General features: G+C 42.2%; 1 protein-coding gene across 1 annotated transcript; it reads right to left on the reverse strand.

Moving 5' to 3' along the window:
• Window positions 1-11,378: 11,378 nt before the first annotated feature.
• On the reverse strand, window positions 11,379-96,746 carry LOC124717127. Its single transcript, XM_047243863.1, has 7 exons — window positions 96,544-96,746; window positions 79,504-79,738; window positions 71,993-72,162; window positions 49,823-49,950; window positions 45,495-45,670; window positions 26,458-26,705; window positions 11,379-11,970 (listed from the first exon to the last, which is right to left on the reverse strand). The coding sequence occupies exons 1-7, from the start codon at window positions 96,695-96,697 to the stop codon at window positions 11,399-11,401; spliced, it is 1,683 nt and encodes a 560-aa protein (XP_047099819.1). The 5' UTR covers window positions 96,698-96,746; the 3' UTR covers window positions 11,379-11,398.
• Between the last annotated feature and the right edge of the window lie 45,929 nt (window positions 96,747-142,675).

Raw genomic sequence — 142,675 nt, forward strand, 5'->3', positions numbered from 1 at the left:
GCAGGCACATAATTAAAAATATGACATCAGTGAAAAAGCAGTGCAGCCAAGCGATGCATAATATACACAAGTTACAACTCAATTCATGGATAATCATTGTCAAAATCAGTTAACGTACACAAGCACGTCGCTTCACAAGTAAATTCATAGAACATGTAATTAGCACAAAGTATGAATCACGTAATCGCGCAGCAAATTACGTCTAAGGTACGTACCTAAGTGGAAATATGTTACCTGAAAAATAAACTCAATTAATAATTACCTTTTTAGCTTATTACTCTCTTCTTCGAAATGACATTTTTCCTGAAATTTTCTCGATAGCAAGTCGTCTTAACGTCGGACACGCACAGAATTTACCTGAAGTTCTTAAATATTTTATAGAACCGTATCCTGAAAAATACTGAATGTTAATAACAGAATTCATCAAGTCACTATAGCTTTATACTGAATTTAGTCGGAGAAATTAGACTGTGTATTTATTTACGGCTGTCAGTGCATTCGCACTGAGCGCTCGATCAGCTGTAGGCGCGTGACGTAGGAAGTGGTTGTTTGCGGTCAACGACTGCCCTGGGCGGCGCGCAGACTTGACTGTTGCTTTGAGTATACGCCGCCGCCAAAACACAGCGCGGTGTCCTTGTACTCTCCGTGTGTTTACATATAACTGTTAGTTTCTCACAAGTATGTCATTCTACAAAAAATTTTTCAAAAGTATATCATTCCACAAAAATTTTAACGTTAGATATATGATGTATTCCTTTAGAGCGTCGTGATTTAAGAGTTTCTACTTCTACAGTGTTATCATGAATAATTTTGCGAATTCTATATGGGCCGTTATAAAGCAGAAAAAATTTCCGACACAAGCCTTTTCCTTTGTGAGACAATCGATGAAACTTAATTAACACCTTCTGACCAACTGACAAGATTTTTAAACGACCAGGACGCTTCGCTGATCTCTCTCTTCTAGCAGCCGCAGATGCAATATTTTGTAGAGCCAGGTTGACAATTTCAGAATGCCGCAGTTTCCGTGTAGGCGGAAAAGGAACGATTTCAGAAATGCGATTTGTCGGTGCTTTGTTTTTTAATATCAGTATAGGCGGTAAAGAAGTTGAATCATTAGGGAGTTCATTCAGAATGTTTTGAAAAATATGAAGATACTGATCCCAAGTTCTGTGATTCTGATGACAATAAAGACGACACAATTTATTGATTTCCTTCATCCATCTCTCTGAAGCGTTAGATTGGGGGTGAAAAAGTGAAATGAAAATTGGTTTAATTTTACGACGCCGTAGAGTACGAAGCCAAATTTTAGAACGAAACTGTGATCCATTGTCTGATATAACCTTATCAACATGACCCACTTCTTTAAGAAAATGTTTGATGAAAGCGTTAGATACTGAACGAGCTGTTGCTTTGCGTAACGGTGTAAAACACACATATTTTGATGTCAACTCCACTGCTACGAAAATGTACGCAAAACCATTAGTAGATCGAACCACTGGACCGAACAAATCAACTGCAGCCATGTCCTTTAATTTTGCTGGAATGATAGGAAACAACGGTGCTCTGTGAGAAACTGTCGGCGGTTTAGCCTTTTGACATAATTTGCATTTGGCAAGAACAAATCGAATACGTTTTTCCATATTATTGAAGTAGCAATTTTCTCGTAATTTATGAAAGCATTTTCTGGGACCAAAGTGCGCATAACTGAAATGCGTATACCAAATCAGCTTATTAACCCACTCATCAGGAATACAAACTAACCAAACAGAGTTGTCGACCGATTTTCGTTTGAAAAGACTTTCCAGATAGATCGCAAAAACGAGGTGTGACCAAATCGTCCAATTTAACAAAGCTTCGAAGAAAATTACAGACACCAAGGAAACTACGAACGTCACGTTTTGTAGTAGGAACAGCATAATTACGAATAACGTCTAATTTTTCTGGATCAGGAAGAATACCTTCTGTAGAAATAATGTGACCGAGAAATTTCACCTGAGAACGACCAAATTCAGATTTTTTCTAAGTTCACTGTAATGCCAACTCTTGCAAAAATACGTAATAATGAATCCAAAATTTTGTTGTGCTCACTCCAAGAACGTTTAGCAATAAGAATGTCGTCAACATATGAAGTAATATTGTCACGAAGATAAACAGGTAAAATTTCATTTAGGCTACGAATGAATGCTGCAGAAAATATAGTAAGTCCAAACAGTAAATTCCAAAGTCACTTTTCGGTAAAATAGTCGTATCCGGTTATTGTTTACTTACTCACTAGATAGATTGATAGTCGAAGAGTTGTTTTGACAGATGCAAAGAATAGTGAAAGAGTAGGCAGCGGTACAGAAAACTAAAAGAGAAATAGCACCACTACAGCTCGAGGCCCTGTGCACGCTACGGCACATATTCACTTAGAGTAGTGAATCCCCTGAGGACCTTAATAGCTGCACATAATTTTTAGTTTGTGACTTTGTGGCACATCTGGCGCAAGTGCGTACAGAAATTGAGCTAACCATGAACATGGATGTACGTCATTCTTAGATTTGCGAAAGATCTTAAATTTCCGAACAGTCAAAAAGTGTTTATAGTCAAAGTTTCCGCCTCGTGGCGACAAAGACCTACCGCGTCTGTCCCAGTACGAATGTCGATTATTGTCAAGTTCGCGCGCCTGGCGCTCTCTTGTCGCATTCCGTAAATGAAACAAATTATTTTCTTCAAACCCCTCTGCTATCTGTGATTCCAAATTTCTTTTGCTGTCTTTTCCTACAATTTCGCCTTCGATCTGTTTGACTTGCTTTTTTAAAGCCTCAAATTCCCTTTTCACGCGTTCATTACATTTTCCTTGATTTTCAACATGTTTGTTTATGTTCTGGTATTCTTTGGTTTCTAAAAATGGCAATGGTGCCGTATCATCTGAATCTCTATCCCCATCCAAACTAAGACCTGTCAGTCTATCTGAGATCTCCTCAACTCTTTCCGATGAGTCACCTATTTTTTCTTTCTGCTTATCTACGTCTTCCGTAAGTGTCGCGACTCGGGTTTCGGTATTGTCACATTTAGTAGTTAACTGTTCACACTGTTGCGTTAAGTTATTTATTCTGTCATTTGGTACGGATTCCTCGATTCTTTCAAGTATTTCTTCCTTATCGATTGCACGTTGTAAATTTAACTCTGGAAAATTTTGCACTATCACGCGATCTTTTTCTTCCTGTTCTCTGTCCTGTTCCTCTTGTCTGATTTCTGTTGAAATTAAACTATTATTGTGAGCATTCAAAATCGGTTGTACTTCTTCTCTGATTTCTTTATTTGATTCATCTTTCATGTTTTTGAAACATGTCCCTGTTCGTGAGCCTAACTGTGTTTCCATTGTTTCCATCTCGGTTTTACTTGTTCCTATTTGTGAGCCTAACCGTATTGTCATAGTTTCTATCTTCGAGTTAATTCTTCCTATTTGTGATCCCAAATCTAATATTGCACTCATCAACCGCTGCATATCTTCTGTCGTTAATCTCGTATTCTGAGAATTTTTCGATTGTGAAAAATTTTGAACTGTTTCCGGACTATTTTCCCTACTTATTAAATTGTTTTCCACTACATTATTTATGACACTGTTTTCCTCTGTTGGCGAGTTCGCCATGTTAACAATTTCGTTATTATGACTATTCGTCATTTTTGCCTGTTTCATTGACCGCGTAATCATTTACAAAACATAAAAAATTCGTCACTGTACGAAAATTACACACAATGATACTTTATCATCAACAATATCATTCACACGAAATGCTTCCCTCAAACACGATTAACAAACAATAGAAGAATGACAATCACCAAATCTACACATGCAATATAGACTACAATTACTAAACTACAAATTACTACAACAATGCTACTGTCTACTATTTTTACAATCAGAAGAATTCCAAGGGACGATCCGAAGCAGCGGTCGCCACGTGCATGGGGGCTTAATAAAATATAATGCAATTATTTTTTTAGTAGCTGTAAGTCCGATTACGCAAGTCTTGTAAACGGCTGGCCCTGACTAGTATTGTTACGCTATCTGACTGCATAGAACCACAACAAAGAATGAAATGAAAATTTCAGTTAATACAATTAACTAATTAAGTCCCCAGCAACTATAAAATCTACGAAACCAAAGCACAAGTATAACTGTTCTGTATGTGGTAGTATGACTCAACGCACATCTGGCACAGTTCTTCTTCAACAAGACAAGAATTTTTTAAATAGCAATTATACTGACGTGATAAAAGAAAATTAGAAATACTACAATTGCGTAAGGAAAGCAGAATTACACTCTAATACAAGAACACAAGCCAGATGCTTTGTTGACTGAACCTGTAATGGCACATTATTCAGGACACACAATAATAAGAAAATAAAGAACAGTAGTTAGTTACCTTAATTTATATTGACGAAAAGCACTCAGATCATTACAATATCTCCATTGGAATAACATCTGCTATCTCTCCCATTACATAACTCCATAAACATGGAACAACACTCTCCACTACAGCATCTCACACTGACTTCACGACATGCAGTGTCCACCACAACTTCTCGGCCAGCACTGTCTGCCGCTCTCAACACGCACTGCCAGTGGAGGCGGCGGAACAATACTCTCTCTGGCGCGATTTTGGCGCTGTGGCTGTGTAGCCACCTTTCACCCTTCCTGGGACAATGAATTCACGGTGTTCTTATTTCAATTTCCAGGAGTGTATTTCTAGTCAGGATGTGCAACTAAATAATTAGGTGCAATAAATAATCTACGTAAAAGATAAATTCTGTGGTGTTGATCTTACCCACTTAATCCGATTTCCAATCCTGAATTAATCAAGCTACTTCATGCACGACATGGAGTGCTATTTATCTGGTAACTTAAAGAAATTTGCGTACTTCAAATGGTTCAAATGGCTCTGAGCACTATGGGACTTAACAGCTGTGGTCATCAGTCCCCTAGAACTTAGAACTGCTTAATCCTAAGTAACCTAAGGACATCACACACATCCATGACCGAGGCAGGATTCGAACCTGCGACCGTAGCAGTCGCGCAGTTCCGGACTGCGCGCCTAGAACCGCGAGACCACCGCGGCCGACATTTGCGTACTTGTAATTAAATTATTAAAGTAATTAAACTAATAATTTTCCAGCTCCTTTTTTTCTAAATGGTTAGGAAGGGCTTGGGCTGGTTGCGACCCTGAATCTCTGAATTTTTGTGAGAGAAGCAGCTAGAAATGCGAGATAACGTATATGGCTCGATGAGAAACGTCGTAAAGATAGTAATACATAACACGTGTTTAATGCATACCAAGTAGTGCGTAAGTTGTTCAGAAGCGGGCCGAAATATTTTCCCTAATCCCTTTTCTATTTTATTATTTTATTTGTTGGTTAATGAGGCTGTGTAATCAAATCTTGAGACCCACTGTCACGTATGTTAAGTCTGCTTAAGGTTCATTTGTGCCGCGTAGAAGTAAAGGTTTATTGATAACTGGCTGGGTTAATATCCCTGTGTATCTGTTGCGTCAGAATGTTGTCTGCCGCTGATGTGTTTATGTTTCAGATAATTGGCGGTGGTCGACGCGAGCAAGCTCCGATCGTGGTATCACGATGGAAGAGTGAAAATTGAGAACCTGGATCGGTGTCTATGGTTACGTTGTTAACGTGCGGTAATTCCATGTTGCCGGTGGAGCGTCGTGGTTTTCCGCAAGCTTACTTGTAGATCAAAGTTCAGTATATTTTTAATTCACATTCTGGTCCGTGCATATCCTGTATCTATTAGAGCCTTTCGGTTTGTTGGCGCCCACCACCAATTTATCGTAAAGTTGAGGCGGTCCCATGTTAAGACGATTTCATATGTTATTATTAAATTGAATGTATTACAATACTGTTAATTTGTCAGAAATCTTAAGACCAATTGCGGAAATATCTGAACTTATTGGACTTAACTGGGTTAATGTTCTTAACAGGGTCCTAAGTTAGATGAAAACCAGTTTCTATGTTAGTTGAAGCATGTTTGAGATTTGATTAATTGTGGTTTTACGAATACTGATTTATTAATGAAAGTTGGCTAAGAAAATTTTGAAAGATTTGTATTTCGTGGACTTAATGCACCCCCTTAGTTCTGGAAATAGTTTTAGAGTTTTGATATGAATTATATGGAAAACAGTTTCAATGTAAGTTATGAAGCTTGTGAGTTTTAGTTATTGCAGGTATATTTTATTAATAATGGTTTTATGAATATGGTTTTATTTAATGAAACTTGGTTAAGCAAATTATGAAATATCTGAGTTTGTTGGACTTAATGCATTCTTTAGCTGTTGGAAGTAGTCAGAGTTTTGATGTAAGCCATGTGAATTAAATCGGGTGATGCTGAGGGGATTAGATTAGGAAATGAGAAGCTTAAAGTAGTAAAGGAGTTTTGCTAGTTGGGGAGCAAAATAACTGATGATGGTCGAAGTAGAGAGGATATAAAATGTAGACTGGCAATCTACATCTACATCTATACTCCGCAAGCCACCCAACGGTGTGTGGCGGAGGGCACTTTACGTGCCACTGTCATTACCGCCCTTTCCTGTTCCAGTCACGTATGGTTCACGGGAAGAACGACTGTCTGAAAGCCTCCGTGCGCGCTCTAATCTCTCTAATTTTACATTCGTGATCTTCTCGGGAGGTATAAGTAGGGGGAAGCAATATATTCGATACCCTCTCGAAACCTGGCGAGCAAGCTACACCGCGATGCAGAGCGCCTCTCTTGCAGAGTCGGCCACTTGAGTTTGTTAAACATCTCCGTAACGCTATCACGGTTACCAAATAACCCTGTAACGAAACGCGCCGCTCTTCTTTGGATCTTCTCTATCTCCTCAGTCAACCCGATCTGGTACGGATCCCACACTGATGAGCAATACTCAAGTATCGGTCAAACGAGTGTTTTGTAAGCCACCTCCTTTGTTGATGGACTACATTTTCTAAGGACTCTCCCAATGAATCTCAACCTGGTACCCGCCTTACCAACAATTAATTTTATATGATCATTCCACTTCAAATCATTCCGCACGCATACTCCCAGATATTTTACAGAAGTAACTGCTACCAGTGTTTGTTCCGCTATCATATACTCATACAATAAAGAATCCTTATTTCTATGTATTCGCAATACATTACATTTGTCTATGTTAAGGGTCAGTTGCCACTCCCTGCACCATGTGCCTATCCGCTGCAGATCTTCCTGCATTTCGCTACAATTTTCTAATGCTGCAACTTCTCTGTATACTACAGCATCATCCGCGAAAAGCCGCATGGAACTTCCGACACTATCTACTAGGTCATTTATATATATTGTGAAAAGCAATGGTCCCATAACATTCCCCTGTGGCACGCCAGAGGTTACTTTAACGTCTGTAGACGTCTCTCCATTGATAACAACATGCTGCGTTCTGTTTGCTAAAAACTCTTCAATCCAGCCACACAGCTGGTCTGATATTCCGTAGGCTCTTACTTTGTTCATCAGGCGACAGTTCGGAACTGTATCGAACGCCTTCCGCAAGTCAAGAAAAATAGCATCCATCTGGGAACCTGTATCTAATATTTTGTGGGTCTCATGAACAAATAAAGCGAGTTGGGTCTCACACGATCGCTGTTTCCGGAATCCATGTTGATTCCTACATAGTAGATTCTGGGTTTCCAAATACGACATGATACTCGAACAAAAAACATGTTCTAAAATTCTACAACAGATCGACGTCAGAGATATAGGTCTATAGTTTTACGCATCTGCTCGACGACCCTTCTTGAAGACTGGGACTACCTGTGCTCTTTTCCAATCATTTGGAACCTTCCTCTAGAGACTTGCGGTACACGGCTGTTAGAAGGGGGGCAAGTTCTTTCGCGTACTCTGTGTAGATTCGAATTGGTATCCCGTTAGGTCCAGTGGACTTTCCTCTGTTGAGTGATTCCAGTTGCTTTTCTATTCCTTGGACACTTATTTCGATGTCAGCCATTTTTTCGTTTGTGCGAGGATTTAGAGAATGAACTGCAGTGCGGTCTTCCTCTGTGAAACAGCTTTGGAAAAAGGTGTTTAGTATTTCAGCTTTACACGTATCATCCTCTGTTTCAATGCCTTCATCATCCCGGAGTGTCTGGATATGCTGTTTCGAGCCACTTACGATGTAACGTAAGATCAGAACTTCCTAGGATTTTCTGTCAAGTCGGTACATAGAATTTTACTTTCGAATTCACTGAACGCTTCACGCATAGCCCTCCTTACGCTAACTTTGACATCGTTTAGCTTCTGTTTGAGAGGTTTTGGCTGCGTTTAAACTTGGAGTGAAGCTCTCTTTGCTTTCGCAGTAGTTTCCTAACTTTGTTGTTGAACCACGGTGGGTTTTTCCCATCCCTCACAGTTTTACTCGGCACGTACTTGTCTAAAACGCATTTTACGATTGCCTTGAACTTTTTCCATAAACACTCAACATTGTCAGGGTCGGAACAGAAATTTTCGTTTTGATCTGTTAGGTAGTCTGAAATCTGCCTTCTATTACTCTTGCTAAACAGATAAACCTTCCTCCCTTTTTTTATATTCCCATTAACTTCATATTCAGGGATGCTGCAACGGCCTTATGATCACTGATTCCCTGTTCTGCACATACATAGTCGAAAAGTTCGGGTCTGTTTGTTATCAGTAGGTCCAAGATGTTATCTCCACGAGTCGGTTCTCTGTTTAATTGCTCGAGGTAATTTTCGGATAGTGCACTCAGTATAATGTCACTCGATGCTCTGTCCCTACCACCCGTCCTAAACATCTGAGTGTCCCAGTCTATATCTGGTAAATCGAAATCTCCACCTAAGACTATAACATGCTGAGAAAATGTATGTGAAATGTATTCCAAATTTTCTCTCAGTTGTTCTGCCACTAATGCTGCTGAGTCGGGAGGTCGGTAAAAGGAGCCAATTATTAACCTCGTTCGGTTGTTGAGTGTAACCTCCACCCATAATAATTCACAGGAACTATCCACTTCTACTTCACTACAGGATAAACTACTACTAACAGCTACGAACACTCCACCACCGGGTGCAAGGAATCTATCCTTTCTAAACACCGTCTGTACCTTTTTAAAAATTTCGGTAGAAATTATCTCTGGCTTCAGCCAGCTTTCTGTACCTATAACGATTTCAGCTTCGGTACTTTCTATCAGCGCTTGAAGTTCCGGTACTTTACCAACGCAGCTTCGACAGTTTACAATTACAATACCGATTGCTGCTTGGTCCCCGCATGTCCTGACTTTGCCCCACACCTGTTGAGGCTGTTGCCCTTTCTGTTCTTGCCCAAGGCCATCTAACCTAAAAAACCGCCCAGCCCACGCCACACAACCCCCGCTACCCGTGTAGCCGCTTGTTGAGTGTAGTGGACTCCTGACCTATCCAGCGGAACCCGAAACCCCACCCCCCTATGGCGCAAGTCGAGGAATCTGCAGCCCACACGGTCGCAGAACCATCTCAGCCTCTGATTCAGACCCTCCACTCGGCTCTGTACCAAAGGTCCGCAGTCAGTCCTGTCGACGATGCTGCAGATGGTGAGCTCTGCTTTCATCCCGCTAGCGAGACTGGCAGTCTTCACCAAATCAGATAGCCGCCGGAAGCCAGAGAGGATTTCCTCCGATCCATAGCGACACACATCATTGGTGCCGACATGAGCGACCACCTGCAGATGGGTGCACCCTGTACTCTTCATGGCATTCGGAAGGACCCTTTCCACCTCTGGAATGACTCCCCCCGGTATGCACACGGAGTGCACATTGGTTTTCTTCCCCTCTCTTGCTGCCATATCCCTAAGGGGCCCCATCAACCACCTGAGGTTGGAGCTCCCAACTACCAGTAAGCCCACCGTCTGCGACCGCCCGGATCTTGCAGACTGAGGGGCAACCTCTGGAACAGGACAAGCAGCCATGTCAGGCCAAAGATCACCTGAGACAGAGCCTGAAACCGGTTCGTCAGACAAACTGGAGAGGCCTTCCGTTCAGCCCTCCGGAATGTCTTTCACCCCCTGCCACACCTTGAGACGACCTCCCACTCTACCACAGGTGAGGGATCAGCCTCAATGCGGGCAGTATCCCGGGCAACCACAGTCGTTGTCCGATCGGGGGATGCGTGGGACGAGCTGGCCGTCCCCGACAAACCCCCATCTAGACCCCCACAGTGATGCCCATTGGCAACAGCCTCAAGCTGTGTGACCGAAGCCAACACTGCCTGAAGCTGGGAGCGAAGGGATGCCAACTCAGCCTGCATCCGAACACAGAAGTTGCAGTCCCTATCCATGCTAAAACGTCTGAACTAATCTACAGAGAGCGCAAACAAATCGACACAAAATTTAAATGGTTATTAAAATACAAGACTGCCTAGTAAAGGCAGTAATGCTGCTACTTGCGGACTGCTGACACACTGCTCGTCGGCGGAAGGAGACTACGCGATTTTACACTATTCAGGTACTAAAACGCGATGCTACAACTCTCAAATACTATAATACGCCAGAAATTTATGAATTAAACAATGCAAGTACCAATGCAATGGGAAGGAAAGCGTTTCTGAAGAAGAGAAATTTGTTAACATCGAGTATTGATTTAAGTGTCAGGAAGTCGTTTCTGAAAGTATTTGTATGGAGAGTAGCCATGTATGGAAGTGAAACATGGACGATAAATAGTTTAGACAAGAAGAGAATAGAAGCTTTCGAAATGTGGGTGCTACAGAAGAATGCTGGGTAGATCACATAACTAATGAGGCGGTATTGAACAGAATTAGGGAGAAGAGGAGTTTGTGGCACAACTTGACTAGAAGAAGGGATCGGTTGGTAGGACATGTTCTGAGGCATCAAGGGATCACCAATTTAGTACTGGAGGGCAGCGTGGAGGGTAAAAATCGTAGAGGGAGACCAAGAGATGAATACAGTAAGCAGATTCAGAAGGATGTAGGCTGCAGTAGGTACTGGGAGCTGAAGAAGTTTGCACAGGATAGAGTAGCATGGAGAGCTGCATCAAACCAGTCACAGGACTGAAGACCACAATAACAACAATGTGAAAAACTGTTCCATCTAAGTCATGAAGTTTGTGAGATTTAGTTCACTCAGCCATATCTGATAAATGATGCTTTTATGAATATTGTTTTAATTAAAGAAATTTGGGTGAAACAATTTTGAAAAATATGTGGTTATATAGGGCAAGCATCTTTCTATAATCGTTGTTACTGTTAATTTGGTAAGAGCAATGATAAGAGCAAGTGTGTGGCAACTACAAACTGGTTATGTGTTTATTTCGATGTGTCGAGAGAGTTCCACACATCAAATATTTATTGCTACAATGAGATTTATGAAAATTTCAGACTTTATTTCAAAATCATTTTATTTCAAGGTTACATTGTTTACATCGTTTTTGTAAGTCAGTAAAATTTCTGGTGGCTGTATGTTCCTTTCCCAGCCTTCTCTCTGCGTTGGTGAGTACCACCCACGGTGGTCCATGGTCGCGCCACATTCCGCGAAATACGTGTGTGAAGAGAAATCACGACACTTGAGCAGCAGAAGAGCTCTGGAAACAGAGCATATGGCATCTGTAGTGTTCGATTTCGGACAAGACTGGTCGTCAGGACTTTCGAAAACGCAGCGAGCGTCATCCACGGACTGAATCATGCTAAATGGGACGTGCTGACAAATGCCGGACGAGTTGGCTGTCATCCAGGCCAAGAGGCAGAGGCTGACGTTGGCCCTCCGGTGGCTGGTCTCGGGTACGTGGGTCGACCCCCGAACCAGGTCGTTCCACAGCTGCACGCGGCACTGCTCGCGTTGCTCAATGGTTTCCGGTGGCAGGTCTTCCAATGGACATGTGGGGTGGTCCAGGGCGCTCACGAACAGCTCCAGGCAGCCAGCGTCCACAGAGATGGTAGCGTTGCTTTTGTCTTCCAGCTGCCACTCTTCACCTGCAAAACAATCATAGCAAGTAGGTGATGGTGGCGCTCATACACTAAAAGTAGCTGAAGTCACAAACACCTCTGGCCTACAATACTAGGTGTGGTTTAAGTAAGTCACCCATCATCAGTGGTTAAAATAGTTCACAATAAAGATATACCCAGTGGTACTGGTCCAGAATTATGTATCAGTGTTCTGTTTATGGTTGTAAGCAGTGAGTTATTAGCAGCAACTGTTCCGCAGGTTCCCCTACGTAGTGTTACAGGCCCTTCGCTGTTCATTATCTATATAAACGATTTGGGAGACAATCTGAGCAGCCGTCTTCGGTTTTTTGCAGATGACGCTGTCGTTTATCGACTAATAAAGCCACCAGAAGATCAAAACAAGCTACAAAACGATTTAGAAAAGATATCTCAATGGTGCGATAATTGGCAGTTGACCCTAAATAACGAAAAGTGTGAGGTCATCAACATGAGTGCTAAAAGGAACTCGTTAAATTTCGGTTACACGATAAATCAGTGTAATCTAAAAGCCGTAAATTCAACTAAATACTTAGGTATTACAATTACGAACAACTTAAATTGGAAGGAGCATATAGAAAAAGTTGTGGGAAAGGCTAACGAAAGACTAAGTTTTATTGGCAGGAGACTTAGAAAATGTAACAGATCTACTAAGGAGACTGGCTACACTACACTTGTTCTTTTTCTTTTTTAAAAAAAAAAAAATACTGCTGCGCCGTGAGGGATCATTACCAGATAGGATTGACGGAGTACATCGAAAAAGTTCAAAGAAGGACAGCACGTTTTGCATTATCTCCAAATGTTGGAGAGAGTGTTAATGAAATGGTACAGGATTTGGGCTGGAAATCATTAAAACAAAGGCTTTTTTCGTTCCGACGGAATCTTCTCACGAAATTCCAATTACCAACTTTCTCCTCCGGATGAGAAAATATTTTGTTGACACCGCCCTACATAGGGATAAACGATCACCACGATAAAATGAGGCAAATGGGAGCTTGTACGGAAATATATAAGTGTTCATTCTTTCCGCCTGCTATAAGAGATTGGAATAATAGAGAATTATGCAGGTGGTTCGATGAACCCTCTGCCAGGCACTTACACGTGATCTGCAGAGTATCCGTGTAGACGTTTTGACGTTTTGAAAAGGTCCTTGTTCTATTACACGACTACTCTGATGTTAACTCTGTTCTAAGTGTATGTTAACAACCGTTCACCTCCTCAGTTTATCAATTAATCAGTTTACAGCCGCCTCCAACTAGGGACGAACTTGACTGAATCAAGTGGTCAAAGCTGAGACCAGACGCAGCAATTAATTTTCCCACGTACTGGGCACAAGCTGAAGGCACTCGCCTGCCTTCATTTAAATGGACTGACACTCTACCAAGCGAGAAGTTATGAAACAGTTACGAAGCTCAATCCATGTCTGGTATACTGTAGGGAGATGGAACGATCAAGTAAGGGATGAAGGAGTCTTGTAATCAGAAAATAAGCAGAAAATAATAAAAAATGAAAAGGAATGAAGAAATATAATTGTTCAGCACAGACACTATGTGATCAAAAGTAACCGGACACCCCCAAAAACATACGTTTTTCTTATTAGGTGCATTTTGCTGCCACCTACTGCCATGCACTCCACATCAGCGACCTCGGTAGTCATTAGATATTCTGAGAGAGCAGAATGGGGCGTTCCACGGAACTCATGGACTTCGAACGTGGTCAGGTGATTTGGTGTCACTTGTGTCATACGTCCGTACACGAGATTTCTACACTCCTAAACATCCCTAGGTCCAATATTTCCGATGTGATAGAGAAGTGGAAACGTGAAGGGACAGGTACAGCACAAAAGCGTTCAGGCCGACCTCGTCTGTTGACTGACATAGACCGCCGACAGTTGAAGAGGGTCGTAGTGTGTAATAGGCAGACATCTATCCAGACCATCACACAGGAATTCCAAACCACATCAGGATCCACTGCAAGTACTATGACAGGCGGGAAGTGAGAAAACTTGGATTTCATAATCAAGTGGCTGCTCGTAGCCGCGCGGGATTAGCCGAGCGGTCTCAGGCGCTGCAATCATGGACTGTGCGGCTGGTCCCGGCGGAGGTTCGAGTCCTCCCTCGGGCATGGGTGTGTGTGTTTATCCTGAGGATGATGTAGGTTAAGTGCTATGCAAGCTTAGGGACTGATGACCTTAGCAGTTAAGTCTCATAATATTTCACACACTTTTTTTTTTTTTTTTTTGCTCATTAGCCACACATCATGCCGGCGGTAAATGCCGTACGACGCATCGCTTGGTGTAAGGAGCGTAAACATTGGACGACTGAACAGTGGAAACAGTGGAGAAACTTTGTGTGGAGTGACGAAACACGGTACACAATGTCGCGATCCGATGGCAGGGTGTGGGTATGGCGAATGCCCGGTGAACGTCACCTGCCAGCTTGTATAGTGACAACAGTAAAATCCGGATGTGGTCAGGTTTTTTCATGGAGGGGGCTTGCACCCCGTGATTTTTTTTTCTTTTTTTTTTTCGTGGGACTATCACAGCACAGACCGACATTGATGTTTTAAGCACTTTCCCGCTTCCCACACTTGAACAGAAATTCGAGGATGGTGATTGCATCTTTTAACACGATCGAGCACCTATTCGTAATGCACGGCCTGTGGCGGAGTGATTACACGACAATGACATCCCTGTAACGGACTGGCCTGCACGGAGTCCTGACGTGAGTACTATAGAACAGCTTTGGGATGTTCTGGAACGCCGACTTTGTGCCAGGCCTCACCGACCGACATCGATACCGCTCCCCAGTGTAGCATTCTGTGAAGAATGGGCTGTCATTCCCCAAGAAGCCTTCCAGCACTTGATTGAACGTATGCCTGCGAAATGGAAGCTGTCATCAAGGTTGGGCCAACACCATATTGAAATCCAGGAACTCGTAAGTCATTTACAGCCAGATATCCGGGTACTTTTGACCACATAGTGTATTTTGATAGGACTCTTTGCTGAAAATAGTAGCTGAGCTACTGATGGAAGATGGCTACTAACAGCGACCGTGAAGGCGTCACTTGTTTTCACCACGACCGTATCACACCTCGCAGTTTGGGGTCTCGCTCTCGCCCGTCTCACTTAAGGGGCTTCGGAAAGGCTCAAAATCATGAAAAGTTTTTTACTTTTTTGCGTTTTCTGAATCTGCAGACTATTACCTTTTAATAGATATATAATTTATTCAATTCCGAAGACTACAACTATTTTTAAATTTTTTTTTGAAATGCGTTCTACATGGGCGTGACCCACTGTGGCGCTGTTAAACTGGTCAAATGGTGGTATTATTAACGTCCGTGTTCATCAGGTACATTTTAGTGATGTGAGATAAAGTATGTGTTGTGGCTAACCTATTTTCAGAGACTTAGCAGCACCTGAACTGTTGAAAAAGTGTATTCACGGAAAAACTCAAAACCCCAATGAAAGTGTAAATGGTGTTATATGGTCGAGAATCCCCAAGACTGTATTTGTTGGAATAGAAACACTTCACTTTGGTGTGTATGATGCTGTTGCGACTTTCAATGATGGCAACATTGTAAGGTGCAAGGTATTTAGAAATATGGGAATGAAGATAGGTTCTAACATGGTACGAGCGATGCTTGCTTTAGACAAGGAACGCCTTCGGGCTGCAGACAGGGCTGTAAAGAGTCTAGAAATACAAGCAAGAGTAAACAGGAGGAGGAACAAGAGGAAGCTGGGGGAGGAGTTTGCAGAGGATGAAGATAATCCATCCTATGGACCCGGAATGCACTAAAAAGTTAATCCAATCTTTGTCTCTCGATTCCCAAAACTTTTGTTTTCTCATACTAATTACATGTTTTCTAAGGATCTTCCAAACATACTTGTTTCAAACTTTCAGTAAATGTTACACAGTACCTTCCGCATAATTTAACACAGCCTTTTTCCAAAAAACTGTATATTTTTGAATATATAAATAAAAAATTGCAAAACAATGTTGTGAATTTTCATTACAATTGAAAAAAAAACATCTTTAATAACTGAACTAAAATTTTGTAAAATCCCTGTGTTAAGTTGTAGCCCATATTCCAATAAATAATCTGTAAAAAGTTCAACTTCCTACCTCAAATACTTTGTGAGGAAGGATGTAATTTATAAGTGTTATTTTAACATTGCAAGTATAGGGCGTTCCGGAGCCCCTTAAACGACGACTTTCTAAAAGCGGTTCTTCATCACTGCTACTACTATTTGTTTATCTATTCACAATGCCGCAATTTGTAGTTCATCTGCAGCTGGTTGAAGTTGGTCGACTTCGAGCCGGGACTATTTTGCGTCCAATCGCTGTCGGTATTGGCGATCTAACAATACAGTATGTGTGTATGTACCGCAGGCGTTACGAAGTGATTGGCGTGCCGTGCCAATTCAAACCAGGAAGCACGCGTATAGCGACATCACTGCAAATTATGAAACTGTGTCTTCTACCCCCCCCCCCCCCCCCTGTACAACCTCCTGCCCCTTGCTGGCCATATGCTGGGGGTCGGCGGGTGGAACTTCCTTCCCAACTTGCCACAGGCCACTAAGAATAATAGTTCAGGATGTTTTGAACAAACTGTACTGGTAGTACCTAATCATACAGAGTCTATCAGGCTTATTACAGTTCAGAGTATCAACACTTGTAAGATCAATAAAGGCAGTTTTTCTTGCGTAATTATCTGTTTAATTACAGTTGAAATATTATTCACTAAAGAGAAATAGAAGGAGAAAAGACGCTGCATCCTGGAAGTAGAAGTAGAAAAAACTTTAAAAGAGTTGAAGAATGATAAGCACGTACAATTGATGGATTATCACCAAAGATGGTTATGAGTCTGGGGAGCAGTTGTGTGAAAGAGATGACTCATCTACGCAGATAAACATGAATGGCCAGATATCTTTCTCGCAGCAGTAGTAATACTCACTGAGAAGGAAAGCAATGCCAAGAAATAAGAGAATTTTTACTCACAAATCTCATTTCTCGTGTAGTAAAAGTTATAGTAAGAGTGATAAACAGAGCTGTTCACGGAAGACTGGGAAAGTATTGCAGAGGCACATTATTGATTTAGAAGAGGGAGGTTGGGTTGTTTGGGGGAAGAGTCCAAACAGCGAGGTCATCGGTCTCATCGGATTAGGGACGGATGGGGAAGGAAGTCGGCCGTGCCCTCTCAGAGGAACCATCCCGGAATTTGCCTGGAGCGATTTAGGAAAATCTCGGAAAACCCAAATCAGGATGGCCGGACGCGGCGTTGAACCGTCGTCCCCCCCACCCCCCCCCACCCCCCCCCCCACCCCCCCAATGTGAGTCCAGTGTGCTAACCACTACGCCACCTCACTCGGTGTGGTTAGAAGAGGAAAAGATACAAGAGATGCAGTCCGACTTTAGAGAGTTATGTGTGACAGATATACTGGACAAGAAGTTCATACTGTTTTCATTGACTTGGAGAAAGCTTTTGATAGAGTACAGTGGAATAAGTTAATGGATATTCCAAGGAAGAATAGGGTTGATTGAAGGGAATGTTAATTGAAGGGATACAAGGTTGATTACGAATTAGATGAGGAATGCACTATTGGGTGGAGAGTGATGCAAGGGAGTTGTCTCTTCCAAACACGCTTTGACGTACATTTGGTGCATATTATTCAGAAATGCTTGAAAGGAAAAATATGAGTGTGAGCTGGAGGTATGAGGATAGAACGTATTCGATTTGCGAATAGTATTGTGTTATTGGCAGACAGCGAAAGAACTGCAGTTGGGATGTTAAAACAGTTAAATAGCACATGCGAAGCATTCTGAATGAAAATTAATAAGAAAGAGTACAAATTTACGGTGGTAAGTGCAAGAACAGTAAGAACATGGTCAATGATAAAATTCGCTGCAGTTGTAAAAATTATTTATTTCTAATAAGGGAAGCACTACCCGGTTTCAGGACGTATGTCCCGTCTTCAAGTGCACCCGCAAAATTTTTAAAAGAAAAATACTTTTTTTGGGGGGGGGATGGGGTGCGTGGGGTCTTCAGTCTCCTGACCAGTTTGATGCGGCCCGCCACGAATTCCTCTCCTCTGCTAACCTCTTAATCTCAGAGTAGCACTTGCAACCTATGTCCACAGTTATTTGCTGGACGTATTCCAATCTCTGTCTTCCTCTACAGCTTTGCTCTCTACAGCTACCTCTAGCACTATGGAAGTCACTCTCTCGTGTCTTAACAGATATGCTATCATCCTGTCCCTTCTCCTTATGTTTTCCACATTTTCCTTTCCTCTCCGATTCTGCGCAGAAACATCTCATTCCTTAACGTATCAGTCCACCTAATTTTCAACATTCGTCTGTAGCATGTAACGGAACCTACTAAAGGCTTTACTTTACCGAAGTATGCGATACCCTCCAAATTCAACCAGTTTAACGAGTATTTATGATTATACAAAAGTTATTGTGTATGTTAACAATGATTGCATATCATGTCTCCATAAACAGTCAACCCACTAAATTATACTGAATAACTGACCCACACAAAAGTTAATATCACTTGATCACTGATACAGCAAATGTCATCATGTAAAAACACTAATTTCATCTTAAATAATTAATATGAAGTACGAAAAATAGTGGCCAACTTACGTATTTTGAATCTCCTTAAATAAAAATCACCCAGTGAAACCTATTTGTTCACTAGGACCGTTTTCACTCAGTATTCACGTAAACACTCCTATTATAGACGAAAACCAATGTAATTCTTAATAATTCATGTTATTTACTTATTTATGCAAATTAGAGAAGTCAATTGACAAACTCCTAAAAAACGGCCTTTTTGTAACAAAGAATTATTCTGTCAAGTAAACAAATCTGTCTGTCATTTTAATAACCTGTTAAATTATGTCACTCGATATAAATTAATAACTTTTCTGCACAAATTACGATAACAGATGTACATGTGACTTATAAACTACATCTCTTTTTAGTAGTTCTTTGACAAGGTTATAAATACAAGCAGCAGGAAGGATCGGAAGCAGAGTCTGAATGTCACTTTGGTAAAGTGTATGTGTGTTATTGTTCGAGGTGGATAAACATTGCAAAGAACATGTAAAAGAAGTGCTACTTTGTGTTGTGTCATTGTCTTTGGTGGACAGTGGAATTAAGATGGCCACCAGAGTAAGATATATTTGAAGTTGAAATATTTGTTGGTTTCGCTCATTATTTATCATCAAAAGCGCATCAAAAACACGGGACCTCATCTTTTTACCCCTAGACAACCAGATATAGAGCCAGCAATAGCATCGAGACACAGCAGCGATCCAGCAAGCAGCAGCAATTACCACAATGCCTTTTAATTGTGCCAACCTAACATCAAGTGCTAACAATCTCCGTAAATGGGAGTGAAATAGTGCGATTATAGCAATATCTACGACTAGGCGATCATTATAAGCACCACATCTCAAATGCTTCTACTCTCTTCTGTTCCTGTTTTCCCACAGTCCATGCTTCACTACCATACAATGCTGTACTCCAGACGTACATTCTCAGAAACTTCTTCCTCAAATTAAGGCCTATGTTTGATACCAATAGACTTCTCTTGGCCAGGAATGCCATTTTTGCCATTGCTAGTCTGCTTTTGATGTCCTCGTTCCACCGTCCATCATTGGTTATTTTACTGCCTAGGTAACAGAATTCCTTAACATCATCTACTTCGTGGATCAGTTCTGATGTTAAGTTTCTCGCTGTTCTCATTTCTCCTATTTCTCATCACTTTCATCTTTCTTCGATTTATTCTCAGTCCATATTCTGCACTCTTCAGATTGTTCATTCCATTCAGCAGATCATGTATTTCTTCTTTACTTTCACTCAAGATAGGAATGGCATCAGCTAATCGTATCATTGATAGCCTTGCACCTTGAATTTTAAATCCACTCCTGAACCCTTCATTTATTTCCATCATTGCTTCTACGATGAACATATTGAACAACAGGGTCGGATGACAACATCCGACACGCTTTTTAATCCAAGCACTTCGTTCTTGGTCGTCCACTCTTATTATTCCCTCTTGGGTCTTGTAAATATTATATATTTATTATATTATGTTGCACCTTTTTACATTGTCGAACGCTTTTTCCAGGTCGATAAATTGTATGAATGTGTCTTGATTTTTCTTCAGTCTTACTTCCAACCTCAACCGCAATGTCAGAACTGCCTCTCTCGTGCCTTTATCTTTTCTAAAGCCAAACTGATCGTCATCTAGCACACCTTCAATTTTCTTTTCCATTCTTCTGTATATTATTCTTGTCAGCAACTTGGATGACTGAGCTGTTAAGCTGATTGTGTAATGATTCTGGCATTTGTCAGCTCTTGCAGTTTTCGGAACTCTGTGGATGATATTTTTCCGAAAGTCAGATGGTATGTCACCAGACTCATACATTCTACACGCCAACGGGAATAGTCGTTTTGTTGCCACTTCCCCACAACGATTTTAGAAATTCTGATGGAATGTTATCTATCCCTTCTGCCTTATTTGATATTAAGTCAAAGGTCTTTTAAATTCTCATTCTAATACTGGATCCCCTATTTCTTCTAAATCGACTCCTGTTTCTTCTTCTATCACATCAGACAAATCTTTCCCCACATAGAAGCTCTCAATGTATTCTTCCCATCTATCCGCTGTCTCCTCTGCATATACCAATGGAATTCCCTTTGCACTCTTAATGTTACCAGCCTTGCTTTTAATGTTACCGAAGACTGATTTGACTTTCCTGCATGCTGAGCCTGTCCTTCCGACAATCATTTCTTTTTCGATTACTTCACATTTTTCATGCATCCATTTCATCTTAGCTTCCCTGCACTTCCTGTTTATTTCATTCCTCAGCGACTTGTATTTCTGTATTCCCCAGTTTCCCTGGACATTTTTGTGCTTCCTCCCTTCATCGATGATTTGAAGTATTTCTTCTGTTACCCATGTTTTCTTCGCATTTACCATCTCCGTACCTATGTTTTTCTTTCCAACATCTGTGATGGCCCTTTTTAGAGACATTCACTCCTCTTCGACTGTACTGTTTCCTGAGCTATTCATTATTGCTGTATCTATAGTCTTAGAGAACTTAAAGCATATCTCGTCATTCCTTAGTAATTCTGTATCCCACTTTTTTGCATATTGATTCTTCCTGACTAATGTCTTAAACTTCAGCCTACTTTCATCACTACTATGTTGTGATCTAAGCCTAGATTTGCTCCTGTGTACGCCTTACAATCCAGTATCTAATTTTGGAATCTCTGCCTGGCTATGACGTAACATAACTGAAATCTTCCAGTATCACCTGGCCTTTTCCAGGTATACCCCCTCCTCTTGTGATTCTTGAACAGACTATTCGCTATTACTAGCTGACATTTATTACGGGACAACATTAGTCTTTCTCCTCTCTCACTCCTTGTCTCAAGCCCGTATTGTCATTTACGCTTTTCCTCTATTCCTTCACCTACAACTGCATTCCAGTCCCCTCATGACTATTAGATTTTCATCTCCCTTTATGTACTGTATTACCCTTTCAATATACTCATATAGTTTCTCTATCTCTTCATCTTCAGCTTGCAACGTTGGCATGTATACCTGAACTATCGTTGTCGGTGTTGGTTTGCTGTCGGTTTTGATAAGAGCAATGACCTGTCCACAATAACACGCTCTCTGTTCTACCTTCCTAATAATAACGAATCCTACTTTCTGCTACTGTTGATACTTCTCTATACTCATCTGACCAGAAATCCTTGTCTTCTTTCCACTTCACCACTGATCCCTACTATATCTAGATTGAGGCTTTTCATTTCCCTTTTCAGATTTTCTAGTTTCCGTACCACGTTCAAGCTTCTGACATTGCACGCTCCGACTCGTAGAATGCTATCCTTTCGTTGGTTATTCAAGATTTTTCTCATGGTCCCCCTTGGCAGGCCCCTCCCTTAGATGTGAATGGGGAACTATTCCGGAATCAATCTTTTGTCAATGGAGGGATCATCATGACACTTCTTCAATTACAAAACACATGTCCTGTGGATACAAGTTACGTGTCTTTAATGCAGTGGTTTCCATTGCCTTCTGCATCCTCATGCCGTTGATCATTTTCTTCTGCCTGTCAACACCATTTATATTATCAAAGCTAAGCAAAAGTAAACCTTGTGGGTAGGTATTATTGTTTTCAAAACTTTGCAGAAGCACCTGAAGATGAAACATGTCCTGAAACTGGTTAGTGCTTCCCTTTTTAGAAATAAATAATTTTTACAACTGTAGCGGATTCTATTATTGACAATGAATAACAGTTTTGGATGTCCCGTGAAGAGAAAAGTAAGAGCAGCTATGAAGTTAGGAGAGGAAATATAGAACAAGTTAGTACTTTCACATATCTGGCAAGCCTAATTACAGAAGACATGAGGTGCATTATGTGGTGTCACCGCCAGACACCACACTTGCTAGGTGGTAGCTTTAAATCGGCCGCGGTCCATTAGTACACGTCGGACCCGCGTGTCGCCACTGTCAGTGATCGCAGACCGAGCGCCACCACACGGCAGGTCTTGAGAGGCTTACTAGCACTCGCCCCAGTTGTACGACGACTTTGCTAGCGACTACACTGACGAAGCCTTTCTCTCATTTGCAGAGAGATAGTTAGAATAGCCTTCAGCTAAGTCCATGGCTATGACCTAGCAAGGCGCCATTAACCATTTCTAGAGAGAGTCTCACTTGTATGATCAAGAATGCTGTATACAAATGATGGATTAAAGTTAAGTATTCCAGCAGCCAAGTACTTTTCTTTATAGCATTCATTACGTATCCTGTTTCAGACTTAAGCAAGCCTGCGTGAATTAAACGAGTGCCTTTCGGTTACCCGTCACTGTGGACTGGCTGTCTTGTCAGTCCACTACACATTAAGGAGGTGAAAATGCAATACGCAAGAAGTCATTTAATAATAGGCATGGACAAGGGCCTAAGAAACATACTAGAGACGTGCTTTACATGGAGTGTGGGATTGTACGGAACTGAGACATGTACACTGAGGAAATAGGAAGAAAGAAGAACAAAAGCATTTGAGCTGTGGATGTGGGGGAGGATGGAAGGGATAAACTGGATAAATAATGTGAGAAATGAAGTACTGAGAAGAGACAGAAATTTTAAAGGTAATCAGGATGAAGCAATACAACTGGCTTGTACAACGAATGAGAAAAGATTGTTTACTCAAGGATGCTATGAAAGGAACGGTGAATGGAAGAAAAAGATACCTGATGGTGGATAGTATAAATACAGTAAAGTAGCAAAAGACAGCAGTCCATGGATAGCTAGATGTGAAGACCTGTCCTAGGACAGAACATTGATGAATGAATGAATGAAAGAGAAACAGAAAATTCAAAAAGTAAGAGAAATTTAAAATACTGCAAAAACGAAAGAAAATTAACGACAGCAACTGTTGTGTTACAGATGTTAATTGTCGTTTTTCAAACGAGCCGTATAAACAGGGTAAAAATCTGCGTATACAATATTTTATAGTTTTTAGAAAAGATAGAAGCAACCAGTTTCTCTATGTGACGTATATGTCGGACGTGCTCTGTTCCCTGCTAGGGCCTAGGGGCCGATGGAGGTTTTGATGTTAGTCATGTTCGGGGATGAAGTTTAAATTGCCGTGTTATGAATATTGTTTTTGAGATGTTGCTGACCTATGGATTTCTGTCTTTTTTCCTCCTCGACATTTTCAGCAACATGTCTAAAACACTATTTATCACACGTCAGTTTGAACAGTGTCTCTAGACATTATTATTGTCAAAACCTTAATAGACCCCTAGCACCTCTGATATTTTTGTCACATAAAATAATGACATCTTGGGTTGTCGGGTGTTCTGCCGGATATCAGCGTCGCACTTGCACGATATTTCGGTCACGTAGCTCGTGACCTTCATCAGGTGCGACCTGAGACTGCTCCTCGAGTGGGCCTGGTCCAGTATTTATGCCTGTGGCCTTCCCCCTCGTGGTGAGCTGGCGCGGACCGCAGGGGGAACGCTTGGTACCCCAGACCGTAGATGAAACCCCCAGGGGCGGGTTTGGTGGGCGCGGACCGCAGAGGGAACACCTAGAACCGCAGCGGACGGAAAACAGAGCAGCAACGCTCCAGCAGGTCGCAGGGAATGGGCGCGGACCACAGAGGAAGCGCCTGCAGCCGTTGGTGGAGGGGGAAGGCCATAGGCATAAATACTGGACCAGGTCCACTCGAGGAGCAATCTCAGGTCGCACCTGATGAAGGTCTCGAGCTACGTGACCGAAATATCGTGCAAGTACGACGCTGATATCCGGCAGAACACCTGACAACCCAAGATGTCATTAGATCGCCGGGAAAGCCTGAAGAGTTACACATAAAATAATGTTTATTTTTGTCTCCTATAAGCACAGTAAAACTTCCTGTACTCTGTTTTTTTTTTTTTTTTTTTTTTTTTTTTTTTTTTTTTTTTTTTTTTTTTTTTTTTTTTTTTTTTTTGCACGCTGTTTCGTCCAGGAGTCAATAACGCACAGAAAATAATTGTTAGATTTTACTATGTGTAGATGGATACCTGCCAACCAACAGAAAACCTAGGGGGCGGTGCAGTGCTTAGCATACTGTACTCGCATTCGGGAGGACGACGGTTGATTTATGTTTTCCGTGATTTCCCTAAATGTTCCTTCTTTATTCATTTCATAGACTGCATTAATCAGATAATGTGGATCATGTTGTGGCGTAGCAAGACAGCCACGCCACTCGGAAGTAGCCGAAAGGCACGCGTACACACACGCCGGCTGGCGTGAGTTCTGGAACTGGATACTTGGTGAATGCTATAGAGAAAAGTATGCAGTTCCTCGGATACTTAACTTTATTCCATCATTGTGGTACATCGCTCTTGACGATACAAATGAGACTTTCATTACAAGCACTGTAAGGCTAATGGCGCCTTGCTAGGTCGTAGCCATGGACTTAGCTGAAGGCTATTCTAACTGTCTTTCGGCAAATGAGAGAAAGGCTTCGTCAGTGTAGTCCCAAGCAAAGTCGTCGTACAACTGGGCGAGTGCTAGTCCGTCTTTCTAGACCTGCCATGTGGTGGCGCTAGGTCTGCAAGTACTGACAGTGGCGACCCGCGGGTCCGACATGTACTAATGGACCGCGGCCGATTTAAAGCTACCACCTAGCAAGTGTGGTGTCTGGCGGTGACACCACAGATCATCCACTGTTACGGAATTTTCTCATTCTCTTCTTGCAACGGAGTACCGCAGGGTACGAGGGGCCCTCTGCCGGTCATGTTCCTCCAACCACTTCCCGCCTGTGCGGAATTGTGGCGTCAGCGCTAACAGAGGGCGCTGATTATGTGCAGAACTACATTTTCTGCCATTTGTGGCGCCTTTAGCGATTTGTTTTATGTTGTTTAATATTACCCGGTGCAGTATCAACGGTGTTTAACATTTACGTCATTGTCTAGAATATTGGCACTAGAGCATATGTCAACCATTGTTTTTTAACTCTTCATCTTTTTAACAATATTACTTTTGTCGTGTTCTTCCTTTTATTGCTTTTTATTACTGTATCACCTTTTATACTTTATAAGCTTATTATAGACTTTAACTATTGTATCCCCCTTTTATTTTCGCTGTTTCAATTAATTACTGAAAACTAGTATATGCCGACATTAGCGACATCTGGTCAACTTACTACACAAACATCTTGTGGCTACTGTACGGCAGCTTGTTTTAAACAGTAGTTTTACTGACAACATGACTCGTGCATGTGATGTGATTTATATGTATATGCATATGCTGGTGCTGATTCCGCATTTAACATTTGACGATGCCACTATGGCTGCAGTACATTAGCACTTTGTTTTTATGAAACAGGTATGCCTCTTCATATTTAAAGCGCACAAATGTAAATTTTGTCAGTACTACTTTTCAATATGCTCTATGTATTGCTCTTAAGCTGTATACAGTTTGCGAGTGTATTTATATTTTTCCCATTTTTGCTGCAGATCTGATGATGGTCATTAAAGACCGAAACCGGTAATCTGTTAAACAAATAAGATTGTGACCATACACATAAATTGAAGGAAACTTATTCCCTAAATGGCTTGATGCAAATGGCGAGATGGATCCTTTGAAAGGGCACGGCCGACTTCCTTCCCATCCTTCCCTAATCCGATGACTTCGCTGCCTCGTCCCCTCCATTCCCCCCCCCCCCCCCCCACCCAAATCAACAAACCAACCAATCGAATAATTAAAGATAAAAATAATATCAGCTACTGCCTTGCTTGACGCAGAAAATCAGAGCAGACCTGAACTGGATAATGAGGGCGGTGGGGGGGGGGGGGGCGGGGGGGGGGGAGGGTTTCGAACCTCTTTCCTCGTATCAGAATACAGATAGACATCAGATCAGTGCATAAACATGACGTGGGTAGGTCCCAGTACTAAACTTACCTATAATGTCGATATGACGTGCGTAATGTCGATGTGGGTTGTTCAGGCTGAAGGGATGTTCATAATATGGGAGAAATCTCTGTAGTTCCTCGAACCAGAGTCGACGATAGAAGCCGTACAGCGCGTCGGCGAGACCAAACATTACTGCTGCCTCTGGCTGCTGCTCCTGGCATTGTGCAGTAAATTCGTCACGGAAGGAGAGGTACTTTCCGTGATAGGACAGCAGGCGATCATTCAACAGCGGGAGCCTGTAACATACAAGCTGCACGGATAAAATTAAAAGAAAAAAAAATCATGTGCACTGTACGCAAGAACATGAAAATATACAGAATGAATTTTCACTCAGTAACGGAGTGTGCGCTGGTTTCACAATACCTATCGTTTTAAAACGATATGGTTGGCTGGGACTCAAATCTGGGACCTCTGCCTTTCGTAATTTAAGCTCTTTTATTGTGATGAATTACAATGAACTTCAGAGTTATCCGGCCCTCCTGCGGAGGTTCGAGTCCTCGCTCGGACCTAGGTGTGTATGTTCTTCTTAGCATAAGTTAGTTTAAGGGGGTAGGACGTCAAACGAGCCGACTTGGAGTAGGAGAGGCACCACAGGACATTTTAATTTACACTGTCTGTACTTTTACAAGAAAATTCATAAAACTTTGTCAGCATGAACAGGAAGGATTCAGGATTCACACTCATAGCAGTGGAAGTGCAAAAACATAACAAAATAAATCTTTTTTGGTATGAAATATCATCGTTTTTTTCACCTACTTTTGTCTGCATTTGTTGCCAAAGGACATTTTTCTTCACAAGTAAGAGAGATACTTCGATGAATTTTGCACCATCTGTAAGTATGGTTTGTATTCTGTGCAAAATTCATGAAAGAATCTCTCTTACTTGTGAAGAAAAATATCCTTTGGCAACAAATGCAGCCAACAGTAAGCGAAAAAATGATGAAATTTCATATCTAAAAAAAAATTATTTTGTTATGTTTTTGCACTTCCACTGCTATGAGTGTGAATCCTGAATTCTTCCTGGTCATGCTGACAAAATTTTATGAATTTATTGGTAAAAGTATAGACAGTAGAAAATAAAATGTCCTGTGGTGCCTCTCCTGCTCCAAGTCGGCCCGTTTGACGTCCTACCCCCCTTAAGTAGTGTGTAAGTCTAGGGACCGGTGACCTAAGCAGTTTGGTTCCTTAGGAATTCACACACATTTGAACATTTTTTACAAAGTTATCCACATCTTCGTGCAAAGCTGTACACATTCTTAAAACTATTTACATAAAGAACAGAAATTTACAAAAAGGCGATAACTAATACGAGTGCACATTTTGTTTCTGCAGGAATATATATACAGGGTTGTCAGAATCAATCTGTAAAGCTTGTAAGGGTGTTACGTGGTAGTTTGTGCTGAGAAATAATTGTTAAGAAAAAAATTCGATACACTATGTGATCAAAAGTATCCGGACACCCCCCCCCCCCCCCCCCAAAAACATACGTTTTTCACATTAGATGCATTGTACTGCCACCTACTCCAAGGTACTCCACATCAGCGACCTCTGTAGTTATTAGACATGCGTGAGAGAGCAGAATGGGACGCTCCATTGAACTCGCGGTCTTCGAACGTGGTCAGGTGACTGGGTGTCACTTGAGTCATACATCTGTACGCGAGATTTCCACACTCCTAAAAACTTCCCTAGATCCACTTTATCAGGATCCACTGCAAGTACTATGACAGTTAGGCAGGAGGTGAGAAACCTTGGATGTCATGGCCGAGCGGCTACTCATAAGCCACAAATCAAGCAGGTAAATGCCGAAGGGCGCTTCGCTTGGTATGAGGAGCGTAAACATTGGACGATTAAGCAGTGGTAAAACGTTGTGTAGATTGACGAATGACGGTACGCAATGTGGAGATCCGATGGCAGGGTGTGGGTATGGCGAAAGCGCGTTAAACGTTATCTGCTTACGTGTGTGTAGTGCCATCAGTAAAATTCGGAGGTGGTGGTCTTATGGTGTGGTCGTATTTTCATGGAGGGGGCTTGCACACCTAGTTGTTTTGCGTAGCACTGTCACAGCACCGGCCTACATTCTTGCTTCCCACTGTTGTAGAGCTACTCGAGGATGGCGATTGCATCTTTCATCACGATCGAGCAACTTTTCTTAATGTACGGCCTATGGAGGAGTAGTTACACGACAATAACACCCATGTAATGAACTGGCCTGCACAGAGTCCTGACGTGAATCCTAAAGAACACCTTTGGGATGTTTTGGAACGCTGACTTCGTGCCAGGCCCCACCGACCGACATTGATACCTGTCCTCAGTGCAGCACTCCGTGAAGAATGGGCTGCCATTCTCCAAAAAAAACCTTCCAGCACCTCATTGAACGTATGCCTGCGAGAGTGGAAGCTGTTCAAAATGGTTCAAATGGCTCTGAGCACTATGGGACTTAACTTCTGAGGTCATCAGTCCCCTAGAACTTAAAACTACTTAAACCTGACTAACCTAAGGACATTACACATACTCATGTCCGAGGCAGGATTCGAACCTGCGACCGTAACGGTCGCGCGGTTCCAGACTGTAGCGCCTAGAACCTCTCGGCCACTAAGGCCGGCGTGGAAGCTGTCATCAAGGCTAAGGGTGGGCCAACACCATATTGAATTCTAGTAGTACCGATGGAGCGCGGCACGAACTTTTATTTTCGTCCAGGTGTCCGGATACTTTGTATCACATAGTGTACGTTCCGCCATTTCTGACTGAAGTCAGCCAGTCAAGTCGATGCGTTCCCTAATCTAAGTGATTCGCCAGAGACGTAGCTGCCAAAACCTGTTCTTCGCTTCGTTTCCTAAATCCGAACAAGAAAGGGATACAAAAATTGGTCAGGGAACATTATAAGGATCGAATCCGAGCCACAGACTGGGTAGTCTTGAGCGCTGTCATCTTCATTGTGAGAACAACTGACACTTATTGTATCTGGCGAATCGCTTGAATTTCCTCGCCCAATGTTCTAATTCCCTCACTCCAGTGCTAATTAACTCGGAAATGGCGTGGCGTTTGGGATATTTTCTTAACAAATAATTCTCAGCACAACCTTTCATGCAACACCTTCAAAAGTTTTTCGGACTGTTCTTGACCACCCTGTAAATAAACAACATAAATGTCAGTGTCCTTTCTTCCAAAATCGTTAGTCCTCCAAGTTTCGCGGGTGAACTTCCGTGAAGTGTAAAAGGCAGGATTTGAGGTACTGGCGGAAAAAGCTGTTAGGATTCTCGGTCCGGTACACAATTTTAATCTGCCAGGAAATAACATAAATTTATTTTAACTGTTCCTAGGCCTTGTCAGAATGGTATGTCTGTTCTGTACTGACGAACTCCTTGTAGATGTAAACTGGAGAAATGAAAACTGCACAAATGTAACAATCGGCACAGAATACATGTTCCCTTAAATAAAAATTTCATGTGTGTTGCAAGAAAGTGAACGTTTGATATTTATATTAATCACATGAATAATATGTTGGGCTTTGCTATATCCGAAGGTAATGTATCAAAATTCGTGTTAACTAAACTCTGTACACAATAAAATAAAGATGGAACACGCGTACAGCACACACTGAGCTAACCAGGCATAACTCAAGGGCATAATTCAAGGTAGCTCGTAACATTTATGGCTAACTGGTCTGGTATAAACTATAATGTTGTGCAATAGTGGAGTAACGTACAAATGGAAGTACATGGTAGGTCTTAATTGTGACTGTATCAGCAATTGTGACGAGTGTTGTGGCAGGCATTGCAAGCGTGGAATACACTCTTGGCATCCTTTAAAAATAACGCACTCCTTACAGAAACGTACACCTGCACATTCCTGTAACAGATCCACAGAGTGAAATCATCAGCAGAACCACGACCGTGCGAGATTTTCTCTGAGATGGGCGCAACTTGACAAGTCGTAGGGTGAGCAATCACAGCTTTGGCGATGTCTGCCTGATGTACACTCATGCTCATAAATTAAGGATAATGCTGATACATGGTGAAACAACGCTCTGGTGGGCGGTTTAGGGGTTTAAGGTGGACAAGACGTCAAACGGGCTGAGTTGGAGCAGGAGAGGCACCAGAGGACATTTTAATTTTCACTGTCTATACTTTTACAAGTAAATTCATAAAACTTTGTCAGCACGACCAGGAAGGATTCAGGATTCACACTCGTAGCAGCGGAAGTTCAAAAACATAACAAAATAATTTTTTTTACATGTGAAATTTCATCATTTTTTTCACTTACTATTGGCTGCATTTGTTGCTATAGGTACACTTTTCTTCATAAATAAGAGAGACTCTTCAATGAATTTTGCACAGCATACATACCATACTTACAGGTGTCTGAAACTCTAGAATCTATTTAATTTATGAAAACATGAATGAGCTGTTACGTTTTAAACTGCACGTTTTAGAAAAAAAATTGTAGTTAATTATCTCCATTTTTACAATAGTTTTTAATAGATTTGGAAAATTCTACAGTTTCATACACCTGTAAGTATGGTTTGTATTCTGTGCAAAATTCATCAAAGAATCTCTCTTACTTGTGAACAAAAATGTACCTATAGCAACAAATGCAGCCAACAGTAAGTGAAAAAATGATGAAATTTCATATCTAAAAAAAAAATATTTTGTTACGTTTTTGCACTTCCACTGCTATGAATGTGAATCCTGAATCCTTCCTGGTCATGCTGACAAAGGTTTATGAATTTATTTGTAAAAGTATAGACAGTAGAAAATAAAATGTCCTGTGGTGCCTCTCCTGCTCCAAGTCGGCCCGTTTGACGTCCTACCCCCCTTAAATCACCTCGGGGTATGACCATGCGGTGCATTTCACCTGCGGTCGTCGCATGGTGGCACTGGCAGCAAGCAGTCCACATACGCAGAGGTGTGTTGGTGCACGTCAGAGTACGGTGCAGCGAGTAAGTGTGCAGACGTTTTCAGACGTGCTAATGGTGACTGTGAGTTGAAAATGGCTCAAAGAACACATATTGATGACGTTATGAGGGGTAGAATACTAGGGCGACTGGAGGCTGGTCGAACACAGCAGGTCGTAGCACGAGCCCTCCGTGTGCCACAAAGTGTGATCCCAAGATTATGGCAACGATTCCAGTAGGCAGGAAACGTGTCCAGGCGCTACAGTACTGGATGTCCACAGTGTACAACACCACAAGAAGACCGATATCTCACCATCAGTGCCCGCAGACGGCCTCGGAGGTAGCCTTGCTCGGGACCTTACTGCAGCCACTGGAACAGTTGTCTCCAAGCACACAGTCTACAGACGACTGAACAGACAGGGTTTATTCTCCCGGAGACCTGCAAGGTGCATTCCTCTTTCCCCTGTTCATAGGAGAACCCGTAAAGACAGGTGTCACGAACACAGTACGCGGTCATTGCAACAGTGGTCCATGGTTATGTTCACGAACGAGTCCAGGTATAGTCTGAACAGTGAACCAGGAATCAGATACCAACCCCTTAATGTCCTTGAAAGGGACCTGTATGGAGGTCGTGGTTTGATGGTGTGAGGTGGGATTATGATTGGTGCACGTACATCCTGTATGTCTTTGACAGAGTAAACGTAACAGGCCAGGTGTATCTGGACGTCATTTTGCACCAGTATATCTGCCTTTTCAGGGTACGCAGAGGGTCCCACCTTCCTCCTGATAGATAACAACGCACGGCCCCACCGAGCTGCCATCGTGGAGGAGTACCTTTATATCAGGTGAATGGAGTGGCCTGCCTGTTCTCTAGACCTAAACCCCATCGAGCTCGTCTGGGATGCTCTAGGTAGACGTATCGCTGCACGTCTTCAAACCCCTACGACACTTCAGGAGCTCCGACAGGCACTGGTGCAAGAATGGGAGGTTATAACTCAGCAGCTGCTCGACCACCTGATCCAGAGTATGCCAACCCATTGTGCGGCTTGTGTACGTGTGCATGATGATCATATTCCATATTGATGTCGGGGTACATGAGCAGGAAACAGTGGCGTTTTGTAGCACATGTGTTTCGGGACAGTTTTCTCAACTTACCACCAATACCGTGGACTTACTGATCTGTGTCGTGTGTGTTCCCTATGTGCCTATGCTATTAGCGCCAGTTTTGTGTAGTGCCACGTTGTTTGGCACCACATTCTGCAATTATCCTTTATCTGTCCGCCTGCTATTCGCATATAACATCAGGTTGTTACAACCAGCTGCAAGCCTAATGTTCTTGATACTGCATACGGCCAAGTGGAGACACCTCTCTCTGAACTCAGGATAGGTGTTGGGAACCTGTGAAGCGTCAACGACGCTATTAAAATATTATTAGAGTTCTCAATGTTTATACGTCGTTGTTCTTCCACACCAGCGTCGGCTCTCGCTCTTTCAGCTGTGTGTTGGATTTTGGTTGATGCGAGCCAAGTCAGCTCCATGGTTGCACGCCCAGGTGAGGTTTAGCGGCCCTGTTGCCGTGGCGGGTTGCCGGCTAGCAGGCGCCGCCGTTGACCACCATGAAGCGGTCTTGGGCTGGCTGTAGGTGTGTACCTAGTCCCACCCTGAACTGTACAGTGACCCTCAGTAGCCCATCCGCTATGCACTTGTGTCGGTAGTCGTGTGGTCGGTTGATCTCCTCCTTACTGGCTGGTAGATTCAGCACATGGAGGCGCCTGAGTGTTGAATGGGAATGTGGAACCCTAGAGGCCTTGTTTCTCGCTTCTAAAAGTTCAGTGCTGGCAGCAACCTGCGATGTGGAGTTGTCGGAAGACAGTCAGGCACTTAAGTGTGATATGCAGAGTATCCATGTAGATGTAGATGTAGTTTCTCCAACAGTAGATGGTAGATGGCGAGCAGCAAGAAGTTCATCATATGAAGCCGTTAATCTCAAGCACATCTTCGGCTAGTTCATAGACTGTGATGGAGCATCTAGTACGTAGATTCACTACATAATCGTAATAATGTAATCAAGTGCTATTACTGTGAATGCCATTGACCCCATGATCAATTCATGGCCACAGCTGGGGTATTTAAAGGGAGCTGACATTACGCTACGACATGAGGCTCACTTCGCAATCACTCCATGTGTCGCCCCTATTCTGCTATATTCGCTTAAAACTGGATGTTAACTGCTGTCACAGTTCCTTGCTTCGTGCCCTTGTGAAAGAGATAGACACACTTGCAACATACTGGCTCACTTCCTAGTTCCTCCTCCGTTCCCAGGCCTGAACTGAGTTTGGTCGTGGCAATGTGAATGAGGTTTAATACAGTTTTCTAATTTTTACCCCTTACTATTGAGTCCCGTAACAACATGTCGTGACCTCTTTGCCTACTTTCCAGATTTCACAGTTCTCCTACACACCTTGCAGGACTAGCACTCCTGCAAAAAAGAACCCTACACAGAAATGGGCTATAGAATTGTTTCCTGATTGTAGCAGAGTCTGCACTGATTTGAAACTTCCAGGATCTAGTTCTCGTCAAGTAAACAGATTTAAACTGCAGGGTTCAAACGGTGCAAATGGCTCTGAGCACTATGGGACTTAACATCGGAGGTCATCAGTCCCCTAGAACTACTTAAACCTAACTACCCTAAGGACATCACACACATCCATGCCCGAGGCAGGATTCAAACCTGCGACCGTAGCGGTCGCGCGGTTCCAGATTGTAGAGCCTAGAACCGCTCGGCCACACCGGCCGGCAAACTGCAGGGAAGTACCTTATTTGGATTAACTGATGGGACAGCTGCAGTAATTCTATTTCCCAAGGGTGCTGTAGAGAGAACTCTCAAAGAAGGATGACGTCTTTCCAATAAGTGCGAATGTACTGTCAAATAGTTCCACTTACCCAGTCCATTGCAGCTAATGCAGCTGACGACAGCAAAGTTTGATCACTTAATCCTTTCGGTGTTTTTGTCCAATGTAGTGGACGATTTTATTTTCAGTCTATGTACTCGTTCTAAAAGCTTCGTAATCCACTGGGCATAGCTTACTTTGTAGTGCACGTTTTCTTCTACTAGGCTCCATTAAAGTACCATCTGTTGACGATGTTTTAATTTCTAAGGCATGCAATGAATGTGGCTGTGCAACTACTTAGCTTTTATGATACTGCATAATTTTTTCTAAGTGTTCACTGAAATTCTGGTTTCTGTAACTTAAAAACGAGTTGTAATCATAAGCCATTGAAATTACAGTTGTGATGGCAAAGTTTCAAACAATCGTCAACCGTCAACGACAGTGGACAAAATATCCGTCGTCATCCACATCTCTTGTTGCCAACCACAGTACACATTTTGCTTGTGTGCTGGTTCCAAGTGTTTGACCTTATTTCTACAACATTTTTTTATTATTAATTACTTGGAATTATTTCAACAATGATCAAGAATTATAAAGGAGAGCTCAGTGTGGAAGAGATTTTACTAATTCGGGAAAATAGTGATATATCTGAAGATGATAACAATTTTTCTTCAGTGGCTGCCGGCAATATTGAACTTTCCCAGACAGTGGGTTATCTTAAGGAAGATTTAGATGAAGACAATCATGATGGTGAGCGTTATTTTGATATACTTTCTAAGGATCACGTTTTGGATGAACCTATTTTGTCTCAATTCATGCGCTGTTGAAGAAGTATATCGCAGAATCGTGAATTATGGCACGAAAACGGACTATAAAGAAGAGAGACAGATCCTCAAATAAAGCAACAGAAGTATCTGTGCCTGAAGAACGAACAAATGAACTGAAACCGCTCGAGGACGTCAGATATGACCCTGTGAATCATTTACCATGCTTTGATCAGCAGAAATCAGCATCTAGATGCAAAAATCCTGGTGCAAAGCACGTACAGTGCACCAAATGCGATCTCCATCTTTGTACAAATTGCAAGAGGTTACATGTACTATCTATAGTTCCATAGGAAATAAACTTTACGTGAAAATACAATGTCACCAGCATCATTCCACTTTTGTACAGTTTTTTCTAATAAATGTTCGTAAATATTTTACAAGTATATTATCTAAGAGCAGATGTCACAGTAATTCTAGATTTTAAAACTACAGAATAAGAAAATCTGAAAACTGTTAAACATTATACCTTTAAGTCGCAGTGTCCCCGTTAGTGGACAATCCATAACTTGGTTTTGAATAGTCCAATTTTGGTTTCTACCATATGAAAAGCTTGTCTTTGGAAACAAAATTACAAAATTTTTATTCCAGACGTGAAAAAGAATTACTGAAAGGGGAAAGGTACTTCAAGTCCGCCTTTACAACCACTGAAACGTGTATTTCTTTTAACATTCACGTTTGGTTTTACTCGTTGAAACCATTGTCAGTGGTTGCACTTTCGTTTGGTTTCTGCTCACGTCTGCACGTGTCGTCTGTATGCACATTTGTCAGAAATGCTTTGATCAGCAGAAATCAGCAACTGCCCGTTTTCGCCAATTTGTACCTTAATTTGCAGCACTATAGGCTTCCTGGCATAAAACATGACAAAATAACGCATCACTATTGCATACAAATATTCGTGTACATAGTTCTGCAATCAGTCCCTGGTCTGTTCGTGAGTTGTGATGCAGGTTTCACGTTTGACAGTGCAAGTTATCACAGAACAATTCATGTTCATAAGCTATGGTCCTAAGACTAGTGTACAGCACATCGATCCGACGTTTGGTATGGAGTACATCTGATCATGTGGCTAGAGGCCTCAAAATTGATGGCGGTGTAACAAGGTGAAGAGTGCATACTAATAACTGCAGTCTGAGTTTCGTTCTAATTAATCTGCGACTGCTTTCCCCATAGCCCTATGAATGGTGGAAAGTTTAAATACGGCCAATTAAAACGCAAAGGACTCGCAAGCTAAGAAGAGCGGTCTTTGGATATCAACGTTACTTGAGAACCACATTGTCAGTTAAAGGGCGAAGGTGGGTGATAACGAATAGATTTCTGAGTCTCCCATATCACCAGAAAGTAATCCTTTCCAGGACATGTGATGTTATGGTAATAAGGCTTACAGATCATTTCATTGCAATGATTCCGGTGCTGGCCGTTGTGCTAGGAAGTACAGTACTATTCCAACTCCACTTACGAGCTAGGCACATTTAGAACCCTTTGCCATGATGAATTCTGTTCGTTTTACATGACGCAGATGGTGGTAGATGGTTACTGACCATGGTCTACGTTACCATTACACGGCGGTCTGTGTGGGGATGGAGACCAGCAGATGGATGTGTAAGTAGGCTGTTTATGTTTTCTTATTGGCAACGTTACGTAGCGCTCTGTATGAAAATCACTGGCTGTGCTGTGTGCAGTCTGTGGCTAGTTTGCATTGTTGTCTGCCATTGTAGTGTTGGGCTGTTGGCTGTTAACAGCACGTAGCGTTGCGCAGGTGGAGATGAGCCGCCAGCAGTGGTAGATGTAGGGAGAGAAATGTCGGAGTTTTGAAATTTGTAAGACTGGATTTCATGAACTGCTATATATATATATTATGACTTTTGATGACTATTAAGGTAAATACATTGTTTGTTCTCTATTAAAATCTTTCATTTGCTAACTATGCCTATCAGTAGTTAGTGCCTTCTGTAGTTTGAATCTTTTATTTAGCTGGCAGTAGTGGCGCTGCTGTATTGCAGCAGTTCGAGTAACCAAGATTTTTGTGAGGTAAGTGATTTGTGAAACGTATAGGTTAATGTTAGTCAGGGCCATTCTTTTGGAGGGATTTGTGAAAGTCAGATTTCGTTGCGCTAAAAATATTGTGTGTCAGTTTAAGCACAGTCATGTACAATTTTTCTAAGGGGACGTTTCAGATGCTACTGATGTGATGCAACGGATTCTTTCCCTAAGGTAAGCAAAGAATACGTTTCAGCGCATGAAGGAGGTGAGCACGTAATTTCCAGCAAATAAAGGCATATGGAAAAGCCTCGAAACTAATGAACAATTTACCATCGTAGTACATACCAATAACGATAGAATATTGACTACCATACACAGTTTCCCTGCTCGTGCATTGGTGCACGAAGCAACCTGTCGACAGAGGACGCAATAAATAATGTGATTTTGACTGATTATTGTCGTTATAGATGCCTTAGACAGCCTCCGGTGGCCGTATTCCTTTCCTCGGCAGAGGGAATAGGAGGGCCCAGAGTCTCTGTACAAATGCCTGGAATATTACTACCATGGCAGGCAATCGTCATCAGTCTGTGCAACAAGGCTGTCCCAGGGGTCAGTGTGCGATCCACTGTTTCTGGCTTGTTGCCCTGGAGTCATTACTACCGATATTATGCAGCCGCAGTAATTGTGTGGACTGGTGGAGTTATCGGATGACCTACTGTAAATGGTGACATTACAGCTATACACGTTGCGCGTAATGCTGTCGTCCATGAACTAGAAGGACGTTACCAAAGCTCCACCGTTGCCACTAGAATTTTACTGCTCCTGATAGTCCTACAGTCTGCGACTTCGCACCGAGGTCCAACCGGCAGTAACCATGTAACTTACGCCACCACCTCAGCTCCTTTTCCTGCAGTCACATAATGGTTCTTCACCAATAATCTCTTACCCTTACACGTTCTATCGAGTGTTCTACCACTCACAAGCTCCAGTTTTGAAGCTTCTACACCAGCACCTCCTCCAAATGCTCCTGCATCAGCATGGTCGCCTGCACTGTCACTGTCATAGGCTCCACCACCACCGGCATCACCAAAACCATCTCCAGTCCCAGCACCACGACTCCCCCATCGTCAGCTCCATTGCCTGCGCCTGAAGTAGCAGCCGTATTCGGCACCACTGCACCGACCATCATGACCTCCTGTTAATGTCCCTGCTTACATCCAAGTAGTGCCACCTACAATCCCACAAACCTGATCGATGCAGTCACACGTCCACACAGACGAAATAGCGCAGATAACCCATGAGCCTACAGTAAAATAAAATAAAATAATTTACTGGACTCATAGACATGAAACCTCTCAACTATCATTTTCCAATACACCCACATATACTTTCCAGTTCACCTCCCTCACCTTTTAGTCTTCATGCTGTCCTTACAGTACCTAAATTTCAGAACCCTATTACAGTAAATCCAAAAATATTTCCAAAGTACATAAATATCCATCGACCCCATTTGTACACCCACCTACTCTGCAGGTCTTCAGCCTTTGGTTCCAGAGCTACCCTAAAGACAGTGTCCCATTATCTCCCCAGATGACAATATGATCTACACCACTCCTCAACACTTACCATCTAATGCATGAAATGTATTCTCAGTTGCGAATATGGACTACCATCAGCTGTATAATGGAATGACGACATGGAAAATTGGTGCCAGACTGGGACTCGACCCCCAATTTTCCGCTTGTGGTGAGTGGTCGCCATATCGTTTGGCTATCTGAGCGGGACTCACGGCCAGATCCAAACTTTCGTACGTCGTCAACCATGCGTCTCGTAGTTCGGAATAACACAGGTAGTGCAATATCACACTTACTATTGAGATCATCGGTGTCAATCTTCAGATCACAGTGGAGGACGCTTGCAGAAAATCAACGCCAGAATATATACAGGGTTATTACAAATGATTGAAGCGATTTCACAGCTCTACAATAACTTTATTATTTGAGATATCTTCACAATGCTTTGCACACACATACAAAAACTCAAAAAGTTTTTTTAGGCATTCACAAATGTTCGATATGTGCCCCTTTAGTGATTCAGCAGACATCAAGCCGATAATCAAGTTCATCTGACACTCAGCGCAGCATGTCCCCATCAATGAGTTCGAAAGCATTGTTGATGCGAGCTCGCAGTTCTGGCACGTTTCTTGGTAGAGGAGGTTTAAACACTGAATCTTTCACATCACTATGCGTGAAACTTGCCCGCACGCGTTCAACTGTTTCTTCGCTCACTGCAGGCCGACCCGTTGATTTCCCCTTACAGAGGCATCCAGAAGCTTTAAACTGCGCATACCATCGCCGAGTGGAGTTAGCAGTCGGTGGATCTTTGTTGAACTTCGTCCTGAAGTGTCGTTGCACTGTTATGACTGACTGATGTGAGTGCATTTCAAGCATGACATACGCTTTCTCCGCTCCTGTCGCCATTTTGTCTCACTGCGCTCTCGAGCGCTCTGGCGGCAGAAACCTGAAGTGCGGCTTCAGCCGAACAAAACTTTGAGTTTTGCTACGTATCTGTAGTGTGTCGTGACCATATGTCAATGAATGGAGCTACAGTGAATTTATGAAATCGCTTCAATCATATGTAATAGCCCTGTATATATATATATATATATATATATATATATATATATATATATATATATATATGACATCGTCCACAGCCATAACATTCACAGTACCATTCATTTAGTACATATTTTCTCAGAATCCACTTTGAGCAACAACCAGTCAAAAAACAGAGCCTTCGCTTGTTTCCAACGCCATAAAGTCAAACCATCGAAAGCTCATCTGCAAGATGGCCATACACCTCCACAAAGACTCTCCTACCATCCAAACATTTAGTCGGACTTGTTACCACAGTCCTCAGAAACATTCACCCTATTGAACTTCCCCAAATCCTACACTAGTTCACCCCAGCTGCCCAGTCAGTATTCCACCTCAATGTAAGCACCACCTACACTCACAATCAATTGCACATTGTACAGCTTATCAAGAAAAATTACCTCAACCGCCAAACCCTACACCAGTTCACCCCAGCTGCCCATTCAGGATGCCACCTCAATGTAACCACCACCTACACTCACAATCAATTGCACATTCTACAGCTTATCAATAAAAGTTACCTCAACCCAAATGGCAGCGTATCAGTTCATTATTCTTCACCAAACATCTGTTCCAGAAACGTCCAGCTCACCAACATGCTCACCCAACAGTCTATCCATGGTTTTACTGCATCACACTGTCTGCTTGTCTCCGATAACCTATAGCTAACCAGTAACCTACACACAGTAGCAATGCCATACGCTGAATAGTGGAGCAGTAACCCTACACAGTAGCCACACGTCAAAAACATCCCCACATAGCTAAAACTCTGTTCAGACAGCCTGCTGAACACTTTCAAAGGCAGTGAGTCGAGCTAATGAACCTTGTTCTTTTTGTGATCTACTCTGGCTGGACCAAACGAGACAACACACAGTAGCAATGCCATACGCTGAATAGTGGAGCAGTAACCCTACACAGTAGCCACACGTCAAAAACATCCTCACATAGCTAAAACTCTGTTCAGACACCCTGCTGAACACTTCCAAGGCAGTGAGTCGAGCTAATGAACCTTGTTCTTTTTGTGATCTACTCTAGCTGGACCAAACGAGACTCAGATTACTCCGCATTAACTCAGGTACGTAACTGAATTTGGCACACAATGGATTGCATATGAGGGAAGAATGGCCATTCTGAATGAGTTCTGGGTGTCTGTTGTTACAAAATTACTAACGATTAATAACTATGGTTGGTCTATCTACAGAATTGAGGTTATTGGTCCAGAATGACCACTGTTTTATTTACTCTTTAGGAGCATACACACACGAAGGACACACAATGAAATAGCTAATAAAATAAAAAAAGGAAGTAAAAGTAGTGAAAATTGGGGCATGTAACTCAGTCTTAAGCCACCCATTCATAGCTAGACTGGTCGGCTGACCCTCCTCCCCCTCCAAAAAGAAAATCCCCCCCTCCCCACTGAGCAGGTCACTAACAGTGTGAGGGTACATTGCTTGTGACTGTGTGGCAAGGCCTACCTCCATACTTTCCTCCACAGACGGAGTGTGGGATGGCAGACAGTGGTCAAGGTAAGCCGTTAGAGGTCCCCTGGTAACCCAGCCCACCCAGACCACACATCAGACAGCTATAAAATCGCCCACACAAACAGGTCAGGAATGATGTGCTCAGCAGGGGAGGTTGGCTGACTGGTTGGCCTATGTATGACGACTGTCACAATAGTTTGTCACCCAGAAATGCATATACTGCTTTTGAGTGCATAATGACAGGTTCAATCATACCAGGCAACAAAATTTTGGCTTCACATGTAAATATTTAAATCATCTTCATCATGGATGAGCCCACTTCTTCAAGACGAAATATCAAGCCAAGTAGTCTAATGAAGTTTTAAAAAACTAATTGAGAACATCTAACAATTCTCCTCCCACAAAAATCCACATTTCAAGCTATTCTCACCAAAATCGACGGTTAAAATCAGCAAAGCCTGCGTCCACTGTGACCTGCTGACAGCAACAACCTATCACTCATCAGGTGACGAGCTTATTTTCAAGTGCAAGTCTCTGCCGCTCATCTGGGTCTTTCGATGAAGTGTCTTCCTCCACGTTCCCAAACAGTTGTCTTCCTCCACATCCTCCAAACAAATCTCCCAAATTTTACGCTCGTCTCTGACACAGAGTCTCCCACAATGATCTACACAAACATTACTCCCCCAATGAGAAGTCTCAGCCAAAGACTATCCAATGAAATTTTTGGAAGTGGAGCTCCAGCATCCTACCTAGCAGATACCTCTTAAGCCACCCAATGAGGTTCTATGTCGTGTCATGAGAGAGAAAATTATTGAGTTACTGTTCATATGGTTCTGCGTCCAGAGTGCCATCCCTCACAAAAAAAAGGAGAAAATCTTTAACAGTAACTGCTACATAGCTTTCTTGACTTGGTCATTGACTTGCTGTTCATATGGTTTTGCGTCCAGATGGCGCCATCTCTCGCCATATGGTTCTGCGTCCAGAGAGTGCCATCTCTCGCCAAGAAAAGGAGAAAAACTTTAACAGTAACTGCTACATAGCTTTCTTGAGTGAACATTTCAAGATTGCCATCATTTGCACTGGATGGCTTCCTCTATCTTTACTAGAAGGTGTAAAAACCGCTCGATTGAGAGCTCCTTACTAACAGGGATAGGAGCACATAAAATAATTTACGTTGCATTTTCCAGACATAGGCCATTGTTCCCAAACTGAGCTTTTTAGGAATTCACCCCTGCTGTGCTGGACAAGTGTGTAATTCTTTGGACCTGGAGCCTCATTGGATGACACGGCAGATCCTAAGCCTGATATGCTGTCAGTGCCCTGCCCTTTCCACAATGTAGAAATTGTCCCGCCCTTAGGTAAATGCCTGCCACCTGCAAACGGATTTCCAGATCACGTGTTCCATGGCTCATCCATTTCTATTGTGGTGGTGTGCAACTCATTAAATAAGGAAACACGCAACTAAACAGACGGGGAGAACCAAGCGAGATGTGTGTCAGTGACTGGATCCTCACAAACGTTATTATTCTCCAGGATACTGGGGAACAGATTTCTAGAAATCGGCTCAGTTGTCAAACAGAATTCCATAAATCGGTACAACAGAAATGAAATATGGAATGTATCAGGCTGCTCTAGGTTGATTTGTTTCAACTTCATCCTGAGAATGTATTTTACCTCCCTAGTAGCCACCAGTGCCACCATTTATATCTGTCCAATAGAATTTCTTCATTCACATTCATCAGACCTTTTTCACATACTGTTGTTGCTTATACGTATCTGTACAGCAGTTCCCACACTAAATTCAACTGGGGATGACAGTTGTTCATCTACATTCTGCGATATCTAGTCGACTTCCTTGATGCACCCATCTTCAAAGTGAAATCTCCAAAAACCTACTGAAATATATAAATGCAGAAGTCCTTTATCCAGATGGAAGCGATCATTCCAATGGTCAACCGTAATCACCCCACCTTCAAACCTGCCCACAGTAACCCACATAAAACAATCCAAGAACTCCACCACAAAATCTGGACAGGGAATTTATCCATATTCACACCAGAAGCCACCCTGCCACCCTCCAGACCATGAAGATACCTCCAACACTACTTCCTTCCTGCAACAAAACTTTACTGCAGCTGCAAGCTCTCTCTCTCTCTCTCTCTCTCTCTCTCTCTCTCTCTCTCTCATTCCGTGTATCCCACAGAATCTCCGCACGCCACAAGGTCTTGCAACATACTAAGAATTCTGCAGCCACTACTGCCATTTTCTTCACACCCATCACTGGACACACAAACCCATCACTGGCCATTACACATCCACGATATCGTTGAATTGAAAATGAAATGTTCGTATGGCATTATTGGCCAACAGACCCCATCTGGACTAGTTTGACTACCTAGTGTAAGTCTTTCTGTGTGACGCCACTTCGCCGGCCGGTGTGGCCGAGCGGTTCCAGGCGCTTCAGTCTGGAACCGCGCGCCCGCAACGGTCGCAGGTTCGAATCCTGCCTCGGGCATGGATGTGTGTGATGTCCTTAGGTTAGTTAGGTTTAAGTAGTTCTAAGTTCTAGGGGACTGATGACCACAGATGTTAAGTCCCATATTGCTCAGAGCCATTTGAACCATTTTTGACGCCACTTCAGTGACTTGCACGACGATTATGATGAGATGAAATGGTGAGGACAACACAATCACCGAGTCCTCCGGAGGAGAAAATCCATGATCTAGATGGGAATCAGGCCCAAGTGTCCAGGATCTAGAAGCAAGAACGCTAACCCCTAAACCAGTAGTAGCAGACCGCGATATCGTCAATGCCGAAACATCCCAGCACTGGCGACAGACATGCTCCAAAATCGATACAACACGACCCACAAACTCAACTGAGGGCTGGAAGGCTTCGCATTGACTTATTAACAACAATTCTTCCCTTATCACCCACTCCTTCTTAACAACCTGCTCCTCCCTGAAAATGCAAGTAAAGCAAAACTTTTCGCTTGTTACCCACAAGATAGACTCACCGTCCTCGAGATTCCAAACTTCATTGCTCCATGGCCCCATAAGTCCTCCAGTGGCCAACCATATCTGTTGCCCTATGCTTGCAACGTATAGTATTTAGCTCTATGCTATGAACAGATTTAAAGATACAAAAAAATTATGGCCACAACCAATGTTGTTTAATCCTCATCGCTACGTAGCTGCCGATCGGGATTAGCCGAGCGGTCTGTAGCGCTGCAGTCATGGACTGTGAGGTTGGTCCCGGAGGAGGTTCGAGTCCTCCATCGGGCATGGGTGTGTGTGTTTGTCCTTAGGATAATTTAGGTTAAGTAGTGTGTAAGCTTAGGGACTGATGACCTTAGCGGTTAAGTCCCATAAGATTTCACACACATTTGAACATTTTTATTTATTTATTTATTTATTCATTTTTTTTTTGCTACATGGCATTTTTATTCGTTTACTGATACCCACATGACTTGTGGACGCTCTTCCTCACCGAAATGATGCCGTTATAAAGACTATATGCGATAGATGGTGAATTTCTCTTATTTCAGCAAATGACCAAAAAAATTTCGGTCCTTTGGCTACCGGTCTTGGTCAGCAATGACCATCTTCAGATCTGGTTTATAACATATTCTAATGTAATAAAACCAACGACACGTAATAAAACAGATCTGAAGATTGTCTTTCCTGACAGAACCCGGTAGCCTAAGGGGCAAAAGTTTTGTGATCAGTGGAGGAAATAAAAGAAATTCCTTCTACAATTCCTGGATCACTGTTTTAGTCCGCGACCAAGTCGCAGCTTGTGATAAGCGATATTACACGGTATCAGCTTGATTTCTCCTGTAGGTGACTATTTTATCTTTAGTTTATTTACTAATTTATTTATTTATTTTCGTTGCGTCTGCATAGTTCCGTGCAGTTGTATTACGGTGACAACATATTCAACTTTCTTGTCAGGTAACACAAGCTTTCACAGGTTATCAGTATTTCGATAAATAATAAAAACTTTAGTAGTGTTTTCGCTAGTCAGAGTAGTAACAGTCGCTGGTTATGGGTGGCTCTACTCAGCCGCTGCGTAATATGTAGCCCATTTTGAGACAAAAGACAAACACAGAAACTGAAAACTAATCGTAATCTCAAAGCGACTAATTGTTGTAGCCGTCTCCTCTGCTGCTGTCAATCCTTCACATTTGTTTACACCACCCTGCATGAAATAATTTTAGTAGTTCGCCTAATACTAAATAAACGTTCGCGAATCATAAATAATTGGACAAAGGTTTCAATACAAACTGGTTTATACCTTATTATATACATCCCAGGCTTGTCCACGTCCTCTTCCACCTTGTAGTTCGCTATCTGCTCGCTGATACGTTCCATATCCTGTACCCAACCCCATAATTTCGTGTCCAGCATGTCTCGCAGATGTTCCATGTTATTAATCCACCCTTGGAGCTGGGTGTCATTAGTCTGTTTATCCTGAGACACACAGAAAATAATTCCATTTACTTGCATAATATTCACAAGCAGCAGCAAATCTTAACTTATAATTACAGGTACCGCAATCACAAAGCATTTAAATTAATGCGGGCGCATGACTACACATACAGTTTTACGCAAGCATTGCGATACTAATGCAAAGTAAGTCTCCAGCGATGTCTTACGGAACACACACAATTCTCAGCCTATAAGAACAGACAAGAGAGCGGCAGTTATTTCTAGGTAGTTACAATACAAACGTTTGAATGTATGAATGCATTCTGTCGAGGTAAGAAGCCTGAATATAATGTTCTACGATTTACAGCGGAGTTGAAGTTGTACACGCAAAGGCAGCTGCCGTTGTTGGGGGACCGGAAATATTAATTTGAGCTTTCGAACGACCTTCTAAAAGAGAGTCGTTCTAAACATGTCTCGAATCTTAAACATTTGAAGGAATGTAGCACAGTTTATTGATCTTACGAGTTTCAGACTGGGCAACGTAAGTCTGTCGCTTTTATTCTGTATTGGTGTTTGTAGACAAGTAATCATACCCGGGATACGAACAAACACCTATAGCTGTGTGTTTCATTCTTTAGTTATAGTGACATTATGGCACTATGGTAAAGGAACTACAGTGGGAGGAGGTATATTTGTGTGAATCACGTCTTTGAATTTTATTCTCAGAGCAGACCTTTGTAAGTGAGAGTGGTACAGGTAACCAACACATTCAGAATTCTTTTTAAAACAATTTATATCCAGGAAAAAGTAAATAAAGATATTAAATTATTCTGAACAGTAGTTACCGTTTACTAAGCAATGGTCATTTCTCAAGTATTCTGCCATCAATTTTAAAACCATACAATAGTCTACTATTTTCTGAAAGTATTTGTATGGAGTGTAGCCATGTATGGAGGTGAAAACTGGAAGATAAATAGTTTAGACAAGAAGAAAATAGAAGTTTTCGAAAGGTGATGCTACCGAAGAATACTGAAGATTAGGTGGGTAAACCACGTAATTAATTGGGAGGTACTGAATATAATTGGAGAGAAGAGGAATTTGTGGCACAACTTGACTAGAAGAAGGAATCGGTTAGTAGGACACAGGGCAGAGTAGCATGGAGAGCTGCATTAAACCAGTCTGAGGACTGAAGACGACAACAACAGCAATAGTATACTTTCTTCAAAGGAGAATTTTTCATGGCAATAAAAAGCTGAATTATTTGATATCAATAGAACGTTTCCTACCAGTAAACCAGATGCATTTCGTGAATTTAGACTATTTCTTGGCAGTTTAACTGAAACAGGATGGGAGTGCTCCCACATTTTCCGTAGCAAATGAATTAGTATTACATTAGAAAAGTAATGATGGTTAATGGAAAATCTCATATAAAGATGTCAAACAAATACTAACAAAGAGATAGAGGGGATGGCCAGTACTTAGCTCAGTACAGCCGGTAGATACACAAAGCAGAACAGAAAATTTACGTATCCTAGCTTTTGGAACTTTGTTCCTTCGTCAGGGAGGAGAGAGAGGAAAAAAGGGGAAGAAGGGGAAGAAGGGGAAGAAGGGAAAGTGGATTCAGTTACTCACAACCCAGGTTATGAAGCAACAGGGGAAAGGTAAACAGGGAGGGTAGAAAAGATGGAGGCATGGGTGTCAGAGAGAAGCCAAAGATATTCTACTGTAAGTACTGTGCCAGCTTCAAACCAAAGAGGATGCATACAAAAGTATATAGTATAAAGATAAAGATAAACACAACTGATTAGGATGAAAAGATGCGTGTGTTTATCTTTATACTATATACCTCTTTACATCTGTATGCATCCTCTTTGGTTTGAAGCTGGCACAGTACTTATAGTATATCTTTGGCTTCCCTCTGACACCCATGCCTCCCTCTTTTCTACCCTCCCTGTTTACCTTTCCCTTTTGCTTCATAACCTGGGTTGTGAGTAACTGAATCCACTTTCCCTTCTTCCTTCTTTCTTCTCTCTCCTCCCTGACGAAGGAACAAAGTTCCGAAAGCTAGGATATGTAAATTTTCTGTTCTGTTTTGTGTACCTATCGGCTTTACTGAGCTGAGGTAAGTACTGGCCATCCCCTCTATCTCTTTGATATTATTTGTTTCACAAAAGTAATGATGGATAAGAACACTCTTTACAACAACTACACCATCACACAAAAATTTACGCGCCACGTACATAATCAAACACTATAATTATGCTGGGAATATAATCTCTGACCCCGCTCCTCCAGCCCCAGGTAGTAACAGATTCCAAATAAGCAAATACGTAACTGGTAAGATAAAATACGGCACAGTAGTACGTCGACCTATCTCCAATGATTAAGTAGCCAACAGGTTTATGCTTGTACAATAGGGACTAATGCTAAGTTTCGTAAATCTGTTAGGCAAATTCTGCGAAAGTACAAGAAATAAAGATACGAACAACTGTATCCTCTATCCTTATGCCTTGCAATCTTGTGCTCTCAGGCTAATAACCCCACAATCACCGAAGACGTACTGATAGGTTAGAAGTCTTGCAGTGAGGTAGCATTGCAGTCTCAAAAGTAAAGATAACAACAGTGTGAGCCAAGTATACACTATGTGATGAAAAGTATCTGGAAACCCCAAAAATATATGTTTTTCATAATAGGTACATTGTGCTGCCACCTACTGCCAGGTACATATCAGCGACCTCAGTAGTCATTAGACATCATGAGAGAGCAGAATGGGTCGCTCCGTTGAGCTCTCGGACTTCGAACGCGGTCCAGCGATTGAGTGTCACTTATGTCATACGCCTGCACGCAAGATTTCCACACTCCTAAACATCCCTGGGTCGACTGTTTCAGATGTGATAGTGAAGTGGAAACGTGAAGGGACACGGACAGCATAAAAGCGTACAGGCCGACCTCGTCCGTTGACTGACAGAGACGGCCTACAGTTGAAGAGAGTCGTAATGTGTGATAGGCAGACATCTATCCAGACCATCACACAGGAATTGCAAACTACATAAGGATCCACTGCAAGTACTATGACAGTTAGGAGGGAGGTGAGAAAACTTGCGCGTCATGGTCGAGCGGTTGCTAATAAGCCACACATCACGCCGGTAAATTCCAAATGACGCCTCGCTTGGTGTAAGGAGAGTAAACATTGGACGATTGAACAGTGGAAAAAAGGTTGCGTGGAGTGACATATCACGGTACTGTTGACTGACAGAGACCGCCTACAGTTGAAGAGAGTCGTAATGTGTGATAGGCAGACATCTATCCAGACCATCACATAGGAATTCCAAACTGCATCAGGAAGCACTGAAAGGACAGTTAGGTGAGAAAACTTGGATTTCATGGTCGAGCGGCTGCTCATAAGCCACATTTCACGCCGGTAAATGACAAACGACGTCTCGCTTGGTCTAAGGAGCGTAAACATTGGACGAGTGAACAGTGGAAACACGTTTTGTGGAGTGACGAGTCACGATACACAATGTGGCGATCCGATGGGAGGGTGCGGGCATGGCGTGTGTAGTGTCAGCAGTAGAATTCGGAGGCGGTGACGTTATGGTGTAGTCATGATTTTCATGGAGGGGGCTTGCACCCCTTGTTTTTTTGCGTGGCACTATCACAGCACAGGCCTACATTGATGTTTTAAGCATCTTCTTCCTTTCCACTGTTGAAGAGCAATTCGGGGATGGTGACTGTATCTTTCAACACGATCGAGCGCCTCACGGCCTATGGCGGAGCGGTTACACTACAATAACTTCCCTTAATGGCCTGCACAGAGTCCTCACCTGAATCCCACAGAACACCTTTGGGATGTTTTGGAACGCCGAATTCGTGCCACGCCTCACCGACGCGCTTCGTGAAGAATGGGCTGCCATTCCCCAAGAAACCTTCCAGTACCTGACTGAACGTTTGCCTGCGAGAGTGGAAGCTGTCATCAAGGCTAATGGTGGGCCAACACCATATGGAATTCCAGCAGTACCGATGGAGGGCGCCACGAACTTGAACGTCATTTTCAGCCAGGTGTCTGGGTACCTTTGATCACATAGTGTACATGAAACAGACTCTGAGACTGACCACGCGACGCTGTATGTGTGTCGTTTTCTTATCCCTTCCGCATACAACACAGATAAAAAGAGGAAATAAAATATCACTCACCATGAGATTGAATGCCAGTGGTATGAACAGCTGCGTGACACTCGTCACGCCCACTGATAGCAACTGCACGGCGTCTCGAGTGTAGCTGGACAGGTGTTCCAGGTAGACCGGCACCTCGGCCTGGAATTCTGGACATAAAGACAGAGTACGTGCTAGTGAGCAACACAATGCATCAGATTTCTGTACAAGTGCAATTTTCACTTTCTGCCAGCATCAGCTTAAAGAGTGTACGTAAGTAGAATATACTTTCTAGACCTGGGTCAATAAAAGCTATAGGAAACAGTAAGGGTCACTCTTCCACAATATATGGTGTAGGGTGGTACCTGACACAGGTATTCACGCACAAGATTAAGGTCTCACACTTTCATACCTGTAGAAAATGTGTTTGTTTTCTCCATGCGTCCAAGCTTGACTGTTATTCATAGCCTAGACGAAAGATGTTTTATCACATATAACCTGAAACCTTGTGAATTGCTATTCGTAGATGCTTTACTTTTTTGCTATGTGGAAAACTGTTCAGATGTATTATTCACTCAGCAAGAAATCAGTGAGATATGCTTTGTAGGTAGCGGTCTGCCTAAACCTGTTGATTATTTGTGGGAAGCCACTTAGGAAATGTAAACATATTTTCGCCATACAGTTGTAACCAGTCTGAACTTAACTGCTATAGTATTTACAGCTGACCTGCTTTTGGAAACATGAAAATCTATTAGTTAGATGTTAACATATATCCCCCCTAATAAGTGGGAAGAACTCAGCAGGGCTTTTTATAGCAGACCAACGAAAATTCATTTGTCAGGAATGTGTGGGACTTGTTCCACAGAATACGTTTTGTGTCAAATAATAAATCTGGAAGTCATACTTGTACATAATCCTACTAAAAGGTGAGTAATGATATGTGGTCATTGTGGTACAGTTGTAGTAATCATGGTAGGTACCACAAAGAGTTACGGTAGCAGGTTCATTCCACAGACGCAGATCTTAGATTTTCTGTACCACCAAAGATTCCAACAGTAATTCCCACACGGCTAAATGCGGTACAGCGACCACACACAACTTTTATGATGTTACCCACATTGCATTGCAAAAATAATGTATATACCACCAATAAGCAACGTGTGATCGAGTAGGTAACTTTGCCACCATCACCTGTCAACTAAATGGCCACCATTCTCTAAGTCACGCCAATGTACTTCTGTATTTGTGTGCGTATAGTGTGCTATGTGTGCATTATTTAACTCGATTTCTATTTCCAGTTGATGTTGTCGAGTACGCATTGTGGACGACGTCTCGGCAGCATCATATAACAATTTACAATACAGTTTTCACCTTGAGTCAAGCCGAAGTAATGTCAGGTTTGTAATGCCGTCTGATGGGGAATTCAGCCCTGTTGAGGTTCTTGAAAACCCATCTTATTGTGGCGTTGAGGTGATATTGTTTCCCACAGAGAGATGTAGACTGTTTGACAACTCAGTTGTGATTTGTGGCAAGTTTTCCTCGAAATGCTCAAACACTTACAGTAGTACAGGTGCTCACAAGATCAAACTTCTTAACGAAATACAATCGACTCACATGCAGGAACCGTCACTGAAGAATTTAATGTAATCCAGCTGTGCTATTCAACATGCATTCCATATGAGATTGATCTGGCTGCCCCTATGTTTATAGCCTCTATGAAACATTGCAGAAGGATTTACTATAACTGTCGCAGGAAACTCCAAATCCTGTGGAAGATGAGGCTCAATATTATGATGAAGGTTGCTCATAAATACACAGAATTATGTACTTCATGGTGGCATAGAATGGTGTTCTTATTTGTGCATGTGTATATATCTGCCTATATTCAGAAATAAATGAAGAGTGTGTGTGTGTGTGTGTGTGTGTGTGTGTGTGTGTGTGTGTGTGTGTGTGTGTGTGAGACATATGTGTTCATTTTCCCTATATAAACTCATGTATAATCGTGTAGTACTCGCCATGAACGGTAGGACGTAACATCCACGTCACCTATTAGTCTAAAGATCTGAGAGAACAACAGAATGGAAAAAAATAGGTCACTATTGCCACACAGCATCAGAACTATAATTGCCGATCAGTTGCGTTGTGGGCAGACAAATGTTCTTGTGTCCCTACTAGTGGATTCTGATGGTGTTTGCTTTGAAAATGTGTATTTCTTTTCAAAATCATTATGGAACCCAAACGCCAAATACTAGAGGAGATACTTTCAAACGTTGACAAAATTACGTATAAACCTATTACCGAAAGTGGCAATGTCCACAACCTGACAGGGTAAAACCGAATGCTGTGTTTGTATTCGACGATGTCACAGTGAAAAATCAAGATCAAACACGAAAATACTTCGGCTTTGGCAAGCAAAGAGAGGTTGACGTCTCCTATCTAAGTCAGACGTATTCTTGGATATCAAAGCAACTGATAAGAGATAATACAAAAACTGTGACTGCTTTCAAACGGGATAATATGAATTTAAAACACATTTATGAGGCACTTGTAGGACCCGAAATGACATTCGAAGAATTTACAACTTCATGCGGAGATTGCTGAAATCAGGTTTCTGTTTATCAACAAAACGAGGCAACTGAGTGATGGTCGATATACCGTAGGAACTTTCTCGCGGGCTTCCCGAGCACGAGGTCCCGGGTTCGATTCTTGGCGGGGTCAGGGATTTTCACCTGCCCCGAGATGACTGGGTGTTGCTGTGTCTTCATCATCGTCATTCACCCCTATTATGGTCGTAGGAAGGCAACGGCAAACCACCTCCTTTAGGACCTTGCCTAGTGCGGCGGTGCGGGTCTCCCGCATCGTTCCCCTACGTCCTGTCAAGCAGCATGGAACTTCCTTTCCATTTCCATATATATATAACAACAGATGAATTACACAAGGAAAGGCAGAACATTCGTCTCTACATTGAAATGAAAATTCAGACGTCGTTGAAGTGCGCAAGGCTCTCTAGGAGAAACTACGATTTGGAAAGAGGCCGGTCACTGAAAGAAACTTTTAAACCTGTTACAGAATCTGTTAAACGATATTAGTAGGTAATAATAGGTAAAAAGAACAGAAGAAGAAGAATTATAATGTACTGGTGGTGTTTTCATTCAACATTATATTGATAGTACGATAGATAGAATGTACTGAGTGAGCAGGGAAAAAAAAGGTACATCCTGGTTACTCAGCCTGAAAATTTAACTAAGAATTCTATACATAGTGGTAATAGAGAATTATTTGAGGAAATCAGCAGACCATTTGCCGGTATAAACGTTTGTTAACAACTCCTGACATGATTTCAACAATTGTAAAATGTTTGACTAACAGTCAGGAGGTGGTGTTTGAAGTCATCACTGTCTCAAAAATCTACAGATACCAGTCACTGAATGCTGGCCTCTATTTTCATTGGACCAGAGGCGGCCCCCCCCATGAACCATGGACCTTGCCGTTGGTGGGGAGGCTTGCGTGCCTCAGCAATACAGATAGCCGTACCGTAGGTGCAACCACAACGGAGGGGTATCTGTTGAGAGGCCAGACAAACGTGTGGTTCCTGAAGAGGGGCAGCAGCCTTTTCAGTAGTTGCAAGGGCAACAGTCTGGATGATGACTGATCTGGCCTTGTAACAATAACCAAAACGGCCTTGCTGTGCTGGTACTGCGAACGGCTGAAAGCAAGGGGAAACTACAGCCGTAATTTTTCCCGAGGGCATGCAGCTTTACTGTATGATTAAATGATGATGGCGTCCTCTTGGGTAAAATATTCCGGAGGTAAAATAGTCCCCCATTCGGATCTCCGGGCGGGGACTACTCAAGAGGATGTCCTTATCAGGAGAAAGAAAACTGGCGTTCTACGGATCGGAGCGTGGAATGTCAGATCCCCGGGCAGGTAGGTTAGAAAATTTAAAAAGGGAAATGGATAGGTTAAAGTTAGATATAGTGGGAATTAGTCAAGTTCGGTGGCAGGAGGAACAAGACTTCTGGTCAGGTGACTACAGGGTTATAAACACAAAATCAAATAGGGGTAATGCAGGAGTAGGTTTAATACTGAATAGGAAAATAGGAATGCGGGTAAGCTACTACAAACAGCATAGTGAACGCATTATTGTGGCCAAGATAGATACGAAGCCCACGCCTACTACAGTAGTACAAGTTTATATGCCAACTAGCTCTGCAGATGACGAAGAAATTGAAGAAATGTACGATGAAATAAAAGAAATTATTCAGATAGTGAAGCGAGACGAAAATTTAATAGTCATGGGTGACTGGAATTCGAGTGTAGGAAAAGGGAGAGAAGGAAACGTAGTAGGTGAATATGGATTGGGGCTAAGAAAAGAAAGAGGAAGCCACCAGGTAGAATTTTGCACAGAGCACAACTTAATCATAGCTGACACTTGGTTTAAGAATCATGATAGAAGGTTGTATTTATGGAAGAATCCTGGAGATACTGAAAGGTATCAGATAGATTATATAATGGTAAGACAGAGATTTAGGAACCAGGTTTTAAATTGTAAGACATTTCCAGGGGCAGATGTGGACTCTGACCACAATCTATTGGTTATGACCTGTAGATTAAAACTGAAGAAACTGCAAAAAGGTGGGAATTTAAGGAGATGGAACCTGGATAAACTGAAAGAACCAGAGGTTGTACAGAGTTTCAAGGAGAGCATAAGGGAACAATTGATAGGAATGGGGGAAAGAAATACAGTAGAAGATGAATGGGTAGCTTTGAGTGATGGAGTAGTGAAGGCAGCAGAGGATCAAGTAGGTAAAAAGACTAGAGCTGGTAAAAATCCTTGGGTAACAGAAGAGATATTGAATTTAATTGATGAAAGGAGAAAACATAAAAATGCAGTAAATGAAGCAGGGAAAAAGGAATACAAACGTCTCAAAAATGAGATCGACAGGAAGTGCAAAATGGCTAAGCAGGGATGGCTAGAAGACAAATGTAAGGATGTAGAGGCTTATCTCAATAGGGGTAAGATACATACAGCCTACAGGAAAATTAAAGAGTCTTTGGAGAAAAGAGAGCCACTTGCATGAATATCAAGAGCTCAGATGGAAACCCAGTTCTAAGCAAAGAGGGAAAAGCAGAAAGGTGGAAGGAGTATATAGAGGGTCTATACAAGGGCGATGTACTTGAGGACAATATTATGGAAATGGAAGAGGCTGTAGATGAAGATGAAATAGGAGATACGATACTGCGTGAAGAGTTTGACAGAGCACTGAAAGACCTGAGTCGAAACAAGGCCCCGGGAGTAGACAACATTCCATTGGAACTACTGACGGCCTTGGGAGAGCCAGTCTTGACAAAACTCTACCATCTGGTGAGCAAGATGTATGAAACAGGCGAAATACCCTCAGACTTCAAGAAGAATACAATAATTCCAATCCCAAAGAAAGCAGGTGTTGACAGATGTGAAAATTACCGAACTATCAGTTTAATAAGTCACAGCTGCAAAATACTAACACGAATTCTTTACAGACGAATGGAAGAACTAGTAGAAGCCGACCTCGGGGAAGATCAGTTCGGATTCCGTAGAAATACTGGAACACGTGAGGCAATACTGACCTTACGACTTATCTTAGAAGAAAGATTAAGGAAAGGCAAACCTACGTTTCTAGCATTTGTAGACTTAAAGAAAGCTTTTGACAATGTTGACTGGAATACTCTCTTTCAAATTCTAAAGCTGGCAGGGGTAAAATACAGGGAGCGAAAGGCTATTTACAATTTGTAAAGAAACCAGATGGCAGTTATAAGAGTTGAGGGACATGAAAGGGAAGCAGTGGTTGGGAAGGGAGTGAGACAGGGTTGTAGCCTCTCCCCGATGTTATTCAATCTGTATATTGAGCAAGCAGTAAAGGAAACAAAAGAAAAATTCGGAGTAGGTGCTAAAATCCATGGAGAAGAAATAAAAACTGTGAGGTTCGCCGATGACATTGTAATTCTGTCAGAGACAGCAAAGGACTTCGAAGAACAGTTGAACGGAATGGATGGTGTCTTAAAGGGAGGATATAAAATGAACATCAACAAAAGCAAAACGAGGATAATGGAATGTAGTCGAATTAAGTCGGGTGATGTTGAGGGTATTAGATTAGGAAATGAGACACTTAAACTAGTAAAGGAGTTTTGCTATTTGGTGAGCAAAATAACTGATGATGGTCCAAGTAGAGAGGATATAAAATGTAGACTGGCAATGGCAAGGAAAGCGATTCTGAAGAAGATAAATTTGTTAACATCGAGTATAGATTTAAGTGTCAGGAAGTCATTTCTGAAAGTATTTGTATGGAGTGTAGCCATGTATGGAAGTGAAACATGGACGGTAAATAGTTTGGACAAGAAGAGAACAGAAGCTTTCGAAATGTGATGCTACAGAAGAGTGCTGAAGATTAGATGGGTATATCACATAACTAATGAGGAAGTATTGAATAGGATTGGGGAGATGAGAAGTTTGTGGCACAACTTGACCAGAAGAAGGGATCGGTTGGTAGGACATGTTCTGAGGCATCAAGGGATCACCAATTTAGTATTGGAGGGCAGCGTGGAGGGTAAAAATCGTAGGGGGAGACCAAGAGATGAATACACTAAGCAGATTCAGAAGGATGTAGGTTGCAGTAGGTACTGGGAGATGAAGAAGCTTGCACAGGATAGAGTAGCATGGAGAGCTGCATCACACCAGTCTCAGGACTGAAGACCACAACAACAACACAGAGGCGGTAATCTTCCTACACATCGATCAGCGGCTTGAAGAAGGCGTAATATACCGCCGAAACTGGTAAGCCAATGAAACAACAAGTTGGAAATTTGGACGGCGGATAGGTGTTTGATTTGACGTCTTCTAATTCTAAAATTGTCTTCTTCACCAGTATACGCACGTATTGAGGAAATTTTTAAATCACATTTTAAAAAGAATGATCAAAGTGCAAAGAATTACAAAACCAGTGGGTAAAAATATAATAAACAAGTTGCTCAAAATCATATATTGGCGACGACAAATTTCAGAGCTCTGAAATTTTTCATCGTCAATATGTGACTACATATGTAAGTTACCTTTTTTATAATATTTTTACCTAGTGATTTTGTACATCCTTTACAACCTGGTAACTCTTTTTTAATTTGAAATAAATATTGTGTTATTACGTCCATGTACTACCGAAGGAGGTAATTTTATGATTGTTGATTTTGTAAAGACCTCTTCGGTACTGCTGTGGACGCCGAGTTGCTACTGTTGTTACGGTAGGCCGAGTTTGTGAGTTCGAGAAATGACTTCTGGTGCTGTAAACCGCTAAGACAATTTCTCCCTGCCACTGTTACACAGCTATGCACCAGGTGCCAGTAACAGGATAGGAGAACGACGGTTCCATAACACTGCAACAAATTAGTAACAAAGTCACACAAATTAGTTAAAAAGGTTTACTTATCCTTGTGACTTGTCGAAATATGAGTCTGCAACACAAAAAAGGCTCATAATGCGTAAGTGCAAATAATCCTAGGTAAACTTCACAGTACATGGAAAATGCAATTTACAACTGTCTCACAAAATTGTTAAGGCTTTCGTGGCCACTTGTTGACAAACTACCTATTGGCTTCTGTCTCGGGTTCTTCGGCCGACGTTCATCTAATGGTTTTTCTGACGTTTCGCCAGCACGAGTGGCTGGCATTGTCAAAGCTTCACCCTCCATTGCCGGTGGTGAACTGGAGGCGAGCTCGCGGCCGCAGACTATATGTACCTGGCGCGCCAACGTCCGAGGGCTTCTCCACGGTCATTTCCGGTGCGGTTCTCCTCTTGCTACCTGCGACGGTCGTTCGCTCCAGTACGGGAAGCCAGGATCCGTTTACCTTAAGGCTTTCCTCTTTCTTGGTGAAACTGTTCGCGTGTCTTTGGATTTCTACAGCTTCTCTGAACAAGCGCGTGTGATAGTGCTTCTCTACAGCCAGAACTTCCGTGTCGGCGAATTTTATTACGTGGTCGGTCTCATTCAGTGCGTGCTCTGCCACGGCCGATTTCTCCACCTGCCCCAACCTGCAATATCGCTTATGCTCTTTGATCCTGGTGTTAATGGATCGTCCAGTCATTCCGACATAAACTTTTCCGCATGTGCATGGTATGCGGTATATTCCCGACATTGCAAGTGGGTCTCTTTTCTCCTTCGCCGATCTAAGACACCCTTTGATCATCCTTGTCGGTTTGAAAAAGTTTATGTCGGAATGACTGGACGATCCATTAACACCAGGATCAAAGAGCATAAGCGACATTGCAGGTTGGGGCAGGTGGAGAAATCGGTCGTGGCAGAGCACCCACTGAATGAGACCGACCACGTAATAAAATTCGCCGACACGGAAGTTCTGGCTGTAGAGAAGCACTATCTCACGCGCTTGTTCAGAGAAACTGTAGAAATCCAAAGACACGCGAACAGTTTCACCAAGAAAGAGGAAAGCCTTAAGGTAAACGGATCCTGGCTTCCCGTACTGGAGCGAACGACCGTCGCAGGTAGCAAGAGGAGAACCGCACCGGAAATGACCGCGGAGAAGCCCTCGGACGTTGGCGCGCCAGGTACATATAGTCTGCGGCCGCGAGCTCGCCTCCAGTTCACCACCGGCAATGGAGGGTGAAGCTTTGACAATGCCAGCCACTCGTGCTGGCGAAACGTCAGAAAAACCATTAGATGAACGTCGGCCGAAGAACCCGAGACAGAAGCCAATAGGCAGTTTACAACTGTCTGTTTAATTCTAAGAGTTCACGAGACAACGTTCCCTGTCTAAGTCAGTCCTGGACGATGAACCAAGTGGGTCAGAGCTGCCCTTCCGTCTTCCGAGTAGGCCTCTGTCCGTTGTGGTCCGGTCATTAGCAGATTGCAGTCAGCCGGCGATTGGCCGAGGCGACGTCGATGTCTTCATCCTCAGCGCCGAGCGTGGCGCTGGTGGAACTCGCGCATGTTTCGAGTCTCTGCGGCACTGGCACCAGCTCGCGTCTTTGCGCCTGTGGTGCTTTGCCCCGGCTGTGTCTTGTTCGGACGAAACAGCAGTTGAAACAATGGTCAAGGGCTGTTAATAAAACATAACGCTTAAAACTAGCGGGCTGATTTTCTCGTATCATTGAATCTAATATGCACAAACAATACAAAACTCGACAGGTATCCACCAAGAGATGTTGAAATGTCTGATCAGATATTACACCTGAGAGAACTATGTAAGAAAGCCAATGTAGCAGAAGCTAAATACCCAAGATTTTCGCCGGCCGCTGTGGCCGAGCGGTTCTAGGCGCTTCTGTCTGGAACCGCGTGACCGCTACGGTCGCAGGTTCTAATCCCGCCTTGGGCATGGATGTGTGTGATGTGCTTAGGTTAGTTAGATTTAGCTAGTTTTAAGTTCTAGGGGACTGATGACCTCAGATGTTAAGTCCTATAGTGCTCAGAGCCATTTTAAACCCAAGAGTTCCGAATACAAATACATAATTAAACCAGCATTATCGGCCATACCTGATGGTGACACTATCAACAACGATCGTTAGAATAATAAAATTAATAACCAGACTCCCCTGTACATCTAATATGGCGACCGAAATGAAATAGTAGAATATTTACAAGTGCTCAGAGCATCGGCTATAGCTGATCCACCACAATCGAATGAAATCATTTCATTAATGTCAGAGCCTAGAGAAAGACGTTTCATATAATAATTATGGAGACAGTTGTTCAGGAACTCCATAAACCGGCATGCAAGACATCTCTATGCAGGCAAGTTATAATTCGAAGTTTCAGTGACTTGTGGAAGGTAAATATCGTAGATATCATTCAATATTAACAGGAGAATAAAAGTTTCAAATATATTTTAATGATAACTGATGTGTACCCGAAATTTGCTTTGGTCTTACCTGTGAAAACAAAGACGAGGAAGGCAATTGCACAAGTGTTTGGCAGTTGATGCCGGTGGAACCGATAACGTCCCAGACAATTTTTTAAACAGATCATGATGGAGAACTTTATAACATATATTTCGAGACGGCAATGTGGAACAAGCCACCAGTCAACGTTCCCTCAGATGAAGGCAAGTATCATGGAATGTTTGACCCAAACTATAAAAGCGTGAACTTGGATTCTTATAGACGTTATAATTAACTATTATCCTCAGACAAATCATTGCCCTGGGCAGCCGAGCTGTGTCCCGGAAAGGAAAGCAACTGACATTCATGATAATGAGCTCCTAAATGTCGTGTAAAGTTATACTGAAAAGATAGATACATGTAAGCAGAAATCAAAAAAAAGTTTTTCATCGCCCCAGAACTACTGAAGATAGACGTTGACTGTGGGTATTGTATCACAGAGACAGTCTCTTTGATTGTTCAGAGATGTCACTAAACCCGCCCAAAGATGTAAACAATCATCCATTAGCATCGCCTATTAGACGGAGGGGGCCCGGCAGTTGATCAGTTCCAGTCATTCCACCAGGAAGGAGATAAGCCGCTCGTGTTGTCTGTAGTTCAACAATGCCTGGAAGCTCAACAACGCGGTTCGATCGCATCCGCAATGTTACTTTGTGCCAGGAAGGTCTCACAACAAGCGAAATGTCCTCCAGGTGTCTCGGAGTGAACCAAAGCGATGTAGTTCGGACATGGAGGAGATAGAGAGAGGCAGGAACTATCGATGACATGCCTCTCTCAGGCCGCCGTTTGGCTACTACTGCAGTGGATGACCGCTACCTACGGATTTTGGCTCGGAGGAACCCTGACAGCAACGCCAACATGTTGAATAATGCTTTTCGTGCAGCCACGGGGCGTCGTGTTACGACGCAAACTGTGCGCTGTAGGCTGCATGATCCGTAACTTCACTGCCGACGTCCATGGCGAGGTCCATCTTTGCAACCACGACACCATACACAATGGGCCCAGCAACATGCAGCATGGGCCGCTCAGGATTGACATCACGTTCTCTTCAGAGATGAGAGTCCCATATGCCTTCAACCAGACAATCGTCGGAGACGTGTTTGGAGGCAACCCGGTCAGATTGTGCGCCTTAGACACACTGTCCAGTGAGTGCAGCAAGGTGGAGGTTCCCTGCTGTTTTGGGGTGGCATTATGTTGGGCCGATGGATGCCGCTGGTGGTCACGGAAGGCGTCGTAACAGCTGTACGATACGTCAATGCAATCCTCCGACCGATAGTGGAACCATATCGGCAGCATATTGGCGAGGCATTCGTCTACATCGTGCATGTCTTGTGAACCTTCATGATAACGACATCGCTCGACTAGAGTGGTCAGCATGTTCGCCAGACATGAATCCTAACGTACATGCGTGGGATAAATTGAAAAGGACTGTTTATGGACGACGTGACCCACCAACCACTCTGAGGGATCTACGCCGAATCACAGTTGAGGAGTGGAACAATCTGGACCGACAGTGCCTTGACAAACTTGTGGATAGTAGTCTACGACGAATGTAGTCACGCGTTAATGCAAGAGGACGTGGTACTGGGTATTAGAAGTGCCGATGTGTACAGTCATCTGGTCCATCACCTCTGCAGGTCTCGCTGTACGGTGGTACAACATGTAATGTGTGGGTTTCATGAGCAATAAACTGTTGATCTCAGTTCCAATTTTCTGTACAGGTTCCGGAACTCTCGGAACCGAGGTGATGCAAAACTTTTTTTGATGTGTGCGTATTTCAGAAAAGCAAGACAGAAATAGTGAAATTACAACTACTCAACTGGGCATCGGAGATATTTACAGCTTCCAAAGGTGAAATAACGAACCCTAGCACTTATAAAGGACAACAGCAGTAGTCAAATAGCTATACAGAAGAATTTCAGAGAATTAGTGTTCAAAAATGTTCAGATGTGTGTGAAATCTTATGGGACCTAACTGCTAAGGCCATCAGTCCCTAAGCTTACACACTACTTAACCTAAATTATCCTAAGGACAAAACACACAACCATGCCCGAGGGAGAACTCGAACCTCCGCCGGGACCAGCCGCACAGTCCATGACTGCAGCGCTACAGACCGCTCGGCTAATCCCGCGCTGCCAGAAAATTAGTGAACCAGTTATCTTTGTTGTAGACTGTCTCATGAGGCGATAGGGGCATAAGGCTCCTGTTATATTGTTCTGCTGACAGTTATCACACAACAGGTGAGTGGATGCCAATGATTTGCTACGTAGCCAAGCACGTAGATCAAAGATGTCTAACCGTGCTGTATCATAACATAAATGATAGTAAGACACCAGCAGAGGTTGTATTACTATCGACGAATTACTTACACAACGTCACATCCCCAATTATGACCTGCAGATCAAGAACAAAGCCAAAAAAGTGAATTGTGTGTGGCGGCAAGAGATCTGCAGACATCACGATACTGTGTATGCAGCAAATGAAGATCTCCCGGGATGTCACGCTGCCGATAGAAGTTTAGCTGACGGATTTATGGAAACGAATGCAAGTAGGGATATCGCTATTAGGCAGCATAGCATCACACTAGCAGTAGATAAAGGAGTCCACACAAAACTTAAACTGGGTGTCGGTGTAAACTTCAGTTCAGTTACGAGTGCTGCTCATCATTCACTGAAGACAAAGAATAAGCTGAAGAAGAAGAAGGTCACACCAGGCCATTTAAAATCACTTTCAGCAAATAGGACTCGGAAGGGTAACTGATTAAGACGCCTAGTGTCCTACCATTGCCTAGAACACTCGGTGGATTCCTTCCATCCATAATTCCAAAATCGGCGTGTCCATCAGTGACTGGCTCTGTAGCAGGTGGCGTAGCAGCCGTCGACAGAACACTGGAAAATGAGGAAAACTCGCAGCAGCAGTTTGACGAAATGAAAAGACATGAGAGGTTAGTGGCGTCTGTGGCTATTGGGAAAGAGCTATATTATTTATAACCGCGCAGGATACGAATCCGATATATACAGGGTGTTACAAAAAGGTACGGCCAAACTTTCAGGATACATTCCTCACACACAAATAAAGAAATGATATGTGTACATGTGTCCGGAAACGCTTAATTTCCATGTTAGAGCTCATTTTAGTTTCGTCAGTATGTACTGTATTTCCTCGATTCACCGCCATGATTTCATACGGGATACTCTACCCGTACCGCTAGAACATGTGCCTTTACAAGTACGACACAACATGTGGTTCATGCACGATGGAGCTCCTGCACATTTCAGTCGAAGTGTTCGTACGCTTCTCAACAACAGATTCGGTGACCGATGGATTGGTAGAGGCGCACCAATTCCATGGCCTCCACGCTCTCCTGACCTCAACCCTCTTGACTTTCATTTATGGGGGCATTTGAAAGCTCTTGTCTACGCAACCCCGGTACCAAATGTAGAGACTCTTCGTGCTCGTATTGTGGACGGCTGTGATACAATACGCCATTCTCCAAGGCTGCATCAGCGCAGGAGGGTGGATGCATGTATCCTCGCTAACGGAGGACATTTTGAACATTTCCCGTAACAAAGTGTTTGAAGTCACGCTGGTACGTTCTGTTGCTGTGTGTTTCCATTCCATGATTAATGTGATTTGAAGAGAAGTAATAAAATGAGCTCTAAAATGGAAAGTAAGGGTTTCCGCACACATGTCCACATAACATATTTTCTTTGTTTGTGTGTGAGGAATGTTTCCTGAAAGTTTGGCCGTGCCTTTTTGTAACACCCTGTATAATAGCTATGGTACCTGAAAAATCAGCTGCAAAATTCGATATAGTTAAACTCATCAAAAGGTTTATATTCCACTAATTTACGGAGTGTTTATGCTGCCTAGTGAGCTGGTGCGCTGCTGGCGCAAGTCTCCATCGATTGTCATCCCAGAATGAGATTTTCACTCTACAGCGGAGTGTACGCTGATATGAAACTACCTGTCAGATTAAAACTGTGTGCCGGACCGAGACTCGAACTCAGTACCTTTGCCTTTCGCGGGCAAGTGCTCTACCAACTGAGCTACCCAAGCACGACTCACGCCCCGTCCTCACAGCTTCACTTCTGCCAGTACCTCGTCTCCTACCTTCCAAACTTTACAGAAGCTCTCCTGCGAACCTTGCAGAACTAGCACCCCTGAAAGAAAGGATATTGCGGAGACATGGCTTAGCCACAGCTTGGGGGATGTTTCCAGAATGAGATTTTCACTCTGCAGCTGAATGTGCGCTGATATGAAACTTCCTGGCAGATTAAAACTGTGTACCGGACCGAGACTCGAACTCGGGACCTTTGCCTTTCGCGGGCACGTGCTTTGGTAGAGCACTTGCCCGCGAAAGGCAAAGGTCCCGAGTTCGAGTCTCGGTCCGGCACACAGTTTTAATCTGCCAGGAAGCTTCTGATTGTCATCCCGATCGTTATGAGTCGATTTTCGATGCCTGCTTGTCTTCTTCGCATCTTTGGCGGACGGCTATTTAACTGCGGTGCGCTCGCTCTGCACGGGCCTGAGTTCGAGTATCAGCTGTGTGAGCTGCAGTGACGTGAGGCGCTGGCGAGCGGCCTAGTCGGTACGACGGAGTAGCGTGGGCAGCTGCTGCGGAGTGGTTAGCCGTTCGAGTGCAGATCCGCTGCCGACGGTGACTGGGATTTCCTTGAGATTTGAAGGACCGATTTCCTTCGCGTCTGTTGCATGTTACTCGAAGTGAACGAACTGGAGTCGTCGAATCGTTCCTTGGTGGGTTCTATTCATGTTAACTGAATATCCGAGTGCACTGAAAACTATCTTGATTGTTTCAGTAACTTGTTACTGTATTTAGTCTGGCCGCCCGATATGTTGATGGTAACAGCATGGGTTTCGAAAAAGACGGTCGTGTGAAACCCAGCTCGCGCTATTCGTCCACGAGACTCAGAGGGCCATAGACACGGGTTCACAGGTAGATGCCCCGTGTTTCTTGACTTCCGCAAGGTGTTCGATACAGTTCCCCACAGTCGTTTAATGAACAAAGTAAGAGCATATGGACTATCAGACCAATTGTGTGACTGGATTGAAGAGTTCCTAGGTAACAGAACGCAACGTGTCGTTCTCAATGGAGAGAAGTCTTCCGAAGTAAGAGTGATTTCAGGTGTGCTACGGGGGAGTGTCGTAGGACCGCTGCTATTCACAATATACATAAATGAGCTTGTGGATGACATAGGAAGTTCACTGAGGCGTTTTGCGGATGATGCTGTGGTATATCGAGAGGTTGTAACAATGGAAAATTGTACTGAAATGCAGGAGGATCTGCAGCGAATTGACGCATGCTGCAGGGAATGGCAATTGAATCTCAATGTAGACAAGTGTAATGTGCTGCGAATACACAGAAAGATAGATCCCATATCATTTAGCTACAAAATAGCAGGTCAGCAACTGGAAGCAGTTAATACCATAAATCATCTGGGAGTACGCATTAGGAGTGATTTAAAATGGAATGATCATATAATGTTGATCGTCGGTAAAGCAGATGCCAGACTGAGATTCATTGGAAGAATCCTAAGGAAATGCAATCCGAAAACAAAGGAAGTAGGTTACAGTACGCTTGTTCGCCCGCTGCTTCAGTACTGCTCAGCAGTGTGGGATCCGTACCAGATAGGGTTGATGGAAGAGATAGAGAAGATCCAACGGAGAGCAGCGCGCTTCGTTTCAGGATCATTTAGTAATCGCGAAAGCGTTACGGAGATGATAGATAAACTCCAGTGGAAGACTCTGCAGGAGAGACGCTCAGTAGCTCGGTACGGGCTTTTGTTGAAGTTTCGAGAACATACCTTCACCGAAGAGGCAAGCAGTATATTGCTCCCTCCTACTTATATCTCGCGAAGAGACCATGAGGATAAAATCAGAGAGATTAGACCCCACACAGAGGCATACCGACAATCCTTCTTTCCACGAACAAATACGAGACTGGAATAGAAGGGAGAACCGACAGAAGTGCTCAAGGTACCCTCCGCCACACACCCTCAGGTGGCTTGCGGATTATGGATGTAGATATAGATGTAGATGTAGATATATGGGAGTGCTAGCCACGCACATCGTATAGACATGAAGCCGTGCTTAATGCGTAACTAGAGATCATCACAAGTAGTATGTAAGTCTGTGCCTGACATCCAAGAGCGTGCCCTGCACAAATGAACCCAAGCAGAACTAACCTACGTCAACACTTGCCCAGTAACGGCTCTTAAAATTTGATTATGCAATTCTCTAGACAAACAAATAAAATAATAACATAGACAAAGTAAATAGGAGTAATCATTTGGGCCCGCTCTTGAACACAGGCAAAGACTTACGTACTACTTGGGATGACCTCTAGCTACGCATTAAGCACGGCTTCATGTTTGATGCTTCATTAATATTCTACATTTTTTCCATCTGAGTGTAGAAATTTGAAGTAAATCAGCCAAGAAGTATGAAGTAAATCGGTCAAGTACGTTTCAAGATGTTTGTTAACAACGTCTCTCCTTTACATACTTTATGTACATATTTGTTTATGGTGTATGTTAAAAAAATATGTGTAGCCTATGTCTGCCCAAAAGTTCATTAGCGGATCGTATAGAAATGTGAACTAAATAGGCAATGGATTTTTAGAGTGTTTGGTAATAACCTTTCTCCTTTATATGTAACATATATATATGTTTCAAGTCAGGTTACGAAATCTTTTGTAGAAAGTTAGCTTCGTCTTGTCTTGAAGGTAAAGTATCACAATTTCATCAAGATGTGAATAAAACTGTAGATTTGTATGAATTATAAACAAACAAACAAACAAACGGACACACTTCTTCAGTTATACATGAATTTACGAGACAATCTGACAGCCCTCGCCGGCCGGAGTGGCCGAGCGGTTGTAGGTGCTACAGCCTGGAACCGCACGACCGCTACGGTCGCAGGTTCGAATCCTGCCTCGGGCATGGATGTGTGTGATGTCCTTAGGTTAGTTAGGTTTAAGTAGTTCTAAGTTATAGGGGTCTGATGACCTCAGAAGTTAAGTCCCATAGTGCTCAGAGCCATTTGAACCATTTTTTTGACAGCCCTCTTAGACAGTTTGCAGATGATGCTGTCAGTTACCGTATAGCAAAGTCATCAGAAGATCAAAACCAATTGTTAAATGACACAGACACGATATCTGTGTGGCGCTAAAAATGACATTTGTCTCTGAATAACAAATCGTGTGAAGTCGTCCAGATGAGTACTAAACGGTATGCGTTAAATGTCGCTTACACGATATAAAACATAAATATATTCAATTCAGCTAAGTACCACTGAATTTCAATAACGAAAAACTTAAGTTGGAACGATCACATAGAAAATATTGTGCAGACCGCAAATCAATTTATTGGCAGAACACACAGAAGACGCAACAGGTCTACTAAAGATCTGCCTACACTACACTTATCCATCCTCAGCAAGAATACTGCTGTGTGTTACGGCATTCTTATCAGATAGGACTGACAGAGGACATCGAGAAAGTCCAGAGAAGGTCAGCTCTTTTTGTAACATCGAGAAACGGAGTAGAGAGTATGACGGATATGATAAGCGAGTTGGGGTGGCAATCGTTAACACATAGGCGTTTTTCATTGAGGCGAGATCTTTCCACAAAATTTCAACCATCATCTTTCTCCTCTGGATACGAAAGTATTTTATTGACGCCAATCTACAGAAGATGAAAAAAGTATCGTAAAAAAATAAGAGAAATCAGTGGTCGCACATAAAAATTTAAGTGCGCATCTCCCCAAACACTGTTCGAGTGTGGGACGGTAGAGAAATAGTCTGAAGGTGGTCCGATGAATCGTGTGCCAGGCCTTTTAAGTGTGAACTGCGTGGCAACCATGTACATTCAGATGAAAGCATCTTGTAGACCCTTATTGTCTGACGAGCTTATTTGCCATCAACTGAAATTTGTCCTCAACGTCTGTGTTGATTATTAAGCATACTAGGTACCATAGGTGTAATCTGGTTATCAGTAGAATTTTTCAGTAATTTTTGAGAACTTTTCAAGCGGAGAACAGTGGTTTTTCCAAGTACGTTAAAATCAACATAAATAGTCTACACTACAAGAAACCGTTTCTAATGGTTATCCCTTTGAGCAGTTGACGTTCGTGGAGTTCGTAACACCTGCTCCGTTCACCGCCACCGTCTACCATCATGGCATGAGGTCTGAAGATGATCGGCAAGTGACCGAAACCGGCAACCATAAAAATAAAGGCTTCTTGCGGTCAAGACTGTTTACGTTCATGTTAAATCAATTTTTCGTCCGTTGCTCATGTTGCTTCATAACATACCTTATCATGCACTACCAGGATGTTTTTCTTTCACTGACTACTACTCAGGTCGTAAAGACCCCTAACAACTTACACAGGATATATTGGTAGTATTTTAATGAACTAAGACAAAAACATATAGTGAAACTGTTCACTATAACTCTATTTTTAAAAATGTTAGGTTCATGAAACGAAAAGAAATTTATATGATAATGGAACATCTACGGGCATCCTTCTGATGTTATGTATTATATGGCTACCAGTTGATAGTAGATGTTGGAGACAAAACCTCGTTGCTACAGGTAGTATGCGAAAACCAGTTCACAGATGTTGGCCATTGATGAATTGTGTATGTGGTTGGAGTTAACGCCTTGAGCCTCAGTTAAGGCCTGGTACTGGGGTACCGAAACTAGTAGCCATGTAGTAAATAACATCGTAAGGGCGCCTGTGAGTGTTCCATTTTATTACATAAGTGTATGGCCGAAATCTCTCAAACCTCCAATCAGAATGGTGGACATACAAAAAGAAATTTGGAGGGGTGTCATATTGACACAAGCGGTACTCACTGCTAGAAGTCGTGAATAAATTTAAATGTACTGAAAACATAAAACCCAGCAAAACATCTGTGGATACAATTTGACGCTGTGACTTTGCCATGTAGCGCACTAAACCACTAATCATCAAAATCTTTGTTACAATCGACTCAGAGGGAGCACGTCACATATTTGGAAACTAATTGCTTTCTAACCAGGGAGATACACAGTTCCATTGTGTTTATGGGATTATATTGACCCCATTGGTACCAGGAATGATATAACAGCTAAGGAAAGAGACCCTAAAATGGGTACAAAAATAAGTGGATATACTATTTTGAATACTTCAAGTGTTTAGTATAGCAGCTGTTCACTGTGACAGATGTCATTCAATTTCGTAAAAGTTACACAAAAAAACGAACAATTTAATTTTGGGTTAATATCGACTCCAGTGAAACTTAGTGCAAAACCCATGAACAAATTGTATTATGTTGTAAATATACTAATTAACATAATTGGATAAAGTTGACTCAGAAGGAAAAATTAATATATTTTGAAAATAATAGTTTAGAAATTTTGGCGGACACGAAGCCCACGCCTACTACAGTAGTACAAGTTTATATGCCAACTAGCTCTGCCGATGACGAAGAAATTCAAGAAATATATGATGAAATAAAAGAAATTATTCAGATAGTGAAGGGAGACGAAAATTTATAAGGTCATGGGTGACTGGAATTCGGTAGTAGGAAAAGGGAGAGGCGGAAACGTAGTAGGTGACTATGGATTGGGGGTAAGAAATGAAATAGGAAGCCGCCTAGTACAATTTTGCACAGAGCACAACTTAATCATAGATAACACTTGGTTCAAGAATCATAAAAGAAGGTTGTATACATGGAAGAAGCCTGGAGATACTGACAGGTTTCAGATAGATTATATAATGGTAAGATAGAGATTTAGGAACCAGGTTTTAAATTGTAAGACATTTCCAGGGGCAGATGTGGACTCCGACCACAATCTATTAGTTATGAACTGTAGATTAAAACTGAAAAAACTGCAAAAAGGAGGGAATTTAAGGAGATGGAACCTGGATAAACTGACTAAACCAGAGGTTGTACAGAGTTTCAGGGAGAGCATAAGGGAACAACTGACAAGAATGGGGGGAAGAAATACAGTAGAAGAAGAATGGGTAGCTTTGAGGGATGAAGTAGCGAAGGCAGCAGAGGATCAAGTAGGTAAAAAAACGAGGGCTACTAGAAATCCTTGGGTAACAGAAGAAATATTGAATTTAACTGATGAAAGGAGAAAATATAAAAATTCACTAAATGAAGCAGGCAAAAAGGAATACAAACGTCTCACAAATGAGATAGACAGGAAGTGCAAAATTGCTAAGCAGGGATGGCTAGAGGACAAATGTAACGATGTAGAGGCTGATCTCACTGGGGGTAAGATAGATACTGCCTACAGGAATATTAAAGAGACCTTTGGACAAAAGAGAACCACCTGCATGAATATCAAGAGCTCAGATGGAAGCCCACTTCTAAGCAAAGAAGGGAAAGCAGAAAGGTGCAAGGAGTATATAGAGGGTCTATACAAGGGCGATGTATTTGAGGACAATGTTATGGAAATGGAAGAGGATGTAGATGAAGTTGAAATAGAAGATACGATACTGCGTAAAGAGTTTCACAGAGCACTGAAAGACCTGAGTCGAAACAAGGCCCCGGGAGTAGACAACATTCTTTCGGAACTACTGACGGCCTTGGGAGAGCCAGTCCTGACAAAACTCTACCATCTGGCGAGGAAGATGTATGAGACAGGCGAAATACCCTCAGACTTCAAGAAGAGTGTAATAATTCCAATCCCAAAGAAAGCAGGTGTTGACACATGTGAAAATTACCGAACTATCAGTTTAATAAGTCACTGCTGGAAAATAATAACGAGAATTCTTTACAGACGAATGGAAAAACTGGTAGAAGCCGACCTCGGGGAAGATCAGTTTGGATTCCGTAAAAATATTGAAACACGTGGGGCAATACTGACCCTACGACTTACCTTAGAAGCTAGATTAAGGAAAGGCAAACCTAAGTTTCTAGCATTTGTAGACTTAGAGAAAGCTTTTGACGATGTTGACTGGAATACTCTCAAATTCTGAAGGTGGCAGGTGTAAAATACAGGGAGCGAAAGGCTATCTACAATTTGTACAGAAACCAGATGGCAGTTATACGAGTAGAGGGGCACGAAAGGGAAGAAGCGGTTGAGAAGTGAGTGAGACAGGGTTGTAGCCTCTCCCCGATGTTATTCAATCTGTATATTGAGCAAGCAGTAAAGGAAACAAAAGAAAAATTCGGAGTAGGAATTAAAATCCACGGAGAAGAAATAAAAACTTTGAGGTTCGCCGATGACATTGTAATTCTGTCAGAGACAGCAAAGGACTTGGAAGAACAGTTGAATGGAATGGACAGTGTCTTGAAAGGAGGATATAAGATGAACATCAACAAAAACGAGGATAATGGAATGTAGTCGAATTAAGTCGGGCGATGCTGAGGGAATTAGATTAGGAAATGAGACACTTGAACTAGTTAAGAAGTTTTGCTATTTGGGGAGCAAAATAACTGATGATGGTCGAAATAGCGACGATGTAAAATGTAGACTGGCAATGGCAAGGAAAGCCTTTCTGAAGAAGAGAAATTTGCTAACATCGAGTATAGCTTTAAGTGTCAGGAAGTCGTTTCTGAAAATATTTGTATGGAGTGTAGCCATGTATGGAAGTGAAACATGGACGATAAGTAGTTTGGACAAGAAGAGAATAGAAGCTTTCGAAATGTCGTGTTACAGAAGAATGCTGAAGATTAGATGGGTAGATCACATAACTAATCAGGAGGTATTGAATAGGATTGGGGAGAAGAGAAGTTTGTGGCACAACTTGACTAGAAGAAGGGATCGGTTGGTAGTACATGTCCTGAGGCATCAAGGGATCACAAATTTAGCATTGGAGGGCAGCGTGGAGGCTGAAAATCGTAGGGGAGACCAAGAGATGAATACACTAAGCAGATTTAGAAGGATGTAGGTTGCAGTAGGTACTGGGAGATGAAGAAACTTTCACAGGATAGAGTAGCATGGAGAGCTGCATCAAACCAGTCTCAGGACTGAAGCCCACAACAACAACAGTTTAGAAATCAAGATAGTTATATTTTTCCGTAGTGCTTGTGGGCTCATATTGACCATAGTGGTATTAGGAGGTGTTATGTATACACTACACTTTCTTCAACAATACTATACTTCGTGAATACTTCTTGCGTTATCAGGAGAGTCATGGCGGCACATTGTCGCAACGTTTAAATGAGTTTCTTATTTATCATCTTCGCTGATAAACCGACAAGATTACACGAATGAAATTCTCCGCCAAGGATGCAATTCCAAGGAACATACTCCCAAATAAGTCACTCACCAGTTTTGTTCAAGTACTTCTGAAGAAAATTCCACTGACGTCCCTCGGCACATCGTCTCCTGGTTTTTATGGCTTTTGTGATGCGCCGAACAGCGTGCAGCAACTGGGAGAGGATGGGCTCCCTCACATCAGTTTCCAGTGTTTCCACGTTCCACTCCGTGTCGTTCAACCTTTGAAATACAACGTAATCATCTGATGTAACAAGTGATATTTTGAATCTTGATTACATTTTGTACTACAAAATGGTGAAAGCAAAATCCAACTCACCCCTTCTCCCGTTTCTTCGAACAAAGGTAATTGGAAATGAATCACGGTATTAGAATGAGTTACTGCGCTGTAAATTATAGGTGGTATGCGTAACTACTGCCACATTTTGGTTAAGCGACCAGTATCTCTAGAGATGCAAGTACGCCTGCCCACAGCACTCCGTCTTCAGGCCACAAGTGCTCCATCGGAACCATCCGACCGCCGTGTCATCCTCACCTGAGGATGCGGATAGGAGGGGCGTGTGGTCAGCACACCGCTCTCCCGGTCGTTATGACGGTTCTCTTTGACCGGAGCCGCTACTATTCGGTCGAGTAGCTCCTCAACTGGCATCACGAGGCTGAGTGCACCCCGAAAAATGGCAACAGCGCATGGCGGCCCGGATGGTCACCCATCCAAGTGCCAGCCACACCTGACAGCGCTTACCTTCGGTGGTCTGACGAGAACCGGTGTGTCCACTGCGGCAAGGCCATTGCCACACCTGTGCACACATCTGTCGAAAACTATAACAGACCATGATGCTCTAACACGGAAGGATAATTACTATCGTATAGCTTTCCAGAAAAAACAGATATACACTGATCAGCCACAACATTATGACGATCTACCTAATAGTCGGTACGTCTAGCTTAGGCATGGATAACAGCGTTGAAACGTCGTGGCATGAAAGCAGTGAGGCCTTGGTAGGTCACTGGAAGAGAAGCTGGCGCCACATCTGCGGACACATGTTTCGTAATTCATGAGCTCTGACGTCACGTTCAGTCACATCCCAAATGTGCTCGACACGGTTCAGATCTGGCGAATTGGGCGGCCAGTACATAAACTGGAACTCGCCACTGTGTTCCTCGAACAACTCCACCACACTCCTGGCCTTGTGAAAAGGAGCATTGTCTTGTTGAAAAATCTCATTGCCGTGAGGAAACATGATCGCCACGGATATACGTAGTCCGCAACCAGTGTAAGATACTCCTTGCCTGTCGTGGTGCCTTGCACGAGCCCCACTGTAGATGCGCACGTGAATGTTACGCAGAGCTCAATGGAGTCGCCGCCTTCTTGTCTCCGTAAAGATGTCAAGGAGCTTAAATTTCCTGGCAGATAAAAACTGTGCTGGACCGAGACGAACTCGGGACCTTTGCCATTTGCGGCCAAGTGCTCTACCATCTGAGCTACCCTAGCACGACTCACGCCCCGTCCTCACAGCTTTACTTCTTCCAGTATCTCGTCTCCTACCTTCCAAACTTCACAGAAGTTCTCCTGCGATCCTACACTTGCCCGCGAAAGGCAAAGGTCCAGAGTTAGAGTCTCGGTCCTGCACACAGTTTACAATCCACCAGGAAGTTTCTTATCAGCGCACACCCCGCTGCAGAGTGAAAATCTGATTCTGTCAAGGAGCCGTTCCCCTGGAAGGTGACTGATTCGTGCCCACCTATCGGAATGATGAAGAAGGTATTGATCAGACTATGCAACGCTCTGCCACTGCACCAGTATCCAGTGCCGATGGTCACGTGCCCATTGGCAGTGACAGTTGCTGATGTCGTGTCGTTAACATTTGCACATGCGTGTGTCGTCGGCTGCGAAGCTCCATCGTTACTGTGTGTTCCGACACACTTGCACTCTGCCCAGGATGTTTGATGTTAGTTCGGCCACAGTTCGCCGCCTGTCCTGTTTCACCAGTCTGCCCAGCCTACTGTGTCCGACACCTGTAATGAGGGATGGAAGCCCAACCCCACGACGTCTGAACGTGGTTTCATCTTGGTTTTGACACATTTTGATGCCGCTCACCACAGCACTTCTCGAACACCCTACAAGTCGTGCAGTTGCCAAAATGCTCGTCCGAACCTCCGGGCCATCACAATCCACCCTCAGTCAAACTCAAATACTGTATATGAAGATAGTAACTGTTCCCGAAAGAACAGATACCATTGATGACCGTGCAGCACCCCTAGAAATAAATGATAATTATGTGAGACCTTAACTTTTCGCGGTGAATCGAATGTTCAAATAACTTACAGGTTTGCTGCCGGGTGACGTCGTCGAACACCGCCGAAATTTCGACAGGAGCACACCCTGCCATTCTCAAGGCACAAATGCAAGGAAGAAGAAATGTGCTAGCAAATTTAATACCTCGGTTCACAGAGGAGAAACAAGGAAGGCACCACACACAGAACAAGTGTCAACACAACCAAAGATAACCAACATCAGAAATATCTGTTCACAGGTAGATGCCGTGTTTCTTGACTTCCGCAAGGCGTTCGATACAGTTCCCCACACTCGTTTAATGAACAAAGTAAGAGCATATGGACTATCAGACCAATTGTATGATTGGATTGAGGAGTTCCTAGATAACAGGACGCAGCATGTCATTCTCAATGGAGAGAAGTCTTCCGAAGTAAGAGTGATTTCAGGTGTGCCGCAGGGGAGTGTCATAGGACCGTTGCTATTCACAATATACATAAATGACCTGGTGGATGACATCGGAAGTTCACTGAGGCTTTTTGCAGATGATGCTGTGGTGTATCGAGAGGTTGTAACAATGGAAAATTGTACTGAAATGCAGGAGGATCTGCAGCGAATTGACGCATGCTGCAGGGAATGGCAACTGAATCTCAATGTAGACAAGTGTAATGTGCTGCGAATACACAGAAAGATAGATCCTTTATCATTTAGCTACGAAATAGCAGGTCAGCAACTGGATGCAGTTAATTCCATAAATTATCTGGGAGAACGCATTAGGAGGGATTTAAAATGGAATGATCATATAAAGTTGATCGTCGGTAAAGCAGATGCCAGACTGAGATTCATTGGAAGAATCCTAAGGAAATGCAATCCGAAAACAAAGGAAGTAGATTAGAGTACGCTTGTTCGCCCACTGCTTGAATACTGCTCAGCAGTGTGGGATCCGTACCAGATAGGGTTGATAGAAGATATAGAGAAGATCCAACGGAGAGCAGCGCGCTTCGTTACAGGATCATTTAGTAATCGCGAAAGCGTTACGGAGATGATAGATAAACTCCAGTGGAAGACTCTGCAGGAGAGACGCTTAGTAGCTCGGTACGGGCTTTTGTCAAAGTTTCGAGAACATACCTTCACCGAAGAGGCAAGCAGTATATTGCTCCCTCCTACGTATATCTCGCGAAGAGACCATGAGGATAAAATCAGAGAGATTAGAGCCCACACAGAGGCATACCGACAGTCCTTCTTTCCACGAACAATACGAGACTGGAATAGAAGGGAGAACCGATAGAGGTACTCAGGGTACCCTCCGCCACACACCGTCAGGTGGCTTGCGGAGTATGGATGTAGATGTAGATGTAGATCTTTGGTTGTGTTGACACTTGTTCTGTGTGTGGTGTCTTACTTGTTTCTCCTCTGTGAACCGAAGTACTACATTTGCTTGCACATTTTTTCTTCCTTGCATTTGTGCCTTGAGAATGGCAGGGTGTGCTGCTGTCGAAATATCGGCGGTGTTCGACGACGTCACCCGGCAGCAAACCCGTAAGTTTTTTGAACAAATGATAATTGTTGTGTCTAGACAAGACAGTTTAGACACAAGGCGGAGATACCGAAAGGGCACGCGTCAGCTCACGCCGACTGGCGTGAATTCTGGAACAGGATACGTAATTAATGCTATAAAGAAAAGTACGTAGCTGCGTTCATACTTAACTTTATTCCATCATTGTGGTACATCGCTCTTGGTTATACAAGTGAGACTCTCTCCAGAAATGGTCAACGGCGCCTTGCTACGTCGTAGTCATGGCCTTAGCTGAAGGCTATTCTAACTGTCTCTCGGCAAATGAGAGAAAGGCTTCGTACGTGTAGTCGCTAGCAAAGTCGTCGTACAACTGGGGCGAGTGCTAGTCCGTCTCTCTAGACCTGCCGTGTGGTGGCGCTCGGTCTGCGATCACTGACAGTGGCGACACGCGGGTCCGACATGTACTAATGGACCATGGCCGATTTAAAGCTACCACCTAGCAAGTGTGGTGTCTGGCGGTGACACCACAATAATTAATTGAAACCCTCAGCTGCCGACAGGAGTTGTTGATATACGTCGATGGGGACAGCTGAAAATGTTCTACACACGGACAGCACGCTCACCGACTCCACAAGCATCGTGCGTGTTTCTGACTAGCAGACACACTTTGCCAGGTGACGCTGCTGTCTCCTGGATAGTAGGCCGGTCATCACAATGTTTTTGCTGACCGGTGTACAGACACAATGTATCCACAGCTTAATGTCTAAATTTGTTAACCAGGTCGTAGCAATCAGTGTCACGTTGTGCGCTTTCACACCACATTTAAAAACTTTGAGCGAATTAGCAGTCTTCGAAAGGGAGATAAGAAGGAAATGACAACTACTTTGGACAGGTCAGGAAAACTGCTGGTGAATCCTGTGGATGCCTTGGGCAGATGGAGGGAATATTTTGAAGAGTTGCCCAATGTAGGTGAAAACGCGAACAGTAATGTTTCAGATTTCGAGGTAGAATGGGATAGGAATGATGATGGAAATAGGATCACATTTGAGGAAGTGGAAAAAATTGTCAATAGATTGCAGTGCAATAAAGCGGCTGGGGTGGATGAAATTAAGTCGGAACTCATCAAATACAGTGGAATGTCAGGTATTAAATCGCTACACAGGATAATTGAAATGGCCTGGGAGTTGGGACAGGTTCCATCAGACTAGAAAAAAGCAGTAATCACACCAATCTTTAAACATGGACACAGAAATGATTGTAACAACTGCAGAGGTATCTCTTTAATCAGCGTTGTTGGTAAAATCTTCTCAGGTACTGTTGAAAGGAAAGTGCGAGTATTAGTTGAGGACCAATTGGATGAAAATCAGTGTGGGTTTAGGCCTCTTGGAGGTTGTCAGGACCAGATCTTTAGCTTACGGCAAATATTAAGAAGTGTTATGAGTGGAACAGGGAATTGTATCTATGCTTTATAGATCTAGAAAAGGCATATGACCGGGTTCCTAGGAGGAAGTTATTGTCTGTTCTAAAAGATTATGGAATAGGAGGCAAACTTTTGCAAGCAATTAAATTTCTTTACATGGAGAGTCAGGCAGCAGTTAGAGTTGACGGTAAATTGAGTTCATGGTTCAGAGTGGTTTCAGGGGTAAGACAAGGCTGCAACCTGTCTCCACTGTTGTTCATATTATTTATGGATCATATGTTGAAAACAATAGACTGGCTGGCTGGGATTAAAATATGTGAACACAAAAGAAGCAGTCTTGCATATGCGGATGACTTAGTTGTGATGGCAGGTTCGATTGAAAGTTTGCAAAGTAATATTTCAGAGCTAGATCAGAAATGTAAGGACTATGGTATGAAGATTAGCATCTCTAAAACGAAAGTAATGTCAGTGGGAAAGAAATATAAACGGATTGAGTGCCAAATAGGAGGAACAAAGTTAGAACAGGTGGACGGTTTCAAGTACTTAGGATGCATATTCTCACAGGATGGCAACATAGTGAAAGAACTGGAAGCGAGGTGTAGCAAAGCTAATGCAGTGAGCGCTCAGCTACGATCTACTCTCTTCTGCAAGAAGGAAGTCAGTACCAAGACTAAGTTATCTGTGCACCGTTCAATCTTTCGACCAACTTTGTTGTATGGGAGCGAAAGCTGAGTGGATTCGGGTTACCTTATCAACAAGGTTGAGGTTACGGATATGAAAGTAGCTAGGATGATTGCATGTACTAGTAGATGGGAACAATGGCAGGAGGGTGTCCACAATGAGGAAATCAAAGAAAAACTGGGAATGAACTCTATAGATGTAGCAGTCAGGGCGAACAGGCTTAGATGATGGGGTCATGTTACACGCATGGGAGAAGCAAGGTTACTCAAGAGACTCATGGATTCAGCAGTAGAGGGTAGGAGGAGTCGGGGCAGACCAAGGAGAAGGTACCTGGATTCGGTTAAGAATGATTTTGAAGTAACAGGTTTAACATCAGAAGAGGCACCAATGTTAGCACTGAATAGGGGAGCATGGAGGAACTGTATAAGGGGGGCTATGCTCCAGACTGAACGCTGAAAGGCATAATCAGTCTTAAATGATGATGATGATGATGATGAGAGCGGATTGTTCTCCAGAACGTGCCCCACGGTCACTTTCGTTACATCCCCTTTCGTTTGAATGTGGTTTTGCCTTGAGTATTCACGACGTGGTAGACAAAACTCTACAACCTTATGCGTCTGTTTTTGAGTTAGATAGACATCCGGGGTGGCTCTTAATCCCATTGTTCTTTTTGTTTCTCTGTGGTATCCGGATCTTCTATTGCCTGAACTTCAAGCCAAAGTTCCCCTTAATGACTTCAGGCGCAAAGTTACTGCAGCCTGTGAAACGCTGTTTAGAACTGAGTTCTTATGGGAATTTCCACTTCTTCACTTTTGGTTCTGAGATTGGTGGGAAGAACATTGGTTAGAACAGGCCACCACTGAGAGGGGGTTTATCTGGCAGTGACACCCATACACCTCACGACCTAATTCTGTCTGACAACCTCGGAATCTCCTTGGGCCGCTCAAAGATTCTCTACAGGAAATACACTTTGACGATGAAGGGAGTGTCAGTCATGCAGTGAAAACATGTTTTCTGCTACAGGGCAAGAGCTTTTGCCAGCAGGTAAAACTTGCTCTTCCACAACATTGGCGTACGGCCATAGAACGAGATGGAGACATGGACAAGATATGTTGATGTATATTGTCACCAAATTCTGCCTTAACGATAAGTAGGTTCTGAGAAGTCTTTCGATTTGACGCCACTTGGGCGACTTGCGCGTTAATGGGGATGAAACGATGATGATTAGGACAACACAAGACCCAGTCCCTGAGCGGAGAAAATCTCCGACCCAGCCGAGAATCGAACCCGGACCCTTAGGATTGACATTCTGTCGCGCTGACCACACAGCTACCAGGGACAGACGTTAAAGAGACTAGATCACAAAGACGTTTATTACGAGGTGACGGGTTTCGATCGTCAGATGATCATCTTCAGACCTACAACAGCATATTGATGGACAATGGTTGTACATGGAGCAGCAACAGCTGAACCAAAAAGAAGTTGATTATCGTCATTCAGCCGTTCCTGATCAATATATAGCAACTGCCCACCAATATGAAGGTCTGAAGATGATCATGCGATGATCGAAACGGGTTACCTTGTAACAATCGTGCGTTTGCTATGTACACTGTTATGTAATTAATTTCGATTAGATATAAGATAGTTGGTTGGTGCCTTCCATGGCGTACGTACCCCAGCACAGAGCAGGAATCAATGCAGTCGTCAGCGATGAAGCACCGGAGGTCTCTGGTGAACTGTGGCTCTGCGGTGTCGTTGGTAAGTCCGTGGATGACCGCCAGGGCGTCTTCGCACTCCCCGAACCAGAGCCTTCGCCCCAGCGTCCAGCTCGGTAACACACGCAGCAAAGCTTGCACCGCGATGGAGGGCCTCTGGAGGGTCTCGCACTTTAGAGAAACGTCAAACAGTTCTGCAAAAGGTTCATTCAGTCATATTGAGGTTTTATACACTGTTCAGACAAGCTTTAACTAAGAAATTCCGTCTACATCGACACAGCTAGTCACTGAAGGTGAAACACCGTGATAGTGGCAACCAACAAACGTCAACATGGAATGAAGTTTTCTGCATGATTCGACATGCAAATTGCAATATTACGGTGTAAGGGAAATCTGGAAAATAGTCCAAATCCTATAGCTCTGAAAGGAAAGAAAGGGAGGGCAAGGGCGGCCGGCCGTGGTGGCCGAGCGGTTCTAGGCGCTACAGTCTGGAACCGCGCGACCGCTACGCTCGCAGGTTCGAATCCTGCCTCGGGCATGGATGTGTGTGATGTCCTTAGGTTAGTTAGGTGTAAGTAGTTCTAAGTTCTAGGGAACTGATGATCTTAGAAGTTAAGTCCCATAGTGCTCAGAGCCATTTGAACCATTATTTGAAGGCAAGGGCGTGACCCAACTGAAAACAAATTACATGTGGTGTTCCACAAGGTTCCATTTTAGGTCTCTTCTTTTTTTCTTTCATCTATAACATTACCAGATACCAAATTTATTTTGTTTGCATCTGAGATCAACACTGCAGTAAATAGCAAATGAATTAGAGTTGGTGAGTGAAGGAACCAGCCACAAATACTTTTTAAATGTTTTATTTTAGTGCCATAACCAGTTCCGGGACACCATGCCCGTCTTCAAAGGCAAATATTTTCGTTACATAGATGGCTTGGTCAACAGCATGTTATCTATTTCAAAAAACATCTATGTGCCGAAAATATGCATCTGAAGTTGGGCAGGGTAGCTCGAAAATGGTTATGCCACTAAAATAAAACATTTAAAAAGTATTTGTGGCTGGTTGCGTCATTAGGAAACCATCATTAAGGACAGCGGAATTCACAAGATCTAATATTGATAAAATACACTACTGGACATTAAAATTGCTACACCACGAAGAAACACAGATGACAAACGGGTATTCATTGGACAAATATATTATACTAGAACTGACATGTGATTACATTTTCACGAAATTTGGGTGCATAGATCTTGAGAAATCAGTACCCAGAACAACCACCTCTGGGCGTAATAACGGCCTTGATACGCCTGGGCATTGAGTCAAACAGAGCTAGGCTGGCGCGTACAGGTACAGCTGCCCATTCGGCTTCAACACGATACCACAGTTCATCAAGAGTAGTGACTGGTGTATAGTGACGAGCCAGTTGCTCGGCCACCATTGACCAGACGTTTTCAATTGGTGAGAGATTTGGAGAATGTGCTGGCCAGGGAAGCAGTGGAACAATTTCTGTATCCAGAAAGGCCCGTACGGGACCTGCAACATGCGGTCGTGCATTATCCTGCTCAAATGTACGGTTTCGCAGCGATCGAATGAAGGGTAGAGCCACGGGTCGTAACACATCTGAAATGTAACGTCCACTGTTCAAAGTGTCGTCAACAAGAGGTGACCGAGACGTGTAATCAATGGCACCCCATACCATCACGCCGGGTGATACGCCAGTATGGCGATAACAAATACACACTTCCAATGTGCGTTCACCGCGATGTCGCCAAACACGGATGCGACCATCATGACGCTGTAAACAGAACCTGGATTCATCCGAAAAAATGACGTTTTGCCATTCGTGCACGCAGGTTCGTCGTTGAGTACACCATCGCAGGCACTCCTGTCTGTGATGCAGCGTCAAGGGAAACCGCAGCCATGGTCTCCGAGCTGATACTCCCTGCTGCTGCAAACGTCGTCCAACTGTTCGTGTAGATGGTTGATGTCTTGCAAACGTCCCCATGTGTTGACTCAGGGATCGAGACGTGGCTGCACGATCCGTTACAGCCATGCAGATAAGATGCCTGTCATATCGACTGCTAGTGGTACGAGGCCGTTGGAATCCAGCACGGCGTTCCGTATTACCCTCCTGAACCCACTGATTCCATATTCTGATAACAGTAATTGGATCTCGACCAACGCGAGCAGAAATGTCGTGATACGATAAACCGCAATCGCGATAGGCTACAATCCGACCTTTATCAAAGTCGGAAACGTGCTGGTACGCATTTCTCCTCCTTACATGAGGCATCACAACGACGATTCACTAGGCAACGCCGGTCAATTGCTGTTTGTGTATAAGATATCGGTTGGAAACTTTCTTCATGTCAGCAAGTTGTAGGTGTCGCCCCCGGCGCCAACCTTGCTCTGAAAAGCTAATCATTTACATATCACAGCATCTTCTTCCTGTCGGTTAAATTTCACGTCTGTAGCACGTCATCTTCGTGGTGTAGCAATTTTAATGCCCAATAGTGCAGTATCACAGAAGAGTTATAGTCATAGAACGATCGCTTCATGAAATTCTTACAAACATTCGTAAATGTTTAGTAGCCAAGTCTGTCACTAAACTTTGAAAAGACACACTATATGCAGTTCTGAACTTGTAAGAGATTTCCTGCCATTAATGCACAAAATATGACGGCAAGTATCCAGAAGAAGCTGAGGGTGTTCAATTATTGGGATTACAGCTAGACGATAAATTCAGTTTGGAAGAGCAAATCGCAGAACTGCATAAGTTCCTTCACAATTCTTTATTTGCGATGCGAATGTTGTCAGAGATATGCGATATAAAAATACAGAAAAGGTATTATAAAATTATTTAAAAACAGTCTTTATCGCAGCCGATGTTAACTCCTGACTGGCTTCGGCCTTTTAATTACGAGTCGTCTTCAGATTTTGCGTCATTTGGATGACGTGAATGGTGCCTGTTCCGCTGGGGAGGCTTCTGTCACTGTAGCTCAGTCACAATAGTTGATTCACATTAATTATTTCCACTAGTCATTGGCGTAGTATCCCTGGACGTGCAGTACTGAAGATGTGTCTTTTTACATAAAACTGAGAGTGAAATCTTTTGTGGAAAACTAGTCGATGATACTTTAATGAACCTTGTTTACAATTTCTACTGTTTGTGTAGGTGTTCTTGAATTAATTACATTACTAGTGTTATCTGCAAAAAGAACTAATTCTGTTTGTTGTATATAGATGGAAGCTTGATTACATGTATGAGGAACAGCAGTGGACCTAAGACTGAAGCTTGAGGAACCTCATTCGTCAGAATCACATTCCTAATTTTTATTGCTAGAATTACTAAGTACAACTTTCTACATTATTAAGGTTAGATATGACAAAGTCCATTGGTTCGCTTTACCATCAATAACATAAAACGTTAATTTATCTGGGAGAATACCGTGATTCACACAGTCAAATGTCTTAGATAGGTCACAGAAAATACCAGTCGGTGCTACTGTATTGTTTAATGCTTGTAGAATCTGGTGAGTGAACATGCAAATAGCATTCTCAGTAGAGCAACCCTTCTGAAACCCAATCTGTGATTTGCTAAGGATAGTATTGTTTCTAAGATGACAAACCCCTCCTTGCTCTAACGTAATATAGTCTGGCTGACTAGAAGCTAGTTTTCTTGTCTTTTGATGCTCGTGAGATGCTCCTTTCCTGTCTTGTTGGGATTTTGCGTATTTTTTATTGTTGTAGTTCGCGGTTTTCGATGTGTATGTGTGGGTTAAATTACTCTCTTATGTTTCTTATTTACGACGACAGATGGTTTCGACTTACTATAACATTTTAATCGTTTTCGCTAGTATGTATCCTAGTCTTTACTTTGCACGAGATTCTCGCGCATAACGCTACTGTCCTCTCTCGTTAGATGTGTTCCTTAGCGCAAGCTTCACCTGCTTGATACTAGGACACAGGCAAATTGGTTTCATATTTTCTGTTGTATGTAAGTGTTTAAAAATGGTTCTGATATGTTTCATTTATTAAGACGGAGGGTTTGAATTAACACAACCTTTAAAATTTTGATGCGCCTGAGTATGTATACCTGGGTTTAATGAGCGCGAGTACCTCGCGCATACCACAAGTACCCTCACTCGGTGGAACTGTCTGCCCTAGGGTTTCCACACCCTCTTTACGGTAGTTCACAGGCTAAGTACTGTTAATATGCCGTGTTCGCATCGACCTTCTCTTCATAATTATGCTGTACAGATGGTGGTAATATTTTAATTTTAACTACTGACGACGCCTTTGGCACGATTGTTTTATATACTAGGGCTATCCACAAAGTACATTACGTTTTGGAATTAAAAATAAATAAAGTATTGGAAATTTTTTTTATTATGAACAGATGAAAGCCACACTTAAATACTACTTTTCTACATAGTTGCCATTTAAATTAAGGCACTTATCGTAGCGATGGACGAGCTTGGAAATTCCTTCGTCGTAAAATTCGGCCGCCTGCGCCTTCAAACACGTGGTTACCTCTTCTGGAAGCTATGCGTCGTCATCAAAACGCTGCATAGCCTACCACTTCTTCATTGCTGGGAATAAGTGTAAGTCGCTCGGTGCCAGGTCGGGACTGTACGGCGGATGAGGAAACAACTCCCATTTAAAAGATTCGAGAACTTCACGAGTGGCATTTGCCGTGTGGGCCCGGGCGTTGTCGTGAATCAGCAAGATCTTTGAGCCCAACTTTCCCATGCGCTTGTTTTGTATTGCTCTTCTGAGGTTGTGCAGAGTTTGGCAATACCTTTGAGAGTTTATTGTAGTGCCACTTTCCAGGAAATCCACAAAAATCACACCTTATCTGTCCCAAAAAAGGTAACCACGTGGTTGAAGGCGCAGACAGCCGAATTTTACGACGAAGGAATTTCCAAGCTCGTTCATCGCTACGATAAGCGCCTTAATTTAAATGGCAACTATGTAGAAAAGTAGTATTTAAGTGTGGCTTTCATCTGTATATAATTTAAAAAATTTCCAATAATTTATTTATTTTTAATTCCAAAACGTAATGTACTTTGTGGATAGCCCTCGTATCTCCACTGAAAGATATGATTTTAGTAAGTGACTAAAAGTTTTTGTGCTTGTAATACTTTGGTAATTTTCACGGTTACTTAAAGCTATAAGTGTTTGTTTTTTTTGTTCTATCTCGCTTATGGTGCTAAGTTTCCTGTTTAGGTGTATTTTTGTTTCTGATGAAGGTATATTTAGATATACCGAAACTGTGGTCAAGGATTTCAATAAATCTTTATCCTGTACTGTTTGGCTGTTATCATTTACCGTGAGCATAATAAAGTTTCTTCCTCTCAGATTCGCGTAAGGTGCACGGGATGCATGACTTCTAAACTTACTCCTTTGTCGTACCGTTGAGGAAAGATGCATGGGACACCGTAGTATACACACGGCTCTTACAGCCCAATAAATCGGCAATGACAGAGCGCCGCACCCATACTCGACACTCTGTACGGTTTAAATGTGTCGAAATTCTGGAGTCTCTTTGAGACTCGGTGATGTAAGAAACAGTTTGGAGAAGAATTTAATTTAAAAAATAGCTGTTCGAACGTTGAGAAATCACGGAATACTAATGTTTCTTCAGACCTCGCTACAGTGTAGCTAGTAATGTTTCATCAACACCCCATCGTCGATCGACTGGGTATACGGGGTGTCCCATTTGTCTTGACCAGCCTAAATAACTGTTTGTCCAGATGCAAATTACAAAATGTTTCAAGCAAATGTTCTTTAGGCGTCAGGGGGACATCAATCAGCATGATTGCCTTCGTTGTAGCTTTGTTTTTTACAAAGATATGAACAGCGGTATGATTTTTTAAATGGCACCCATTAGTTTTGATTCGGTAATTCATTTCCTCTCCTAAAGACCTATTCAAAAATGTTTGACAGTTTATCATTCACTAAAACACAACGTTATTAATTACATCCACGACACTGACGTTGACGCTCCCAGCGCTTAGTGCAGGTGCTCGGGGTAATGACACACATCCACGTGCTGACGTTGACAGAGGATAAACGTTAAGTAGAATGCACACCCTTCATTCTGTCAACCATCGTCAGTTGAAGAGTTGTGTGAGCAGAATGTATACCAACGAAGAGAAGGTAGAAACGCTAACCATGTATGGGGAATGTAAGTTAGCAGAACAGTAATTGCAATACTGTTTTCTTATGTACGGGTACATTTAGTACAGTAGTTTAGTCCTTTTAAACACTGTTGTGTAGAGTAGGCATACAGTAACGGCTGTCTTTTCTACAAACCGAGCGAGGTGGCGCAGTGGTTCGACACTGGACTCGCATTCGGGAGGACGACGGTTCAATCCCGCGTCCGGCCATCCTGATTTAGGTTTTCCGTGATTTCCCAAAATCACTCCAGGAAAATGCCGGGATGGTTCCTCTGAAAGGGCACGGCCGACTTCCTTCCCCATCCTTCCCTAATCCGACGAGACCGATGACCTCGCTGTCTGGTCTACTTCCCCAAACAACCCAACCCAACTCCTACAAACTGCATCCACATAACGTTTCTTTTATTGTTGTTGTTGTTGTTGTTGAAGGCAGGCGAAATGCTACGCAGGCAGCGGAACTGTACAGAGAGCAATATCCTGACAGGAACTCACCTTTCCGGCGGATGTTTTCTAGTCTTGTTGCGACGCTTCAGGAAACGGGAAGTTTCAACCCACGACAACGCAATAGTCGTAGCACTCGCACAGACAAAGCTGCCGAAGTTACTGTTCTCGCTCCCGTTGCTATGAATCCACATGTGAGCACACGACAGCTTGAACACGACACTGGAATTCCTAAAACCAGTGTACAGCGTGTTCTTACACGGCACCGGTTCCATCCTTACCATGTACAAGAATTCCATGGGGGTGATTTCCAGATCGTGTACAGTTCTGTCACTGGGCACAGCAGCAAATCCTCGCCAACCCGAACTTCTTCTCCAATGTTCTATTTACCGATGAATATTTCTTCTCAAACAAAGGACAGGTAAAAACAAGGACGATGCATTATTGGTCCTGCGACAACCCACGATTGCTTAGACAGGTGTAACATCAGCATCAATGGAGAGTTAACGTCTGGTGTGGGATGCTTGGTACTACATTTATTGGCCCTTATTTCATCAATGGTAGTCCAAATGGCACAGCGTATGCCAACTTCCTCTGGATGAAGTCCCGCTAAGAACCAGAATGCTTATGTGGTATCAACACGATGGCTGTCCAGCACATAATGCCTAGCGTACACGTCGTGTTCTGAACCGAAGGTATCCTGCCAGATGGATTGGTCGAGAAGGAACAGTTACTTGGCCTGCTAGATTTCCTGATTTAAAACCTCTGAACTTTTTTGTTTGGAGACTCATTAAAGACGCTGTCTATCGCGATATTCCAACAACTCCAGAGAACATGCTGGAACGTATTGTGCTTGCTTGTAATTCTCTTCAGAAGGAAACACAGAAAGCAGTAAATAATTCTTTCATTCGACGAGTGCACCAGTGTATCGGTGTCGACGGTCACCACTTTGAGCACCTTTGATACTCCTCGGCAACGGTACAGGAGACTAAAAGTAATTTTTTTGTTATGTTTTTACTTGGTTTTCATTTGTTTTCTGACAACTGCAGCAAGTGGACGAGTTTGTAACCCCGGGCACAAAGTCAGTGTTGTGTTATGTAATTAAAAACGTTGTGTTTCAGAGAATGGTAGACTAATACATTTTTGAAAAGGTCTTTAGTAGAGGAAATGAATTACCGAATAAAAAATACAGGGTGCCATTTAAAAGAGTCATACCGCTGTTCATATCTTTGTAAAAAAACAAAGCTACAACGAAGGCAATCATGCTGACTGATGTTCCCCTGACGGGTTAACAACATTTGCTTGAAACATTTTGTAATCTGCATCTGGACAAACAGTTATTTAGGGTGGTCAAGATAAAAGGGACACCCTATATACAGCTTCAGTTTATGCCCCCTGTAACAAGTTTGTTTGCGTGACCATCCTCCACAGCAAGCATAGAAATACTTCTTTTGTAAATAAAATCGCTTGTTCCTGCTGCCACTTAATTTATTTTCCCAGACCCGTTTCGCCTTTCTCTTGTTCTAAGGCATCATCAGTGGGATCTATAACGATACAGTTTTGTTATTTTTAGATTATCAAACAGTTCACGTCGCAATTTTTTATGTAAAAAAAGTAGTTACTTACGATTTGCTGATCTGCGCTTCCTCTCATCTGGTCTGGAGGTTGCACTACCACTTTATTACCGTCATATAAGCACAACTTTTAGTTCTGACATTTTTCACACCGTTCACCATGTTTCTCCTTCTTTTTTTATTTGGTGTGCTATTGTTCTTTTGCCACTCGATACAACTATTTCTTTGGATACTGCTTTTAACTACGTAAATGTTGCAACTCCATTACGTGTTGCAATATTTACGTTGTTCTTACATTACTTTTCATGCAAATTTGACCTTGGGGAGTAGTGCTAGGTCAGGCGCGTAAGGTGGGTGGTCTAACACTGGGATGCTGTACTTCGTTAAAAATCTCGTAACAGACAACACGGTGTGAGCCGGTACGTTGTCTTCATGCAGAACCATGACTTGTTCTTCCACAATTCGGGTCGTTTTTTTTCCTTTTTTCTGATGGAGCTGAGCAACAACCTTAAGGTATAAATGTTTATTAAGAGTTTGATCTTCAAGAACCCAGAGAAGATACAAAATTTCTTAACTATGAAAATGAAAAACAATCGTCATGGCTTTGAATCTCGATTTGCTCATTCGAGCTCTTTTCGCTCTCGGTGAAGTTCGTTGCTTCCAGTGCATGTGCTGGCGCTTAGTTTGTGGATCAAATGTGAAAAACCGAGATGGTCACATTTTATCACTCTTTCCAATAAATCAGGATTATTTTCATTACATTAAAAATGTCAATACAAACATTGTCACGGGCTTCTTTTTGTTGCATCGCGCTTTTGTCGTGTTAAATTAGTTTTGTAAAATTCGCATTATGAATCCTTTGCAATTCCTACAATTTCAACTATCGATAGAATCAGATTATGTACTTCATTGATATTTCCAATCTTTCTTTATGATGAAGGGCGACCCGGGCGTGAGTCATCTTCAACGCCTTCTAGGCCATCTTGAAAACACTTCAACGGCTCCAAAACTCACGTACGTGATAAACAATCTTCGCTGCACACTGCTTTTAGTAGCAGACTTCAGTCGAGGATTTTGCAAGTTTTATGTGGAACCTTACGACAATTCGCTGCCTCATTATTTCACTTAACATTTTCCCACCAAAACAAGATAACAGTGCTTACAAAAACGAAGGCCACCGTCACCGTGATTTGTCCACTGACAACAGAGGTGCTGTGTTCAGCTAAGAAGGCTTCACGCTCATAGAGCATAAATATTTGTGGTGCGATCGTTCGGATGAGCATAACTCAACATCTCTGCAGCTCAAGTCACGTGGTATTGGGACTTCTCATTTTAGCCCGCATGGCGTTTCGAGTGTTATAACTTCGCTGGTACAGATGGCTCACCTACCGCGGAACTTTGTATTTGCATTTCACAGACATTTTAACAATTTGGTGCCAGGAACTGAACTTGGCTCAAAGATGTGAAGAGCAATGGTATTGTACTTCTTCACCACAATATCATAGCTCAGATTCCACTATATTTATGTTTTTTCAGTAATGGAAAACAGTAATACACAACAATTTTTTTTTACTTTTACTACTGCACTTATTCATATTCTCGAATCTCTGCTCTAATTGATTAGCTTGTAACGACACTGTGATGATTATGAGGTCCCATACTCTGTGACAGAGCGTATGTACACGGCCATAAAGTTTTATGAAAAAGCAATACGTTTGGATCCATGAAATTGTTACAGTACATACAATAACCGATTTGCACCACATGCTTGTCAATTATTATTTTTAATTTTTCTATATTGACCAAAAAAATGATTCAAATGGCTCTGAGCACTACGGGACTTAACATCTGAGGTCATCAGTCTGAGGTCATCAGTCCCCTAGAACTTAGAACTACTTAAACCTAACATCACACACACCCATGTCCGAGGCAGGATTCGAACCTGCGACCGTAGAGGTCGCGCGGTTCCAGACTGAACCGCCTAGAACCGCTCGGCCACACCGACAGGCCTATATTTACCATGCTACGTTCTATAGAGAAGTAAAATTTCTGCAACTTTTTTTCGCCATCTCATCAGTAAAGTGAAACCATACACTATGCAGAAAAAAATAAAAAATACAAGATCAGTGCTCCAATTTTGGAGCAATAAAAGAAGTGACCGCCAACAATATTGTTTTAGGTGCATATTGCTGACTCTGTTTAATTTAATTTAATTATAATGACACTGTATATGGAGCTGTCTCATTAAGAAATATTTTGTTACGCACAAAAGTTTGAGAACCTACATAAATTGGAGGGACTTAATCAGACTGCCATGTATAAATTTTATCTGCATATGAACACGGCGCCAAAATGTATACACTGCCTGGCAATTTACCAAACACAGTTGCAAATTTATCTAGCACCTGTCTCGTAGACAAATGGCCATAAGGTCGCAGAAATCATCTGTATACTACAAGACTTTATAGTCCTTGCCTCGATATTTTTCAACATGTAAAGTGACTCATCTCAATATGACATTTACAATTATACATTTGTTGTACATACCTATGAGAAGTAGCTGTTCGTCCTTTCACGTACTTCTCTTTATATCCATAGCAACAACAAGACTGCATCATAGCTGTTACTAAAACTCAGACGTGCAGAAACGTGTCAGTCAAGGCAATGTTTAAGTTTCGCTATCACACCGCAAACTGAAGACAAGCAACGTTGACCCAGAATCACGTGAGTAGCCCGGTTTGATGTTGAGAACATTCGCAGTAGGCTATGTTCACTCCATAGATCTACATCTACATCTACGTCATTACTCTGCTATTCACAATAAAGTGCCTGGCAGAGGGTTCAATGAACCACCTTCAAGCTGTCTCTCTACCGTTCCACTCTCGATCGGCACGCGGCAAAAACGAGCAGTTAAATTTTTCTGTGCGAGCCCTGGTTTCTATTATTTTATCGTGTTGATCATTTCTCCCTGTGTAGGTGGGTGTTTCACAGTTCATGTTACACACTTCTCGAAGTTGCAGCGGGGACTCAGTAGATGAAGTTTTATGTCGGAACCCATGATGAAGAAGGATGAATGTATCAATTTGAGGTAAGAATACCTCTACAGGAAACGGACGACTGAGAAGTTACAAGCGAAAACCGTTGTGATACCTCTAACAGTGGAATACATGTACCGGTATTGTTCTTGCTAAGGTAACTTTCAGCGGTGGTGGTAAGGATCAAAAAAGCAAAAATATCCAGTAAACATGGGTTCTAAAATGCATACCTTAAGGCGTATGAGCACTTGTTCAATAGAGGAGAACTGTTTCACAGCAGCAAAGGTGAACAAATGCTACTGGCTCTTCAGGGGTGCATTTTACAAATTGTTTTGGGCAGTGGCCAGTAATGATTTGATAAAATTTTTCATAATTACAATAACAAAGATATCAAATGCACACACTTATTGATACAGTGTTGGTCAAAAGCTAAAATTTTCTCACAGTCCATAAAGACAGTCCTGATCGTTCATCACAGTAAAATAGCAGTGTTTTTCTCAAAGTCTGGCACCTCTGGTGGCCCACCAATACCGTAATCTCTACCGGGACTACAGTGGCTTCACTCTGTGATGACCTACCTACCAATATTCTTCAAAACTTCGAATGACTCTGCTGTGGGTTTGCTCTGTTGTGGCCCATTACCTGTCTGCATGTCGAGAGTCAGCACTGTCTTTCCGTTAGAAGGACAACACTACTTCTTCAAGACTGCATGCAAATCAACTACTTCCGTGTGCATTTTCTTTTACTGCTCAGACTTTGAGAAAAACACTGCAATTTTACTGTGATGAACGATCAGGACTGTCTTTATGGACTGTGAGAAAATTTTAGCTTTTGACCAACATTGTATTAATACGTGTGTGCATTTGATATCTTTCTTACTGTAATTATGAAAAATTTTTTCAAATCGTTATTGGCCACTGCCCAAAACAATTTGTAAATTTTTTTGTGGGGAGCATGAGGGCTATGTAAGTAGGCTATATAGGTTTTTTTATTGGTAACGCCACCTCTGTATAAAAATCACTGGCTGTGCTGTGTGCAGTCTGTGTCTAGTTTGCATTGTTGTCTGCCATTGTAGTGTTGGGCAGCGGCAGCTGGATGTGAACAGCGCGTAGCGTTGCGCAGTTGGAGGTGAGCCGCCAGCAGTGGTGGATGTGGGGAGAGAAATGGCGCAGTTTGGAAATTTTTAAGACTGGATGTCATGAACTCCTATGTATATTATGATTTTTCAACACTATTAAGGTAAATACATTGTTTGTTCTCTATTAAAATCTTTCATTTGCTAACTATGCCTATCAGTAGTTAGTGCCTTCCGTAGTTTGAATCTTTTATTTAGCTGGCAGTAGTGGCGCTCGCTGTATTGCAGTAGTTCGAGTAACGAAGATTTTTGGTGAGGTAAGTGATTTGTGAAACGTATAGGTTAATGTTAGTCAGGGCCATTCTTTTGTAGGGATTTTTGAAAGTCAGACTGCGTTGCGCTAAAAACATTGTGTGTCAGTTTAAGCACAGTCATGTATAATTGTTCTAAGGGGACGTTTCACATTTTAAAGGCCATTTTTCCTTCTTTTAGTCCATACTACTGCCCTGAAACTTGCTTGCCCTACATTCTTAGCAAGAACAGTGCCGATCATGTATTCCACTGTCAGAGGTACCAGAACGGTTTTCGATTGTAACTTTCGACTCGTTCGTTTCCGAGCCAACGACCCTTGACTCAAATTGATACATTTATCCGTCTCCGTCATCCTTGAATGTTTGTAAATCGCCGCGGATCAAGCTATATTTACACTGAATTACAGGCGCAGCGACTGTAGCTTTGACGTTCTGTATCGTCATCGAGTAGAACAGAAGTGATATCTGGTGTTCCGCAAGGTAGTGTCGTAGGTCCTCTGCTGTTCCTGATTTACATAAATGATCTAGGTGATAATCTGAGCAGCCCCCTTAGATTGTTTGCAGATGACGCTGTAATTTACCGTCTAGTAAAATAATCAGACGATCAATTCCAATTTCAAAATGATCTAGAGAATTTCTGTACGGTGCGAAAAGTGGCAACTAGCACTAAACAAAGAAAAGTGCGAGGTCATCCACATGGGTACTAAAGGAAATCCGAAAAATTTTGGGTATACGATAAATCGCACAAATCTAAGGGCTGTCAATTCGACTATTTACCTAGGAATTACAATTACGAGCAACTTAAATTGGAAAGACCACATAGATAATATTGTGGGGAAGGCGAAACAAAGACTGGGTTTTTTGGCAGAACACTTAGAAGATGCGACAAACCCACTAAAGAGACAGCCTACATTACACTTGTCCGTCCTCTGCTGGAATATTGCTGCGCGGTATGGGATCCTTACCAGGTAGGATTGACGGAGGACATCGTAGAAGTGCAAAGAAGGGCAGCTCGTTTCGTGTTATCGCGCAATAGGGGTGAGAGTGTCACTGATATGATACGCCAGTTGGGGTGGCAGTCACTGAAACAAAGGCGGTTTTCGTCGCGGCGAGATCTATTTACGAAATTTCAATCAACAGCTTTCTCTACCGAATGTGAAAATATTTTGTTCCCCACCTACGTAGGGGGAAATGATCATCATAATAAAATAAGAGAAATCAGAGCTCGAACGGAAAGATTTAGGTGTTCCTTTTTCCCACGCGCCATTCGAGAGTGGAATGGTAGAGAAGTACTATGAAAAGGGTTCGATGAACCCTCTGCCAGGCACTTCAATGTGAATCGCAGAGTAGACATGTAGATGTAGATGAAGATTTTGGCCACTCTGGAAGCCAAAAAAACACTCAGCCATGTATTTGCTCTCCAAGACAGGATGGAAGCAAGGAAGGAGGTCGGCAGTAAGTTTCCCGTGGTGGAAATGAAAACAGAAAACTTTATTTCAGTTACAGACGGGGTAGCCATAGCAACGGATAAAATTGCTAAAGAAGCAGAAGGAAGCAAAATACAATGGAGGAACAGAGGTAGATTGGAAACAGCGAAGAAAGTCCTCTAAAATGCAGTACAATTGTTTACTAAACCGTGATCTGATTTTAGGAGGCCCAATTCTGGTCCTCCATCAATACGTCTTCTGCAGGCTTTCTCTCAAGATGAGTTTTAAATAAAAGTTTAGGAACGTAAAAATCTTCATGAGACGTAGAACTACATCCCTCCAATTTATAACGTGCTCCACAACAGTACATCCCACTGCCACACAGCAGTTACCATGGGTGCAAGAACCGTGAGTGGAGAGAGAAAAGGACATGGTCAAAGATGGAGACGACGAAGACTGAAAAATGCCCAACACAGCGGCACAGCGTCACTAATATTGCCTGGAAGGACATTCGTCAAGAGATACCACAGAAGGAAATGACTGTGATTCTACAGACTGTGTGAGCGGATTATACTAAATGACAATGAATAATGTCTTGTATGTGTCTGAACCACATCAGTACATTTTGTTTTTGGTATTTCAATTTTGTCTGCTCTTTATCTACTGTTTTTCAGCTTCTTATACTGATTTCGCATTAATTACTCACATTTGCTTGTTCTATAATGAATATATTATGCTATGTGTATCACATCTCTTGTAGCAAAAAATCTTCTGTATATAGCACAGTAAATAAAGCGTTTTTGCATTTGTACCCTCCCCCCCTATGAACCATGGACCTCGCCGTCGGTGGGGAGGCTTGCTTGCCTCAGCGATGCATATAGCCGTACCGTAGGTGCAACCACAACGGAGGGGTATCTGTTGAGAGACCAGACAAACGTGTGGTTCCTGAAGAGGGGCAGTAGCCTTTTCAGTAGTGGCAGGGGCAATAGTTTCGATGAATGACTGTAACACTAACCAAAACGGCCTTGCTGTGCTAGTACTGCGATCGGCTGAAAGCAAGGGTATACTAAGGCCGTAATTTTTACCGAGGGCGTGCAGATTTACTGTATGGCTTACGCGTTTATTCATCATCATCATCATTTAAGACTGATTATGCCTTTCAGCGTTCAGTCTGGAGCATAGCCCCCCTTATACAATTCCTCCATGATCCCCTATTCAGTGCTAACATTGGTGCCTCTTCTGATGTTAAACCTATTACTTCAAAATCATTCTTAACCGAATCCAGGTACCTTCTCCTCGGTCTGCCCCGACTCCTCCTACCCTCTACTGCTGAACCCATGAGTCTCTTGGGTAACCTTGCTTCTCCCATGCGTGTAACATGACCCCACCATCTAAGCCTGTTCGCCCTGACTGCTACATCTATAGAGTTCATTCCCAGTTTTTCTTTGATTTCCTCATTGTGGACACCCTCCTGCCATTGTTCCCATCTACTAGTACCTGCAATCATCCTAGCTACTTTCATATCCGTAACCTCAACCTTGTTGAGAAGGTAACCTGAATCCACCCAGCTTTCGCTCCCATACAACAAAGTTGGTCGAAAGATTGAACGGTGCACAGATAACTTAGTCTTGGTACTGACATCCTTCTTGCAGAAGAGAGTAGATCGTAGCTGAGCGCTCACTGCATTAGCTTTGCTACACTTCTCTTCCAGTTCTTTCACTATGTTGCCATCCTGTGAGAATATGCATCCTAAGTACTTGAAACCGTCCACCTGTTCTAACTTTGTTCCTCCTATTTGGCACTCAATCCGTTTATATTTCTTTCCCACTGACATTACTTTCGTTTTGGAGATGCTAATCTTCATACCATAGTCTTTACATTTCTGATCTAGCTCTGAAATATTACTTTGCAAACTTTCAATCGAATCTGCCATCACAAATAAGTCATCCGCATATGCAAGACTGCTTATTTTGTGTTCACATGTCTTAATCTCACCCAGCCAGTCTATTGTTTTCAACATATGATCCATAAATAATATGAACAACAGTGGAGACAGGTTGCTGCCTTGTCTTACCCCTGAAACTACTGTGAACCATGAACTCAATTTACCGTCAACTCTAACTGCTGCCTGACTATCCATGTAAAGACCTTTAATTTCTTGCAAAAGTTTGCCTCCTATTCCATCATCTTGTAGAACAGACAATAACTTCCTCCTAGGAACCCGGTCATATGCCTTTTCTAGATCTATAAAGCATAGATACAATTCCCTGTTCCACTCATAACACTTCTCCATTATTGACCGTAAGGTAAAGATCTGGTCCTGACAACCTCTAAGAGGCCTAAACCCACACTGATTTTCATCCAATTGGTCCTCAGCTAATACTCGCACTTTCCTTTCAACAAAACCTGTGAAGATTTTACCCACAACGCTGATTAAAGAGATACCTCTGTAGTTGTTACAATCTTTTCTGTTTCCATGTTTAAAGATTGGTGTTACGCGTTTATTAAGATGAGAAATTTGTTAACATCGTGTATAGTCAGGAAGTCGTTTCTGAAGGTATTTGTGTGGAGTGTAGCCATGTACCGAAGTGAAACATGGACGATAAATAATTTTTGGGCAAGAAGAGAATAGAAGCTTTCGAAACGTGGTGCCTCTGACAGGCACTTAAGTGTGAATTGCAGAGTAACCATGTAGATGTAGATGTAGGTGTAGATGGATGAAGTCTGCTGACAATGGTTCGCGTGTAAAACTTGATCTACTACGTCCCCTCTACAATCTAGTAGTGTGTTACATGAATTGTGAAACATCCTGTAGGTACTCTATGTTCACGCTCCGCAGCTATCAGTCATTCACACCACCTGTCCCATTATTTTATAGCTACCCCTCAGGTGTTCAGAACGGCAACGTGGATACGTAGTCTGAACGCGTACTGGACGAATGAGTACTCACTGAACTCTTGACAGTAGGCTCCGTATATCAGTCGTCCGCCGTAGCCGTAGTCCTGGTAGCGGCGCTGAACGTGGGTACAGACACAGTCGAGTACTGCCGTGCCATTTGCAGCCAGTATGGCCAGCAGCGACGTAGCCACGCCGGCTGGATGCATCGTAAGCCTTTGAGAGCGAGGTAGAAACACGCACTGTGGGCATTGCTTGGAGCGCGGGTCCGGTATAAGGAGACGCGTAGCGGATGTCTTTTCCGCAGGATGAGTGAACCACAGGAAGTATGATGTCTCCATTCCGGAGCCTATTTCCTGTCAGAGAGGCCAGTTGCCAACTCAGAGACGTTACAGGAAAATTTTCCTTCGTTTTATGCGTTTGTCTGCCGCACATTTTCAAGACTACAGCGAGATCCACTGATAGACTTCCAAGATGCTACTCCAGGCGGGTGTAAACTGACTGTGCGCAATGGAAAATGATAAATGCTAAAATGATGATTTGGCCCTCTCTGACTACCCCCTGAAGCAGTGTGGTGTGCGTACCGTAAGACCTTCGGTACACACACCATCAGATTATTTGACTTGTCGCTCTAACGAAGTAGGCGAGTGTCAGCAATATGTCTCGTGGTCTTATCGTGGCGTGTTTATCTTCTGCCGTTAGGTCAGACGATAGAAATGCCACCTGCACGCTTAGAGTAGCAGATTGACGGTGACCAACTTTAAACAGAACTTGATTAATTTTCACACACATTTATTAAAATATTAAAAATCATAAACCTTACTTAACTTGATTCTGGATGCTATTTACAATTGACAATCTGAAGTTCCTTTGGTATTGGTACGTTAATCTTATTCTCACATATCTCTGACACTTGACAAAGTGTCTATTCATTTATCTTCATGGCTATGTACAGGAATATGATAATCTTATTAGGCGCAGAGTGAAACTTGACTATAGACTGGTACAGACAAATGTAGAACTCATACAGACTGGTGCAGACTGATGCTGACTGAGTTAGGTAGGTGGTTAGTGTTTAACGTCCCGTCGACAACAAGGTCATTAGAGACGGAGCGCAAGCTCGGGTTAGGGAAGGATTGGGAAGGAAATCGGCCGTGCCCTTTCAAAGGAACCATCCCGGCATTTGCCTCAAACGATTTAGGGAAATCACAGTAAACCTAAATCAGGATGGTTGGAGACGGGAGATGCAGACTGATGCAGACCGACTAATCGGAGGTCTGTACACTCGTTATAATACCTCCCGCGTTCAGGTATCACTGCACGAGTGTGATCCACGAGGAGAAAAGGTTCTACGTTAGCAGCAATCTCATTGGCTGCGTTACATATTAATATGCGGATCGGCGGAAGCAGAATTTGGTCCATCTCTAAGACAGCGCCATCTCGGAGTGCGGAGATGGACGAGCACTGCGCCTGCGCTGTTGTGCTTAGCGGGGCGCGCTCTAGTGGGAAAGTTGTGTACGCGCTGACTACGCAGAACTGTGTACACATCAAGCAGATATTTAACAATTTTAATAGCCTACATAAAAATATTCAATACGCCCTTGAACAGGAAGAAGACAACAACATACCTATTCTTGACATAAAAATATCAAAACAGAACCAAAAGGTAGCTTTCAATGTTTACAGAAAACCTACTGGCACTGACACCACGTACCAAACTCCTCAACATATCCCTCCTCCCACAAAAAAGCTGCTGATAGATCAATGCTGTACAGAGCACACAAATTTCCACTTGAGCATACAGAACTCCAACAAGAAATAGAAACCATAACATACACTGCATTAAAGAATGGATATGATCCTTCTCTAATTAATACCATGTCACAACAGATAAAAAATAAACTGAACAAACAACTTCAAACCACACTCACAACTGACAGTGCCCCAGCAGTCAAATATGTAAAAATGCCATATCTTGGAATAGTATCTGACAAATTAGCAAGACTATTCAAAAACACAGAAGTAAAAATTAGCTTCAGCACCAACAACAACCTAAGTAGGAAGCTTATTCACAATATAAAACCACCAGATACAAGTCTTGATGTCTCTGGCATTTACAAAATTACCTGCAGCCAATGTAATAAATATTATATCGGCCAAACAGGCAGAAATTTTAGAATCCGATTCAAAGAACATTTATACTGCTAGAGGCTTGATAAATGTAACAAATCAGCAGTAGTAACTCAAATTAAAGGCACAGGCCACCCTTTGAAAATCGAAGACAACCTCGAAATTTTGCACAAAATAGGGAAAGGTAAAAGAATGGATGTCATGGAAGAAACGGAAATTTTCATACATAACACAAAGCATGAAGATAACATTCTTAATGAAATAACCGTATTCAAAAACTCGGAAGTCTTCAACAGTCTTAAGCCAGTTCTAACTCAATAGATTCAAGAAATGTCAACGTGAATAATTGACTAGAACCAAGAATATCGATACAAAACCTCGATAATCGTACGGACACACATGCTACAGTCCGCCATCTTGTGTTGTGTGTATAACATCGAAGCAATTTGTGCAGTGGCAATCAGTGACAAAATATAATGTGCTATAGTGTAATGTCAATCAACAGCTCCGCTATTACACAGTGATGCGAGTGAAGCAGCAAGATTATGAAATTGTAAGTGATAAACTGTCATATAAAAGCCTTTCACACTATTTTCGTAACACATAACTGATGCAAATCTACCTGCATCCGATACAGGTTGTGATATACATAGTCAACCACAAGGAAGAAAACCAGCAGAAGACATCACTGATTTCGATTTCTAGATATACACTGCCCCCCCCCCCTCCGCCCCTCCCCCAAAATGCCACACGAGCAGCTACATTGTGTTCGAGTATAATGACTTTTCTGGAGACTAGAAATCTATTCTGTAGGAATCAGATGGGTTTCGAAAAAGACGGTCATGTGAAACCCAGCTCGTGCTATTCGTCCACGAGACTCAGAGGGCCATAGACACGGGTTCCCAGGTAGATGCCGTGTTTCTTGACTTCCGCAAGGCGTTCGATACAGTTCCCCACAGTCGTTTAATGAACAAAGTAAGAGCATATGGACTATCAGACCAATTGTGTGATTGGATTGAGGAGTTCCTGGATAACAGGACGCAGCATGTCATTCTCAATGGAGAGAAGTCTTCCGAAGTAAGAGTGATTTCAGGTGTGCCGCAGGGGAGTGTCGTAGGACCGTTGCTATTCACAATATACATAAATGACCTGGTGGATGACATCGGAAGTTCACTGAGGCTTTTTGCAGATGATGCTGTGGTGTATCTAGAGGTTGTAACAATGGAAAATTGTACTGAAATACAGGAGGATCTGCAGCGAATTGATGCATGGTGCAGGGAATGGCAATTGAATCTCAATGTAGGCAAGTGTAATGTGCTGCGAATACACAGAAAGATAGATCCTTTATCATTTAGCTACAAAATAGCAGGTCAGCAACTGGAAGCAGTTAATTCCATAAATTATCTGGGAGTACGCATTAGGAGTGATTTAAAATGGAATGATCATATAATGTTGATCGTCGGTAAAGCAGATGCCAGACTGAGATTCATTGGAAGAATCCTAAGGAAATGCAATCCGAAAACAAAGGAAGTAGGTTACAGTAAGCTTGTTCGCCCACTGCTTGAATACTGTTCAGCAGTGTGGGATCCGTACCAGATAGGATTGATAGAAGATATAGAGAAGATCAAACGGAGAGCAGCGCGCTTCGTTACAGGATCATTTAGTAATCGCGAAAGCGTTACGGAGATGATAGATAAACTCCAGTGGAAGACTCTACAGGAGAGACGCTCAGTAGCTCGGTACGGGCTTTTGTCAAAGTTTCGAGAACATACATAAAATAAAATAAAAAGTGTCTGGTAGCAGAAACTTGAAATAAATAATTATTCCACACAGTCACGCGCCACAAACCTGGATAACCGTACAGACTCACATTCTACAGTTCGCCATCTTGTGTTGTGTGTATAACATTATGGCTGAAAATAATAATAAAGATCTTAGGAACTCTTAATTCTTTTTATCATATAAATTACAATCTAAACATACATGAATGATTAAGGCAACTAATACTACTAAATGATAAACGTTGTTTCTTATTATACATATATTGTAGATTGAAAAAACACCCTTTATTACAAATGTCAATATTTCCTAAGTAAAATTATTAATCAATTGCCCAACTTTGCCCCATTTTATGGCCACGCGATCTAACTTAAATAACGCAAAATGTCTGGCATTATCTACGTAACAGACACCAGAACACACTACTTTCAAAGATGGTCTTCGGTGGTGTGGAACCTCAGTGGAAATAAACTAACGCGGTCACCTGTTTAGCTTTATAGCCCTAATAAGCCGAAGCAATTTGTGATATCACCGAATGTACTGCGTCCGGTGCGTCGAAGCGATGGTTCTCGTACTCGACTGCGACGATAGAAGAACTCCAGATACGCAAAATAAACTCTTTCAAACACTAGGACGGCAGAAGGCGGTCCTCTCACTAATAAACTCTAATACTGTCTTCTCCTCTCTGTGTTCTACAGACGAGAAATGCGATCTCCCAGCAACAAGGACGGAGTTCAGATAACGTCTCAACGGAAGTACAGGCAGAATAAGTGCCCTCAATTACTGAATGCTACATACGCAACGACGACTTCCAACCCGGAGGTGAAGTCCAGAATCGTATAGGTTCGCAACAGTACAGTACCTAACTGTTCTAACTATAAACTCTCCTGAGAGCAAAGACAGCAAGTCCGTCTGTACCAATAAAGCTGATACCGAGCGACCGTCACACACGGGGACTCACAATGGAAGATCTCGTCTCTCCACCGCTGGCCTCCCAGCAAGGCTCGGATCCCCACCCTCGTAATTCCGAAAACGACGGAATATTTTCCCTCTCTACAGATTCTTCCGAACGCCGACCAACCATATTTTAGTCTTTTGGCGTCCAGTGCGGAAAGTTTACGAGGAAAAACATATACTCGTACAATGGTACGCTTGTGAGTAAAAATCCGAGGTGCCGCTTCTTTGTTCCTCTTTGTTAGCGGCTGGCCGTCACCCTATTGTGCTCCAGAACTCAGGTGCTACGACGTCCGTCTAGCTACTTCCTGTTTTTAAACAGGACCAACACCTGTGAGGGCCTTCCACCCAGAGCTTGAGTTCTGACTTCCGTTTCATCACCATTGGCCTTCCAATCTCTACTAGTATAGGCAATCATTCATTATGCCATTCTGATAGTGAAGACAATCCGTCACCTTTCACGCAATAAGCGTTAACAATTATTTACAAGGTGTACGTAACAAAAAAATTGTTCAAATGGCTCTGAGCACTATGGGACTTAACAGCGATGGTCATCAGTCCCCTAGAACTTAGAACTACTTAAACCTAACTAACCTAAGGACAGCACACAACACCCAGCCATCACGAGGCAGAGGAAATCCCTGACCCCGCCGGGAATCGAGCCCGGGAACCCGGGCGTGGGAAGCGAGAACGCTACCGCACGACCACGAGATGCGGGCTGGTGTACGTAACAATGTCAGCCTCCTTTATATATTCATATACAGGGTGTTACAAAAAGGTACGGTCAAACTTTCAGGGAAACATTCCTCACACACAAATAAAGAAAATATGTTATGTGGTCATGTGTCCGGAAACACTTACTTTCCGTGTTAGAGCTCATTTTATTTCTTCTCTTCAAATCACATTAATCATGGAATGGAAACACACAGCAACAGAACGTACCAGCGTGACTTCAAACACTTTGTTACAGGAAGTGTTCAAAATGTCCTCCGTTAGCGAGGATACATGCATCCATCCTCCGTCGCATGGAATCCCTGATGAGCTGATGCAGCCCTGGAGAATGGCGTATTGTATCACAGCCGTCCACAATACGAGCACGAAGAGTCTCTACATTTGGTACAGGGGTTGCGTAGACAAGAGCTTTCGAATGCCCCCATAAATGAAAGTCAACAGGGTTGAGGTCAGGAGAACGTGGAGGCCATGGAATTTGTCCGCCTTTACCAATCCATCGGTCACCGAATCTGTTGTTGAGAAGCGTACGAACACTTCGACTGACATGTGCAGGAGCTCCATCGTGCATGAACCACATGTTGTGTCGTACTTGTAAAGGCACATGTTCTAGCAGCACGGGTAGAGTATGCCGTATGAAATCATGATAACGTGCTCCATTGAGCGTAGGTGGAGGAACATGGGGCCCAATCAAGACATCACCAACAATGTGTTTGATGCTAGTACTGTAGAGCAATAAGTCGCATGTCAACACAAGCACCGAAGTGAACATTACCTTCCTTCAATTGGGCCAACTGGCGGGGAATCGAGGAAGTACAGTACATACTGACGAAACTAAAACGAGCTCCAACATGGAAATTAAGCGTTTCCGGACACATGTACACATAACATCTTTTCTTTATTTGTGTGTGAGGAATGTTTCCTGAAAGTTTGGCCGTACCTTTTTGTAACACCTTGTATACGATGTACAACGTATCACATGATACCTAATTGTGATTGTAGATCACAGCAAAGTATGTGGACGAGTGCCTGTAAGGTGCGGAATTATAGCTGCCTCACAGACTAGTGGGTTATGTCTAGCAGCGATGGCTTAATACTGTATTCCGGCACAAAAAATCCGCACGATTTTTGCTCATTGGTTCCGAATTAGGAAATGAGAGACAGGGTAGTAATACCGATTGTTGTAAAAATAAAGAAAAAGTGGCCTGGTGCGGATAGGATTCGAGCTCTGTGCGTTCTCCACAATTAGGTGTCTAGACAGTTGACCCTTACCGGGAGAGGAGAATCCCGACGGTTTTTGCCTGTTATCGGCGTCTTTACTGATGTAGGTCCCGGGAATTCCGCGACTTTCCAGAACATTTTAGTTTAAAGTCTGAAGTCGGATCATAAATGAGAAAAGAAATGTAGAATGAACACTGATGTGAAACTTCCTGGCAAATTAAAACCGTGTCCCGAACCGAGACTCGAACTCAGGACCATTGCTTTAGCGGGCAAGTGCACAGCTGATACGGCACTTTCCCACGGAAGGTCCAGCCGCAGTGGCCGTGCGGTTAAAGGCGCTACAGTCTGGAACCGCGCGACCGTTACGGTCCCCAGGTTCGAATCCTGCCTCGGGCATCGATGTGTGTGATGTCCTTAGGTTAGTTAGGTTTAAATAGTTCTAAGTACGAGGGGACTGATGACCTCAGATGTTAAGTCCCATAGTGCTCAGAGCCATTTGAACCATTTTGAACCCACGAAAGGCTAAAGTCCCGATTTCGAGTCTCGGTCTGGGGTCACAGTTTTAATTTGCCGCGAAGTTTCATATCAGCGCACACTCCGCTGCGGAGGTAAAATTTCACTCTGGAAACATCCCCCAGTCTGTGGCTAAGACATGTCTCCGCAATATCCTTTCTTCCTGGAGTGCTAGTGTTGCAAGTTTCGCAGGAGAGCTTTTGTGAAGTTTGGATGGTGGGAGACAAGATACTGGTTTTGATGAAAGAAATACTTTTTTTAATAAATGAAAAACATCAGTTTGCTTTTGTTCTACAATATTACTTTTATTGTTAACCGGTTTTCGGCTTACAAGGCCATCTTCAGACATTTACTGAGTATTATCACCAAAGAAGTTACAATGTTTGCAAACAACGTTGGAAGAGAAGTAACACATCCAGACTGAAATAGTTACATACAATCAGTAACATCTTTGACAGTGTGGTGGTAATGCAATGAAAAAGTAAAAAATTGGACAGTACATAGATAACAATAGAGCAAACAGGGAAACCTTTAACACAAAATAGGAATAGCATGCCCACGTAACAGTTTCTATTAAAAAAGAAAGCTAATAAAATAAAATAAAATTAGTACTAGACAAGGCTACATCAGGAGGTATGAAACATGGAGAGTGATATTTTTTTCTTATTATATAATTAAGTATTAACAACTTTCTTTTTTTCCTTTTCTTGCACTGTGTAATCTTCCTTCTTGCCAAATTTCATGATTCGGAGTCGACGGAAAGTACTATATTGCTTTTAAATAATGAGTTTGCGTGTATCAAAATATGTGACTTCTATTGCCGTATCTGTTGATTGCATTGTCTTACAAGCTTCACTTTGTTACACTACCAAGGGACCATAGACCGTATATGACATAAATTTCAACCTGGTACGTTCCCGAAAAAAAGGGTTTTTAACACTCAGACAGACAGACGCACAGCAAAATGATCCCATAAGCGATCCTTCTCCACCGACTGTGGTATGGAACAAGCGGAGCGGACACGAATGGTGATTCAGTCTAGCAACGGTAAGGATTGAAAATGGGGAAACGCACTGACTTAAGCTACATTGAACACGGGCAGATGAGTGACTTTTAGATTATGGGCATTAGGCTGCGGACCAAGTCGGAAGCCGACCTGTTTGTACATATCAACGGAACGGCTGGTTCGTGGCTTCATCAGACAGCTGCCTAAGATGGTGGAATCAGACTGTCATACATGGGATAGGTAAAATAATGTGATGGTTGTGTTTGGCTGTTAACAACACAGGTAAGGCACGTGTTGCGCTAGACTGTACGGACAAAGCATCAGGGTACGTTGTTTACGAATAGTGCACACTTCGCATTAGCATTGATAGGCTGACGTGACGTGCAATGAAAGACCTAACAGAGTTCCAAAGGGGGCACATTATGGGGGACCTGATTATAGGCAACGTCGCGGTTAAGACAGCCAACTTACTGAATGTTGCAAGAGCAACTATTTCAACAGTCATGAGGGCCTACACAAAACATGGGAAAACATCATCGTGTAAACGTAATAGTGGGCACGAGATCGTCATACGCCAACACAAATTTTGTCAAAAAAACACAAAACTAAAACGAAACTTCCCGGCAGATTAAAACTGTGTGCCGGACCGAGACTCGAACTCGGGACCTTTGCCTTTCGCAGACAAGCTCTCTACCAACTGAGCTACCCAAGCACGACTCACGCCCCGTCCTCACAGCTTTACTTCTGCTAGCACCTCGTCTCCTACCTTCCAAACTTTACAGAAGCTCTCCTGCGAAACTTGCAGAACTAGCACTCCTGAAAGAAAGGATATTGCGGAGACATGGCTTAGCCACAGCCTGGGGGATGTTTCCAAAATGAGATTTCCACTCTGCAGCGGAGTGTGCGCTCATATGAAACTTCCTGGCAGATTAAAACTGTGTGCCGGACCGAGATTCGAACTCGGGACCTTTGTCTTTCGCGGGCAAGTGCTCTACCAACTAAAATGGCTAAAGGGACTGCAGACGTCAATATCCACTTTCTAGACCACGTATCTATCGACACTGTCCGCCGAGAACTCCATAAAGCGAATATTTATGGACGAGCTGCTATACCGAAACCACTAGTGACGACAACCAACGCAAGGAAGCTTAAAACATGGTGTCAGGAGCCTAAATCGTGGACGGCTGATCAGTGGTTACGTCTGGAGAACGCCAAAAGAATCCTACAATCCTGATTGCTTGATTCCAACGGTTAAGCATGGAGATGGAAGTGTGATGGTGTGGGCAGCTATATCATGGTATTCTGCTGGTCCTATCATTAGTCTCAAAGCCCGTTTTGCAGACAACGATTATGTGAACATTTTAGGTGAACACATGCACCCCTATGATTCAAATGTTCTTCCCCAACAATGATGCAATATTTCAGGGCGATAATGCACCGGCCGGCCAGTGTGGCCGAGCGGTTCTAGGCGCTACAGTCTGGAACCGCGCGACCGCTTCGATCGCAGGATCGAATCCTGCCTCGGGCATGGATGTGTGTGATGTCCTTAGGATAGTTAGGTTTAAGTAGTTCTAAGTTCTAGAGGACTGATGATCTCAGAAGTGAAGTGCCATAGTGCTCTGAGCCATTTTTGATAATGCACCCATTCACACAGTACAAACGTGCTATGAGGAGCATGCAACTGAACTGCAGCGTCTTCCCTGTCCAGCACAGTCCCCGGACTTGAACATTATCGAACCGTTGCGGACGCAATTGGAGGGCAGACTCCGGAGCAGATTTCCGCCTCCGAGGTTCTGATCGAAGAGTGGCATAACATTCTACTGGACATTATACAATCATCGTATGCCAGTGTTCCAAGAAGAATTGCAGCTATATTACGGGCAAATGGGAGTCCAACCCCTTGTTAATAAACCATTCCCAGGTAAGTACAGATGTTCACATTATTTTGCCTATCCCCTGTATGTTACGATTATTGCACTGGGAGAGTGTTGGAACTGTTTGTTTTGTTTAGTACTAGCGGCCACAACTTTTCTAATTTCAGCCCTTCTTATTTTATATTGAAGATATTTTTGAAATATAGAATTTCTGTGGTCTCTCTCCGTACATCCTTGCGTAATAATGATTACTTATGCAAAAACCACAGTATCACAGAAACTAATTTGATGGTTCTGTGGTCCCAGTGCATGATTGCTGCTGCTGATTCGTCCATATTGCATAGGTGACATGTTCTCTTGTGTTCCTTAAGACATCTACATTTACATCTACATACATACTCCACAAGCCACCGTACGGTGCGTGGTGGAGGGTACCTTGCACCTCCACTAGTCATTTCTTTTCCTCTTCACCTTGCACACAGAGCGAGGGAAAAATTACTGTGTGCATGACGCCATACCAGAGTCAAACAAATAATTCAATACCTTCTCTTGCTGACAGTGTGGATAATGTAACGGATGATGATAAACAGAAGGCCGAAATTCTAAACCTAGCTTTCAAAAACTCGTTTACGGTAGAGGATTGCAGCACCATTGCCCCTTTCATTTATCGAACAACCGCAAGGATGGCTGACATAGTGTTTAATGTATCTGGGATTGTAAAGCAGCTAAGATCCCTACACGCCAGGAAGCCATCTGGCCCAGATGGTATCCCAGTAAGATTATATGTTGGCTATGCTACAAATGTAGCACCATCCTAATCCATCATATATCAGAGATCATTGGAACAGCGGAAAGTTCCACGGGACTGCGAGAAGGCCCAGGTGATAGCAATCTATAAAAAGGGGGAGAAAATCGGATGCACATAATTACCGGCCAATTTCACTGACATAGATTTGTTGTAGAATCATGGAACATATTTTGTGTTCAGACATAATGACCTTTCTAGACTCTGAGAAGCTCATCTGCAGAAAGCAGCACGGTTTTAGGAAACAGCGGTCATGCGATGCGCATGATATACATCAGGCTCTAGGTACTGACACCCAGGTTGATGCCATATTTCTCGACTTTCGAAAGGCGTTCGACTCAGTTCCGCACTGTGGCTTGCTACAAAAACTGCGCGCTTACGGTCTATCCGATGACATATGCGGTTGGATAGAAAGTTTTATAACAGACAGAGAGCAGTTCGTCGTTCTGAATGGGGTGACTTCAACAGAAACCAGTGCAACTTCAGGTGTGCCCCAGGTCCGCTGCTTTTTACGATTTACATAAACGATCTAGTTGATGGTATTGACTGCGGCATTAGAAGGTTTGCCGATGATGCTGTAGTCTACAGGAAAGTAGTATCACACGAAAGTTATGGACGAATCAAAGAGAATTTGCAGAAAATGAAAGCGTGGTGTAATGACTGGCAGTTATCTCTCAATATTAGTAAGTGTAACCCACTGCGTATAACAAAGCGAAAATCCCCATTAATGCACGAGTACAAAATAAATGCCCAGTCTTTGGAAGCGATAAAATCCGTCAAGCATCTGGGTGTGACTATTCGAAATGATCTCAAATGGAATGATCAGATTACACAAGTAACGGGCAAGGCGCACTCTAGATTGCGATTTATTAGTAGAATCCTGAAACGATGCAGTCCTTCAACAAAGTTAATTGCCTACAATACGTTAGTTCGTCGAGTCTTAGAGTACTGTTCGTCTGTATGGGACCTTTACCAGTTGGGTCTGATTCAAGAGATTGAGAAGGTCCAAAGAAGAGCGGCAAGATTCGTGACTGGTACATTTAGCCATCGCGAGAGCGTTACAAATCTCAAAGAAAGTTTGAAGTGGGACACACTTGCAGATGGACGACGCGCTAAACAGAAGGGGCTGCTCACTAAATTCCGAAATCCAATCTTCGGGGAGGATGTACAGCATATATTATTACACCAACTTTCAACTCACGCAATGATCACCATTCAAAGATAAGGTATATTTGAGCTCGTACTGAGACGTTCAGACAGTCATTTTCCCTCCCGCGATCCGCGAGTGGAACAGAGAGGGGGAAGGTATGACTTTGGTTCGAATTGTGCCCTCCGCCACACACTGCTTGGTGGCTAGCGAAGTATATATGTGGATATAGATGTAGAACTTATCTTCGTGATCCTTGTAGTATCGTTCTGCAGTGAGCTTCAAATGCCAGCTCTCTAAATTTTCTCAGGTGTGTTCCTCGAACAGAATGTCGTCTTCCCTGTAACGATTCCCATTTAAGGCCCCGAAGCATCTCCGTAACACATCTAGCAGCCAGACTCTGAATGCTTCGATATCTTCCTTCTATCAAGCCTGGCGCGGATCCCAACACTAGAGCAGTACTCACCAAAAAGTCGCAGCCGTGTCCTATATGCGGTCTCATTTACAGATGAACCACACTTTGATAAAGTTCTCCCAATAAACGGAGGGTGACGATTTGCCTTTCCTACTACCGTCCTTCGTATCGGTTTGCAACGTTACGGTTAGATATTTAAGCGACGCGACTGAGGCAAGCGGTTTACTACTAATGCTGCATTCCTACATCACAGGATTGTTTCTCACACATTTTTCAACACTTACAGCTAGCTGTCATTAATCTCAGCAATTAGAAGGTTTGTCTAAGTCATCCTGTATCCTCCCACAATCATTCAACGACAACTCTTTCCCGTACACCACAGAATCATCAGAAAACTGCTGCAGATTGCTCCATCAGGTTAATTATGTACACTCAAGCTCATAAGTTATGGATACTACTGATACATGGTGAAACAAGTCTCTGGTGGGCAATTTTGTGGATTTAAATCACCTTGGAGTATGACCATGAGGTGCATTTGACCTGCGGTCGTCGCACGGTGGCGCTGGCAGCAGTCCACATACGCAGAGGTGTGTTGGTGCATGTCAAAGTACGGTGCAGCGAGTAAGTGTGCAGTCGTTGTCAGACGTTCTAATGGTGACTGTGTGTTGAAAATGGCTCAAAGAACACATATTGATGACATTATATGGGGTAGATTGGAGGCTGGACAAACACGGCAGGTCGTAGCACGGGCCCTCCGTTTGCCACAAAGTGTGATCTCAAGATTATGGCAACGATTCCAGCAGACAGGAAACGTGTCCAGGCGCTACGGTACGGGACGTTCACAGTGTACAACACAAAAAAAGACCGATATCTCACCATCAGTGCCCGCAGACTGCTACGGAATACTGCAGGTAGCCTTGCTCGGGACCTTACCGCAGCCACTGGAACAGCTGTCTCCCGACACACAGTCTACAGTGGACTGAACAGACATGGCTTATTTGTCCAGAGACCTGCAAGGTGCATTACACTGACCCCTGGTCACAGGAGAGCCCGTAAAGTCTGGTGTCAAGAACACAGTACACGGTAATTGGAACAGTGGTCCCAGGTTATGTTCGCGGACGAGTCCAGGTATAGTCTGAGCAGTGATACTCGCCGGGTTTTCATCTGGCGTGAACCAGGAACCAGATACAAACCCCTTAATGTCCTTGAAAGGGACCTGTATGGACGTCGTGGTTTGATGGTGTGGGGTGGGATTGTGACTGGTGCACGTAAACTCCTGCATGTCTTTGACAGAGGAACTGTAACAGGTCAGGTGTATCGGGACGTCATTTTCAGGGGTGCTGTGGGTCCCACCTTCCTCCTGATGGATAACAATGAACGGCCCCACCGATCTGCCATCGAGGAGGAGTATCTTGAAACAGATCAGGCGAATTGAGTGGCCTGCCTGTTCTCCAGACCTAAACCGCATCGAGAACGTCTGGGATGCTCTCGGTCGATGTATCGCCGCACGTCTTCAAACCCCTACGGCACTTCAGGAGCTCCGACAGGCACTGGTGCAAGAATGGGAGGCTATACCCCAGCAGCTCCTCGACCACCTGATCCAGAGTATACCAAACCCGTTGTGCGGCCTGTGTACGTGTGCATGGTTATCACATCCCATATTGATGTCGGGGTACATGCGCAGGCAACAGTGGCGTTTTGCAGCACATGTGTTTCAGGGCGGTTTTCTTAACTTATCACCAATACCGTGGACTTACAGATCTGTGTCGTGTGTGTTCCCTATGCACCTATGCCAGTTTTGTGTAGTGCCACGTTGTGTGGCACCACATTCTGAAATTATCCTTAATTTATGAGCATGAGTGTACATAGAGAATAACAGCTCTCCTATCACACTTGCCACTCGCATATCTGGGAACTTATTCCATAAGCTCGTACCTTCGCTAACAATCTGCTGTAGGGCACCAAATCAAATACTTTTAGGAAATCTAGGAATATGGAATCTAGCTGTCGCCATTCATCCATGGTTCGCATGCAAGAAAAAGGAAAGCTGGTTTTCACATTGAGTGTGTGTGGGTTTTATTTTGTCAAGTTGCGCAGTGGATTGGTCCAACAATTACTCTTTGGCTCCTGCAAGAAACAATTTCCACCTCACACTAGTACAGAAGTCAGACAGACGCCCCTAATGTACCAACAAGAACTGCTTGAAAACCATTCAGCAACAAATATCTTCTGGAGTCGTCCGCTGCAAGGAAAAGACACAAAAATATTCTATATATTCTTATGTAACTAGTGGGATACTTGGGTACTGGAGTGTTGCTAGTTAGTGTAAGAAATCATTAAACGAACGAAAAATATTAATTATTGCAAAATAAATTCTGAGAAATCAAGCGAAACTTTTTCTTATAAATTAATAAATGTCCAGGTTCTTTTCGGAAGAGTTCAGTGCCTCTTATGGATAGGAATGCTATTATTTCACAAAGTATGGAAAGGTTCTTTTCTCCCTTTTCTTTAAGAACGTTATTTACTCGGCAGAATGGCTGAGAGCCCCATCTACACAACTTGAATAATTTTCCTAGGTACAGTCAAGGCTGTCACATGAGAAATGCAATGGAGTGTACTGCTATGGAGGACAGATGGGGCTCGCATACGCTGTAGCACATAATACTGTGAGCTGCAAAGACTGCTGCCTGCGTCGCTTGCTGCTGACAAATGACACAACTATCTCTTTCTATCTGTATTGACCTTTGCCAATCAAACTCTCACTATGCCTTGATGAAGTCGAGGACTCCTGTCAACCCCTAGTCTAACTAATGGCGTGGTACACCAGTCACATAATCAGGCCACCAAGATGCCACCCAATATCCGCTCGCAGGCGTTTAACTAGTACTCTGTCCATGTTCACACCGCACAATAAGTGTGGCAGCCAACACAGTGAACAACGCTTAATCGCAAGCCACTCAATGTACGGTATGAATACGATTCGCTAACGACAGAGGTGCTCTCCCAGTGAAGTACTGAGGAGAGACTTTGTTCTTCGCTCTTTGCGTGCATGTACGAGCACACACGCTCTCGTTACGTATTCCCGCTCCAAGAGCGACAACGGAACGGCCTCTCTTTCTGGAAAAATTGCAAGAGTATATCATTCGCTGTCTTCCCTCACTCCTCTGGCTCTTTGCGTCAGAAATATTCTGCCAATCAGCGTTGCTCTTTTAAACGGGAGAATGAAGATTCGTTTGAGTCGACCAATGCGGAAATATGTAGCATCTCCATTAGGCGTTTACTGTCCTCCTGTGAGAACTGCGTAACTATGTAGTCGGTCCGTCAAAAAATGCATCTTCTGGGCGCTCCCACACAATTTGCTTTTAAGTCGAACACGGGGGTCGTTATCCCTTCGCTCTGGCAAAAGCTTTCCTCCCTCTGGGTGGTCGCTCCTGCCGAAGTAGGGACCTTCTGAAGGGACGGGTCTCCCAGCGGGCTCTTTAGAACGAAAATTCCTGTAGCCGTCATGTTGTGTACGCCGGCCTCGACTTTTTCAACCTCAGGGCACACTTGCGACTTACTTAATAGATTTGCATATCGCTTACATGAATTCATACAAAACTGACTCTACCTTATCGAGTTTGGGTTCGAATGAAGCATCTTGATGTGCAGAATACGATTGTGAGGACGGAATATGTAAGAAATGAAGGTCAGAAGACCACACCACCTTACAATATGTGCGACACATTCTAAAACTATGCTTAACAGTGAACATAAGCTTTTTGGTATTAAGGTTACTTATTACATTCGAAATGAGAATATGTTCAAGAATTTTGCAGAAAACTGATGTTAAGGATGCTTGCCTTCCTTTTTCAATGTCTTTTACTGTAGTCTTTGTATATATAGATGTCACCTGTCCTTTTTTCCAGTCGTTTGTGATTTTGACCATGATGACAAATTCGCACTACCCTTTGTCAAAGTAAACTGGTATTCCATCTCAGCTTGGTGGTATATTTCTTTTCAACTCTTTGCTTCGCCAGGGATGCTATTAGTATGTCCTCCATATGGGAGTCTGTGCGATGGTCAAACATCAGTATGTTTTGTATGAATCTCCTGCATGAACAATATCTTAAACGCGAAATTTAAAAGTTCAGCTTTTCTTTTGCTATCATCCACTGCCACCCAAGATGGGCCAGTGAATGACTGGATAGAAGCCTTTGAGCCGCTTAGTCGTTTTACTTAGTATCGTAGTTTTCTTGAGTTCTTAGCACATCATTTGCTGTGGTATGACAGTGGCAGTTGTATGCTTTGCACATCAACTATTTTACAGATTCTGAACTAACTCTTGCCTGTCGTCTTTTCCGTCATTTTGAATTGAGAGTGCAACAGTCTTCTTCCGCAGCATTTTCTGAATTTTTTTATAAAACCACGGTGGTTTATAACGCTCCTTTTTGTAGTTCCTATGTACACTTGGTTACAAGGGCAAGCTGCGAGTGTAGGTCAATTGGATTGTTCAAATACTCATACACATTTTTTGTTGGTTTAAACACTGTATCAGAACCATATTTTTCTCTCTGTAGTTCTGATACGTGACAGTTTTTACAAAGAGAAGGAAAACTTTCCCTTCGGTTGGTTCGTTTTTATGATAAGCCCCAGAACTTTTATGGTGTACTTGTCACAGAAGCAGTTTCTTCTGAAATGTTCCGCAATCCAGTAAATCAGACAATCAATAGCGCTAACAATTGATCTTAACGGAAAGTTAGATTTGTGAATTTTTGATACACCATACAACCTTGGTGGCAATGTTTTTGATTTGATGAGATCTTTTTTCTCAGTGGGAGAAACTGAAGAGGCTTTTGTTAGCTTACCCCCCGAGCGAAAGTGTCTATGTATAAACTGCGCCAACAACAAATAAAATTATCTTGTATTGTTCCATTGTTGTTTTACAAAAGACTGGAAAGTTGCACAGGTCACACCAATATTAAAGAAGGGTAATAGGAGTAATCCACTAAATCACAAGCCCATATCATTAACGTCGATACGCAGCAGCATTTTGGAACATATATTGTGTTCGAACATTATCAATTACCTCGAAGAAAACGGTCTATTGACACACAGTCAACACGGATTTAGAAAACACCGTTCCTGTGAAACAGAAGTAGCTCTTTACTTGCACGAAGTGTTGAGTGCTCTTGACAAGGGATTTCAAATTGATTCCGAATTTCTAGATTTTCAAAAGGCTTTTGAAACTGTATCACAGAAGCGGCTTGTAGTGAAATTGCGTGCGTGTGGAATATTTTCTCATTTATGTGGCTAGATTCGTGATTTCCTGTCAGAGAGGTCACAGTTCGTAGTAATTGATGGAAAGTCATCCAGTAAAACAGAAGTGATTTCTGGCGTTCCACAAGGTAGTGTTATAGGTTGTTTGCTGTTCCTTATCCGTATAAACGATTTGGGAGACAACATGAGTAGCTGTCTTAGGTTGTTTGCAGATGACGCTGTCGTTTATTGACTAGTAAACTAATCAGAAGATGAAAACAAATAGCAAAACGATTTAGAAATCATATGTGTATGGTGCGAAAATTGGCAATTGACGCTACATAAAGAAAAGTGTGAGGTCATCCACATGAGTGCTAAAAGGAATCTGTTAAACTTCAGTTTCACGATAAATTAGTTAAATCTAAAGGCCGTAAGTTCAACTACCTAGGAATAACAACTACGAACGACTTTAATTGGAAAGAACACTTAGAAAATGTTGTGGGGAAGGCTAACAAAAGACTGTGTTTCATTGTCAGGACACTTAGGAAATGTAACAGATCTACTAAAGAGACTGCCTACACTACACTTGTTCGTCCTCTTTTAGAATACTGCTGCGCGTTGTGTGGGATCCTTACCGGATAGGATTGACAAATTACATCGAAAAAGTTCAAATAAGGGCAGCACTTTTGTATTATCGCGAACTAGAGGAGTTAGTGTTACTAAACTGATAGACGCTTTGGGGTGGACATAAGTAAAACGAAGGCGTTTTTCGTTGCTTTAAAATCTCCTCATGAAATTACAGTCACCACCTTTCTCCTCCGAATGCAAAAATATCCTACATAGGTAGGAACAATCACTGTAATAAAATAAGGGAAATCAGAGCTCACACGGAAAGATATGTGTTCGTTTATTCCGTGCTCTGTACGAGACTGGAAGAACAGAGAATTGTGATGGTGGTTCGATGAACTCTCTGCCAGGCACTTAAATGTGATTTGCAGAGTATCCTTGTAGATGTAGATACAGATACAATTGGGAGCGCATGATTATTTCTTCATTACTGCTTTAGCTAACATAGTGATAAGTTGACGTGCGATACGTCCAAGTGAGCAGCACTGATATAAATAAACTGCGTGCTAGGTGAGAATAAATTTATGATCCGTGCAAGAAAATGACCCACATTACGAGTTAGCAGCACAATCCCAGGTTGAGGCAGTTGTCTACGACATAATTAGTAATCGAATAAGCCGTTATCTGGGGTCTGATGCAAATGCACTTTTTAATACTTCGATTGGGTCACTACTGTAAGGTCACACTTGTACGCGACAACAGACGGATATAATGAAAGTTTATCTTATCATTGTTTAATTCAGTAGTGCTTTAGCTCGTATAAGGTAAGTCTATTTTATCATTGTTTATTTAAATTAAGATTAAACTGTGATTTTACTCATACACTGGTAGCAGAAAGAAAGCTATTTTTGACATGTGTACGAAGTACCCCCCGTGCCCACTCGTTTTATGAAAAACAGTGCACCTGCTCTAGTGATGTTCATTATCGTATGAAACGCACTCTTAGGATCTACCTTAAGGTCTCTGTATCTTGGTGGTTCGAATAAGCCCCGAATTTAACTGTGATAGTCATCTACCCTCATTATCATTGTAGCATTGCCATTATCTGCAGGAAGTATTAGAATGTCTTTTTCAGAATTACAATCTCGATAAGATTTCATCTCACCTTTCATTAAGTTATTGTTATGTGGTTTGCTGCTAAGCGATATTGTAATTCATTCTGCGTGTATTTGATCTACAACTGATCTCGGTAAAAAAGTGTTCCACGTTCGATATTAGTAACAATGTCTTCCGTTGGTATTAAACAGAGTGAACGTTAATAAAACCGACAAACTGCAAGGACGGACTCCTAACTGGAAATGGAGGAGAAAATATCTGATGAGCATGTGTCCAGAAACACGTCGTTGCCACAGTAGATGGCGGTGACGATTGGCTGTTCCTCTGACCATGTCCTGTGTGTTCCTTGTGTGTTGAAAGCTGTGTGATTGACACCGCGTACTGTAAGTAGCAGAATGGTCCGTTATTCATGTCGGGAACAAACCGAGATGGTGTTTGTGTACGCCCAAGCTGATGGAAACGATCGAGAGGCAGTACGCCTACACCAAAACAAGTACATACACGGATATCAGCTACATCACGTAACATTTGAAGCCCCCTTTTGGGCGTTTGTGAGGTCATGGGTCCTTTCAGACAGACGAACGTGCAGGGAGGCGGCTGCTGTGCGAGCACCATATTTTTGAGGAGCAGGTTCTACAGGGTAGTACAAGCTCCAGCCAAATGGCAGACCAACGTAGTGTGAGCCGCCACGCGGAGTGGCCGTGCGGTTTGAGGCGTCATGTAACGGACTGCGCGGCCCCTCCCGCCGGAGGTTCGAGTCCTCCCTCGGGCATGCGTGTATGTGTTGTTCTTAGCATAAGTTAGTTTCAGTTAGTTACTATGTAAGTCTAGGGACGGATGACCTCAGCAGCTTGGTCCCTTAGAAATTCACACATAGTGTGAGCCAAAGTACGATTGTGTGTATTCTGCATGATAACCGCTGCTATCCCTATCACCTGTAAAGCGTTAGCAAATATTGTCAGCGGTCAGTTTCCTTCTACTGTAAGTATTTTGTCGATGGTTTTTGCACCAGACCATCACAATTATAGAATTTCTGTCATCAGTCTGTGCTGTGTCAAAACGCACAGGTTACGTTTACCCTTTCTAGTGGTGAGCATCCTACACGATAACTTAATAATAAAACCTATTGGTTACTGGATATACACGTGTACCATGTATTTAAAAAAAATATGTTCTGGATGAGCCGCGAACGTCGACGAAAAAACAGGTGGTGATCGCGCGCGACTTCAGCGATGCAACAGCTCGCCTTCGCTGGGTCCAGAGATGCTGCTTGAGCGACGTGCAGTAGATGGCCGCTGTCGTAGAGAACCGACAGCAGCTACGAATAATTAATTAATTGTCAAAAGTTGCCATGGCGCTATGTGTTTGGGACTGTTGGTCAATTCATATTTGAATCGTTTACTATTCCACAAGGCGTCGACGGAGGAACGTCCTATGATAGGACATAAAGAGTTAGTTAGTTGCCATGTAGACCTCTCACCGACTAAGTGGATATATCGGTGTGCGTCTAGGTCCGATAGTAGAGCGACCCACTGCGTGGTGTAGTGAGGCACCGCAGCTGGCGGTTAAGGCTTGGGAGAGGGAAAGGGGTTTTGATTGGTAGTAACAGTATTTAAGTAGAAGCCAACCTCGGCGAAGATCAGTTTGGATTCCGTAGAAACACTGGAACACGTGAGGCAATACTGACCTTACGACTTATCTTAGAAGAAAGATTAAGGAAAGGCAAACCTACGTTTCTAGAATTTGTAGACTTAGAGAAAGCTTTTGACAATGTTGACTGGAATACTCTCTTTCAAATTCTGAAGGTGGCAGGGGTAAAATACAGGGAGCGAAAGGCTATTTACAATTTGTACAGAAACCAGATGGCAGTTATAAGAGTCGAGGGACATGAAAGGGAAGCAGTGGTTGGGAAGGGAGTAAGACAGGGTTGTAGCCTCTCCCCGATGTTGTTCAATCTGTATATTGAGCAAGCAGTAAAGGAAACAAAAGAAAAATACGGGGTAGGTATTAAAATTCATGGAGAAGAAATAAAAACTTTGAGGTTCGCCGATGACATTGTAATTCTGTCAGAGACAGCAAAGGACTTGGAAGAGCAGTTGAATGGAATGGACAGTGTCTTGAAAGGAGGATATAAGATGAACATCAACAAAAGCAAAACAAGGCTAATGGAATGTAGTCTAATTAAGTCGGGTGATGCTGAGGGAATTAGATTAGGAAATGAGGCACTTAAAGTAGTAAAGGAGTTTTGCTATTTGGGGAGCAAAATAACTGATGATGGTCGAAGTAGAGAGGATATAAAATGTAGGCTGGCAATGGCAAGGAAAGCGTTTCTGAAGAAGAGAAATTTGTTAACATCCAGTATTGATTTAAGTGTCAGGAAGTCATTTCTGAAAGTATTCGTATGGAGTGTAGCCATGTATGGAAGTGAAATATGGACGATAAATAGTTTAGACAAGAAGAGAATAGAAGCTTTCGAAATGTGGTGCTACAGAAGAATGCTGAAGATTAGATGGGTAGATCACATAACTAATGAGGAAGTATTGAATAGGATTGGGGAGAAGAGAAGTTTGTGGCGCAACTTGACCAGAAGAAGGGATCGGTTGGTAGGACATGTTTTGAGGCATCAAGGGATCACCAATTTAGTATTGGAGGGCAGCGTGGAGGGTGAAAATCGTAGAGGGAGACCAAGAGATGAATACACTAAGCAGATTCAGAAGGATGTAGGTTGCAGTAGGTGCTGGGAGATGAAAAAGCTTGCACAGGATAGAGTGGCATGGAGAGCTGCATCAAACCAGTCTCGGGACTGAAGACCACAACAACAACAACAGTATTTAATTTGGGTACAGTTCGCGGAGGCAGCGTGTCTATTTAGTCTGTTAGGCCCCTGCTCATATACGTGGCTGTGACGGTTGTTTCCTCCCAAAGCTGAGCAGAGGATTATACAGAGATTCTGTGGGATTTTCTGAATCGTCGGTGGTGACACACTGGTTTTGGGCGAATTTAGGTGCACGAGCTGTCAATTGACTGTCGTCTTGTGGGCAGTTTCGGTCGTACAGTTTGCTGTGGTAAATCCAGCGTGAGCCTGGTTAGAGAGAAGTAGATTGCAGGTGCTGAGTTTTTGTGAATCGGTGGAACCGATATCCTGTCCGTGTTGTACGATTAGTGGTCGCGGCTCACCCAGGGGTAACTGGATTATTAGCCGTTAAAGTGGTTTGGTGGTAGTTGGTGTGTGTGTGTCGAGTAGGGAAAGCCTCGAACACATGTTCGTAGTAGTTGTTTAAATACCACCATCTTACAGAGGACCGAGAGTTGGCTCGAATAAATACGGTTTCACTATACTGTGATAGAATGCACCAGTACTTGAGTGGATAAGCGACGAGAAAATAAAGGAACCACTTTACAAGGACACTCAGCTAAACAAAAACTTGATTAGCTGAATTCTAGTAGGGAACCTAGTGGGTCGCGTAGTGTTTTTTAAATTGTCACTTAAGGTTAGGTTTAAAGTGCCGGTGGCACTTAGGGTTTTTGTTTAATTTTTTTTTTTTATTACCGAATTTCCGTGTTGTGGAGTGTAGTCTTTGATGGCACTCACTCACTTAATTGAATAGATTGTATTGAAATACCTAGAGAAAAAAAATTCAAGTTTTCTTGGGTTAACATAAATATTACGTGTATTTAATTAGTATCTGGTATATATATATATATATATATATATATATATATATATATTGGTATATATATATATATATATATATATATATATATATATATATATATTACAGGAAAAGAAAAGGGTGAATTCCAGAGATCTTAATACCGCGTTGCAGAACACAAGTATATATATATATATATATATATATATATATATATATATATATATATTACGGGAAAAGAAAAGGGTGAATTCCAGAGATCTTAATACCGCGTTGCAGAACACAAGTATACGCTGGTATTTGAAAGTTTGCCTAATGAAAAGTTCATTGATTGAGTGGAATCACGATAAGCCTACAGAGGTAGATATTCTAAAAAGTTAAAAGGATTTCATTGATGGAAAGAGTGTCTAAGTAAATGCAAGTAGAATTGAAGCTGTCGTAATTTTTTACAGAAAGGTCAAAGATTACACCATGGACAAAAATTATTAAATCTGTGAAGTACGTGACGTCGTATTATTTACATGGCAACGCTGGGCTAAGTGGAAAGAGATTTAGTGGTAGCACAAACTATTTCAATCCTTATCGATATTGGTGGAAGCGTGTTAATACAAACTGGTCATAACACGACGGTATATGGAATAGGAATTTTGTAAGTAATTAAAAAGTTACGAGTCTTTCCCAGAGATAATGTACTGCGTTGTGAGAATTTCGTTGTGTGCCAGAACAATTGCAAGCTAGTTGGCGCATTTATCTCGACATAATTTAAACATGTACAGTGTTTAAAGAGATTTGATGCTTGGATTCGATCAGTAGCTTAGATAACGAGAGTTGTTATCTAAATTTGCCTATCTCGTAATTACTGCTTGATATTGGTGATCATTGTCATTAGAATGTTTGGATGTGTCTATTCGTAATGTAATCGTGTCATTGCTCGATCTCGACGTTGTATAAAGTAAGGATGCTGTCTTTCATTATTGGATATTCGATTCGGCTGCATAGTCAGTGGTTGAGGTTGCTGCAGTAGTAATTATACTCAGCGTGATCTGTCTTCAGTTTGTTCCTTGAGAGTGCGATTGCGGTACGAGGTAGACTACGAGTAGTCGCCAGGCGCTCCACTATGACTGGAATCTTCTAAAATGAGATAGCGATCCGCAGTCATAACGTCAACTGGGAAATTAAAAACTGTACCTAATTAAAGCTTGTAACCTCCCCACAATAATTTAAAAGGAAAAAAGAGACAATACTTAATAGAAATGGGAGCCGAGTGTAACCTTCCCACCGAAATTAAAAAGAAATGAAATGACAATATTATTTAGGAATGCTAATGGACATTGCTCTAAGCGTAACCTGCCCACAATGAAATGTATTGACAATGGCAACAAAAATGTGAAATTCGCAATCTGACTCAAATATAAATTCTTCAAAAAAAATTAAAGTCTATTCAGTGATAAGAAAAGTCAATTAAACCGAAATATCGGTCTTTGGCCCTGTGTAAAACAATCAGAATTAAAGTCTTACCTCAGAATAACTGGATGTCAAATTTCTGCTCTTATCTTTGCGCACGGCTTGGAGGAACTGCATTGCCAATAAAAATATTCCTTTTTTTTGTGATTTTACTGAAATTTTTCTTTAAAAAAAAATGGAGTGAAGTGGGAAGTGCAACGAAATCTTTAGTTCAATAAAAATTAAATTTTTGGAAAAATGCTTTTGAAATAAAAATTATTATTGGGGCACTTGTTGGAGAATAATTACAATAAATAAATTTTTACATTATCTAATGATTATATTAATTAACGGTATACCTCATTCAGCATCTTGACCAGTGTTGCCGACCGCCTACATCACACAACCGCACTGGGCTGCTACCACTGACCGACCGCTCGCAACTAAACCGAGCTACCGACTGCCACGATCGCAGACAGAGTACTGCTCTGCATAGCGATAACTAGCGAACTGCTCGCAACACTCGCGCGGTCAAGCGCATACTCTCTGGTCAGAGACGCTGCAATGCCTCGCCATCGCTGCTGCGTTACATACGTGTTTCATAACCCTCCACTGGGGGGGCAAAAATTTGGCAGCGATGGTGCGTCATTTGGACTTGCCAATCGCAGCAAAATTTTTAATTAATTAATAAACTTCTACAATTTACAGAATATTTAGATGTAGTACATGAATTAAATGTTGTGCACACGCACTAAGTACAAAATATATAAGACAAAGACAAGATGTGAGTACAAAACATAGTAGCAAATCAGAAAAATGTATATACAAATTATTTGACAGAAAACAAAGTGCAGAGGCACTGAAAAAATTCTTTAGCATATTCAGAACAAATGAACAGACTGGCAAAAAATATTATGTTGAAAAGTGATATGAGTGCACATGCACTGCAGTTGAGAACATATCAGCAAATGATGAAACGTATATACAATTAGTAACAAATGACATAAGTGCATACGCATTGAAGTATTGAATATACAGAATAGTACAAATCATATTGAAAAATGAGAAAAGTGCACAGGCACTGAAGTTCAGTAGAAAACATATTAACACCTATCATAAGTGCACATGCACTGTAGTTCAGAACATATCATTAAAATAAAAATGTATATACAATATAAAAGACAAGAGTGTACATATACTGTACTTCAGAACAAATCGAAAAATGTCGTTAGCATTTTCGTAATAAATAAACATAATGGCAAAAAACTCATGTCCAAAGTGCACACGCACTGAAGAACTGTCTTTAGCATTTTCACAACAAATAAACATAATGGCAAAACATCATGTCGACCAGTGCCATAAGTGTACTCGCACTGGAGTTCAGCGAATCGAAAAAAAATTGTATAGCCATGAACATAAATGATGTTACCAAAAAAATGATTTTCACTATGTGACAAGAATTAGGATAGGAAAGGGAAGGATTGCATCATGGTTGTAGCACTTTAGATTGCACACAGCTGTTCTGAAAGTCCATATCTTTCCACAGAAGTACAACACCAAGTGACACAACTTGAAGTTCTTTTCCCATCAGAATTTATCAGTGTAGCCAAGACACTGAACTGTCGTAGTAATGTTCCATGTTTTCATTTTGGCAGTACATTAGGTACACCAAACAGTGGGACCATAATAATGTCTTCATCGCTCACGGTGGTAGACAGCATGTCGTGTCAACACCACGCTCTTACAAGGCACACCCACGTAGAATTAGTGCAAAACCAAAGATAGTGCTCCATGATCACTAGGATAGACAGGACAAATGGACATTGCAGTAATTCAGGGTAGTTAGCTCATGAGGTGAAGGACATCAAGTCACATAATATTGACAATTACAGACTTAATTAGCAGTTTGCGGCATTCATAGCCCAGTTATTGAACATTTCTGTACCAAGTATGTAGTATTACAGAAAAATGTTCATTAATTGTTTTACATAGAATCAGTAGTCTTCTTTTCCTAGTTACAAAGTATAGCATGGTTAATTAATCATTTGTCATTCCAATGGTATTAATCATTAGCCTTTTCCTAATTATAAAGCATTATTAAACAGTCACATTCCTTTCCAGTTGCAAAGTATAAATAAGAATCATTAACCTTCTCCTAATTACAGTTAATTAATCATTTGTCGTTAATTAATCATTTGTCATTCCAATAGTAAGAATCATTAGTCTTCTCCTAATTACAAAGATTTATTAAACAGTAAATAAGATTCATTAGCCTTCTAATTATAAAGCATAGCATCATTTGTCATTTCAATATAGTAAGAATTATATTCTTTTCCGGTTACAAAGTATAGCATAGTTAATTAACTATGTGTCAGTTAATTAATCATTTGTCATTTCAATGTAGTAAGAATCATTAGCCTTTTCCTAATTACAAAGCATTATGAAACAGTCACATTCATTTCCAATAACAAAGTATGAACATTGAAAACAAGAGCTAATTAATGGCATAATTAATAACAATTCTTCAAGTGACATTAATTATTGGCACTCAGTGGCCAGCAAGTATTGAATAGAATAAAACATAGTTCATCATTCAGTATTATTCAGATCATTACAAAGTCATTATTAAAAATCAGTTAATTACAGTCATAGCATTAATAATCACAGGCATTATAAGTAGTCTCATTACAATAAACAGTGTTTCTCCTTCAGTAGTATTCAGATCATTACAAAGTCATTATTAAAATCAATTAATTACAGTCATAGCATTAATAATCATGGGCATTATAAGTAGTCTCATTACAATAAAACATTGTTCCTCATTCAGTATTATTCAGATCATTATGAAGTCATTATTAATAATCAGCTAATTACAATGAAAGCATTAATAATCACAGGCATTATAAGTAGTCTCATTACAATAAACAGCGGCAGTTATTAGCTAGTGACAAAGCATTATTTTAAATATATACTTTTTTTTGTCTCATTAAGAGGTCATTACTCAAGTGACATACTATTCAGAGCTAATCAGCGTTACTCAGAACTTTCTCAAACTAGTATCACTATTTGGGACTGGTAATACATTTTTTTTTTTGTTAGCAATGCATTGCGTTGGGATCGATAATTAATTGCTGAGGCATAACACTATTTGCTTTTGACCTATTGCTGCAAATGAGGATAGGTAACGTCATTCGTCATGAGTCAGCTGTAGCAAGATTGTGTAACAAAGCAATATATGTGATCACATTTATAAATGATAAACACAAATGGGTAAAAAATAAAAATGCAAGTACTAGAACAGATATAATAAGTAACAGGTTTAGTAAGTATCATGAAAAGCTTTTCCTGGAAAAAATACAAAAACGGATTATTGACCTGAAAGAAGAAACGCACACTATGCTGAAAAGTAGTGAACTTCGAATTAACAGGTAGTGAAATGTGTATAAAATGTGTTCCATAGCTGTCCTTTCCAAAACTTTCTGTCATCCTACCATGCAATGTAACACCTGCTGTCAAAACAAACTGCAACAAATACTTAAATAACTACATAGCATAAATACATAACTTCAACATTATCCTCATCTGTAAAGAAAAAAACTTCATTATCCATCACTTCATTATCCACATTACCATAGCTTCATTATTATCATCACCTACAAAGAAAAACTTCATTATTCATAATACCATTTCCTTCATCATTATTCATCAGTATTAATTATCATCTGCAAAAAATCACTTCATTACTCATTATACAACTATTCCTTATCTCTAGCATATTTCATCACTAAAACTAAGATGTGTAGTTCAGTCTGACAGCCTGCATCAATCACCTTGTATTCTGAAAGAAAAAATTAGTTAAGACTGCTATTCTGTGATGAGTATAGTATATTCTTGTTAATGCTTGTTAATCCTGATCCATTTACTCTTCCCCATAAAGTTATTGCATCTTCTTTCATTTATTCCGTAGGTGAAATTCCCATTTCTGTTGAATTTATTTCTTACAATCCTCATTTCTTTCTGAAATTGATTAACAAAGATTAATGTCTTGCATTTAAATCATATACCCACTAAATAATGACTGGTTTATGGTGACACAATTAAGCATACAGCATAACATGACAGAAAACGTAATATGTTAAAGACGTTGACAGTGTTAAGATGCAAAAATGTACACAGAATAATACAATGCAGCAGCAAAAAATGTAAAACAGTCACGATGTTGAGATATCATAGGGCAAAAAAAATGTCAAAGTCGACTGGTGTGTGGTATATCTTAACCACTTCACAGTACATACAAACAAAACTGGAATACAATCGTACATAAAAAGACAAATGTGACGTTCGTTGTGTTCAGCTTGTATGTAGTGTAGTTAATAGAGGCGAGAATTAAAGACTTTAATGAAAAAATGTAATGAAATTAACATGTCATTAGCTAACATTGCATAATTAGTCATAAAATACGTAAGTTCGTCTGAAAAAATATGCACGGTCTGATGTGTAACGACAAGAAGAGCGACCTGCTAACCTTACTTTGCCGGGCACTTGCCAAAAAAAAAAAATACGATAATCATCAGTAATTAGTCAGGTGAATATAATTGCATTAGTAAATGGCATCATAGTGTGTTGAATCATAAAGTGTCTTCATTCAATAAACGGTTTAATGTTTGAGATATGGTGATTGCCTTTCGATTTTCTGGTTCTCAAAGTTTCGACGTGTACAACATTGGGATGAGGAATGCTGCGAATCCGATATGGACCTGCGTATAGAAGTTCAAATTTACTGCACTTACCTTTTAATTTGCTGGATAAATAGTGTGTACGTATTAGTATCTTCTGTCCAACGTGAAAGTCGCGGCGTGTACAAACCTGTTTTTGCTGTCTTCTCCGGCGCTCTGCGGCACGTTTGATGTTCTTCAGCGCAATGTCAATTATTTCGTGGTGTCTTAGTCGCCTACATTTGGGTAATTTTACTAATTCTTTAATTTTGTTCGGTGGTTCAACGTTTTTCAGTATAACAGTCGGAGATAGCATAGTGGATTCATTTTGAACGGAATTAATTACATCTTGGAATGAGAGTATGTGTGTATCCCAATCAATATGTCTTTTGTGGCAGTATATTCGGCACAGCTTACCAATTTCTTTCATTAATCTTTCACAGGGGTTCGAAGAAGCGTGGTACTTGGATATATAGATCGGAGAAATGTTTCTGGCTCGTAACATGCGTGTCCATACGCTACTACGAAATTGAGATCCATTGTCAGAAATTACTTTCATTACATGCCCTACATGAAATAGAAAATGTTTTACAAATGCTTTCGAAACAGTTTTAGCAGTAGCTTTGCGTAACGGAGTGAAAGTAACAAATTTTGAAGTGAGCTCAACAGCGACAAAAATGTAGCAAAAACCTCTGTTAGTTCTCGGAATCGGACCAAAAATATCTACAGCGGCCATATGTCTTAATTTAACAGGTATAATGGGATATAATGGAGGAATATGTGAAGTGGTGTCTGATTTAGCTTTCTGGCAAATTTTACAAGACGCTAAAATTCGTCGTATACGTTTCTCCATGTTGGTAAAATAACAGTTCTGTCTTAGTATAAGAAAACATTTTCGTGCTCCGTAATGTGCGTAACTTAGATGAGTGTACCAGATTAATTTGTTAACCAGTTCGTCAGGTATGCATAATAACCAATTGTTGCTGTCAGGACGAGAGCGGCGAAACAGAATGTCACTGCGTACAGTGTAATGGTTCCTAATCGTAACATTTTTCCTATCTTGCCAAAGGTGTTTAATCTCTTTCCACACACTGTCTTTATTTTGCTCCTTTGCTATGTCCTGTAATGACGATGAAATAAAGTTTTCAAATGCAACTTGTTGAATGTACATGACACTGAAATTTGTTTTGCAAAAGTTGGTTGCTACGTCTTGCTGATTGTTGCTGAGAGAACGCGATAGTGCGTCTGCTATAACATTTTGTGTGCCGGGAATGTGGACAATCGTAAAATTAAATTCTTGTAAATATAGTTTCCATCTACTTAATCTATCGTGAGTAAATTTAGCCGAAAGTAAAAATTGTATCGCTCTGTGGTCTGTGTAAACTGTGGTATGTCTGCCATAAAGAAAGTGCCTAAATCTCATAAAAGCCCATACAACACATAATGTTTCAAGTTCTGTAACGGAATAATTTCGCTCAGCAGGTGACAAAATGCGACTTGCAAATGCGATGTTTTTAATTACTGTAGAACCATCTTCTTCGATTTCCTGGAAAATGTGTACGCCTAAAGCGGTGTTGGAACTGTCGGTAGCAATGGAAAAATTTCTAGTAAGATCTGGGTGCGATAAAAGTGGAGCATTCAACAGACCATGTTTCAGGTTCATGAATTCAGAATGTGCTTGCTTATCCCAAGACCAAATAGTGTTTTTACTTGTTAATTGGCATAATCTGGGTGTGTCTAAAGCAGAGTGATGAATAAATTTACGAAAAAAGTTAATTAAGCCCAAAAAACTGCGTAATTGCTTCTTCGTTGTAGGAACGGTAATGTTACGTAGAGCTTGAAGTTTTTCCGGATCAGGTGCAATGCCTTCTGCTGAAATTGCGTGTCCAAGAAATTTTATAGAAGTTTTGCCAAAATGCGATTTACTGAGGTTAACTGTAAGTCCTTGTGCATGAAAAGTTTGTAACAGTTGTTCAAGAATCATATTGTGTTCGGACCAGTTAGCTTCTGCGATAAGAATGTCGTCTACATACGTCGTAATTCTGTCTTTAAGTTCTGTCGGAAGTATAGTGTTCAAACCGCGAATAAAAGCTGCAGAAGAAATAGTTAAGCCGAACGGTAATTTGCGAAATTGATAACAGTCGCCGAAACAGAGAAAAGCTGTATATTTTCTGCAATTTGGATGAAGTTGAATTTGCCAAAATCCCGATTTCAAATCTAGTGTAGAATAAATAGCTGTACCGTGAAATTTCTGTAGAAGTTCCTCTAATGTCTGTGGTCGATCTGTTTCATTAATAATAATGTCATTAATGTGACGTGAATCAAGTACAAGGCGAAGTGAGCCATCTTTTTTCTTAACAATATGTAGCGGGTTTATGTATGGACTAACTGCCGGTTCTATAATTCCTTGGTCAAGCATATCCTGCAATTCCTTTTTAACCTGTTCTCTGTGAATATATGGGATGGGATAATGCTTTGCTTTAAATGTGTCGTGCGGTTTGACTTGAAATTCATACATAAATCCGGACATAGTACCAGGAATGTTGTCGAAAACTGGAGCTTGCTGTAAAAGAATTTTGTGTAACTGCGTTCGTTCGTCGTCTGTAATTGCACTGCTCTCTTTAACTTTATCGGAAATCATTTGTATTACGTCGTAGTCAGCTTCGTCTGGAGTATTATAGTTGTGTACGTACGTATCCGTGAACAATGTGGGATTACAGTCTATGTTACATGTTGCGGAAATGACCTCTGTGCGGTTAATTGTTTGTTCTTCCGCAGATAAAGAGTGCTGAAATTCTAAAGCCAATTGTACATTTTCATCCCTTAACATTAAATAAGAATTTTGAAAATCGATAACTGCGTCGTGTTGTACCAGAAAATTCGTACCTAAAATAATGTCTGTTGTCAATAAAGGAACAATCCAAAAATTAGAGTGGAAAGTATGACCTCCAATACAAAATGATAAATGCGTCTGTAATTTAACGTCTACACCTTTACTCGATACTGCTCCTTTCACTTTTGTTTTGCCTAAAGGTAATGTCGGATAGGTATTCTCTTTGTTGCACTCATTAAAAGTCTCCTCATTTATTACTGATATTGGTGATCCGGAATCAATTACTGCTGAGAATTTCGATGAACCAATTTTAATTTCGATAACAGGATGTGAAATGGTTTTCTGAATAACTGGTCTTTCCTGTAAAAGAGTGTCTCTGATGTCGTCAAAAGTAATTACATTTTCGTGAACAACATTTTGCGTGTCTAAGGTAGTGCTTGTATTATTGGAAGATGCGTCCTGTACATTATCTAGTCAGATTCTATCTGACGTGTTATTATTATTAGGAGGATTCTGTGGCATTTCGACTATTTGAACTGTCCTATTACTTCTTCCAGACGTGTTACGCTCTGGATGGTACCTACTGTCGGGTTCATTCATGAGAATATGTTCTTGCGTATGATTTTGCTGTTGGTGAGACCGACTGTTATTATATGTACGCTGGTAATTGTGCTCATCGTTTTTACGTCTGTCGTAATAGTCATTCCTATACGGTGTATTGCGATAGGAATTGAAATACTGCCTTCTTTGTACGTAGTTGTTTCCTTGCTGCCGTGCGTTACTATTTGTTGGATCTGGGACTATACGTGCACGCGGCGGAACATTAAAGCCTGGTTGACCTTGTGCATTACATTGTTGGTTACGTATTCCAACCGTCTGACTTTCATGCTGTTGCGGTGGAAAACTTCTATTATTACCAAAATGTGGTTCCTGTTGCTGATGATTTTGACGATATTGGTAAACAGAATTCTGTCTGTGATTTAAGTCCTGATAGTTGTCGTTCCTAAAGCGTCTGTTACTTTTCCTATTGAAATTACGTGTCTGATCATAATTGCTGTACTTTTGTTGACCTTGGTTATTATAAGAAAAGTTTTTGTTTACAAAAGAATAGTCAGATTGTTGTACTTCCAAGAGCTGTAAAAGATCTCTGAATGCTGAAATGTTTTCCTTTTGCTGCCCCGTTAGAAGTGACACTCGTAATGACCGTGGTAATTTGGAAATGCATAATTGTATAAGTGCGGATTCACTGTACGGTTCACTCAGGTATTGGTTTTGTTGTACCATGTGCTCAAAAAATTGCGTTACACTGGGAAAATTTGAGTTTTCATAGTTTGGCAAACTAATTAGTTGGTCTTTAATTCCGCGCTGTGTCGTCTTCGACCAGTACGCTGACAGAAAAGCATTCTGAAATTCCTCTACTGAGTAGCATTGCCTCGCGATCGGTCTCATACGAGCTGCAAATAAATTCAAGTTTATGTGTAACAGGCCAAGTCGGTGGAAGAGCAAAGCTAAATTGTTGAATCCAATCTAGTGGGTGAATCTGCGCTCTATCGTTTTTAAATACTTTAAACTTTCTTACTGACAGAAAATGTTTGTAATCGAAATTATCATCTCTGTGTGATGCAACAGGTTCAGGATCGTAAGAGTATCTATTGAACTGCGGTTGTTCGGAATCTAAGTCCCGTACTCTCTGTAGATTATTCAAATTATACGCGCTGCGTGAGTCTGACAAATGTTCATAAAGTGGCGTCTGTTGTGGTATGTTATTATTAACTGAAAAGCTTTTCATCTCTGTTACTTCTTGTTGTAAACTCGATAACTTTCTACGCAACGTGTTATTAGACGAATCGATCTCATTAATTGTCTGCTGTAAATTTTGAAATTCAGGTGTTTGGTTAAATGAAACTGGTGCAGTATCGTCTGATTTATTGTCATTAGTATTTTCGATAACATCAATACGACTGGCCAATTCATCACATTTTTCAGTCAGTATTTTAACCTGATCATCGGTTTTAGAATCAGACGCATTAATCTGTTTTTGCAACTTACGCGTAGTTTCGCTCAGTTTTTTAACGTCAGATTTGGCGACATCGGAATCCTGTGTTAGTTCTAATTGTTCGAGTCTATCAGTCACTGTTTGAAAATTTACTGTGTGTGTATCTGTTTTTGATTTAAGATCAGAAATTTCATCCCGTAATTCCGCGTTCAACTGTTCTATGGTATTAATTTTGTCGGACACTGTACTAATATTATTATCTACATATGTTTTTGCCTTCGCAAACATTTTACGTTTGTCTTCCTGTCTCTGAGCCGTGATTGTTTCCATGACTTGACGTTTTACTTTGTTTTGATCCTGAATAAATTTGCGGAAACGCGTATCACTGTTCTGTATGTGCTGATTAAAGCGCTCGTTAATCTGAGTGTTCTGCTGTTCGAATTTCGCGTCTATCTTAGCGTCCACTGTGCGCGAAAGTTCTACCGTCATTGCTTTAAACTCGTCCCGTAATTGTGTAGCTTTTTCAGAGCATTGTTTAGCGACTCCGCTAATTTCGTCTCTGCGTGTTTCTGTTGCGGCTGTTTGCATTTCTCTTAATTCTTGCGCAACAGACTTAATTTCTTCGCTATTTTTTTGTGAACAAGCCTCAATTTCCACGCGCAACTGTTCCTTAGTGTCATGGCACTGCGCGGCAACGGCTCTAATTTGTTCACTAAGCTGTCTGGAATTGCCGTCTAATTTTTCATTTAACTGTCTGGAATTGTCGTCTAATTTTTCATTTAAGTATTGTTTGAGTTTTTCGTTATCTTGTTTGTTATCTTCCCTAAGTTGTTTGAGATCTTCGGCATTATTGTCAAGTTTTTCGTTCTGTTGTTTGACCTGTTCACTGAGTTGTCTGAGATTTTCGTCATTTTTATTAAATTTTTCATTAAACTGTTTGAAATTTTGCCGCAAAAATGCCATAATTGGATCCGATTCAAAATTAGCATTTCTATTCTCTGTGCTATTCAATGGTCGATCTGGAATTGTCTCGTTTTGCGTAACCATTTGGTCATTCTGAGATTTAGAAAAAAGTTTGTCAGTCGGATGTACACTGTCAGACATTATTTCGGAATTAAATAAATCCGTCCTACTTTCAGTACACTGTTCATTTTCACTAGACAAATTTGTCTGTACGTTACTTGAATTTTCCAAATCGGGTGTGTTAAGCTCGGCAGCGCTCATTACAATAGAGCGTTCTGCGTCATCAATTGTCGTCCAATTAACAGACGAGACAATTGAGTTCGTTTGTTCATTATCAGGGTAAAAGTCATCACTAGTGGTTGGAATGCACTGATTGTTAGTGAACGCAGGATTGTCATCATTACACTGCGTGTCACATGTCCTATCGGCAAAATTGTTTGAGTCGGTAATTTCATTCATAATACCTCGCGATACACTATTCACAGTCTTTCGCGGCATTTTTACAGTAGTCACAAATATTCACAAAACAATAAGCACAATGCAAAAACAACACACAAATACAACAGAGCAACGAATTGCCGTTGACCTGTAGAAAGAACGTCACAAAATTAGTAAAAGCGTAGCGCCAAATCCTAATTATATCTAAGCAAATAAGAGCAGATATCTGACTGTTGTTCAAAAGACTCTCAACGAAATACGATCCTGGACTGGGTGTCGCCAAGTGTAACCTCCCCACAATAATTTAAAAGGAAAAAAGAGACAATACTTAATAGAAATGGGAGCCGAGTGTAACCTTCCCACCGAAATTAAAAAGAAATGAAATGACAATATTATTTAGGAATGCTAATGGACATTGCTCTAAGCGTAACCTGCCCACAATGAAATGTATTGACAATGGCAACAAAAATGTGAAATTCGCAATCTGACTCAAATATAAATTCTTCAAAAGAAATTAAAGTCTATTCAGTGATAAGAAAAGTCAATTAAACCGAAATATCGGTCTTTGGCCCTGTGTAAAACAATCAGAATTAAAGTCTTACCTCAGAATAACTGGATGTCAAATTTCTGCTCTTATCTTTGCGCACGGCTTGGAGGAACTGCATTGCCAATAAAAATATTCCTTTTTTTTGTGATTTTACTGAAATTTTTCTTTAAAAAAAAATGGAGTGAAGTGGGAAGTGCAACGAAATCTTTAGTTCAATAAAAATTAAATTTTTGGAAAAATACTTTTGAAATAAAAATTATTATTGGGGCACTTGTTGGAGAATAATTACAATAAATAAATTTTTACATTATCTAATGATTATATTAATTAACAGTATACCTCATTCAGCATCTTGACCAGTGTTGCCGACCGCCTACATCACACAACTGCACTGGGCTGCTACTACTGACCGACCGCTCGCAACTAAACCGAGCTACCGACTGCCACGATTACAGACAGAGTACTGCTCTGCATAGCGACAACTAGCGAACTGCTCGCAACACTCGCGCGGTCAAGCGCATACTCTCTGGTCAGAGACGCTGCAATGCCTCGCCATCGCTGCTGCGTTACATACGTGTTTCAAGCTGTAGTGGTCGATTGGTTCGCCCAAGTATTTTGCGCGGCAGAAAGCCGTACATTAACGGCATAGCGACGTTGGTACAGTACAATCAATTGTCGTTGTAAGTTCGATCTTGGGTACCGCCAGTCGGCGCGTTACAAGTCCTCTTTACCGTCGAAGCAACTGGCATCATCAATCTGCATAATCGTCATCTGTGGGCCGCAGATAATCCTTGGGGAATGTTTGAGGCGTCTCGACAGCATCCGTTAAGTATCAGTATTTGCGCAGGGACTCTTGGTCACCTCATATTTGAATCGTTTACTGTTCCACAAGGCGTCGACGGAGGAACGTTCCTTGACTGCCCGCGAAATTCTCTACCTGAGCAGCTTGAGAATATGCCTTTGGTGATACGACATGTTATGTGGTTTCTAAATGAAGGAGCAAGGAGCAACACCCCCCCCCCCCCCCACCTCAGCATTACAGTTCGCCGACACCTCAGCATCTTCCCTGGACGTTGGATAAGGCGCGGAGGTCCTGTAGCAAGGGCTGCTAGACTTCCGGTCTTAAACCCAACGATTTTTAAGTCTGGGGGCATCTGAAAAGCGCTGTGTATGCTGAACCAGCTGGTGATGTGCAGATCCTTCAGCAGCGTGTTCACAGCCCCTGTGACGCTATATATATATATATATATATATATATATATATATATATATATATATATTTCATTGATGGAAATTGGAATGGAATTTTTTTGGTCTCCTGAAAAGTCGGGTTTTGTTTTTTGGACATATTCCCATTCGTTTAGAAATTCTGAGAGTTGCTTTTCTCCGTAAGACCATGTAACGAGAGTATCATTGAGTATATTATATATATATATATATATATATATATATATATATATATATATATTCGAACATATCACGTGAGGTGGTTCCAAGGAAACCAACTCCTTAAAACAACTGACTGTTTACTGCTTGAGAATTTCTTCTCGTATTCATTGCTTTCTATTATAATAAAGCTGACTTATTTCGTATTGCTGGGACACAAAGGTGAGCGAAGGTGAGATCTCAAAATCCAAACAAAACCATATATTCAGTAATAGAAATAAGCTGACTGAAGACCAAAGCAGTTTCAGTTTAGATTAGTATCAACTTAAAAAAGGTTTTCCTTTGATATTTAATTTGTTTGAATGCATATTGATATGGTAGCAACTGTACTTGAGTTCACTATTATTTCCGCAGCCTTGTAAGCAATCTTGTCAAACTAAAGGCAACTCATCACAGTAACACTACTAACAAAGCAAAACCTGCAGCACATGCTCTGAACCCCACGCTTATAAAGTTGGTTACCCATATGGTAAATAGTTTCTCATCTACACTGTTTCTAATAGATAAAGTTTAATTATTACCATCCTGTAATTTTCATGAAGATTTAAAAACTAGTCTCACGACGAATCCCTTGTCTCTGAGATCCCAAGTTCAGTCTTTAGTAAGGTTCATTTGAAAGTGTTGTGTTAACAGTTATGACAGGAAAAATATCAGGAGGGCGACAGAAAATGAGTGTTTGGAGGTTCACAGATCAATTTTCTATGGGATGCACGTATTACACTTCACAAAATAGACATCGTCGACATTAATGAAATGTTCAAACCAAACCATTATCTTGCACCATGAGCACCGAATGAAAAATGGCGCCTTAGTGATCACAAACTTCCGCTCCAACAAAATTGAAGGCGAACTCCTTGAAGTTAAAATCTGCCCAGGACGTTCAGCTAGATATCCACACTTAAAGAATGCATACAGAATCATATTCGTGTAACAGGATGATGAGAACTGATGGAATGTGATGGCATGCAACCGAATACGAAACAGTCTGTTGTGGAGCTTGTCATGATACTGGCTATCCCTTCAAGCGTAACTGCAGATAGTACAATAATATGTATTACAGGCATGGAAAAACAAACATTCCGAGGCTTAATTTGTCCATTGATTCCAGGTGATATGAATTGCAGTATCACAAACTTTTCTGGAGGTATCCGTTGCTCTAAAGAAGTACGATTTTTATATGTAGAGCACGAATAGGGAAAAATCAAGTCTTTTCAACAACTATCGGCCACAGTCAGCGCTCTTACCGTAGCTGTAGATCTCTTACGACCATTTTTCCACTCTTGCTGTGACGTAATTATTCCCTAGTACCCTTGCAAGATCACGCACACGACTAAAAATCGTAAGGGGCAGAGCACATCCAACTTCCGGAAGTACAATAAATAACTTTCCAGCCAATTTACCATCCAGATTAACAGAGGGTATAATTGTATACGAATGCGTTAAGGCACTGACGTTAGTTGATCTCGACATAACTCTCTTGGTACCTGTAATTTTCGAAGTTCCTGTCATATGCGTTTCCTCTTCAAATCTCAAATTCCTTAGTGAACGATGTGATTGCACAGTTCGCAGCGTATCGTCTAGTTGACGGTTTACTTGAAATTTCCCTATCTTACATCTGTAGCACTGTCTGAAGTTATGCAACCATCCACTGTTACCCATTGGAATCACTGTGAAGTATGTCGCGCACAATATGATGTACATAAATTAGTAGGTCACTATCACGCACATCACGTAAATTGCATCGAACATCCTTCAAATGCATACACACCAGTTTTTGTAAAAAGTGTGCCTTGTCGTCCTTTTAATATCCGTAGCTTTTCTTCTGTGCTACACGGTAATATTCCTGCGAGCTTATTCGAAATCTATACATATATGCTGTCTTTGGTCATCCATGTACATAATAATGTTTAGTTTCCGGTCCGCCCCCAGTAGCTGAGTGGTCAGCGCGACAGAATGTCAATCCTAAGGGCCCAGGCTCGATTCCCAGCTGGGTCGGAGATTTTCTCCGCTCAGGGACTGGGTGTTGTGTTGTCCTAATCATCATCATTTCATCCCCACCGACGCGCAGGTCGCCGAAGTGGCGTCAAATCGAAAGACCTGCACCAGGCGAACGGTCTACCCGACGGGAGGCCCTAGTCACACGAAAAAAAAAAAAAAAAAAAAAAGATTGTCCTTACTGCATTTCATTAGAGACGGGATCTGTGGCTCCTTGTCCTACAAGGGTGATGAACTGCGTGGTTCGACACCTGTTTCATTATCGCTTTCACTTGTTAAGCTCGTATCAGCACCACTGTACTCCCCATGTACATTGTCCGCTCAGTCGAGCGTATACAACACCACACATTCCACTTACTCATCTTGCAAAAACGCTAATATTTCATCTGTCACTTCTATCTCACTCTGTGAAATTCCTTTGGTTCCTTTCGGTACCTCCTGCCCCCCCCCCTCCCCCCTCCCCCGCCCCCTCTGTTGCCATGAGCAGCCAATATTGTAGTTGCTTCGTAAACAATATGTGGAGTGTCGAATGCCATGAACTTCATTGGCCTTTTGTGACCTCGCACTTGAGGGGTTCATTGTCAGATTTTGCCTGTCTGCAATAGTTCCGAAGTTATGGAGAATTTAATAAACACAGACAATACTCAGGGATTAGGCCTCAGTCCGGTTACCATTGGCCGACTGCAGCCTACGGGGCAGTATGAGGAGCGACTTATGATCGTTGGACTTGTGTTCAGCATATGGCCAGTGCCACCAGCCGATGTTGCTAATAAATGAATCCTGATGGTTCCGCTGCTTCTTTGTTCCACCAGCTTCCCATTTGATCTCGCCGTTAGGCGCTGATTTTGGTACGGCGACGTGGGGTTGAGACACAGGCATTAGTTTGCATTACGGTTAGAGACAGTCATCATGAGAATGGACGAGGTGGGTAGGTCTTTACTCGTAAAGCTGTTTCCCTCAAAACAGCTGCAGTAGTGCTGCTGCTCTTCGTGATTATCGACGCATTAAAGGAACATGCAGAAGACATCTTTCTGCAACGGAGTTGAAGAACAAGATACGTAAGTTCGACTTAACTGACGATTTGGGAATTGCTTCTGGGAGAGGCTGGCGGCCTATAGCGCTACAAATTGTTGAAGAAGTTACTGTTGCTATATCTGAAAAATCCTTCGCTTTTGAGTAATTAATGAACGCTGAGATTCAACAGCTTTCCACGTACATTCCAACCACTTCACTTATCTGTGCACCAGTTTTACTCTTTGTGTTGCTAGAAAAATTTGTTTCCATCCGTCATTCATTTTGGTCATTGTGTACAGGTACTCCATTCCCACACGGCAGAATATTCACTTCTTGGGCACGCATAAGAATGGCCACGTGAATGGAACTGAACCTGAGGCTGCACAACCTTATCAAACACTATTTCCAGACCAAAGATCCTAGACAGGATCCATAGCACCACAGACTACTGAAGACCAGAAAAAGCACACTCTACAGGTTATCGAAGAAGAGCCAGATATCAGTGCAAGGAAAATGGCCTGGCGTGTGGTACACCTTCAAGTTCATCAAAGAGGTTACTTCATGTACAACTCATGTACCTGCATCATCTTCAATGTGTGAAGGGGCTTACATCTGCCAGTCACCCACCACAGGAGAACTTTTACAAATGATTTGTTGCATAAACTACCAGTCTATTGTTTGCCTCATCAGTTTTCTTTACCGACAAGGCAAAGTTAGGAAAAAATTGAATAAGAATTAAACAACCAACACATATGGCCTGATCGCAAACCTCATGTTCCAGTATAGGCTAGAAATGAACATCAGTTCAAGATGACTGTGTGAAGTGGAATGGTAGGTGGCTGTATGGTAGGGCAATACGTTCTCTCAGTAGTTCTTACAGGTACTGTCTACAGGGATTTTATTCAAAACGCCCTCCAAAAGATGTGCCCCTTCAAATAAGAAGACGTTAAAGTAACCTCTGACGTGCCACAGGGGAGTGTTATGGGACCATTGCTTTTCACAATATATGTAAATGACTTAGTAGATAGTGTCGGAAGTTCCATGCGGCTTTTCGTGGATGATGCTGTAGTATACAGAGAAGTTGCAGCATTAGAAAATTGTAGCGAAATGCAGGAAGATCTGCAGCGGATAGGCACTTGGTGCAGGGAGTGGCAACTGACCCTTAACATAGACAAATGTAATGTATTGCGAATACATAGAAAGAAGGATCCTTTATTGTATGATTATATGATAGCGGAACAAACACTGGTAGCAGTTACTTCTGTAAAATATCTGGGAGTATGCGTGCGGAACGATTTGAAGTGGAATGATCATATAAAATTAATTGTTGGTAAGGCGGGTACCAGGTTGAGATTCATTGGGAGAGTGCTTAGAAAATGTGGTCCATCAACAAAGGAGGTGGCTTACAAAACACTCGTTCGACCTATACTTGAGTATTGCTCATCAGTGTGGGATCCGTACCAGATCGGTCTGACGGAGGAGATAGAGAAGATCCAAAGAAGAGCGGCGCGTTTCGTCACAGGGTTATTTGGTAACCGTGATAGCGTTACGGAGATGTTTAATAAACTCAAGTGGCAGACTCTGCAAGAGAGGCGCTCTGCATCGCGGTGTAGCTTGCTCGCCAGGTTTCGAAAGGGTGCGTTTCTGGATGAGGTACCGAATATATTGCTTCCCCCTACTTATACCTCCCGAGGAGATCACGAATGTAAAATGAGAGAGATTAGAGCACGCACGGAGATCTTGCTGGCCAGGGTAGTTGACTTACACCTTCTAGAGCACGTTGGGTGGCACGGGATACATGCGGACGTGCATTGTCCTGTTGGAACAGCAAGATCCCTTGCCGGTCTAGGAATGGTAGAACGATGGGTTCGATGACGGTTTGGATGTACCGTGCACTATTCAGTGTCCCCTCGACGATCACCAGTGGTGTACGGCCAGTGTAGGAGATCGCTCCCCACACCATGATGCCGGGTGTTGGCCCTGTGTGCCTCGGTCGTATGCAGTCCTGATTGTGGCGCTCACCTGCACGGCGCCAAACACGCATACGGCCATCATTGGCACCAAGGCAGAAGCGACTCTCATCGCTGAAGACGACACGTCTCCATTCGTCCCTCCATTCACGCCTGTCGCGACACCACTGGAGGCGGGCTGCACGATGTTGGGGCGTGAGCGGAAGACGGCCTAACGGTGTGCGGGACCGTAGCCCAGCTTCATGGAGACGGTTGCGAATGGTCCTCGCCGATACCCCAGGAGCAACAGTGTCCCTAATTTGCTGGGAAGTGGCGGTGCGGTCCCCTACGGCACTGCGTAGGATCCTACGGTCTTGGCGTGCATCCGTGCGTCGCTGCGGTCCGGTCCCAGGTCGACGGGCACGTGCACCTTCCGCCGACCACTGGCGACAACATCGATGTACTGTGGAGACCTCACGCCCCACGTGTTGAGCAATTCGGCGGTACGTCCACCCGGCCTCCCGCATGCCCACTATACGCCCTCGCTCAAAGTCCGTCAACTGCACATACGGTTCACGTCCACGCTGTCGCGGCATGCTACCAGTGTTAAAGACTGCGATGGAGCTCCGTATGCCACGGCAAACTGGCTGACACTGACGGCGGCGGTGCACAAATGCTGCGCAGCTAGCGCCATTCGACGGCCAACACCGCGGTTCCTGGTGTGTCCGCTGTGCCGTGCGTGTGATCATTGCTTGTACAGCCCTCTCGCATTGTCCGGAGCAAGTATGGTGGGTCTGACACACCGGTGTCAATGTGTTCTTTTTTCCATTTCCAGGAGTGTATAAAACGTAATACTAAATTCAGAAATATTACAGACTTACAAGATCTAAGTCCATTATTGGAATCAGCACGAAAATCCCTTTAAGATTAGACACTTTAAAAATCAGTTCTCAGTCGTTTTAAATTTCGTAAAAGAAATAAAATCATTTAATTTTTTTAAGGTGCAAACAGGGTTGTGGAAACAGTAGTGAACTCAAGTATGGGTCCTACCGTGGTAACACATTCAAACAACTGTGCAAAGCAATAGCTTTTTAAGTTAATACTAACATAAATGAAAATAGAGCTCACTTTGAAGCTGTTTATGTCTGTTATTCAGTGTATGTTCTTGCTTCGATTTTGGGATCTCACATTCCTGGCGAGGAAAGGCATGTCTGTAAATATATTTCAGAGAGATGCCAAAAGGCTGTTCACAGAGACCTGTAATACTTTTAGTTGCTATGAATGCCATCCAAGTGTAGGTTGGCTACAGTGCGAAAAAAATTCGCATTTCAAATGTTACAAAGAATTTGTTTTCAGAAACATTGATTCAGTATATATTGTGCAATGAAGAAATTTTTTATCTCATCGTATTTAATGGCACATAGCTGGAAAAACCAGATACACCAAATTGATTACAGCCAGTTCAGTTCATAAAATAACGTTGATGACTTCCAGAAGATGGATTTGTGGCGTCATTGAATGGGGGGCCGATAACTTATTTTCATCGACCCCAAGCATAGGGAACGTCAGTCCTCGCATATATGGTTTAACCACCCTTCAGTTCAAGTCGTATGATTAATGTCACAAGTTAGTTTGCCTCAAGGAAGAGCATCACAGAAATATTGAAAAACCTGTTTTGGTAAACATTTGAAGATAAGGTGCGAATTATGCCACGAAAGCACATTTAAAATGTTTCAAGAAGCCGTACTGACTTTTGTATCTAGAAAAAATTTATACTACAACCCCCTAAATATCGCTATTGTGGCGTGAAAGTTGGCTGTACTCTCTACACGCAGGGCAATAAACATTATTCACATTTCCGTAATGTTTTTTGTACTTCGTCAGCCTGCAGCAGACGAAATATCGCCTGAAGGCAGGACATCCTGTCAGCACTAATATTCTCGAAGAATTAAATCCTTTGGGTGCTAGAGACATGTGCATTACATTGTTTTCTTAACTTGGCCAAGGATTGTGACGAAAGTTCTGGTTACGCGGAAATGCACACAGGTGGTCTTTGTGTGAGCCAACACTTTCCTGGTATCTGCAGGACAGGTAGTGGCTGTCATGGATACACTGGCCCACGACTGAAAATAAAAATTAATGAAAGTAGAAATGAGCCCGTGTATTACAATGTCGGTCTCAGATCATCTCGTAAAATCCGCAAAATTATAGGTCGACAACTGGTCACTTGGTTTAGAGCGGCGTCCAATGAAGACAAACCTTTGAAGGGAACAGTCGTGGAGATTACAACTTGGATACCACAGTCGGAGACTCTGCATTGATTCTCTTTGGAAGATTTCTCTCAGCTGACGAACACAGCTGTTGGCCTTGACGGATGACACCTGGGCTCCACCACGTCAGTACTCCCTCCTTGAGAGGACAGTGAACGTTGTTCCGTTACAAATGAAAAAAAAAACAAATAGCAGTGGTCCCTGTCCATTGTAGCTATGCTATGCCTTGTGCCTGATGAAAGCCAATTCTAATAATGACGCCTATTCCACTTAAGAAGACAGTCTTAACTGTCATGGAAAAAAAGTCTTTTCTTCGCGCCAAATTTATTGTTACTAGAAATTTTGAGTTGCCGCATGGTGCTCCGAGTACGTAGATACATCTATTCCACTAGTCCAAGAATTGCAAGCTATGGAGATCGAAGTCCTCACGAGGAATATTATCCGATTGTGTAACAGTTAATACTTGTTCGTATTTTCTAAAGCAATACGATGAGCGTTTGAAAATCTGTGCAAAAATATAAACTACTTAAGTGTTTCGTGTAAACCTTTTTTATTTTTCGACAGAGTCTCCTTTTAGACTTGTGCACTTCGTGCAACGCTGTTCTAATTTGTTGATCCCTTCCGAGTAATGGGAATTGTTCAAGTCTGCAAAATAGCAATTAGTTGCTGTAATCACCTCCTCGTTTGAATAAAATCTTTGTCCCACCAGCCATTCCTTCAAATTGGGGAAGCAATAGTAGTCCGAGGGAGCCAAGTCTGGAGAATAGGGGAGATGTGAAATGAGTTGGAATCCTATTTCCATTAATTTTGTGACCACAGCTGCTGAGGTGTGTGCTGTTGCATTGTCGTGATGGAAAAGGACTTTTTTGCGGTCCAATTGCCGGCGTTTTTCTTGCAGCTCGGTTTCCAAACTGTCCAATAACGATGAATATTACGCACCTGTAACAGTTTTACCCTTTTTCAGATAGTCGATGAAAATTATCCCTTGCGAATCCCAAAACACAGTCACCATAAACTTTCCGGCCGATGGAATGGTCTTCGCCTTTTTCGGTGCAGATTCTACCTTGTTAACCCATTGTTTAGATTGTTCTTTGGTCTCAGGAGTATAGTAAAATATCCGTGTTTCATCCACAGTGACGAAACGACGCTTAAAGTCCTGCGGATTCTTTCTGAACAGCTGCAAACCATCCTGGCAACACTTCACACGATTCCGTTTTTGGTCAAGCGTGCGCAATCGCGGAACCCATCTTGCGGATAGCCGTCTCATGTGTAAATGTTTATGAAAAATGTTATGTACCCATTCGTTTGAGATTCCCACAGCACTAGCAATCTCACGCACCTTAACTCTTCTGTCATCCATCACCATATCATGGATTTTATCTACGATTTCTGGAGTCGTAACCTCCACCGGACGTCCAGAACGTTCAGCAT

This window comes from Schistocerca piceifrons, chromosome 9 (assembly GCF_021461385.2).
Source record: "Schistocerca piceifrons isolate TAMUIC-IGC-003096 chromosome 9, iqSchPice1.1, whole genome shotgun sequence".
Lineage (NCBI taxonomy): Eukaryota > Metazoa > Arthropoda > Insecta > Orthoptera > Acrididae > Schistocerca > Schistocerca piceifrons.

Coding starts and splice junctions, on each gene's coding strand:
- LOC124717127 (XM_047243863.1), bottom strand. CDS start 96,697: ATGCATCCAGCCGGCGTGGCTACGTCGCTGCTGGCCATACTGGCTGCA. Junction 49,951..71,992: donor GAAGTACTTGAACAAAACTG/GTGAGTGACTTA, acceptor CTTTATGTCCAG/AATTCCAGGCCGAGGTGCCG. Junction 45,671..49,822: donor CACTGGCATTCAATCTCATG/GTGAGTGATATT, acceptor TGTGTGTCTCAG/GATAAACAGACTAATGACAC.